At 44.7% G+C, this 114,443-nt stretch overlaps 7 protein-coding genes across 9 annotated transcripts in view; 4 read left to right on the forward strand and 3 right to left on the reverse strand.

Moving 5' to 3' along the window:
- Positions 1-12,517: 12,517 nt before the first annotated feature.
- On the reverse strand, positions 12,518-36,678 carry glcci1a (glucocorticoid induced 1a). 2 transcript variants are annotated; one of them, XM_083684894.1, is made up of 8 exons: positions 35,831-36,678; positions 25,573-25,730; positions 21,842-21,931; positions 16,561-16,689; positions 15,895-16,044; positions 15,384-15,594; positions 14,900-15,020; positions 12,518-14,740 (listed from the first exon to the last, which is right to left on the reverse strand). In XM_083684894.1, the coding sequence occupies exons 1-8, from the start codon at positions 36,213-36,215 to the stop codon at positions 14,416-14,418; spliced, it is 1,569 nt and encodes a 522-aa protein (XP_083541020.1). In that variant the 5' UTR covers positions 36,216-36,678; the 3' UTR covers positions 12,518-14,415. The 2 variants fall into 2 exon arrangements, with proteins under 2 accessions (XP_083541020.1, XP_083541019.1); XM_083684893.1 differs by having other exon boundaries at positions 16,561-16,692.
- Positions 36,679-38,736: 2,058 nt separating this feature from the next.
- On the reverse strand, positions 38,737-49,530 carry umad1 (UBAP1-MVB12-associated (UMA) domain containing 1). Its single transcript, XM_083684895.1, has 4 exons — positions 49,418-49,530; positions 49,026-49,120; positions 43,171-43,256; positions 38,737-39,453 (listed from the first exon to the last, which is right to left on the reverse strand). The coding sequence occupies exons 2-4, from the start codon at positions 49,102-49,104 to the stop codon at positions 39,178-39,180; spliced, it is 441 nt and encodes a 146-aa protein (XP_083541021.1). The 5' UTR covers positions 49,105-49,120; positions 49,418-49,530; the 3' UTR covers positions 38,737-39,177.
- A 509-nt stretch (positions 49,531-50,039) lies between these two features.
- rpa3 (replication protein A3) lies at positions 50,040-52,993 on the forward strand. Its single transcript, XM_083684896.1, has 4 exons — positions 50,040-50,211; positions 50,533-50,607; positions 50,993-51,104; positions 51,194-52,993. The coding sequence occupies exons 1-4, from the start codon at positions 50,113-50,115 to the stop codon at positions 51,274-51,276; spliced, it is 369 nt and encodes a 122-aa protein (XP_083541022.1). The 5' UTR covers positions 50,040-50,112; the 3' UTR covers positions 51,277-52,993.
- Positions 52,994-57,901: 4,908 nt separating this feature from the next.
- col28a1a (collagen, type XXVIII, alpha 1a) lies at positions 57,902-73,012 on the forward strand (the record flags this gene model as incomplete). The annotated part of the gene is made up of 34 exons (XM_083684889.1): positions 57,902-58,022; positions 58,355-58,920; positions 59,404-59,424; positions 59,522-59,581; positions 60,728-60,781; positions 60,886-60,930; positions 61,043-61,069; positions 61,440-61,484; positions 61,590-61,634; positions 62,985-63,038; positions 63,159-63,227; positions 63,377-63,445; positions 63,696-63,764; positions 64,301-64,369; positions 64,508-64,576; positions 64,870-64,938; positions 65,082-65,150; positions 65,487-65,558; positions 65,789-65,857; positions 66,537-66,608; positions 67,209-67,277; positions 67,543-67,611; positions 67,714-67,782; positions 67,999-68,067; positions 68,271-68,339; positions 68,591-68,659; positions 69,201-69,269; positions 69,596-69,676; positions 69,907-69,942; positions 70,051-70,087; positions 70,204-70,758; positions 70,991-71,151; positions 72,076-72,367; positions 72,840-73,012. The coding sequence occupies 34 exons, from the start codon at positions 57,902-57,904 to the stop codon at positions 73,010-73,012; spliced, it is 3,552 nt and encodes a 1,183-aa protein (XP_083541015.1).
- A 1,073-nt stretch (positions 73,013-74,085) lies between these two features.
- On the reverse strand, positions 74,086-76,057 carry c1galt1a (core 1 synthase, glycoprotein-N-acetylgalactosamine 3-beta-galactosyltransferase 1a; the record flags this gene model as incomplete). The annotated part of the gene is made up of 3 exons (XM_083685056.1): positions 75,924-76,057; positions 75,001-75,665; positions 74,086-74,250 (listed from the first exon to the last, which is right to left on the reverse strand). Exons 1-3 carry the CDS (start codon positions 76,015-76,017, stop codon positions 74,086-74,088), a joined length of 924 nt encoding a protein of 307 aa, XP_083541182.1. The 5' UTR covers positions 76,018-76,057.
- Positions 76,058-77,633: 1,576 nt separating this feature from the next.
- LOC310815195 (plakophilin-4-like) lies at positions 77,634-93,637 on the forward strand. 2 transcript variants are annotated; one of them, XM_083684886.1, is made up of 21 exons: positions 77,634-77,834; positions 78,378-78,547; positions 81,221-81,333; positions 81,849-81,883; positions 82,454-82,582; positions 82,814-83,587; positions 85,084-85,257; positions 85,934-86,111; positions 86,328-86,460; positions 86,996-87,209; positions 87,655-87,841; positions 88,970-89,087; positions 89,555-89,749; positions 90,265-90,438; positions 90,722-90,872; positions 91,162-91,354; positions 91,594-91,678; positions 91,961-92,078; positions 92,199-92,330; positions 92,584-92,657; positions 92,819-93,637. In XM_083684886.1, exons 2-21 carry the CDS (start codon positions 78,398-78,400, stop codon positions 93,071-93,073), a joined length of 3,582 nt encoding a protein of 1,193 aa, XP_083541012.1. In that variant the 5' UTR covers positions 77,634-77,834; positions 78,378-78,397; the 3' UTR covers positions 93,074-93,637. The 2 variants fall into 2 exon arrangements, with proteins under 2 accessions (XP_083541012.1, XP_083541013.1); XM_083684887.1 differs by having other exon boundaries at positions 82,466-82,582.
- A 5,014-nt stretch (positions 93,638-98,651) lies between these two features.
- Positions 98,652-114,443, forward strand: part of LOC310815323 (protein TANC1-like) — a gene marked incomplete at both ends in the record, with an annotated part of 40,195 nt that continues 24,403 nt past the window's right edge. The window contains 6 exons of the mRNA XM_083685057.1: positions 98,652-98,715; positions 101,743-101,949; positions 103,840-103,929; positions 110,611-110,741; positions 112,187-112,424; positions 113,579-113,854. Coding sequence (XP_083541183.1) covers positions 98,652-98,715; positions 101,743-101,949; positions 103,840-103,929; positions 110,611-110,741; positions 112,187-112,424; positions 113,579-113,854 — 1,006 coding nt within the window. The remainder of the gene's footprint in view (positions 98,716-101,742; positions 101,950-103,839; positions 103,930-110,610; positions 110,742-112,186; positions 112,425-113,578; positions 113,855-114,443) is intronic.

The following is a 114,443-nucleotide window of genomic DNA, read 5'->3' on the forward strand; positions in this document are numbered from 1 at the left end:
CCACCCCTCTCTCTCTCTCTCTGACTGGGAAAATGGCCCTCAGGCTCCTGATTGATAAATGTTAGGGTTAGATCAGAGGATGGTGTGATCAGTCATAGAGTGGGTGTCTGATATTGGCTCTGAGTCTGACTCTGTATCCCTCTCTCAGGAAACCCTATCTCGCAGCAGCCCATAAAACACCCACCTCAGGACAGGGAGGAGCACAGCACGCCACCAAACGCCATCTTTCTCACTCCACCAAGGACAGTCGCATCACTTATGTCCCCCAGTCTACCTCCTCTCCAGCCCCAATGTTTTACCTCTCCTTTCCCCAACTTGGTCTGCAACTCACGATGTTGGAGACAAACCCTTACGGTGACAAAGAACTGTACCTTCCCATACAACATTGTAGATTGATTAAACTTGCCTGTCTATCTAGTCCATTTATATATAACAACATCTTATCTTACATTATTCAATGCAACTTAAATTGGTATGCAATCTGCCGTGCTCTGCCAATTCTGATGTATAGAGAGATAGGCAATGATGGCAGGCTAATTTCTCTATTTACTCCAATAACATATAATCATGGTCTGTATTGAAAACCTATATTCAGAGCAACAGTGTTGAGTCCTAAGCCTGAGAGGCACTCAGTCTGTGGAGATTAGGTTATCATGCTGAACTCAAAATGAGTGCTAGATACCAGTCCTGCATTCTTAAGCCATGCAGCATACTGCAACACATTCTCTATCTACAGATTGATACTCCCCTCTCTCTATTCACTCTCTCTTTGTCTGTTATCATCATTTCTCTCTTTTTCTCCCTATCCATCTGTCTATCAGTCTATATATATATAAATTTCCATCACTACATATATATATATAGAGAGATAGATAGATAGATAGATAGATAGATAGATAGATAGATAGATAGATAGATAGATAGATAGATAGATATATTCAAAATATATATATATGTAGTGATGGAAATTTCTTGATTTATGTATGCCCTCAATAATAAGAGACAGATTTAAACACGTGGTATCTAAACTTTTCAGCGATTGTAAGTAGCCACTCTAATGAATATGCGAGACAGTGTGTGGTTACGACCCCCTACCCGTAGTCAGTGGAAGACAACGGTGAACAGCCACAGAGCTGCTCCGGCAGTGTTGACGTATCCAGAACAGCTCCAACAGCGTTAAGGTAGACCCGATTTAATAAACCTTCACCATTTCCCTCCTTTGTTATCCTCCCAGTTAGTTGTCTTTCTGATATTTTGTAACATTTTAGCATTGTTAGAATTTCTAAATTACAAATAGACAGCCAACGTACCGCCAAGTAACTAAACACGTTGTTGCCGAGAACCATTTCCCCCAAGCTCAAACCTGTCTCTCCTCACTGATAAATAATGTTATCGAAATATCACATCACAATCTTGAAGCCTAGTGGGAAGGTTTGTTTTATTCGATCCCTACCTACTACTACAAGCCTAGTATTTAGGAGGACATAGGGAGATAAGACTACCGATACCTTTCTCCCAACTTCGGCCTTGCCCCACACCAAAATTCTGTTTGTCATAAACATAGGCCTACTATTACACACGCACAATACTCAACCAAAAACAGACCCTACCTGCTTTTGAAAACAACATTACAGAGGATGCAGTGTGTTAACAAAAAAAGTAGAATACCTTAAACTTATTTAATGCTCTATGGCAAGCCCACATATTTCCATCCTTAACCCTTACATGCTGGTAACTCTTATTGAAACATTTGCAAATTAAACCATTGTCTGCTTTCAGTAGATATCCCAACTATCTATGTTCACTAGTTCACAAATGACCAGTTTGAGGGCCTATGCTGCCCTGCCGTAATGCAGATCCTTGCTTGCTTGTGTTTCAGAGTCACAGTGAGGTTACTCTGTCTCACTTATGTCTTTCCCTGCCAACGATTGCCTGAGCACTCTGTTATTCAATCGCCATAGCGTTCTAGCGCTCTCCATGACCTGCCAAGGATAAAGAATCTGTTTACTGTAAATTGCACCCCACTCCCTCCCAAATACCATCTGCCGCCCAAACAGCGCTGCGCTCACAACCTCTAAAAATAGACTCTCTGATTAGCTCCTGAAGAGATGGGGGTCCACATCGCCACGAAAAACCTCAACACTTGTACGTAATTCAATTGCTCCGGCTGTGGGTTATCAACGTTTTCACCTCCTCCACCCAAACACTCCAAGTCATTTCACTAATTTGGTGCACAACTAATGAAGCTGGAGTGTTTGTACATGTATTTGTGATGTGAGAGTGGGGGTAGGATGGAGTGTGAAGGAAACTGACAAAACTTTCTCATTCTAAATGGCCCCCATGTCAGACGCTCGGAGAGTATTCAGTGTAATTGGCTCCTGCCGGCTTGTTTTACAGCCCTGTCTTGATGCACTGTGATTTGTCAGTTGCTGATGTACTGTAGGGCCACAGAGGTGGGGCTTCTAGAATGTATGCGGTGTGTTCCTGTGCGGAGAGATACATAGCTGATCCCGAAGGTCCATGTTAACCAGTCTGGCCAGAGATAGAGGTCCAAACTAAGGGGTTGAATATCTTCAAGGAGGTTGGGACAGTCCTCAAAGTTCACAGAGAGGTCAAGTCCAACAGCTCTGTCTGTAGCTGTCTGTGGCTGAGTCTTATCCCTACTGTAAAGCAGGGACTAAACAAATTTCAATACCCCGTCTCACTACCAGTGTAACTAGGGCCATGAGTTTTTCCTGACCAGTGTAATAATATGCCACCATGTGGGACATTATGCAGTAGGCCAATTGAGAACATCTTGAGAGTTACCTCAACTACCCTTGAAACAGCCAAACAGTTTCAGAACCATACTTTTTTTTTGTATTATTTGATGAGCAAATAAAAATAATATCCAAATACTGCGTTTGTGTGGGTAGGGTCTCCTTTGAGGGCAATCTTTAAAAGGCAGATACGTCAATGTCCTCTAAACTGCAGAACTTCTCCACTAGTGCCGATAAAGCATCCCCTTTGAAAAAGCTGAGGAATCTATAATAATCTTCCTCAGTGCAGAGCCCATATCTCCAGCTCTGCACATATTTAAAGGTCATTGGTGGTTTTACAAGTGGAGGTAATGGCGTTGCTACATTTCCATGAATTGGCTGATCTGTCACTGAAGGCTTGTTTATGAGGCGTTTGTTCCCCCCTCCGCTCCTGCCGGAGCACAGAGCTCATTCCAATGGCCATAAAATACACAATTGCTCCGATTCATCACTGAATTAGTGGGACCGGGACAGCCCCTGCCAAGCTGCGGCGCGATCGCTGATCCAGGTACAGCCACAAACTATTATTATATTAACTGATTAGCAAAGACTGACATCCCTGGGTAGCCAACAACCGCTTGAGTTATGCCATGTGTTACCATATGTCGTAGACTGTACACGCTTCTGTGCTTTGCTGTACCAGGGAAAGGCTAACAAAAATGGTGGTCAAAGTGCTTATCAGTGTCCTGCCATAAGCATCGCTACAGTACAGTATGTATCTCAGTATGTATCTCTTTTTTTTCACAGTTTTTTCTTAATAATTTGTCTGTATATTGAGCAAAACTCATCTTTACAAGGGAATTCACAAAACACACACAACATCACAATACAATACACCACAATGCACTATACTAAAATACAATACATTACAATACACTACAATACAACATACTACAAAACAATACAATATAGTTACAGTACATGCCATCTTCCTTAAATAATGAAAAGAATGTGTCATAAAAATGAAGTCATTCTCAAGATGTAGTCAATTGTACAGCATGTCACAAATTACCACCTGGGACTGGAGTTTTTCCTTCCCAGAATAGGAGTGAGGCAGGGTATTAAAATGAATAAAAGACTGAACCAAAATCCCCAAAGCAATTGCCTGCTAACTCTATCATTTAGAGTCGTAGTTGTTAAATGTGATTCAGTGAGTCACACTGTATGGCCCAAGGTCTCTCTTTGACGTGTTCTCCAAGCACACTTCAAAGCAGGCGTTTTGTGATGCTGTATCCTTCAGGGCTGCTAAACTAAATTAAACGATATCCTCCTGATTGTGAAGTCATATTATCCGGGGTATCTCAATACCGCGCTGGTTGGTTTGTGTGTGTGTGGTCTCTTCACCTCGCCGCTCTACGGCCTGACATTGAGGGAAAACACCATTTAAGGTGAGCGTGGTGCTGCCGACAGATACGGATGCTTAGCCGGCCTGTGTATAATATTCTGAAAGGTCGTTCTTCTTTACCCGGCGTTTTTAGTACACTTCTATCTCTCACCCCCAGCTCTGCTGAGGGGTGATAGCGCCAAGGTGTGCTGTAATTTCCCTGCGTTTTCTCATCTTTATCTTCCTCTCTGGGTTTCTCTCTATGAGCAGGGCTTGTCCTACACACACCCAGCAGTGTAATCTCCCACTGTACCGCTTCATTTAAATGAGGCCATTTTCAGGGTCGTCACCCCTCTCTCTCTCTCTCTCTCTGTGTGTCTCTCTCTCTCTGTCTCTCTCTCTCTCTCTCTCTGTCTCTCTCACACTTTCTCTCTCACACTTTCTCAATCTCTCTCTCTCTCTATCTCTATCTCACTCTCTCTCTCTCGATCTATCTCTCTCTGACACACACACACAAACACACACACACACACACACTGCTAGGTTGGCTAATGCAGCAACTCAAACCCCAGGTTTTGACTCTGACTAGATATAGTCTGAGACATCAGAAAGCAGGACCAGGCAGCGTGTGTACAGCATACAGTGAGTATCATCATGTTGGCCCTGGTGGCCAAAGTGAGTAAAAGTCCCATTCACACCAAAGTGTGAACCTGGTAGGGAGGGCTCTGTGTGGGAGTGGCCAAGCTAAATGGGACAAGCTAAAACCCCACAAATGTCATTGTGACGTAATCTTGAGATCTCACACGTTGCTACTTATTCACTTAAGGCAAATCATTTATTTAAAAAACGGTTCCGCGCCAGGCCCTCACAAACTACTTTTGAATTTGACTACTAACTCATGTTGCCGCCATCCGTTCTCCTCCTACACCGAATTGCAAATATAGCGGCTATCTTTTCATCTATTACGGACTACGTCATTTCTTTTCACCGGCACGGTGGCGCTGCTATAAACATTGGAATGACATTGACGCATGTGTTGCGAAGAATGTAACATCAAACGTAAACATTTCATTTATATGTACATTTACATTTATGGCATTTAGCAGACGCCCTTATCCACTTACAGCAAATACATTTGTTTAAGTAAGTGAATCATCTATCCATCAGTCATCATAAGATAAGGTAATCAGTGCTCAGACCAGGGGCAGTTGGTAGTCACAATTATTATTTTTTTAACAGGAGGAAAACTTGTACAGGGGGGTAGTGGGGTGAAGAGGTCTCTAGGGTTAGGGTTAGGGTTAGTACAGGGGGGTAGTGGGGGTGAAGAGGTCTCTAGGGTTAGGGTTAGGGTTAGTACAGGGGGGTAGTGGGGGTGAAGAGGTCATTTGATCGTTGCTGCTATGCAAAGACCTAATTTAGATCTCCGGAGTGAATGATACCGACCCATTAAATTGCTGGGTAGAACTGTTGGTGTGATTGGGTACAAGGCAGAACTCCACTAATCTTGAACCCACACAATTCCGAGGTAAATTGGTTTATTTAATACAACTCATTTTATAAACTCCGTCCTCCGTTCCATCAATTGTGGATAAGGCATTTCCAGGATAACCTTTGTGCAGCAATAATGAACATGTGGATTAATATCCTCAACAAAACACTGTTTACAATGTGAAACCGGAACATTATTAACTGTTTTTCAAATTGAATATGCCTTCTTATGGCAGAAGAATGAATCATATCTTCCTGGGAAGACGTTATCTGTAATTGATTGAATTACAGACTTCAGCCTGAACATCATCCCTCCCCCTCAGTCATCATTCCATGACATCATTTGCATCCTATTCCCCTGCATTCAGGTAGCTTGGCATTCGCTTGATAAAGATGAAGGGAGGGTCAGAGAGAGGACTGGATACTCATCCATCATGTTGTTGACATCTGTCAGTTTATTATTATGGGGGAAAAGGGTGCCCTGTTGGCCGGTATGGCTGCCTCTCACAGCCACACAATAAGAGCCTCAGAGAATGAAATGAATGGCTTGGAACACAATAGCCTCTCCCAGCTGACTGACTCCATGTTCCCATGATGTCTCTGCAACGTTTGAGCAACACTATAGGATTCTCTCACAGCCTTAGGCAACGCTGTATGAAAAAAACAGACACTTGAGCATTAGAATGTGCTGGACCAGAGACAGCTGGCTCTAGCTCTCCCTCGGTTGCAGGAGAGAGGCTTGGTTCTGGAAGCCTCCGACAGACTGGCAGGCACACACCACATCACTCCCACCGTCTGAGCCCAATACGATAAGGCTTCATTACCATAAGTTTATTTCCTCCTATTGAAATGGCTGCTAAAACAAAGGGCAGTTGATTATTTTCCGTGATCAATGTAGCATTCAAGGCGCCTATTTGAAAGGGGGGAGAGAACAATGTGATCCCTCATAGGGGAAGGGAAGGCTGACATGCATACAAGGCAGGGAGGACTGAGAGACTCTGACATGGGATCAGCCTGTCCAGTCCCCACAATGAGCCCACAAGACAGAGACAGACACACAAAAGAGCTGAATCTGACAGTTCTGTCCATTCACTGCAATGGCTGCTGTCCCCTGAGAGGATGACGAGTTGACTTGTGAGTTTTCTTAAAAATCTTGTACGCTAATTTATATTTGATAGGCTAGATAGAATTGATTGAGTTAAAGGTGCAAAATGTAACATTCGAGCTTTCTAAACGGTTGGTTGTAATGATTATGTTCAATCGATAGCGATCAGGGAATCAGATCCCTCGAAATAAATATTTTGTTTACAAACGCAGTTTTGGTCCCGCGAAATCGCTTTCTGAAATGGAGTGTCCTACCCGACACTATGTTGTTATGGCCAGGGGTGTTCTAGGGGAGTAGACTCACCGATTTTCACCATTCTGTCTCTGGTGGTTGCCTCTTCGAATCGTGCAAGCATGCGGGACATACAACAGCTAATGTTCAACACGGCAGGTCCATTTCAGGGGGTTATTTTATTATTAGGAAGGATGCTGTGGTTTGTAACCTTCAGCTGAATTTCGCCAAGGTGACCAGGTGGCAGATTTCCAACAGACTCCTTTAAAGGCTTATATGGAACCTTGGGGTATCAGTGTGTTATCCTGTGCCAATGTCAACACACTGACTGATCTTTCAGCTTTTATTTAGTTACCCAAAAGAAAATATCATCCTTCTATATGCCTATGAACTTAAAGCATTTCTCCACATCATAAAAACACAGTTAGGTCAAGTCAGGTCGGGTGAACTTTATGATCCCAAGAGAGGGAACTTCCTTTGCCAAGCTTCATAATGTAAAAAACATATAGATGGTACATGGGTCTGAAATCACCTATAAATCATTGAACATATTTGAACATACAATATATTTAAATATAATACATATTTGAACATACAATATATTTAAATATAATACATATTTGAAGCGGAGCAGAACAGATGAGAATCAACAGTCAATAGGTAACGTTGTTATAGAGCAACAGATGACAGTAAATAAAAAAAGACAATAAACATACTAACAGCATACTAGAGAATAAGCAGGAGAACTTTGATTGCCATTGAGATATATCTGGCCCTGTGTGATGGGACCGTGAGGAAGTGTGTTTAACCTCTGAGTATGGCCTCTCTGTCCTATGGGCTGATTAGGTGGGTGAAAGGGCTCTGATTGGGGCCAGTACTCTCTAACTACTCAGTCATTGGAGGCTTGATTGCATGAATTAGAGTGAAGGGTAAACTAAACTGGCTGTCTGGCTGGCTGGCTGTCTGTCTGTCTGTCTGTTTCTATGTCTGTTTGTATGTCTGTTTGTTGGTATGTCTGTTTGTCTGTATGTCTGGCTGGCTGCCTGGCTGGCTGTTTGTATGTTTGTATGTCTGGCTGGCTGGCTGGCTGGCTGTCTGTTTGTCTGTATGTCTGGCTGTCTGGCTGTCTGCTCATCTCTGCCAGTGATGAGAGAAGTTGAGCCAATGTGAGAATGTTGGAAGTTTTAATCTCTCTGAATCTTTCAGACCATTTTCATACAATATTGCATACATCCATTGATGAACCATAACGCATTATGGCTTATTGGTTGGTATTAGTTGGTCATTGGTTTGATATCAATGCACTGTATGAACTGTGCTTTTCAATAGAAAGGGATTATTGTGCATGGAATTAGCTTTGAATAGGGAAATAGCAGCACTACTAAGAAGGACAAACAACAGAGGATTACAAGAGGCTTTTTGCTCCATAATGTGATTTTAAAAGAAAGAGTCTTACCTTGGTTGCATGTTGCCTGTAAGCATGGTGGGAGGTGGAGAGATTAGCGGTGAGAATAGAGTTTGTCACAAAGCCGATTAGTCTGGATTGAAACAGGGCCAAATTGTGTTACCTTTTTACAAAAAAGGCTGTGTGTTCAAAAGTTAAACAAGTTCTGTTGAGCAACAAACACTTTCAGAATGAAAACAATGTTTGTATGATGAGCTTATGCTAATGTTGATATATGACATTGTACATTAGTAGACTGCAGTGTTGTAATGACAATTGTATGCTGAAATGAACATGGTTCCTTGTACTATTCCATTATGTTAAGCATGATATTATTATTATTTTGTGTTGCCCATTTAGTTGATTAGCATATATTTTTCTTCAATATTTGCCCTCTAAATATGGTAACTCTGAACACTATTATTCAGGCCTTTCTTGGTCCTGTACTGCCACCTGTTGGATACAAATATTCTGAGTTTCTTTTTCCTTTTGTTGTATATTAATGGCAGTAATTGAGTTCCCTTCTCATCTGATTCCCAAAAATCCCCTTTTCATCATTTGGAAGACTAATGATTGCATTGAAGTTGAAGGAAATTATTAGATTCACATACAGTGTATTCCCCTGCAGTGCATAACTTTGATTGCATATGCAAAGCTATGTCTGAATGTGCTTTAATACTGTCATACATAAATGTTATGTATGACAAGGACAAGTCCTTGTGACAGAATATCATGGGAGCAGCAATATTCTGCTTGGCTTTTGATTGACATGTTTTGGATTTTCAGATTTTCAAATGTCTTTATACTGCATTAAACGTTTATGCTCCATAAGCTGTAATGTACACGGCCAGCTGGCAAAAGTATTCATATTTCATATGCAAAATAATGATAAAGTCTTTATTCCTGAGTTTCCTCATTTAAATCTCAGCAGCCTAGACTTCAGAGTTAATTGACAATCTGAAATTTTCAGGTAGTCTCTCTCTCTCTCTCTCTCTCTCTCTCTCTCTCTCTCTGTCTTCATCTTTATGTGTATTTTTAGCTGCTTGCCATAATTGCCACCAGTCGCAAATCCTCCAGCTTGCCTGACAGATCATTGACTTCTACATAGTCTTTATTGATGGTCCATGTTTCCCCCTGGGGGCATCAGCAGCATTGATGCCATGGATCGGGGATGAATCAAACCTGCATATAATTGACTGATCATGTCTCATGCATATACTGTATATAAAATTCGATAGGTTCATCATCTCTCTTCATTTTCATGGAGCTTGTGCTGAGCTTGCGATGCCTCTGAGAGTCAGTTGTAGTCCACTTGCCGTCCTCCATGTCTCAGCCTGCGGAGAGAGAAAGAGTGTTGGTTAGGGTTAGGTTTATTGACATGTAGTGGTGCTGTTCTGTGTCCTGTGCAGCACTGTGCTCCTTCCCTGTGTAAACTCCTAGCGACCAACGTTACCTCACTCCACCCATGGCCAGAGCTATGAAAAGCTGTTATTTATGCTCCTCAGAGTCAGAATCCACAGCAGGGGAGGTGGGGCGGGGGGGGGGGGGGGGGGGCGGCCTCCCAGGAGAGGTTGAAGGGTGGAATGGGTTGGGGGGGGGGGATGTGGTTGGGGTTGAAGTCACTATCCTTGTGATCCCAGGAAACGACAGTCAGTGATCCCTTCGTTGTGAGAGTTGAGCTAGGGTCACCCAGACACCCACGCTGGAGACAACCGAATAGCAAATGGAATGAATTGAGCCTGTCATTCATGCTCTGACCCCATGCATCATTGCCCAGGTCCAGTCAGTCATATCATTTACAGTATGACACTGCAGGTTAGTTCCTATACTCCTGTGCTCCTATCACTGCAAGTTCAGAATACCTATTTGATCACCTTTGACCCCAATGTCTCCAGGTCACCCTGCACAGGTTGCTATCTCTGACTCGTTATAAACCAATGAACCACTCATTTTAACACAGACAGCCCTCCACCAGTAACATTCTAGAACCCTATTGCCTCAATAAATTCTCACTTTCATGCCATCCGTTTGAATGGCACATCGATGGCCTCGGTGGATAGGTTGATGTGAAATATGTAGGTCCCTTGAGGCTGACAGGCAGTTTTATGCTTGTCTTGCTATATAAAAGCTTTAGAATAGGGAGACCATTCCATGGGTTCGTTGGGAATGCCAGGAGCGCATGTCATGTGTCATAGGTAGGGTTTGGGTTAGTAGGGTTAGGGTTGTTAGGGTTAGGGTTAGTAGGGTTAGGGTTAGGGTTAGTAGGGTTAGCTGTATTTCGTTTGCCTCATGGTTTGTGACAGCGTAATGTAGGCCTACGTGAAACAAAATCATCAAAGTCTTGTGCGTTGTTGGTGGGTCGTTCTCCTTGACAGGGTTCTCTCCTCGTTAAACCGTCATCGGGGGTAACGAAATAATCATTAGTCAATGTTTAGGAGTTGCACTGGGAGGGAAATCACATAACTGCTTTTTAAAGGTTTATTCATTCAGGAAATGAAACCCATGAGTGAGTCCTTTGATTCCCAGACCCTCAGTGACAGAATGGTATTTGTTAGAGAGCAGGTGTCAAGTAGGGTGTAGTCAGGGTTTAATTACTCTGTGGTGTTGTTGAGTCAAACGTCCTTGAGAGAATCTGCTCAGCAGTTCCTCCTTTCTATCACTAGAGGGCACCATACCCACACACAGCATTCTGATAGTGACTCATAGGTGGTAGGGGTCATCCAGGGAGGCTAGAAATCTGAGGATTTCTACTGGGGTCATCATACCATATATGTTCATATACAATCTGTATGAGAATTCACTATAAATACAAGTCTAAATTTAGCTGTGACTATTTACTAAAGCAGAAGAATACAGTATAACTGTAACTGTATATACCTGTATATCAGTTATCCTTGGTTGACATGGTCCTGAGAAAAAGAGTCCACAGTATCATATAAGTCTTGTTATGATTCACACATTTCAGAAGATGGCCCATTGGTTCTGCTAATAACTTTATTTAAATAAGACACAAGATCTCTATGTCGAAAAATACAAAATAATTAGCCACACACGGCCATCCGTTACAGAAAACAAAACAAAAACAAACTGTGGCATCTGGTACAGTCAGTCAGCTGAGCACAGTGACTGGACGTTAACAGTGGACCTGTACTGTACTGTACAAACAGTAAGCAAGCTCATCAGCTAACGCTTGCCAAAAACATGGGATTTGTGCACACACCAAGGGCATGGTGATTACAAAAGAGGGAAACCAAATGCTATAAGGGTTTGTTTTTTTAAGAATCATTTTTTTTTGTGTCTTGACATGACCTACAGTATAGGCTAACCTTGCAACAGTGCTGTCTACAAATACAGAGGTGAGAGAGGGTAGTAGTACTTTCAAAGCTTTGTGAGTGTGGTTGCTGTACACAGGGGGAAAAAAACGTAGCATTTTTGTTTGAGAGCTTTCTACCACAAGGGATAGTGAAATTTTTTCGGTGCTATTGTTGTTTTAAAAATGTATTTGTGACAGTCATTTTGTTTTGTTTCCCCTTCTATTGTCAAAACAGTTGTGGTCCTCACCCACTCGATCCCTTCGCGGTTCAACACAAACTCCAACGTTTTGAAAAAGTGGTCACGACAACCGATACCTTTTATTGCCATTGTGCATGAACGTTTGACACAGCAGGTTCAAAGAGGAGCATTGTGTTAGCTGATGAACACTCGGGACCCACTAGCAATGTGCTCTGGTCACATTCCAGTGCTGGTTTTTGTATCGATTAATGGCTTTATCAACAAGTGACGTGCTGATTTGGCTCCATACTCTAAAACCAAATGAAGAAGAAGAAGAAGTAGAAGAGGAAGAAGAAGAAGAAATGGGAGTGCCAAAAAACAACTAAAGTATCCAAAAGGACAACACCTTTATCTATTATTGCACACATCTAGTTAACCAATGCCACGTGTATGTTAGTCATTGGATAAGCTATATCTCTTGATAATAAGGTGCTGAACACAAAAAAGAAAACCAACAACATTGCATTGATCCTTTTTAAAGCCATATACTGTATATCTAACAAGTAGGATGAAAGGACTATGAATGCAGTAATTCCATGAGCACGCAAGATATCAAAATAAATAATGTTTTCTGATTTATGTTTTTTTTTTTTTTTTTTTTTTCTTTCGACTTGAATGTGTTGATAAAGGAAAACGTGTCAATCATTTACACTTGGACATGTTGCGTTCGATTGGAGAATGACGGTAGAGACGAATCGTCTGCCTGTAGAGGGAGTAGCCTACTTGGTACGGAATGAATATACGGGAAGCTTGGAGGAGAATTGCTTTCATTGAGAAAATGGTACCGACAACAATCACCCATGACACTATAACACCTTCAGTTTCAAACAAACACTGAAAAGGCCACACACCAGTTTTTACCCCTTTTCATTGAACCAAAATATGAAGCAGCTACCAATTCTACAGGCATAAACCTGCTCATAGCTAATCTTTACAATTCATCTCCACCCTAACTCACAGGCCAAGAGTCAAACGTATAACTTTTGATCCCTAACCTGCTAACATCTCATGGAATGTGTCATATAAATAGCAAAGCTCGTGAGCGTGGTGATCTACAATGTTTGAACAGTCTTAGATTGGGCATCACCTGAATATAACCAAATGTTCCTCCTTTACCGTTGTTCCTTTATATGACGGTGCGGCAGGCTAAGACATGCCCACCGTCACCCACATGACCACATTTGCTACTTGACCGTGACCACAGCCAAACGACCGTTAGGAGGGTCTGACCACACCTTACCATGAGGCATAGGCGACCACAGCCATTAACAGGCTTCTCTCAAGCATGTCTGGACTCATCTCAGTCAGGACTGAAGACGACACACAACCTGCAGACAGTCATCACCACCACAGCCCTCTCTCACAGTGTGCCTGGTCCGTTACTAACCACTCAGCAACCAAGACAACCAAGGGGGACAACTGACAACTCATAAAGACAACCCATGGGACGTGACAACACCACAGTGAACCTTTCACCTATGCCATCTGTGTCAGGCAAGCACAAGTCTAGACTTGGACAGCACCGGGTCCTCGAACAACATGGAATGTCTTGGGGAAAAACGGTGATAGTCTGGAATGAGAGAAAGCAAAGGAAATAGAGTGTGACCGACCGCGAATTATTGAACTTCTCTTCCGCTGCGACAAGCTGCAGATTTGAGTCAATCTGTGTATGGACATACATTCCAAATTACCTGAGTTTAGACTCCGAGTGATATACCTGAAGCAAGGCCATATACGGACGCTCTGCAACGGATTGTGGCCATTTTGTCTTGTTTGATGTCCATATCTTTTTTGTCTTTTTTGTCTTTTTTTTTTATCGCTTTTGCATTGCATGTTTCAAAGGAGGTTTAGAAACGCAACCTGGATAGTGTAAACATAATCCTGAAGAGTACAGCTGTTTTTTTCTTTTCTTGTACGTACATAACACAGCAATACACAGTTTCAATTTAAACAAGCGTTATTTTTGTTTTTTTCTTTTCAAAGTTAAGAGATATATATATATATATATATACATATATATAAATATATATATATATATATATATATATATATATGTATGTGTGTATACATGTATAGAGAGAGCTTATTCATACTGTGGATGTTGAAACAGAACACAACACATAATTTAATCTTAAACATACTACCAAAATGCATGCCCCCCCCATCCAAAAGTAGTTTTCCCTTCCAATGCCAGCATATCTACTTCTTCTCTTACATTTAAAAGACCTGCATGTCCATCGTTGCCAAGAACAGTGCTTTAAGAATACGCTAGGAACATTAAAGTGGCTAGTCTCTTTTGTTGTTGTCGTTGTTGTTGTTGTTGGAGACATTGTTGCTACGCCATGCAGAGAGTGGGGTTCAGCACAGACAGAGAGAGAGAGGGAGTGAGACGTGGGAGGGGTGGGGGGGGTGTGGGGGGTGCTAATGGTGGGGGGGAGGGTAATCCCGTAGCAGAGGCCAGCTCTGCTCACGTCTAGCTGATGGCCAGGCTGTCTGTCTGGGAGGCAGTCTCTGAGGGGGGCGCGGCAGGCTCCTCAGGGGTGGGGGCGTCGTCCGTGCTGGTGCTGGTGGAGACCTGAGTGGGCAGACCGCCGTACACCGCCATGGCCCCCGAAGGGGCGGAGCTCGGGCCTGCCTCGGCGTCCTCCCTGTCGGGTGTGGAGGCGGCGGCGGCGGCGGGGGTGAGGTGCAGGGCGCCGGGGAGTTTGACGGGGCAGAACGCCGAGCCGGTGGAGATGAAGTTGACCTTGTTTTTGTCAGGGCAGGAGAAGAGAGGGACGGACGCAGACTGCCTGGAGCTGGAACACCAAGAGGGGAAGATCAAAAATGTGAGCTCGTCTGAATATGAGCTCCCTGGAGTGACTACATGTCTATATGCTGCTTCGTTGGGCTTTGATGCCACGTGGTCATAAGGGGTAGGGACAGGGTACTACATAGGCAGGAGGGTTTGTACTCACCTCATCTCCTCAAACACTTTGATCTTCTCACAGCCCTCTGGGGGCTCACGCTTGAACATGTAGCTGTTGTTGGGTTTGGGGGAGGAGGCGAACTTGGGTAGGGGGGAGCTACTGCCACTGTCTGTGTACAGAGAGAGAGAGATGAGAGAGAGAGAGAGACAAAGGTCAGGAGACAACATCACATCAGGGATAGCACACATGGGCAGAGGCATCCACATCCGTAGAGAGTCTAGGGGAGTGGGGCAGACCGGCAGCCTAGTAGGCAGGCAGGTAGGTTGGTAGCATAGAAGGTAGATAGGCAGGTAGGTAGGTAGAAAGGTAGGTAGGTAAGTAGAAAGGTAAGCAGGTAGGTAGAAAGGTAGATAGGTAGGTAAGCAGGCAGGCAGGTAGGTAGAAGAGTAGATAGGTAGGCAGATAGGTAGGTGGTAGGTAGAACGGTAGGCAGCTAGGTAGGTAGAACGGTAGGTAGCTAGGTCGGTAGTACCTTTGTCTCGGTCGTAGAGCAGCTCATCGGTGGAGTAGGGGCTGCTGTCGTGGGAGCCTGGGGGGCAGGCGGGCGAGGGGCAGGGGGACAGGCTGGAGCAGCTGCTGGAGCGGCCGGGCACCGAGGGGGTCTGGGTGTCCACGCTCCGCGTGCTGCTGCTCCGCTGCTGGGGCTGGAAGGGGGCGCGCCGCCCGTCTGGGACCTCCAGGGCCTACGCAGAGGAGAGGAGGAGGGGACGGGGGAGGTCAGGGCTCAAAACATGAACGACTCAATGAATAGATGCGGATGAGAGGAGGAAAAAATAGAATGTGTGTGTGTGTGTGAGTAATAGGATTGACTGTGACACAGCAGGGGACTGAGTACATCTCCATAGCAGCAGGAAGTATACTCGGGTGAATCCACACTGCCCTGAGTGATTGCACGTACAGTATGTGTGTGTGCGCGCGTGCGTGCGTGTGTGTTTGTGTATGTGTGTGTGCGCCTGTGTGTGTCCATCAGTACATACACACACCTTGAGCTCGTCCTTCTCTCCGTTGTCCTTGATGAAGACCTTCTCCAGCTCGTGGTTGATGCCCTCCATGCTGCTGGGCACCCTGGAGATGGAGGCCTTTGGCACCGTGATGTTGGTCAGCGGCATCTGGGCCGACTTCGACATGGACGACTGGGAGGGGGGCGAGAGGAGAGGGGGGGAGAGGAGAGGAGAGGAGAGGAGAGGAGAGGAGAGGAGAGGGGGGGAGAGGAGAGGAGAGGAGAGGAGAGGAGAGGAGAGGAGAGGAGAGGAGACCACAGCGCATTGAAACAAGTTACGTCCATGTTACACTAAACCTTGCGCGACCACATTAATCACACCGTATGAGGTGAGCGGTTTGAGCACCTGTAAGCACACAATAGATACGTCTACTTGGATAGGGCTCTTGTGTCTTGTTGCCCTCATTAGCTTGTACCTGTGTGTAGCTGTCCTTTTTAGGCGATGAATTACAGTTCATCAAAGGTTTTTTTTAAGGTATACATTCTCAATGAGAGGAGTTGGCTTTAGAGCCTTCTGATATCAAGAGAAATCAGGTCATATCCTGTCAACAGAGAGCTCTGCAGTAGCACATATGCCCCAAAGGGGGGCGCTTGTGAGGACTGTATCACATATGCCCAGTGTAGTGGCCCACGCAGGGCAGTGCCCCACCTGAGTGTGGTTTGCCGTGGTGGAGGTGGTGGTGGTGGTGATGCACTGTAGGGGAGACAGACGGTCTTTGTCTTTACTGTGACGACCTCCCTGCTTACTGCGATGGAGCTGCTGCCGGAGCTTAGCAATCTGCTGGAGGGAAGAGGAGGAGGAGGAGGAAGAGGGAGGAAGAGAGAGAGAGAGAGAGAAGAAGAAGAAGACGACAGAAAATAGAAGAAGAATATTAAGTTTGACTTACAGTATTTCTGTCACATCAATCGTTTTTTTTTTCATCTCTTCACAACAAATTTGCTTGAAGTAACCCTTCAGAGCCACAAGGGGTCACTGTAATTCAGGGAAATACCCCTGGCAGAGACGATGACGCATCACATACACAGGACACTGTGCCTGTGCCTATGAAAGACAAAGCGAAAAACGACAGCGCCAGCAGGCTACAAAGTCATTGATCTGACGGGTAACGAGAGAATCTATAAAAACTAACGAGCACGCAGACAGTCAATTTGAGTATGCAAACGCAACTTAAAAGGCCATATAAGATACAGATAATTGACTTCATTTCCATACTATCTTATGAGGAATACCTTTCAAAGGCCCAAGGTGCTGAGCAGTGAATGTACCTAACAAATCAGATGACGATTGTGTGTATCAAAGCTATGCTTTCCTCATCCAGTTTGAACCACCGCCTTTTAAGATTAGCTTAATCATTTCTAAAAAACATGTATGGCTCTAGCTAGACTATATCTTTGCTTCAAATCATTTCCTTTCGCATCCATATTGCGCAGCGGGGGAAATACCAGCGGCCCTGTGACTCATTATCAAAGGGTGTGGAGACCACTCTGGCATACCGTAGATCAAGGGGAGGCTGGTGGAGGCAGACATCGGAGGACCGGCTCGTCTTAACGCATGGAACGAAACCAGGCATGGTTTCTCATTTCAGCCCATGCGTTACGATGGGCCTGTCCTCCAGTTTCGACCACCACAAGCCTCCACTGCGGTAGATAGATGTAAAAGTACAGTACAGTACAGTAAAGTGGGGCTTGCGTCGCTCACTCTCCTGGGGGGTGACTTCAACATCCACTCAAGACAGGTTTCACTCTTCTGGCTTTCTTTTACCTCCTCTCCTCCGAGTGATAAGGTAGGCAATCAGCTTGACCTTGTCTTAACCGGATCCTGCTCCACCTCTGACCTCATTTATCCTGTTAATCCTACAGCAAGCAGTCGTAGAACGGGGCTACAGTAGTAGAACAGGGCTATAGTAGTAGAACGGGGCTACAGTAGTAGAACGGGGCTACAGTAGTAGAACAGGGCTACAGTAGTAGAACGGGGCTACAGTAGTAGAACAGGGCTATAGTAGTAGAACGGGGCTATAGTAGTAGAACAGGACTATAGTAGTAGAACGGGGCTATAGTAGTAGAACAGGACTATAGTAGTAGAACAGGGCTACAGTAGTAGAACAGGGCTATAGTAGTAGAACAGGACTACAGTAGTAGAACAGGACTATAGTAGTAGAACGGGGCTATAGTAGTAGAACAGGACTATAGTAGTAGAACAGGGCTACAGTAGTAGAACAGGGCTATAGTAGTAGAACAGGACTACAGTAGTAGAACGGGACTACAGTAGTAGAACAGGACTACAGTAGTAGAACAGGGCTATAGTAGTAGAACAGGACTACAGTAGTAGAACAGGGCTACAGTAGTAGAACGGGGCTACAGTAGTAGAACAGGGCTACAGTAGTAGAACAGGACTACAGTAGTAGAACGGGGCTACAGTAGTAGAACAGGGCTACAGTAGTAGAACAGGACTACAGTAGTAGAACGGGGCTACAGTAGTAGAACAGGGCTACAGTAGTAGAACAGGACTACAGTAGTAGAACAGGACTACAGTAGTAGAACAGGGCTATAGTAGTAGAACAGGACTACAGTAGTAGAACAGGACTACAGTAGTAGAACAGGGCTCTCGGCAGCTGAGAGGAAACTGATCGTCCTGACCACGTACAGTAAGCCTGTATGGCTCTCTCTCCTCCTCAATGTCTCCTCCTCTCTGTGGCTGCTGTGAAGGCTTCTCCTCTACCATTCTTGGTCGCCTACTTTGTAAGGAAGTGGATAGATGACATTCGTAGCTCTGGTCACTCAATCTTTTGCAAACTCTACGACCACTTCTCCCAAAAACCACCACTGTGTTACTGTACTCTCTTGTCTCTGGTTGAACGTCTCTTTCCCCTCCTCTCTCCCCTGATGATGTCCTCAAACTTGTCACATCCAATCGGGCAAAGCCCTCTCATTCCCATCCCCTCAGCCCTCCTTCAATCCATCTCTAATGACCTCCTTCCTTTCCCTACCACCCTAATCAACTCCTAAAACCTAACCCTGGCCACTGACTCAGTCCCAGCTGCCTTTAAGACAGAGAGAGAGAGAGAGAGAGAGAGATTCAAACCTCTTGTCAAGAAGCCAACACTTGACCCATCTGTTGTCCATTACTACGGACCGGTATCCCTTCTTTCCTTCTTATCTAAAACCCTTCAACGTGTTTGTCTTTAACCAACTGCTCTTTCAACTACTACTAAAATGTAAAAATGTAAATGCTTAGGGTTGGGCAATATCCACATTTTCTTATTCACGATATTACTTTCGAAAATATCACGATGTCCGATAATATCGTTCTTCAATTAACAATATTATCGGACATTGTGATATTTTCGAAAGTAATATGGTGGAGACATGTAAGCAAGGGCAAAAATGACAGAACAGCAGAGCGTATGGCTGGTGTTAACAATGTAAACAGTCTGGTGAAACAAAGAGACATTGTTTTCACCGTTAGATGTGCTTTACTGTCAAAAAGCTGGACACTGCACTGTTCTCTTCAAGAGAACAATATCACGAAATGCTCTAAATATCACAACATGCTCCAAATATCACGATATTCTATCATATCTCATATCAGCCCCACCCTAGTACGGCTGCCGCACGGTACCATTCCTCTACTGCACGCAATGACCCAGGACAAGCCCAGGACAAGCCCAGAACAAGCCCAGAACAAGCCCGTAACAAGCCCAGAACAAGCCCAGAACAAGCCCTTACATGCTCCTTCACTGTTCATTAACACAAACCCTCCTTCAACCAGCCTCTCTTATCCCAAGTCATTTACTATAGCAACACAACAGAGAGTCCTAAACAAACAGTATAGTTAACGTGCTGCTGCTGCTGCTGCTGCTGCTGCTGCTGCACTCATCAAAGGAGCCTCTGTCTGCTCTGAAAGGACTGATATGTGATCCCCTTTCTCTAGCCATTGAACCTGTTGCACTCTGCAGCAAACCCGGGAGAGGAGCTTTCCTCTTCAGCCTCCCTTCCCCAGCCCCGTCCTGTCCAGTCACATTCTCCTCCCCTGTTTGCCTCAGGACCAGTTAGTGCACTCTGAGGGCCAGATTAGACTTAGTCGGTCCTCCCATTTCTACCTCCGCCAGCCTCCCCTGACTGTAGGGCACGGTAGGTAAGTGAGAACACGTAGCGCGGTACGGTGGTAGCTGTGCAGGCCATAGGGATGAATGTTCTCCTTGTACAGCAGTGGCCTGCGCCAGTCAATCCACATGCTCTAAATCCACTTAGCTGGGAGGTGTAAGGAGTTGTAAGCCAGTAAGGGGAAACAGTTTACATGTGATGGAGAAAAGAACTAGGAAAAAAACATAAGGAGGAGTTTAAGTGGAATTGTTTACTGTTTAGGGAATAACGCAGAGATTAGGTTTTAGGCCGACTGTACTAAGGAATGGATTATGCCTGTTTAGCAACATGGGATCTGAAGACCATGGAGAGAAGAAGCTTTGACGACGCAAAGCAGAATACTATGATATCTGCTGTTTGGTGCATCGACGTCGAGTCTTTTTACTTTAATAAACTAACAAAGTGAATAGTCAGCCATGTCACCATCACATGGAACACAGAGCAGAGGCCAGGGCAGAGGTGCGGTTGGGAAAGATCACCGCTCTCTTGCAAATGCTCTGTGAACCTGCACCTGCTCCGACATGCAAATGAGGGCGCGAGCCAATAAAAAAAACCCGGACAGACGCATCTCGTCAATCAGAGAGGTGGCCGGGTTCATGGTCCCTGTTATCTATTCTATGGTACCTATCAGCACACCCACAGGTCTACTGGTCTACCACCCTCTGATATCGATGGTGTGGTGTCCTGTCCTGTCCTGTCCTGTCCTGTCCTGTCCTCCTCCTCCCACTGACTCGCAGATACGTCCATTGACATCTATTTGGTCTATCTGTGTCAGATCTCCTCCACTGCAGCCTCCGGCCTGCTCCGAGGGAGTTTCTACTCACCACAGCTGCCTGCTTGCCTGTATTGCCCCCCCCCCCCCCCCCCCCCGCCCCCGCCCCCTTGCAGCAAGCAAAAGGGCGAGAGGAGAGGAGAGGAGAGGAGAGAAGCCAGGGCTTGGGACTGGGACTGGGACTGAGACTGGTCTGCTCATAAATTGCGGTGGCTTATGGCCGTTGCTGAGAGGGGAAGTGGGTAGTTACGAGGGAGATAGTGTTATCTGCCGTCTCCCTGCCGTCGCTGATTATGGGCCGGGTGGAGCTGAGAGGGGCCGATAAGGCGGCGTTCGCCGGACGCCGCGCTCCGTCGCCGACACCACCCAGCATTAGCGCCAGCCGCTCCGCCACGCCACGCCACGGCGAGCGGCCCCGCGGAAGCCCGAGGTCACAGTCGCAAACAGGAAGTTCTATGTAGGCTAGGCGGTGGTTTACTGTAGGCCTGTAGCCCGTCCTGGCAGACAGCCCACCCACAGCATCAACAAGAACATTCTAGTTGTCTCACTGTGCCACCGTCAAGTCATCTCATAATCTCATAATCTCGGCAGAATGTAGATTGAGGCTATCAAAGGATGGAACGGTACAGATTATCATGTCAGCTCTCTCTCTCTCTCTCTCTCTCACACGCACACTTTCTCTCTCTCTCTCTCTCTTTCTCTCTCTCTCTCTCCTCTCTGACAAAGATTTCACCACTTTTACAGTGAGGCATACAGTATGCTGTTATAACTGCTTTGAGGCCACCTGGGTCCAATGGTCATAAGGACACAGCTGCAAGCTTTGAATTCTTAAGAAGGGTAGGAAAGTGTCTTACTGTGTGTGTGTGTGTGTGTGCGTGTGTGTGCTCATGCATGCATCTTTTTGTGTGCGTGTCATTTTGCTTTACCGTCAACCCCAAATAAAGTATTCAAAACGTGTGAGTGTGTGCATGCGTGTGTGTGTGTGTGTGTGTGTGTGTGTGTGTGTGTCCTGTACCTCTTTGAGCTGGTCGGCGCTGCCCCAGGACGCCGAGCGCTGGTGTGTGCTCCTCTTCTCTCCTGCCTCTTCACTCCAACATCCAGGAGTCTGGGAACAGCAAGGTCACAAGCTAACTCATCATCCTCATCCTCATTCTCATCCTCACGGTCGCCGCGAAACCAATCATTCTCACAATGACAGGAAATCGGATAACTTCAAGGATAACTTACAGGAAACAACATAAGAGCAACGCACGCACGCACGTACACACACACACAGACACGCACATTAGTAAATGCACACTCACGCACACACACATCAGTAAATGCGCACAAGAGTGAAAGCTGAGCTGAGCTGGACTACGCGACGCAGAGGAGAGAGAGACTACTGTTCCTCTACAACGACTCTCCCAGTCTCCCACTCTCTCTCTCTCTCTCTCGCTCTCACACACACACACACACTCACTCACACACACGCTCTCTCTCTCTCCTCTCTGACACCCAGAGGAAATTGAATTGCTGCCTTACTCATCTTAATGGGCCCGGCTCAAAGGGCCATTTGTTTATTTTCAGCACCAAGTCAATTACAAGAGAGCTCTCTCTCTCTCTCTCTCTCTCTCTCTCTCTCTCTCTCGCCTTCACCCACCGCCTCGCTTTCTCTCAGACCAGCTCCACTTCCCCAGGAGAGATGATGAAACGACCTGGGTCCAGCGGGAGCACGGTAGCCCTCCTCCAGACTCCTCTCTAAATAGCTGAAAAGCCTCAGGCATTTACTGTATGCGAACTTGGTAGCGGTGCTGTAGGCTGCGGTGGAAGTACTTCTGCTGCCACGAGGTGCTTTGACACTGATACTGTGCTGTGTCTGACACTGAGGCTCTCAAATAGCCGGGAGGGCTCTCTCTCTCGCTCTCTGCCTCTCTCTCTCTCTGTCTCTCTCTGTCTGTATCTCTCTCTCTGTCTGTCTGTCTCTCTCTGTCTGTCTCTCTCTCTCTCTCTCTGCCTCTCTCTCTTTATATCTGTATCTCTCTCTGTCTCTCTCTCTCTGTCTCTGTCTGTATCTCTCTCTCTGTCTGTCTCTCTCTCTGACTCTCTCTCTCTCTCTGCCTCTCTCTCTCTATATCTGTATCTCTCTCTGTCTGTCTGTCTCTCTCTCTCTCTGTCTCTCTCCTCACAAACAGAATGGGGCGAGGTCTCCAAATGCCAGGCCGATTAATAAGTTATTATGTAAACCAGCGAGATATCAAAAGCAGCCGTCCTCCTCTGGTAGTAAACCCTGGTAACCCCTGGGTTGCTACAGGGGAAAAGAGGGAAAAGAGGGAAGAGAAGGGCTTTCCTCTCCAGACACATGGTAGGAATCAGACACGCAGGACCTCTGGCAGCAGAGCAGTTGTACTGGTACTGTAGGAGACTGGTTTAACACAGGGATGACATGAATGTCTGTAGTCTGATCAGGACTAACTCCGTGTCTCTGCCTACTGGAGGTGGGGGGGGCGGAGGGAGGGAGGGAAGTAGAGAGAGAGAGGGGGGGGGGGGCGAGTGAGAGGGAGAAGGAGAGGGGGAGGGGGAGAGAGGAGAGACAGAGTGCGTAAGAGAGAGAGGAGTGAAAGAGAGAATCTTCTGTAGGGATCTTTGGGGAAGTGCTAGGCCATTGCTGTTGCCAGAGGCAGTGGTCGGCTGAATGGTGCGTTCCACCATTCATCTGGCCAGACGTCACATTTCAAAGGTTGTACTTTTGTAAACAGGTCAACGCCATGCCAGGAAACGGGGAGACTACCACTTTGAAGTCAGCCTTTTCATCTCCTCTTTATAGAGAGGGGGGGGAGAACACACACACACATACATACACACGCACACACACACACACACGTACACGCACACACACACACATCGCCTCTCCTCACCTGCCCTGCATGTGTTCTGTCAATGAACAAACAGAGGGGAAACTCCAGGTTTTCAGTTGGTGAGAGTTTGGCATTATGGTGTGAGAAAAGATAAACCTCAGGGCCGTTACAGATCCTTACAGATTTTTGGTTTTTTTTCCTTGTGTATGACCAACGGACAAAGAACCAAGGGAAGTTGATTCATACCGAGAACTGTTAACGCTGTCACATTGATTGCGGGAATATGGGTCTTTGAGCCGATTTGGCAATATGGTTGCTATGCTGAACTTAATGGGCCTCGGTTGCCGAGCAGCGAAGTAAAAACAGGATGTATGAGGTCATTATGGGATGTCATCGGTGAGTGACACTGCCTCGAGTATCATAACCCTGCTCTATGAGAGACATACTACTGAATAAAACCCACGGGGCGGGGGGGGGGGGGGTGGGGGGGTGACACAGAAAACAAGCACCAAAAGAACCAGTCCTATTCTCCCTTTGCAGTCAACATCTGATACAATCTTACTCTGCATCAACCTAATCTATGTGCTTGGGCCTGTCACAACCTAGCAATCCAGTGTCTGTGTTGCAGGTCACAAACCAGACCAGAATAGGGAGAGGAAGAGGAGGAGGAGGAGGAGGAGGAGGAGTAAGAGAACATTCCGGCATCCGTGTGACTCTATACAAACAGTTGACTTCATCTGACAAGCGGGAGCAGCATGTCAAACAGGAACGGTGAAGCACCGCAAGCCCAAACAATCAGGCCTTTGTGTGACGCCAACAGGGCCTGGTTAATATAGTGTATAGTAACGCAGGGCCAGAGAGGTTGTCTGCCTTTTTGAAGGCCCACGGAAGCGGAGGTGGTAAATGTCACAGCGGCTGGCAGGATCAGCCAGGGTGTGTACAGAGACGTGTGTGCGAGGGGAACGGTGGCTAACCGTGGCTAACAGTATTAACCACAACGGCTGAGCACAAACCCCAACCTCCATGTATGCATTAGATAGGTTTATAAATGACTACAGTCTGTTATGCTGCACATCATATAGAGATCCTTGATCCCAGTGTACATAAGTCTCACAGCTTGTAAGCCCTGGTACATTAGAATATAATATATACGTATTTTTTTGTTGGGAAAGATACATGTGCAAACAGATAAAGCCACGGTGGACAGAAGTTACGCTGCCTGTCTTCCAGCTAATCAAGGAGACATTGGAGGGGGGAAGGGGGAGGGGGGAGAGAGGGGGGGGGTGTAGAGAGAGGAGTCAAGGAGATGAGAATGTAGACGAGGAGAGGAGAGGAGTGTCGTCTCCTACTGGAGCCTACAGGGATGTTCCAGCGGTCCCAGCGGTCCCTGTGACCATTTCTCTTTTAACAGCTTTCAGCAAGTGTTTCATTGCAGAAGATTTTCACCACCGGAGACTCAATTGCTGACATTATTGCTTTTTTTGTTTGTTGATGCAACAGGGATTTCCAGTTCCACTCCTGAGCAATTGAAACTAATAATGCAAACTCTGATGGTGCGATTGTGTAGTCAACAACCCACTTCCCCATTGACAGTGCAGCTTGGCCACTTCCATAGCAACCAATAGCTGGAGAGAGCAGCGCGGACCACGTCGCCTACTCTACCTACCCAGCATGCTTTGCTGCAGATCAATCTCTGCAGATCAGCAAATTCGGTATCGATAAACCTGGTCTGTTCCAGCTGAAATATTGGCAAGTGTTTTTCTTTGCCGAAATGACACATGCATTCATCTCTGTAGGGAGGGGGTGGAGGGGGTGGGGGGACAGATAAAACGTGACAAATGGGCGGTGGAGGGGGGGGGGGGGGTTAGGGGAGGTGGGGTAAGGGGGGCAGGATGTGAGCTGAGCCTACCTGCGTGGATTTATCTTTCATGCAAGAGGGGTAGTGCACGTGCACGTGGGGGTCGCGGGGCCACTGCCCGGTGAGGTAGGGGCCTGTGATGGTGCCCAGAGAGGATGTCCGCCGGATGGCCCCCGAGTTACGCACCTGCTGCGACTTGGACCTGTCGACTAGAGACAGAGAGAGAGAGAGAGAGAGAGAGAGAGGGGAAACACAGAGGGAGAGAGGTCAATGAAAAGCAACGCGTCACCACACTGATCGATGCGCGTATCGCGGTTCTTACGACATGATTCCTATCGACTGTCAAAAATGTATATGTCTGTAAAGAGTATTCGCACTTCTTTGAATGGCGATGCAATACTTTTTCAATTGTTCTCCGTTTACAATAGAACTATCCGTCCGGAATCAAAGAGGATGCTGTTTGCTGTTGAGTCACTTGGAACCGATTCATGAAGACGAGCCCCGCCCTCTCTCTTTTGCTGGAGCCAATGGAGGGAGGCTGCAGACTGAGACGGTGGTGTTAAGGTTTGTTGTCTCAGTCTGGAGGTCGACTTGGTTACCTTTGGAGGAGACCGTCCACCCTGCCCTCACGGCGAGGCAACCCTACACCTGGTAAAAATACCTCACAAACACCCCAGGCTCTTGAGGAACTGGGTCAAGGACTCCTGTTTGTTCTGACAACGCTTGCTGCTCTGTGTGTGTGTGTGTGTGTGTACACACGTACAGGCGGCCTTGTACAGGCGGAGGTCCTTTTTTATGAGCTTGCCCAGTCAGTTCCATATCTGTCAACACTGTGGAGGGTGTAAAGAGTCAACTTCAACCTGTTTTTTTTTGTTTGTTCAATGAAAAGCAAAGACAGGACAGGTTTCTAAGAGCAACATTCCAGTATCACCACATGAGTTAAAACACACACACACATACAGTACAGTCCCTGTTGTGTGAATGGCTCAGCCACAGCAACGTGTTTCATCTGTGAAGTGTTTAGTGAACGTTGAATAAATGGGTCCTAAATATGTTTGCAATCTGCTATTGCGGGTCTAAACAGTTGACATGTTTTCACACAGAAGCAATGTCCTGTTCTATACATGCTTCGTCCTCATCTGAACATGGACTTCCAGTCGGTCCCGCTGACTATGACCTGCCATGCCCTGTGGTCCTTGATGGATGGGTCAGAGGGCTGGGTCACCTGCTGCTAATCCGCAGGATTACAGGTGTACTCGTGTTTTAGGGAACTCATCTAGACTTGGCTGTGATCTTACAAAACAAGGTCAACAGGCTACAGTGTATCGGCGGGGGAAGACCACTGAGCAGGAAGAAAGAAAGAAAGAAAGAAAGAAAGAAAGAAAGAGAGAAAGAAAAAAAACGAAAGAAAAACCTGAGCTCTTCTTGCAAGACTTGCTTTTGTCGGTTAAAACCCCTAAGTCAGCATGTCTAGCCAGCACAGGGAGCCCATGAGGGGTCTAGACCAGGCCGCAACAACACTCCTACCACAGATTAGTCACCAAATGAATCTCCAAAGTTAAGGTCTTCATTTGATTTATGGTCTACTCCCAATTATGTTCCGTTCAACGTTTCCACTAAAGAATATGGTAGAGCCATATCAAAACATTGGAATCATTTGAAATATGACATACAAGTGAGGGATTGTGAAGATGACAGTGCAGTGGACTACGCTTTGGCTCCATATTCGGGCTGAGGCCAGATCCCTGCAGTCTTTTTCAGACTAAACATAACATTTCTGGGAAGTTTTACGATTGTCAGATTTCAATGTAAGGATTACATACTGTCGCTTCAACATCAATACGATTCCTAAAGCAATTGGTCTTGAGGCCACACCGTACACTAAGCTGGCCTGTGTGCCTGTGTAGTACCTCTGTAATCATCGGACAACCCTGTTAAATATTAACACAGGTTAGAGATTTGTTTTGGGGAATTTTGATTAATTGATGTTGGCCATAGTCCATTCATCGATTGGACTATGGCAAAAATCCTATTTTAAAAATCGATTTTGGATGTTCATTAAATGAAAGCATCATTTCTACCCTCAAACAAACAAAATGATATAACGTACCATACAAAAACGATCCCACTGAGATCATGGTAGTACGTGAATGTGAACCCTATAAGAACCATTCAGGTAACATAAGACACCACAACAGATAAGACATACTGTTGCATGAGCGACGAGGCCTGGGTTTGGCTTGCTGTGCTTCCAGTACTGTCGGCCCTTCTTCCACCAACCCTGTAGCCTTGGGGCTGTGCCTGAGCTGGTGAGTGGTTAGTCAGTGACACGTAGGGGATTATTGCTCATGAGGCAAGGTGGAACCGGTCTGAGCTCCAAACAGGCCAAATGTTCCACCAAGCAGGCAGGCAGGCAGGCAGGCTTCTCCTGTACCAAGGTCCACAGTGTTTGGTGTCAGTGCCCTGGCACGGGGCTTTTCCTCCCTGTTTTTTTTATGGTTTCCTTTCCTGAGAGCAGATGGAAAGAGAGGTGCAGGGCTATGCCAGCAGCTCTCACAGAAGAAATGCCACCAACAGACACCGTCCCAGTGGGGCTCTGTGAGTGGGACAGACCCACATTAGGCCCACAAAAGGAGAAGAGTTTTTATTATACTGTACTGCAGAAATACTAGGGACTGTTTGTAATGGGTGTGGGAGAGAGCATGAGTTTGCATGTAGGCCAGGCCTACCTAATGCCCAGGCATTTGGTTGAGTATCTACTCAATGACTAACACCTTTCAACCAACCTAAAGGATTTGTGTATTTTATAATTTGTTTGTTTGACATTTGTTCAAATATAGAGAGAGAAGGGTAAGAAGGTGTGTTAATGTGTGCATGGGCTAGGAATTACATTTACATTTACGGCATTTAGCAGACGCCTTTATCCAAAGTGACTTACAATAAATACATTTGTCTAAGTAAGTGACTCATCTATCCATCAGTCATCATAAGAAAAAACAATCTATGCTAGGACCAGGGGCCGTTGGCAGTCACAATGCTAGAACAATGCTTTAATTGTATTTATTTACAGGAGAAAAACTTGCACAGGGGAGTAGTGGGAATGAAGAGGGACAGTTAAGATATAGCCTGAAGAGATGGGTCTTCAATCTACGGCAGAAGATAGGTAGTGACTCTGCAGTCGTGACAGCAGTGGGAAGCTTGTTCCACCAGCGGGGCGCCGGGACAGTGAACAGCCGTGACCGAGTAGCGCGGCTGGAAATGTCACACATCCAGTTATTGTCTAAAACAGTCCCTTGTATTTCCTTGTAGTTGTCAATGTCCTACGGGTAAGAGGACAACTATCATTTCTGCTTTGTATTCCATGTCATTCAACAGTGTGTGACTCATATAGTCAAGTTATTATACTTTGTAGTGGCTTGACGAGAAGCTGGCTGGCTCAATACCTACAATTAGAGACATGTTAAACCAAACTGCTGAACTGCAAAAAACCACAGAACACCTGTGCTTTTCATGGTATCCTCCAAAAAAAGGGTTGAACTACTGTAACAGCATATTCTCACAAGGAAATAAAAACTAGCTGTAAGCATGGATATATGCAAATGTGAACTTTCCCCCTATTTCACCAGCCTTGATAGTATTACACACACTGTCACGCAAAGGCTACAAAACCATCTGCACCAGTCAGATAACAAAGCCTAAACATTCAAGATGAGCTCTGCAGGGGGCTTATCAGAAAAGCATCCATCCAACGGTCATGTTTCAGTCGAAGCGGAGGGACAAAGGAAAGAGACCAACCTCAAGTTCATTTTAAAAACAAAATAGTGTTACTGTCTGTGTTCTGTGTTCCACACAAAGTACAGGAAGACACAAAAGCACCAGTAGCAAGCTCTTAGCCAGGACTACGGTATGCTTTCTCTTCAAGCCATTACATTGCATTCGAGCAGCACATTTGCACAATGCAACCTTCAATTACAAGGTGAATGTTAACTGCAGAACAATGGTGACATATCGTCCAGAAACTTCACAAATATGCACCCTAGATTTCAGTGATACATGTTAACCACCAGGAAAACACAAATAAAAGAATGGTGTTGAGTGACACAGAGACTCTGTATGTTTGAGGAAAATGCCTGAGGGAGCAGCCTCTGTATGTGATACAGATATATACAACTACGTGACGACAACAACTCAGATATGCTACATCTCCATTACTCTGTCCTTAAAGTGAAAAAAAAGAAAGAAAGAAAGATAGGATACAGTTTGAGTCCCCTAAAATACTTAGGTGCATTGTCTATTCTGGTAACGGTCTGTTTGGAGTCTACGTCTGTACTGCTAACTGAAGCGGAACTGAATTAGCCTACTGCTATGGCAACAGAGCACACGGATCACAAACTCCCTGACTGAGCATCGGAGGAACATCATCAAGACATCTGGAAGAGTTCAAGAAGCAAATCAATGAAAGCTAAAAGGAAAGTTACAGCACTACCACATCCACCACAAACAATAGGCAAGTTTCACATTATGGCCGACCCACAAGCAACATTTAGGCTAGAGTATTATAGCATTATAATACCTAATTAACCACTTCATTCTGTCTTCTTACAACAGTGCCTACACTATAACCCTACAGTGTAACCCAAGGTCTAAACAGCCTAGGTTAATTACTTCAATGAGAAGTACTGAAAAAAACCTTTAACGTGTATCGTCAAACTAAATGATACAACCGTTAGATCCGGCATCTCTGATTGGTTAAAAGGTGCATCCAGCCGTGCTCATAGAAAGATATATGGCAAAACGTCTTCACTGTTCTATTTGAATGATCACTACGAATAATATGACCAGAAGAATTTCTCCCTCCCTTCCCAGGAAAATTATCTCACAAAATGCACTTCACATCCCTGAAAAAAATAAAGCTAGGCTGATTTCACTTTGCTTGACCGTGACTCACCATGATTCGTGATTTGTGAACTGCACCAGCCCAGCGAACCCATTTGATGGTAACAATGTTCCCAAATGCTGCGAGTCGCGAGTGCATCTGTGATTCTCTTGTCACACTGAACTGCAATCAAGTGGCAGCAGTCACATCTGGTGAAGCTCTATTGCCAGCAGGATACATCCTTGTACCCCAGTGCAAGTGTACAGTATGCCGGCATTAGTGACACATGATTACATTTCATTGTGATCTGAACTGAAGACGATGATTAGTTGGTTACTTAAATCAGGTTTAGTCGTGACTAGGACTAAAGCAGCCCTAAAGGACCAGAGTTGGCCTACAGAGTTCTACACACATTTTGCTTATGATGTGTTCATAATCCTGCTTTATCATGTGAACTATCGTGACTGGAGGCTAAGTTGCTCTGGATAGGAGTCAGTTAAATGACTAAAATGAAAATGTTACTTCCTGCCATATGCTGTCTGTTAAAAAAAAAAAAAAAAAAGTGCAGACACTGACAGCGACAAAACTGGCAAAACTGTCATCACATCATAAAAAAAGACAAAAACAACACTTTCCAGTTTTGGAATTAAGCCCTATGCATATGCTTTCCGGTGATTTTTAATGACTTCGACCGACCAAAAATAGACATGGAAGGATTACATTGAAATAACATTGGGTCTGGTCCCAGATACAAGCCTCTAGTCTAGATGTTCTCCTTGACGCTATGCTATGTTCACTTATTTGACAGTGGTGACTGAAAAGAATGCAAACATTCAAAGCGATAGTGAGGCCGAGGCTACCGTACAATGTTGACGACAATTTCACTCTCCCTGAACACTGCCACAGAAAGGCTGCTGAGAGGTTCACCCAGGTGTTGGAGTGGCTGAATCGACAGCCTGTTCTGTCTCCAATACCGCCAGCCGTTCATACAAAATTAATGATTTATGTAAAGGCAACTGTGGCTTGTTCCTGGCACCTGAGTTATCCTGATTAAAGCAACATTGAATGGAACCACTCTGGAGATTTTCAAGACAGGGTGTACAGTACAGGGCGGGGCAATAAAAAAGAGGGACAGGGACAGGAGGCATTTTCAATCATTTTGACGTGTTAATCTGTCATAATCCTTCTGTCACCCCAAGAGTGGGTGTGATATTACAGTTCAGCCCAGGGTCACTCATTTACAAACCATTGAGCTAGACTAGCAGGCAAACCAGATCCTACACATGACACTCATATCTGTATAGCCACAGAGCTGCACTTCAAAACAACATCCAAACTCGCTACTGCACCCTAAACTAGGCCGTCACTGTGATAAGCACATAGCAGCCACTGTATCCCCAGCCTTCAAACCTGCAAACCTGCACACCTACATAGAGACACAGCTCTACACATTGCAACGATAGCGTCACACTCATTTATATTCTTGGCAAATATATGATAGGCATATTTTTGGATGCTTGACACTTAACAATAAGGATACTTCTCTACACATAATGCCTTGTGTTTCTTATGAGGATAAACTAGCCTTATGGCTGAGGGGTCACGCCCCCTCTTTCCCTCTTACAATGAGGATACTGTCATTTCACCGGGAGGTGAGTTGTTGTTGTTGCTGTTGTTGAGTTGTGGTTTATTTCATGCCTAGCCTTTTACAGGAAGCTCCTTTTGTTTTATGGATTTATGAGTCTGTGGTGCACTGGCTAATTAACTGATGCACACCACTCCCTTTCATCAAAGTTTACAGCCCTCTCTCTTTGAATGTATACCTGGTGAGTTGACAAGAAGGCCCTCGTAGTTAATGACTGTGTGTCAAAATGAAAGTAATGATAGATATGCACGTCAGCATACTCGCTGGTTTCTTCACCATGAAATATTCTTGAAGAAAAGAAGGAGGAGACTTCTAGAAAGTCGGCTTTATTTCCCCTTTCCTGACCACCTGAAGATGAAAGGACACGGTTTAACTTTCAACATTAAAGCTGTTCATGCCAGAGTAATGTATTTTAAATCACTCCCAGCCTTCAGATCTCAGCCTGCTTTACAAGCAATACTAAATAAATAAAAAAAAAAACTAAATAATAAAGAGCTGTAACCAAACAACTGAATTTTGCTGCTTTACCACTCTCGTCCCACGAATCCTCTCTTTAACAACGGGATATTGATTCTGTGATACATGCATATAAGCCTAGATTCAAAACACAACGTGAAAATGCAACATTTCCCATCTTTCTATCAACTGATTACCAGAACAAGAACCTAACAGGTGAATTGCTAACAAACAAGCAGACTTGCCGATTAGCTGAGTGGTCACACCTGGTTAGTTAATCCAGGGAGGAAGGAGATCGCGGGGAGAACAACGGGTGACGACCATCAGCTGCATCCGGAATTTAATTCAATTGCAACCAAAAAGCCGCACAAATTTTGTTGGGGGCAACGACTAGTCTGCTAGATATTCCAGTGTAAATTTGATTTCATAGCAGACGGTGGAAAAAGTTGTGTCTGAGGCTCTCTATCCCCGCCCACCTGACACATGATATAGTATAGGCTATTGCCCTGCAAAGCCATAAATGAGGACAATTCACTGCAATGAAGTAGGCCAAAGTTAAGGCTGATGGAGAAAGGCACGGAAATATTGTTTTGATTTTCAATGACAGAAAATAAAGATGGAAAATGTAAATCATTATCCTAATTGTCTCGAATTGTAATTTGTATTCAAATAAATAGTCGTGAAGATGGACAGGAATTTCTCCAACGATGATGAAAGGCACTTTAGTGTGGTTGAAAAGCAGGTTTAAGTTGAGGCCTGTCCGAGCGTCCTCTGGAGGGGGCATGTCGCTTGCAAAGGTTTGGGAGCAACTGGATTATCTAATAAAATGAGCCCCAGATGTGTACTAATTAATAAGCTCTAGTCGCAGGGGGAATCTTGGTTGTTTCTGAATTAACAAGAGACTAGTTTATGGTCATCCCTTTCTGCATTTTGGTTGCAATTACTGTAAACTAAACTAAAAATCTACTAGGTCATTGATTAAGGAGGAAGTTGCAAGGAGGTGGATTAAGGCTAACTGTGGGTTACCACAAACAAAAAACACCCTCCCATGTTAACATCACTGTTGCAAGGACGGTTATTTCTGCTCCATGCATCTCTCTGTGCATGCTCCACAGAGCTGAAATGTCAACTTAAAACAGATGGTTATAAAAAGTGTTTTTTGCCTATATCGTCATTGAAGGTGTTAAAAGGGCCTTTTGAGTCATGAATGAGAACCTTGCGGGATTGGCTCTCCTGGGGTGCACCCGCCTGGTCTCAGGCATGATGTCATCCCTCAGAATCTTGAAAAGTAATGTGATGGAATGTCACCTTGGCCTGCCTCATTGTCCCAGGAAGGCTTTCAGCATCAACCAACCAAGTGTGACTCCTGAGTCCTGACAGGCTTGTTGCCACCAATTTAACAAACAAACAACACTTGTGTGCATGTGGATATGACACAACTCACAGGGGGCCTGTGCCACTACACCAATTCCAACCGGAAAATAATAATAAAAAGCAACATACCAACACAGAGGGTATCAAAACTATCTCATTCCCTGTTTCCATTCCATGTTCCTTTAGCTGTTATCCCTGGTCGAGAGACAATATGCTAAATCTAGTCTGATTTTCAAGAAGATGTGTCCACTTCCACATATGAAAAGGTATAATTTGGGGATGCTCTTTGGTGTGTGCCGCAATGCGGCATGGGACGCGCCCCCATTGGGGTACCCAGACCAAAAATAATCGGAAATCCTGTGGTCACTCCATGTCCAGCAGTCCGATGAAGTCACCAAATCGCTTCCATCAGCTCTGGCCAAGCATTGTGGGAGGTCACAGCTCTCAGGGGGGGTCAGGAGGAATGTGGTGCACCCTCATGAATGTCCACCTACCAAAATCTGACGGGGGAATCTGAACACTTACAGGGGTGTCCATTTTGAAAGAGAGAGCACAGTGGTGGGGGCCATTACAGCCGAGTGAGAAGCAGAAGCCAATTTTTGACAACATAAACGCCTTAACACTAATGAGCATTCATGGCATATGCTAACAATGTAATAACAATGTATTAATGAATAACTACAAAAAGAACAGATTGCTGTAGCTTTTGGGATACTGCCCTTCGATGCTAATGCTGCCTACTCCCGCTGACAAAGTTCTGCTCACATACAGAACAGGAGAAAAGGGGAACCTTTTACTGCCAAAAAGGTTATGTCAGACATATCAAGCAGCACCAAAGAAGTATTTCACTTGACCCAAGGCCATGTACCTAAAAGACCTCCCTCTTGTAACAGATGACATGGGGCCAGACAGGATTGTTTGTCACTCGTTCAATGGGCTGTCCTGAACACTGCAGGTCCTATGGCCAGACAGACTGGACATATATACATGTTTTAATTCTGTGGGCCTCGGTAGCTAAATGAATTGGAATGGTATGCCTGCATTCTACAGAATCCTTGAAATTACCCCCTAAAAGTGCTGGAAATAGCCCTCCTGGGGATATTTTCCTGTGAATTATGAATTGACTTAGCCTACCTGTCAAAGAGAGCAAATAAAGCAGCCCTGCAATTTGTCAAATCACAAATCAGCTGTTCAAACCCCCTATTTGGAAGGAGCAACACACATTTCCAATAGAATTCTCGTGTTTACGTCTCCTGCGCACCGTCTAGGCCCCACTGTTGCCATACGCGCGCGACCTTCCAGTTATAGCGACGTAATTATTTCCATTTCCCAGCCGGTAAACAAGCGTGAATAAAAAAATAAATAAATGAGCTTGCCTTGCAAAAGCCATATGCTGCTTGAGATGTGACATGCAAATATGGCTTTTCATATGTTTGAACATTGTACAATGTCCTTTAGATTCCGATTCGTGTGCGACAATAAATTTAACCCGACAAACACATAGTGGCGTTTATCTGCCTGGCGCGCGCTAGCCTAAAGGTAACTGCATCATCACCACCACAGCCGGGCCACACACAAATCCCAAATAATAATAACATCATTTAAGCATATACATGGCTTCAGGGTATTAGAATCGCATAATTGGAAGGCATCCCATCGATGCTAATCATTAATGATAATCTGAAAACATTTGGATGTCAAGGTCCATAATCATTCATACGACATACGCAATAAATACAGCTGTTTCATGGTTAAAGTCACAATCAATTACAGCCATGTCAGGATCTGTTTAAATGCGTTAATAATATGGCAATAATGTTGCCTGAAATCATATTAGTGATGCTGAGGCGTCTTGAGCAGACCCTCCAGTGACCCAATTAGCTAGCAACAAGCTAGGCGATGGATCATGGATGCAAGAAAAATGATGGAGATACACAGATGATTCGAGGCTACTGCACCTTTGAAAACAGGAGAGTTCGGACACCGCTCAGGTGAGCTCTTGGTGTCGGGCGGCGAACGTCTCTGCCTTGCGACCAGTTTGCCCTCCGAGCCGTTTCCACCTGGGTTCGCAAGCTGCAGCTGCGTAGGGCTGGCCGGACTGGAGCCGCGGGACGTCGTCAGTCCTGCGTTGCTCCCAACTGAGAAGGAGGAGGAAGAGCGGGTTGGGCTGTGCTGATTTCCGCGCAAGAGCTGGTACGGCACCGTGGCACGAATAGGCTGCAACCGGATCGTGGTGCTGTTGTTGCTGTTGCTGCAAGATGAAGAGAGGATGGGGGAGCCGTCGCTGCTGCGTTTGACTCGCTGTTGCTGTTGTTGGGTTGAGTTTGTTGCTGATGCTGACATGATTGCCACTTCACTGTGCAACTCTTCCAAGTTGAAAGACTTGGCAGAAATAAGTTATTTCAAAAAGAAATACGAATCCAGGGCTTGCTACTTTTCACTGTAAATACTGTTCTTTGGCTTGCAAAATGTATTTTGAGTTGACAAAGTAAACTATTCTTCAACAAAGGCAGCTCGTTTTTTTTTTACAAGTCCAATTTAGATCATTAGCTGGCTAGCTGTCTTATCTTATTGACCAAGCTTTACTGGCTACATTTTGGCTACTCAGGCTAAGTGTCTATTTCAAAAGTCTCCAAACACGTCTGCATTGACGTAAACGTGGGAAAAACTACTACTTACATATCTCAAAGTCGATCTAAAACTATTCTTTTAACTATGAAGTTGAACACAATATGTTGTCATAACATGCTGTTTGTCCCTCTGTCGTCTGTCTCGCAACCCCTGCCTCCCCAAGTGCGATACTCCTCGCTGCATCGGCGCAACGACTGGCTGACAGATAGGGGCGGAAGAAAAATCACTTACTGTAAACCTCGGATTGGTTAATGCGGCACACATCCATTGGCCACACTGTAAGCATTCACCAATAGATTAATTGAGGTTTGTTGCAGATTGAGTGTATGCTGCTTTCGTGCCGCCTATTGGTTGAGGTGTTAAATTAAAGGGAAATGGGCGGTGCATGAGGGGTTCCGGACACTCTCCCCATTATATTGGTACAATGTCCTCTGTGATTCTATAAAAAGCAGTAAATAAACATTCCTTGCTAACGCATATCATATTCTAGATTCGCCTTGTTAATTAAAAAAAAATTGCAATAAACATAATGTGCAATTAATTGTCTTTATTTCATTTTTTTGGTAATATATATTCTGCTTTTATACAAATTTGAATAAGTTGTTTAACAACACAACTATTAAAATGTTACACAACTGTTAAAACTGTTCAAATGCACAACTGAGAAAGAAAGAGGGTACAAAGCCAGCAGAAGTCTAAAGTTGTTGGACAGAAAGGGGTGGAAGGGTGTTCACAATTAGGGTGTGTAAACTTGGCAGATACAGCATGTACTAGCTTAGAAAATGCTTGCTTTTAAAGTGTCATTCAAAGTTCTTCATGAGTGCATATTCAAAGGCACAACAGCATGTTCTGAGGTTTACCGGATGCAGTGTTGCAACATCCTCCCGACACTTGAAGGATCTGCACATTAATTTGCAAATACAGTACTTGGTACATGATATGATAAAATGTGCAAATCGTTGGCAGGCTCTCGGATACAAGCATTCTGAAAACAGAGGCAGATAAGCAGGGTAGATCCAACAACAAATGTCCTCAATCCTCAATGAAATAACAACACATGTTCCAACAGTACGTCTACCACGTAATAAATACACACACAGCAGCACGCACTACTCATGCTCTCAAAAGTCAGAAACACCTCATTACCTATAAATAGTCATATGCACAACCACATATAGTAAAAACACACCAGAAACCCAAAAAAGAGACATCCGTGTAAAGTTGTAAAACAAAGCAAACTTACTGAAAGTTAAATCCACAAAATAAACCAAAAGAGTGTGTCCAGGTCAAACAAAACAACAACATGCAAAGTCTTGTTGATTGAATAAATAACAAGAGGAAGAGGGTTGGTGGGGAAATCCACAGGATTGGTTGACAACGACGGAAACACATTTGCTTAGCCAGCTCAGCTGCTGAAGATTGTACAGTGGGTCAATCCCAAACGTTTCATGATGCAATTTGTATACAGTAGGTGATTTCACATTATGTAAAGTACCACAATACACTGACAGTTCCCATGCAAACCTAAGCCATCTTTCCAGATTCTTGAGTTATTGTCTCATCACAATCACAAACATCAACAACTCACAATAATTAGTTCACTTCAAATAATTGTCCAGAACTGTTGAAAATGTAGAATTGTTTTGGAATTTGGCTTCTTATGCCTAAACGACTAAACTGATGTACACATTCTTCACAAATGTACAATACTTGACAATAGTATCAGGATAACTGACAAACAACATCATCCTGGCAACATTATCAAATCTCAAACCGTCCTATGAAGATGAGGAAAACTAAGAAAAAAGGGAAAGAAATAACAATAAATACTATATTTGGGGCTAGTTACAGCAAAAGATGATGCATAACAATATGTAGACGATTCGGTCAGAATTTTGATCTTATGATAAATGTAGATGAGGGGGTACATTTTAAATATTTAAATAATCATTGATAAGACGTACTGGTAGTACATCAGAAAAAATGCTTAGGCTAAACCCAATGTATTTATTTGATTTTTAATGTGTTGGTAAAGAATTGTTAACAGGATGGCCAGGGTGGAAAAGGTAACCAGATAAAGAAGATAAATAATAAAACTCTAAACTGATTTTGAAATCAGTCCCGCTCTGTGCTCAAAAGTGCAAACCCAAAGGTCAATCAACGACTCCTAAACTAGGAGGAAGCAACGATACGACTAGATTCTATAGACCCAGACTTGATTCTGTTCTTCATAAAAAACCTCTGCTAAGTTAACGCATGCTAAACATCTGACATGAAATCAGCACTCTTTGACACAAACAGTGGACAAGTTCTTACAGCGCTGTCCCGATGCTACTTTGCCATATGCATTAGCAAGCGCTTAAACTTCCTGAACTATTCATAGTCCGCCTCCGCCATCTTAATGAGGGTACTCCACGGACCTACAGTAAAGTGTGACTGTGTATCACTGCCGGGTGTGTTGTTGACGTCCACCTGACCGGCACATGGTTTCTAGGCGGATCATAACCAGGTTTATCATTAACTACAGTCGTTATTTCTCAGAGCCCAATGGAACTGAGCGGTATTGAGTGACAACCGCAACAGCACAAGATGGGATTGATAGGGCTTGGTGTTGACAGGCTGCTAGTGAGGGGCTGCAGTGCTACTGGGCCGACGGGCAGGACGGGACAGGAGGCTACAGGTCACACAGCACAGAGTTCTCCAGGGTGAAGTCGTAGTTGAAGTTGGCCAGGTTGTCGTTGATGTCCCTGGACAGGATCAGGTCAGGGAGGAGGGAGAACCCTGCTTGTACCGCCAGGACATGGGGAGCCAGGGTGAAGGGGACGTCCCCGAGGAGCTCCGGGAGAGCAGGCTCCGCAGCCACAGGCCCTGGTGAAGGCATCATGGCAGGGGGAGCTGGGGAGGGCTGGAACCCCTCCGAAGGTCGGTCCGGGGCCACCAAGGAGGATGACTGGGGAAAAGGGAGAGAGACAGTGAATTTCCTGTTTCACCATGTGCACTGTTTAAAAGCAGGGTCTTTTTTTTCCCAGCAAGCCGATTCAGAGCTTTCATCTCCAGCCAATGCATGACCACCCCCTTTCCCCTCGTCATTGTTATGGTCTGATTCGCTATACCAGGTCACACAACAAAGCGCACCAAGCATGAGATCGGATAGGCCAGGCCCATCATTTGGTCCCCACCTAAAGGCCAGAGTCATTCATGACATTTAGTATCAAATGTTTTTTCCATATTGGCCTCTTGATCTCATTCATGAGCAGAGTTCTGTGTACAGTACAGCTTCGAGGCCTCAGAGACTGTAATCAAATCGCTGGCCAGGGCTTGTGCTGTTGATCACGGTAGATACGGACTTGTTTACTGTCTTTCTGATGTAACATTTAATAAAGGCAGCTGATCCACAGAGAGGGGGAGTTGTGGGTGTGTGTGTGTGTGTGCGTACGTGCGTGCGTGAGTGTGGGTGGGTGGGGGGGGGGGGTAGATCGCAGCTAAAACACTTAATATAGAAAAGGCCACCACTCGCACAGTTGCTTTTATTTCTGCTTTATTAGCACCAATTATAAATACTACGCAGAAATAATAGCATGATCGTGAGTGCTGGCCGACGCCTTGTTTAGTTTGTGTGTGTGTGTCGTGTCATGACGGGGCTACGGCAACCGAAGAACGTCTTCTACATTTGGGAATAACAGTCGAGCAACGGCAGGCTTTGTGTCGACTTGCAGCTGAAACACAACCATGGTTGAACCACACGGTTTCACACGGTGTCATGGCGCAGATGAGACGAGGCTTCAGTGCACAAGCTGCCGCAGGCTCAGCTCTGCAACATCCGAAGGAAGGAAGTCACAAGGGTGCTGTCTCTGACTGTAACATTAGCAGCTGAACACGCACACGTACCGCTAAACACAACCAGGCAGCACTCAGCAACAGGCAGATGTGCTGGGTGAAGGAAAGTTCACTCTTAAATAATCACATTTCTTGAATGATTAAGCTTTGACTTTGGTCCATACACCAAGATACTTTTAGTTATTTGATAAACATTTTTTTTTTTTAAAAAGGCGAACTGTCCCTTTAAGGCCACATATGACTATGGTATGGTCGTTTGTGCAGTACGAGACAGACTATAATACTGTGATGTCACTGGTTCAGGTAAAAAATAGAATGGTTCACTTGCACAATGGATGTTTGTGAAAATGATGTTTTTCTGTACTGTATGTGGGTCTTGGATGCTACAGATCTCACCAAACAATAGAATACTATCTTCCCGGTTTAAGTTGCTATTCCTTCTTTTACATATCACAATGTGTGTCCTTACTCCATACCCTAGACAATGCAAATAACTCAACGGTATTCCCAATTAAACATGTGATGTTCTTTTATCCATCATAGGCCTACTATGTTTACTCTACAATTTTTCCAGCCAATGTGATTCGGTGTAAACATAAGCTCCATGCAGAGTGACAAATTGGAGACTTTGCCGTGGTTTGGCATGTAATTAAGGTCGACTGTGAGCCTAAATGTAGAGAAGATGTTGTTTCAGGAAATGGCCATTCCTCTGCAATTAAGAGGCGGAGCATTCCGATGGGATTCAACCACAGAGAGAGATCCTCAAATGACTACGATGCCTGTATCATCATATCTAGTCCTGACACACACACACACACACACACACACAAACACACAAACACACACACACACACACACACACACACACACACACACACACACACACACACACACTGTAGCACACACACTGTATCATCATATCTAGTCCTGACATACACACACACACTGTATCATCATATCTAGTCCTGACATACACACACACACACTGTATCATCATATCTAGTCCTGACACACACACACACACACTGTATCATCATATCTAGTCCTGACACACACACACACACACACACTGTATCATCATATCTAGTCCTGACATACACACACACACACTGTATCATCATATCTAGTCCTGACATACACACACACACACACACACTGTATCATCATATCTAGTCCTGACATACACACACACACACACACACTGTATCATCATATCTAGTCCTGACACACACACACACACACACACACACACACACACACACACTGTCTCATCATATCTAGTCCTGACACACACACACACACTGTCTCATCATATCTAGTCCTGACATACACACACACACACACACACACACTGTATCATCATATCTAGTCCTGACATACACACACACACACACTGTATCATCATATCTAGTCCTGACACACACACACACACACACACACTGTATCATCATATCTAGTCCTGACATACACACACACACACACACACACACTGTATCATCATATCTAGTCCTGACACACACACACACACACACACACTGTATCATCATATCTAGTCCTCTAAGAGTAAAGGCTATAGTAGAATAACTCTTGCATAAATAAATTGTGTTATAAAACGGGTTCGGAGAAATATGTGATCAGATTAGCTAAAACTGTGTTCCAAGCCATGTATTAATCTCTGACAGTCACACAAGCTGGGCGGTTAAGGGTTCACAATCCCATAGCTTTTCAAAACCCAAAAAACATGCCACCTGCGTTCTCGTGCACTGGATATCCGCTGTTACTGCACACCCCGTCATGCATCAACGCTTACTTATTACCCAGGTAATAACAACAACTTCTTGCTTTTATAGATGACCAATGTTTAACCAACTGACCGATTTAAACACCCGCACGTGCAATTCAGAATTCTAAGTCAATGCTCCCTACTTCCATGTGCCTGTGTTCCATGTAACTGTAGTGACCTGGTAAAGCTTAACTACCGTAGTTCGTCGGCCCTGCCATGTGAAATGGCTCCCGTCTAGATGTTATGTTGCCTTCTAGGCCGACAGCCGCTCAATTTGCATAAACCAACATAAGGCTCAGTGTGTGGAGCAGCAGGTGCAGGGTCTATATGGTGGGATACGGTCGGTCGTCACAGCATTTCCTGTTGCACTGTTTCAACAACATGTGAGGGCTCTGCAGGGCACACGGTGCAGCTCGCTAACTGTGCACCAAGCCACAGTGCCATGTCAACATACGGAGCTCGTGCTCAAACACACACACACAGACACGCACGCACGCCCGCCCGCCCGCCCGCTCGCACGCGTCATTTTACACATTGTCCGTGATTAAACCCAACTAATGAACACAGACGGCCCTCTATCAAGGCCCTCTGTAATCCGTATTAAATAGAAAAACGACTAGGAAACACAATAGCGCTTTTCTAAGGCACCATATGGTCCAGGCCCAGTGATGCAGGCGGCGTGGCGAATGGCAGTGGCATGTGTTGTCCCGCGGGCACCGGGCCCCGGCACCCGGCACCTGTCAACAGCACAGCAGTACAGAGCGTAGGCCTGTCCAGGACGGGCCAGGAGCGCTGAAAGAAGCGTCAGTCCTCCCCCGGGCGTCAGAGCCGCTAAGCTCCGAACAGTTGTGTTTCCTAGAACTGTCTACACCGCATACTCCGTGCCGTATGGAAAAGGCCGTGCTGTGTGTGAGTTACGACCCCATGCGCTTTCTGGGAACCGGACGGTTCGATCTTTGTTCTTGTTCATTTCAGATCGGTTTACATATCGCTGTCGTTCCGCGGTTCCGTCCGCTCTGTCGCCCCCGCCGGTCGTGAAATAATCACCTTTGATGGGAGCACAATGACGTTGGTCGACGGTTGGCCGACGTTCGTGGGTTGGACTTTCTGCCTTTGTTCGTCCGCAGTTTCTCCTGGAGAGACAACAAGACACTTGGTTAAAGATGCTGTCATCATGCATCACTCAGATTTCCCTCTCGAACACATGTGCATGCAGACTTGTGGCTTAAATGTTGTTCTCTCTCTGTCCCCTCTGCCCCTTCACCAACAAAAGATTTAAGACTAATTGTTTGGGGGTTTTTTCCCTCCTCACGACAAACCAGGTCAATTGGGTGGATTATCTGTGCTTAACAAGTGGTTTCTGATCACATTAATGGATTAGTAAAGCATTAAGCCTCTTGGGACATAGTAACACACTTTGTGGAGCAGTAAAGCATGCCTTGGGCTCACTCTCAGCCCTTGTGCATGTCCCCGTTCCTCTTGCGTCATGTAATTTGAGGGGACAACCAGGCTTACTAATTGTATTGTCCAGATCTTTAAGAATCTTGAGATTAAGTCCTACGAATGATGTCGTAGGCTAATAATCAAGGAGAGAGATGCAGTTTAGCTAACGTAGTAGCTATGCGTACAGGAAATACCTACTGCGTAGTTACTACTGTACATTTCTCTTTCTCTCACACACTCACACACTCTCACACACACACACACACACACACACACACACACACACACACATACATACAGTGTGAGAGAAAAATGCTTTTCTGCTCTGAGGCCTACGCAGCAGCTCTCTTCCCTCCCTCCCTCCCTCCCTCCCTCCCCTCTACTCCCTGGCTGAACTCACTTTTCAGTATGGAGTCATTCTCACTGATCTCACTGGCTGGACTGCCTTTGATGTGAACTCAATGCGTCTCCACAGACGACCCTCCATAGGGGGGGATTGAGCTCCACGAAGAGTGAACTAAGGCACTAAGGCACCCTGGGAAAAAGGAAGGTTCGCCTACTCCGCACAGGATCACTATCTGATCTATGAGCTCAACTCTGGTGCAAATAAATACTGTCTATGTATGTACGTCAGCTGCAGAAGAAGAGTCACCTCCTACTCACAGACGTCCCTTCTCAGGCTCTGGTGTTCATGACATGAATCCATTATTGTGTATTCACAGATTTCCATGTTTCAATAACAGTGTTGGTTTTTTTTTCCATTGCAACACATACAAAAGGTGCGTTCACACAGTGCCTTGAACACACAGCTCAGATTTTCGGGCCAAAAATAGAACTTCCCATAATTTCCTGACGAGATTTAGGCCTACATTTGGATCTGCATCCGCGAGTGAATTCTTGGCACGGCGGCCGTAGCTCGTCATAAACGAGAGCGCATATTCCACGGCGAGCCCCGTGCACGTTTCCCCGTGCACGTTTCCCCACGACAACAGCAGATCTCTGCAGCACAAATAAATAATGCAATGTAAAGTAAGCCTATTCTCTCTCCCTGCTTTACATGCTGTCAGCGTATTCTGCGTGGCCTTGTCTTTGAGCTCGGTAAGGGCCATCCATTCTATCGCTATTGTTTATCCTTCCCGTTTATCCTTCCCGTTCACTAAATCCTTCAGGAACAACCTGGCACGGAAACATAAGCATGACCTATGCTTCAGGGTGTTAGGGGACAGGCCATTAATGCTCCGTAAGTTGACTAATATTAAAGTATAGTCACTTATAGTAAGCCTAATACTTCACAAAGGCTACATATTTTCACATCGACCCTGCAAACGACTTCCTCTTTGGTCGGGTTGGATAACTGCCAATGGAAACTGGCAAACTTCTCTTTTTTTTTTTTTTTTTTCTACTATAACAGACTATAACTGTTTTTTTCCAAACAGAGTCGGGTCAGGAGAGTGTTCCTGACGAGGTTCTGGCTTGGATCATGTGCTGATCCACTTCACACAACCAAGGAGGAAGGAGAAGAAGTAAGATAGCCTCGTCTCCTGGAGGACTCTTGTACCCTGCGCAAGGCTGCCCTGTGAACCTTGTCAATGACATCAGGTTAAGTCACGTTTCGTGCTTGAGTGTCAGTATCTGGCAGACAGGCTACTACTACTACTACTAAACCTCAGCAGGATAGTATAGGATAAAATAGGCAACAGCACTAATGCCTTGTAATGCTTGACACAGTGTGAGCCTTTGGATTGCTTTTCTGTGGGGGGGTGGTTCAAGTGAGAAGCATTCTGCCTGACACCAAGATATTTATGCAACATAGAAGTCATTAGTCATGATCCTCTGGGACTTATGCAGGGAGACAGTTGCATGCAACACTCCCACCACCCAGACTAGAACCTTCTTAACCATGTACAGCAGTAGTCCTAGGGTCTATCCACATATAGGAGGCATAGTTGAAGTGTGGTCAAAATAATGGTAAAGAGCTAGAGCTGTGCAAACACTGCAATCGTGGCAAACTTGCAGGCACCTGCACAATGGTTTCACAAGTCAAAGCAGCAGATGAGGACAAAGGTCCAAATGAACATGCGTAGGTGTGTACAGCACAGTACTGAAGTCATTGAATCCATGCAAGTAAGGGAGGCTCCGTGGCACTGGAGAGAGACTGGAGCAAGCGTAGCCGTCCGAAAAACAAGCAAGGCCATTGTCTGACAGCTAGAGTTAAGGGCCTGTGAGAGCCATGAACTCCCAGAAGAGCCACAGCTGCTCATGACTTCAGCAGGCAGGCCCAGTCCTCGAGAGCATCAGCTGCAGATACAGTACAGAGCCCCAAATCCTGCCTTTGAGGGACTCAAGAAGGCTCTCATTTTTGTCTGACTCGCATTGGACCATCACAGAGATAACTCTGAGGTTTAATCCCTTCTTAACTGATTTTATCTGACCGCATGGAGGAGGGGAAAAAAAAAAGACTTGCAGAAACATGACTAGGCCTCTACAAGCAGATGTTCCAAATGAAGCCTTAAACAGGAGGTTCATGTGATGCGTAGCCTACAGACAAGAGCGAGTCAAAAGAGAGAGACTTTACTGTAATAACTAATAAGCTTAGCCTTGGCGAAACTCCAGCAAAACAACTTCTGCATAATAAGCTTACAGTAGACTCTCCCTGACCCCCTGACAAATGTGATCCACTCCTCCATCTAGTGTCAGAAGTACACTCGGCAGATTGTTTTTCTCCGGGGCTTCTCTCCTCTCCCCTGGAGGATTTCTCTCTGCCTGGATGACCAAATGTGGATGGAGGGAGGCGAGGAGGGCCATGGAGGGGCTGGCTGCCAGCCTCCCTACCCTGCTGGGATTTTCCGCTGGCGGGCTCCCACAGCCCCAGCCCCAGCCCCAGCCCCAGCCCTAGCCCGACTCTCTTTCACTCTGGCCCTACTCTCAGGAGGGTGCTGGGGCGGTGGAGGGGCCATCCCACCTGCCAAACGGACCTGGGCCCACAGCTCAGCTTTGTAAGCACATCTGCTCCATTTGGTTGGAAGCCACTGGTAGCAGGAATGTGTGTTAGATGGAATGGAAAGAGGCAAGACGTGGATGAGTGAATGGCAGATTTTGGGAAACCCTTTTGGCATGTGTGTGCAATTCCATTTGAACACCAGTCCATCGTGGAAACACTTTTAAATTCAGACGTCTGCATTGTAAACGATTAATTTCAATAAATGTTATTCCAAAGCATATTTCCAAACTAGGCCTTATTGGACTGGACTTGAAATAGAACTGACCCCAACAATGGCTGAAGCATAGAGATGGATTCAGCCCTCAGTAACCACCTCAACATCTACTACAGTATGACATGACTGTAAAACTAATCATTCTGGGTTTTGTTTTGTTTTGGGGGGTTTTTTTTGGGGGGGGGGGTGGCTCGTCATTCTTCTGTTTTTGGGGGCGACTCTGGTTCCCAACAGCCATCTGAGGCCTTCCCCCAGCATGGTGTCGATGGGTTCTTTGATCAGAAAAAGGTGATTAAACCGAGCGCAGTGGGTTTGCGTCAAACGTCTGTAAGCTCAGTCAGCCTCCTTGATCTGGGAGAAAAATGCTGGCTCTGTGACTTGGCTCACATGTGCCAAGAGAAACACACAACCCCTGACCATCTGTGTCTGCTCCACCAGGAGCACTCCCAGTTAAAGCCACAGGATAAAAAGCTAATTATACTGCACTTTACTGGGAGAGGAAGGGGGTGAATTCCCAACCTACAATAACATTTTCATTATTTGAGTTTCGACCTTTCAGGGATTCCAGCAGACGAGGTCGTCTTGGACTTTGAAAATAGGCAGGATTTACTGAGGGTTTTCACTTAGAGCATCTACCGTACGTAGCAATAAATAGAGCCCTTGGTCATCAAATAGTTTGGAGCGCATAAAAAAGTATTATATTTATTATAATGTAGTAGCCTGTATATGTAAACGTGAAGCTAGTCATGCCCATGGTCACATGCAATCAAGGTTGGAACTTTGGTTCTGTCACAACAGTTTTATTGTGTAATACCTTACTTCCATTTCCATTTCTAACCCGTTGTCAAAGAAGTGTGCCAGGCAATAATAGGTATTTTACTAGTGCAACATTTGAAATCTGACAAAACATTTCAAAGAACTTCAAAACAGTTTGAAGCTTTTCATTGTTAACTTAGTGTAACAGTGTAGAGGTTAAGGATGTCATCTTGGTGGTAACAAATGGGAAATAGAAACTTTCACATTTCTTCCAGCCTATTAAACAAATGTGTATATTGACTTGAAGCACTTAGCTCTGGCCATGAACACAGCATGTGCAACTCTATCCACAGCATAATCCCCACAACATTATTCTCTGTGATATCACCAGGTAATCAAGAAGACCTAGGAGCCATAGTTAGACATGGTTGTATTTATATCATGCAATTTAGTTAGGCTGTATTTTTTAGGCTGAAGTTTAATTGTATATTTTATATAATACAATATATTATATAGAAAGCATCTCACTGCACAGAGTAGACTGTGTGATAATTAAGAATGTAGGCTTTACTCTCTGTGGCTCAGTTGGTAGAGCATGGCACTAACAATGCTTAAGTTGGAGGTTCGATTCCAGCTGGGACCATATATACTGATAAATGTATGCACTCACTGCAATGTAAGTCACTTTGGATAAAAGCGTCAGCTAAATGGCAGATATTATTATGTATATTATATTAAGAACGTAGGAACAACGACCACAGGAGAATTGTGGGAAACTTGCCTTTCAGCCTCAGCAAGCAATCATATGCATATCAACAGGACAGGACAGAGCAAAATACAGGAGATCAACATATCCTAGGACATAGACAACACTCATAAATCTCACAAGTACAGTGTTCCTTATTGTTCTCCCAAATTATCAACAAGTGTTCAACTCATATTCACAAGTACGTGCTTGTGTTGGAGGCTTCCATACTTTGGCTGGCAAGCCAGTGACATTACAAAACAAAAAGGTAATCATTTTAAAAGTAGGTCGATCAAAATGATCAATACACCTTGATTAACAAAATTCAAGATTGTATATTGCTTGGGGCTGGTCCTACCCTGCCTTCGGTCCTGCCTCCCTTTTTCGTCCCTCACAAAACTCTCATACATGCACAGTATCTCCCCTGAATAGTATATTTACAAAGGGAGGTGGGAAGTTAATATTACACTAACAGGGATCAAGGCAGCCCCATATCTGTCCATAGATGGGCGCTATGGCGTCAACGTACCATTAAATATATAATATCAACGACACAGCATAAGCAACGGTTGAGTTGTGGTACATCTGGGGTCAAAGAAACAGATGTGCAAATGTGGAGGTTCCCAACGTGAGCCAAATAGAGAGCAGCTCTCGGATTACTTTGTTTTCGTGCAATATCAAACTTGACAACTATGAAGTCAGCAGCAGAGGTGAACAATTATGCATTATGCGATGCGTCTCACCTATAATCACGAATCCATCCGTTTCCCTCTCTGATGTTGACTTTTTGGAGTCTTTACGAAGTCCGAGAAAACTCAACATATTGATTCCTTAATTACTGTGTGCAACAGGTGAGAAAAACAAAATGTTAGTCAAAGTTAATGCACATTTGACATTTCTGAAATATATTAGATTCGGGCGATATATATTTCGACTAGCTACTGTTGACTTGATTTGTAACCTCACACATAACCTGTTATGACCAAAACAAAGTGCACTGTGAAGACATTACAACACTTCAAAAGTGATGCTGATAGAAAACGTGTCACGTTGACTTTCCTCGACAGTTGTCACGTTGTTGAATAAGCTAGTTTCTGAAGCTGAACAAACTCAAACATGTTAGTCTTTCTCTTACCAGGGTTTAGTTTTCTTAGAAAGTTGATTAAAGTAACATAAAATGTTGATTATTTCGATTTTATGTATATACTTCACACTTATCATGAAGGTAGGCCTGTGTGTTGTTTTTGTTATGACAGTTCCTGAAATTTCTGACGTAACCACTCATTAAATATTCCGTGTGGAAACACTTGCGGGTCTCATCGGTTCTGCTGCTAGCATATCGATTGACGCGTTGCTCCTACCTCTCCGATTTAATGGTACTCTACTCTGCTATTCCCATTTCCCAGTATAGACTACTTACATGACATGAGTGGCTCATGAGACAAACCTTGACTTCAATTGTTATTATGCGGTTCCAGATCTAGATTCTCACATTAGTGAGCATGTCCTGCGGTTGCAAAGAAAGGTTATACAGACGGCCTAGTGCATTTAATTCAATCTATGTTTGTATTTTAATATATGAGGAGAGTATTTATTGTATTTTTGGATTCGATTCATTTAAATGTTTAATTCAACATCAATAGTAATTCAAGCCTCTACCAACGAGATGCTTCTGTGGAACTATGTTAACCATGAACTTGTATCACGGGGGGACAACGTTGGAAAAGAGCACACAGCGGATATCCTCCTAAGAAATATTTCGCGCGCGTTCTCGCATTGCTTGTCAGTGGTCAAACAATCGTCCAGGCTGTCAATAGTAACATCTTCGAAATGTCAGGCATTTACGAAACACCGAAAACCAGAATTAATACCTCTATGCTGTCCCAGTACATAAGCCGAGCGGTTTGTTTCGTTGGACGTGTTGACAAGGTAAATCCTTTGAACTGCGTTGAAATGTTCATGCATTGGCCTCACTGTCTGTCTCTTGTCTTGATAGAATGGGTTGTCGAAAAGCGATGCTCCGTAGTTCTATATAACCTTTATGAAAGCCCGTAGTCTGTGTTGAGGCTGCATAACTTTGAGCTACTTGACAATTCTTTGTAAGACTAGTTTATTCTGTGGATTGATTAAAGTTGACTTGCTCAAAGCATTACAACATGCTGCTGATCACATGAATTTATGTATTCAATCTATGAAATGTCCCCCTCTGTCCTCTAATTGTTTATGCATTGTTGTATTCTGTCCGTAAAGGTCTATCCATCAGGGAAGACGTTCACTCTCTCGGACGGAGAGGGGAAGTCCGCATCATTCGAACTCAATGATCCCGTGAGTACAATCAAAGGGGATGCATATCTCAAATCCTATGGATCTCTTTGGTACAGTCAGTGGGGTACAATATCTTGCACAGTTTTGATGACGTCCAGTTAAGTAACCGAGCATCACTTTAATGAGGGGGAAGGTTGTGCTTGGCAAGAGACCGGCACCCTGAAATACACCACCATGTAGAAAAACGAATTAAACATCTCTTCTGGTGTTTTGACTTCATTTAAACTTTCCGCAAGAAAGAACAACAAACAAGCCTGACCTGGCATCACTGGCTGGAGGAGAGCGCTCCACTGAGTGACATTGTATTCAGGGTTCAATTAAAGCTCGGCCCATTAGTGCACTTGGCAATAGTCATAGAACGTGTTGTCTTTTGTCTCTTTTCCAGCTGGAGGAGGAACTGAGCGGGATTGTGGAGGTCATCGGCATGGTGTCCAACAAAGGTGCAGTGATGGTCACTGCATACACCCTGCTCAGAGAGGACAAAGGGATTGCCTTCGGTAGGCGCACACTAAATTGTAGTGACTCTGAATTCCAAATCAAGTAAGGCTGTATTGGATATTGGTAAGATGTTCTTATTTCCTTACAGATCTCGAGCTGTACAACGAAGCCCTGAAAGTCATCCACGACTTCCCACAGCATTATCCTTTTGAGGTTGCCACGAGTGGATGAGCGCTTTGGAGTTCCACCTTTTTTCACTCCTTGCTAAAGATCACTGTAATCTTCTATCTTAATTGTTTTGTTGTAAAAATAGATTTGTACAAAGTTTCCTCTATCCATGTTTTTGAGAATAAAAAAGAGCCTATGTAACTGCCTGTTCAGTCAGTGTACCAACATTCATCATAATGTTTGATTTTAAACCTGAGTAGTGTTTCAAAATGAACGGTGGCAGGGGTTACAGAGCAGAGATGACGTCTAGACCAGAGCCCTTGAGAACCATATCCAGACCAAGACTCAACCATTCAAGATCCAGCCTACAGACCAACAGTAGACAGTATAGACCAAGATCAAGACTCCATCTCTGGCACAGGGGATCAGTATTTTAGATAACTGTTTAACTCGTTGTCCTCTTCACACAACTTAGGTACATTTTCGAGAAATAAATACCGGTAAGCGTTTGGGTACATACAGTGCAAACACAATTGTGTTGTAGCGCCCTCTGTTGTTACAAAGTGGTCAATACAAGAAAAAATCTGTCAGGAATTGGGATGAGGACCTTATCTGGTCTGTCCCTGTGAGTTATGGAAAGAGGACAGGAAAGGGGTGTTTCTTATTTTGACATCCTCTAAAAGGTGCTGCATGCAAAGCCATGATTGCTCATGGGTCTGGGAGCTGTGGGGTTGCTGCTTAGCTAGCTGAGTTGTCCAATATGTATAAAGTCCATTTCAAGTATGTTATTTAAAAGCTCGGCCATGTTGTCTTATAACATGATTGAAGGGATGACATCAAAGTTTGTTTAAAGACCTCTAAAATGATTTAATGTTGAGATTAATCCATCTCCTTCACCATCTGTTGCATTGATCCAACAGGATGTCCAAATCTCAAATGAGAGATTGAACACCATCTAATTTGTGAACTGTAATAATCTCCACATGGGGAAAGGCAGTGAGGAGGGGGAGTTGCTAACGGCAACCGTATGCAGCTCTTAAGAAAATGTTGAATGGGTTATAATAACTGTTCATAACTGATTCAAACACAGCTTTCAATTATAGTTAACTGTCATGAATTATACTTCAAAAATAATATAAATTGAAGTGTGGAATTAAGTGTGAGGTGGTACCAATATACTATATCTTGTTCCCAGATTTTCTGCATTAGGATTTAACTGTCATCACAATTTTCTTCTCAAGAGAGATCTTCATACAGTAAATGCAGGTTTTCATATGTTTCTGTAATAAGGTTGGAAGGAGAATATTAAAATTCATCCATCACCCTTTGGCAAACCACCTGGTAAGAGTTTTCATGGAAAGAATTTGATTAGGCAGTTTCATTTCTCATTGCATCCAACTATTTCTAAATGAAGGCAAAAATGATACAAAAAGAAAACATTACTGTAAAAATAGCTTCATGGCAAATTGATTTCTGTGTTGTATGTCATCATTATGCAAGAACTGTAAACTATTGGTGGCGGTGGTTATGTACAATGTGCTTTATATAAGCTGCCTCTTGATGGGTGGGAGAGGTTCCAGCCTGGGGCAGAGCAGCTGCCATATTGTGGCAAGTTCAGACAGTGATTGTTACGGCATTTGCTACCTCTGGAAAGCTGCAACTGTGCAAGAGAGGTAAAACTGTCACAGTAACCTCTCCTAATCACAGACAAGTTGTCAAAGAAGAAGATAGAAATAATTGTATTGTAATAGATGGACAAATAAAGTTATACAGTATATTGGTGTGGTGTGATGTGATGTCATGGGCAGTATTTCTGCTACATGTTTTTGAATGTATTTAAATTACTTTCAAGTATTTTGTCATTTGTATTTGACTGGCCTGAACAGATATATTTTGTAACAAGATACTTTAGAGAAATTACCAAAAAAAATAAACTCTTTAACAGGGATCTAAGTTTGCCTTTTGGTGTGATAATGTCGCAATTCATCTTAAATTTGTTTTTAAATGTAAGGTAGTGATTTGGAATCAAGCTCTGATTATAAGATAGCCCTGACTGACTTCTAAGCCCAGATGTAACCCTTCTATTATGAGAACATCCTCTTGGCATAGCGGTTTATGTCTGTTACAATTGAGTCTATAGCTCAACAAAATGTGGAAAAAGTGAAGGGGTCTGAATACTTTCCGAAGGCACTGTATATTCTACATACCAAGACAGGCATTAGTATTGATGTTGCAGTTTCCTATGAATACAACAGCTCTCAATAAGACAAGCTGATTTGAACTGACATGTCTTAAACAACCTCCACATATAATAACATGCCTATCAGGGCCCCATAGAGGAGGACTGATTCAGCCGTATGAAGCTGTCAGGCCCATCAAAGTTTAAAGTGCTGCAGGGAGATTTCTCCATGTCACACCTTTGACATGTTTTACAAATGATCCAAGCATGGCAGGTTCAGGAAAACTACATACCTGCAGGCCATGCACGGAAACACCCAAGGGCGTGAAGCTGTCTCTCAACTGGATGCTGCTGCAGATATATATAGCTCTTTGAAGTCACATTTCACTCTTTTTTATTACACTGAACACCCAGAGTTCAGGTCGACCAGCCTTAGTTTTACAGTTTGTTTAAGCTCAAGCCCCAGGCCCTGGTGCTTGTACACACGCTCGAAGGCAAATGCTGGAATAAAAAACTAAAAACAGGTCACACCATAGCCTCACTGCTTAACATCACCCTCAAAATGACAGAAGATCTCTTTAGAGTGTACCTAGTGCAATACCACGGATGCCAACATGATCCACTCCTGGTTGGCAGTCGAGACTTGAAACTTTGTTATGATAACATTTAGAAAGTTGGGTAACACTTCAGTATCGGGAGCACTTATTAGGCACTCCTTTGTAGCTGATAATAAGTGTTTAATAAGCAGCTAATTGGACATGTATTAGGTGTTTGTTCAGTGTTTTATTATTCTTATGTTATTGGTCATGTAGTGGATGGCCAGTTAGATGTGATTTCAGCAACCCTCCAATCACCGGCTCACATCCGGGGATTGAACCAGCAACCTTGTGGTTACTGGCTAGCCTCTCTAACGTCAAGGCCAACCCCAATAACATTGTTGTGTGTGTGTGTGTGTGTGTGTGTGTGTGTGTGTGTGTGTGTGTGTGTGTGTGTGTGTGTGTGTGTGTGTGTGTGTGTGTGTGTGTGTGTGTGTGTGTGTGTGTGTGTGTGTGTGTGTGTGTGTGTGTGTGTGGGTGGGTGTGGGTGTGGGTGTGTGGGTGTGTGGGTGTTGGTGTCTTCAGGGGCTGGGTAGAAAGCAAACACGTATAAGATACAAATTATTGCCTAATATGTCAAATAAAGTATTACCGAAAGTTTCACACAGGGCAGGATATAAGGATTATATCCATCCTATAGTACATAGTTCTCTCTGAAATGCCCCGAACATTGCATCCTATTGAACAAACCCCATCTGTGGTCAGACCCCAGCTCTGTGCTGTGGCCTCCTGCCACTGAGCTTCTAAAGAGACAACGACCGATGTTGGATCCCCCTTGCGTGCCACCGTCCTAATGCAGCATTCATCACGTACTGTAGCGGAGCTGCTTCCGCGGGCTTGTTTGTCTTTCTTTATCTCGGTCGCATGCTATTGCTGCAACCAGTGAGCTGTGGCAGGAAGCTCCCTCCGATCTCCCAGACCAGGCTGGCATGGCTGCTGCCGCCGCCCGTCTCTGTTGTCTTAACACAGCTCTGTCTGCAGACAACCAGCCTCTCATAGAGTGCCAGAGCAAGGCTCTAACAACAAGCACTCCCAACGCAGCCACGGAGGGTTCCAGGGACATTTAAAAAAAATATATATACACGTTTAGGGTGTTTTTGCAGAAATGTTCTGTGTTTAACATCTGCGTACTGTATTGTACTTAGCATCTGTTAGCGTCAGTTAGTGCCGTTGAAGCCCAAGTTGCATGAATCATGTCACTTGCTTTATATCACTGGCACCCTCCAGCTAAGGGAAATTTATCACTGATTACTCAGAATGACATTTTAAGTACTGTAAAAGTCAAATATATTATGAATGCAACACCTGTGTTGCTTTGTCAAAATATGGAGGTAATTTGGGTAATTTGATCTTTTTAAACAGTTCATATGGTCGTTTTTAATGTGTTTCACACCAAGTGATGTAATTTGACTCTGGTATCCTGTATGCACTGATTTAGTTTAGTATTGTTTAACCCACAAGCAACAGTATCTGTGTTATAGTGTTAGGAAACATACTTTGTTTCAATATCTATATTCCCTATGGCTCATTGCACCAAAGTTGAGTACTTCCCTGATGATGATTGTTAACCTATCCTGCAGGAGCAATCCCTCTTTTCAGTCACTTTGGATTTACCTTAGGACAGGAAAGGGGTGTTTCTTGTTTTGACATCCTCCAAAAGATGCTGCATGCAAAAGCCATGCTTGCTCATGGGTCTGGGAGCTGGGAGGATTCTGCTTAGCTTAGCTGAGTTGTCCAACCTCACATGTACAGTATCTCACATGTATTTCAATGGTCATTTGTCAATGACGTTCTCTAAGCATCCTAACTCTTCATCTCCTCTCCTCGGCAGATTCTTTACCCCATCCCCAGCAGCCTGGAGACCCGCTTGTACTCATGTTCTGATCCTGTCTGACGCTTTTAAGTAAGTCTAGTTTTAGTACTAAACCATAGTACCGTAGTATCAACTTGATCACATTCACATTTTTGTAAACCTGGCCAGATGATTGCTCATGTTGAAGTCTTGCAAGATTCAAAAAGTAATAAAAAAGTACGAGACCACCGAAGCAGTCACGAATGCAAGCAAATTATGCATTATTCTCACAAAGGTTAGAGACAGTAGGTCTATAATATCAGAAGTTGTGCAACAATTAAATAGAGACCAATTGTTGATATTACACTATAGAGACTTTTTTTTATATATATATATAGCTTTGCAGTTCTGTCTTAATTAAATTCAATTAAGACCATTCCATCGCACTGAATATTCCATAATTATATTCATAATTTATTAGCAATTTTGCCTCCAAATAGTTTTCTTATTGTAGCCTTACAATAAAGAGTGATTATAAATTCCACTTCAGCATCTTATCAATATGCTAACTCATATACTAGGGTTCCAGGCCAGCCTATTCATCAGTGTATGTCCCAACCTGATCAAATCTGACTTGTAATAAAACATTTGTGATTGGTCATATCCCCATGCCTTTTGACAACTTTGTGCTGTGTGATTGTCTGCCTCATAAATATTCAGTGTTCCGAGTGCAGCCCCCCTGGTGCATGTTTGAATTGAGCGGGTTTGATCACCGCACCTCTCTCGTGCAGTACTATAACGGGGATAAGAAGCTCGCCTACTGGATTATGTAACTCAACCCTAACAATCGGACTGTTACAGTGACTGATTGTATTTAAATGAGAATAGAGGTAAGGTAACTGATTTGAAATTACCTCCTGTTAACACCTTAGTGTCAAGTGGAGTTTATCAAATAGCCTATGGCACACGCGCATGATGTCGTTTCACCCCATGTCAGAAATGTGTTGAATGCAAGTACCAAATATAAGGGTTTGATGCTTTTCTTATATTTAAATACCTTAAATGTTTACTTCAATGAATTGAGTCTTGAGCCTTTTTCCTTTAATGGTAAATGAGTGAAAGGTCAGGTAGTTTTGCTGAAGCGTTTATATTGGGTCAATCGATTTTATTGATGAATGAGTTTTCTGTAAAAAGATTGTCTGTGCATACACCGATCATTTGAGCAAATATATGTGCTGCCAAATTTAAACTCAATGTCAATCCCATTTATTTTCCAATCAATTATAATTAATGAATTTAATTCAAAATTCATTAAGTTAAAAACGAATCATTAATTCAACAGTAGACAGTCAACCGTAGCCTAGGGATATACTGACTTAAACCCAATCCTGCCAAATAATTTTGGGGCAATTCATAATTCACTCCACTTAGTGAATAGGTCTGTTCATCACAGGTCAGCAATGATGTTTACTTTTGTGAGAAAGTGAATGTTTGCTCAATAATTTTATTCAATAGCCAAGGATTATAGTGTCACAAATCAATACAAAAGTGTTAGTAATCCCTATTTATTCCAAAATACCTGATATTGGTTTTAATCCACAAAAACAATGTCCGATGTCAACAGATTTGCAGCCAACATTGCTTACAGAGAGCAGAGGTTTGTTACAGCAAGGTATTGCACCTGCTATGCCCTCCCACTGTACAGTACATGTGTTTTTTGATATGTTCCCCTTGTAAACAAATTCTGATACCACAGTGGCCCATTTCTATTATAGATGTTCATCATGGTGTGGACGCCCTCTAGTGTGTGTAGGAGTCATAGCAGTCTGTTGTGACCTGGTTAGAATGTGAGGTTGCGTGTGACCCAACAGGTGCGGATGCCGCATTACTTTTGATCGATACATCTCCTGAAGTGGTTATGAATTAAGGAGGAGAATTCATTTCGTCCAACAGAAAATTCCCTTCCAACGTGTCTCTTCTATTCTACTCTACTCTACTCTACTCTACTCTACTCTACTCTACGCCACTCTACTTTTTTAAATCTACTCTGCTCTCCTCTATTCTGCTCTGCTTTTTCTACTCTACTCTACTCTAGGCTGAGCAGCTGGACAAGAGGACACAATGTTGAAAGTTGTGGAGCTGTTCCTTTTCATGTCGGCACTGGCACACAATGCCCAAGGCCAGGCCAGAAGAAGGAAGGGTCAGAGAGACGATAGCCAGATCGTTCTAAATGAAGGGAAATGTAAGAGGTTTTCCGAAGGAATCATTTCACTGACTTCATTCACCTCTGTGCTGTATATTAGACCCATGATTCTTAAGGCATCAGGCTAAGTAATGCATCATTCACCACTATTCCAGTTGCTTGAAATCAAACATGATTTTTCGCCCATCCACTTAAGTTCTAGCCCATGAATACAGTCCATCTCTAAGATGAAGCCTACTCCTAGACTAGATATCATCTTCAATAGAAAATCTCCATTGGAGATGGATTTCATTCTAGGATTAGGCTCAATCTGTGTCCAGGAAACCGGCCCTAAGTGTTTAACATTGATTGTTTTCTCGTTTGTCGACCAGTTCTGATCTGCCCTGTGGAGATCATGTTCATCGTGGACAGCTCAGAGAAGGCCAAGGCGCTGCTGTTTGAGAAGCAGAAGGACTTTGTCCTGCGTTTCAGCACGCATCTCATGAATCTCCAGGCGGTCGGCTGGCGCCTCCGGGTCCGCCTGGCCGCCCTGCAGTACAGCAGCTCCGTCTCCCTGGAGCACAACTTCCGCGACTGGCAGGACGTGGACGTGTTCCAGAGCCGCGTGGCCTCCATGGCCTACATCGGCCACGGCACCTACTCGGCCTACGCCATCACCAACGCCACCCAGGTGTTCAGCCGCGAGACGGCCGCCAGCAGCCAACGGGTGGTGCTGCTGATGACCGATGGGGCGGACCATCCCCGGAGCCCCAGCGCCGTGACCGCGGTGGCCGAGGCCAAGAAACACAACATCAAGGTGTTTGCTATCGGGCTGTCGGGCCTTCCCAGGGACGGGCCCACCCTTGTCAGGCTGCGCTCCATCGCCAGCTCCCCGGCACAGCAGTATGTGTTCAGCCTCGCTGACAGCCAGCTTGAAGACAAGCTATTCAGGGAAGTGGTGAGTGTGTGTGTGTGTGTGTGTGTGTGTGTGTGTGCGTGTGTGTGTGTGTGTGTGCTTTGTTCTGGGGAGAAGGAGAATGTGTGTTTCTGGCACAGGTTGATGAGAGTGTGCTTTTTGGATGGTGTTGGTGAGTATGTGTGTTGGCGTGTGAATTCATGCTGTGGGCTGGGTTTTTGTTGACAGATGAGTGTATTTGTAGGGATCTAAATTGTGGGCTGTGGATTATCAGGTGATTCTGTCAAGATGTGAATGACTTGGTTGCAGTGATCTGTCCATAGGGACACCAATATCTCTCCACATTGCCTCCTGAGTCTTAAATCAGACAGTAGAGATTGTTCTTTTGTTCCTGATGTCCATGATCACATACCAGTCGATAAATCCTAAATGTACCTTCAGTAGGACATGTATTTAGTGTATTCCCAAGTGTACTCTCAAAATGGAAAGCACTGATTTTGTTTGTTATCATTTCTTCTCTTATAGAGCACGATTGTCAACACAGGGGTAAGTACCTTCCATTGAAGATGGGTTAGGGTTAGGAGGGGGGGGGGGCATTGCCATTGATTGACATTGCTGTGTGTTCTGCATCTCTTTGTTTCAGTGCCCAGAGCCCAAGTCGTGCCTGTGTGACCGCGGGGAGAGAGGCCCAGCAGGAAGCCCAGTGAGTGCTCTCACCTATCTCATCCAGGCTGTTTGATACCATTCCTCATTCCATTCCATTCCTGACAATGAGCCCGTCCCTCCGATTTCAACCCCCACCAGCCTCCACTGGTCTCACCGTCTAACCTAATCTAATCTAGCTTCAGCTTAGCAGCAGCAGCAGCAGCAACATCCTCTAACAATCGATGAACATATTTTAGAAGAACTTTTCCATTTGTGAACATTTCGAAAGAGCAACCTCTTTCAGAGCGATTTTCATTCTCTTTTCCCCTTTGTGTTACACCACATACATGTTACAGACACATAGTACACAATAGCTGCACTCCATTTTAACCTACAATGTTGCCTCCACATCACTAGTACCCCCACTGTGTTTCCCAGTGTCTGCTCCCCAGTAGGCAGTACCTCCCATCGAGGTAGAACACTTGTTAGTGCCCCCACTCTGTTTCCCAGTGTGATGTGTGTGATGACTCCACATTGACAGTGGTTTATTCTGCTCTGCCACTACAAAGGGACAGTAATCCTCAGACAGGGGGTGTGTTATTCCTGGCACTGATGCAGCAGGATAACCAGACTTCTCTCTCAGGCCTACTGTAGCTGTAGTGCCCTGCTCCTCTCAAAGAGTCCCCACCCCCCCCCCCTCCCACCACCACCACCCACCTCCCTACCCTCCCAACCCTGAATACAGCAGGTGCCTGTGGCCTCTGTCCACTCAGGAGGGTCCAGACCAGGGCACCACATCAAAGAGTAGGAAGTGTTTCCCACACTGCAAGTGTAGCAGGCCGCAACGGGGGCACGGCACGGCCAACGCGGCGGCCGTGTTTTCACTAGCAGCGCTTTTGAAGAGAGGCTCTCTGCTGGAAGCATAGGTCAAGGATGGGAGATTAGGTAAAGGCAAACACACGGGGCTGGATCAGGGAGTACAAAGCTAACCGTGCAGGGGGGTTCAGGTTTATATTGTAATACACAGAGGTTATAAAGGCGTCACACACACACACACACACACACACACACACACACCGAATGACCACGCTCACCTAGGCCATAACACGCGATGGGAAAGGGACGAAATAGGGGGCCCAAAAAAATCACATTCTGATTTGTCCCTTTAATCTCCCCTCTTTCTCTCCCTTCCCCTTTAATCTAGGGGAAAACAGGCGAACCAGGATCTGACGGGGCTCCCGGTCCGAAAGGATCTCGTGTAAGTTCTCATTTGTCCGATGATAATCCACCGTTTGTATTGAATGGGACAATGGAATGTTGTTTTTTTGACGGTAATGTATTTTCTGGTCTCTGTCAATGTAGGGGGAAGCTGGTATCAATGGCCGTTCAGGGATGGAGGGTCTGGAGGTACTGTGGCACGCATTTTCTAACAGGACTGTATCACCAATCAGTGCTGTGTTATTGTAGGTTGTGGAAGTGGTATGGAGCAACTTTAATGTGTGTTCTCCTCCTTCTACAGGGTCGCCATGGGACTAGAGGGGAAAAGGTGAGATATTTCATATCGTTGCCTGTATGACTCTCATTCATACCTCAGCGATAATGAAAGAGTACAATCACATTACAGTATGTTGAAGGGACTCATGTTCAGACGGTCCGATGAAAAGTGGAAGTCCCTGATACACAGTGGAACACAGTGAAACCATCCTGGAACACAGTGAAAACGCGGTGAAAACAGTGAAAACACAGTGAAACTCAGTTTCACACCACAGAGTCGCGGTCTCTGTCCCGCCGTGACACGAGGCAAAGGTGCCAATGCTGTTAGACATGGCAGGCAGATAACATCAGTTGAATGAGTGCCTATCGTCCACTTGCACGCTATGGGTTTAGTTCTCACTTTCACTACTCGTGTTTTCCAGGGGGAGCGAGGAGAATGTGGCGCCCCCGGGATGAAGGGAGATCAAGTAGGTTTTATGAATGGTTGTCCCCCGTGCTGGTTCCATTCTGATGGGTGGCTGTGGTCCGTGTGGATTAATCGCATTGTGATCTGTTCTCTTGTCTTCCCACAGGGTCCGGACGGACCTCCTGGCCCGCGGGGACCCAGAGGAGAGCAGGTGACTCACTGTGCTGCTGGCATGGGCATTTTTTGGGACATACACTTAATTAGTTTTTTCCCTGAATACATTAGATTGCGCCAGATCTGTTTACGTGTTCATTTTATGAGGCGGTGATGAGGGAATGGTCAGTGTCTGTGAAGGGATACGGTACATTGTAGAGTAACTGGCTGCTGTAGACACAAACTTAGAACTCTATTTGATGAAAAACAGGTAACCAAATTCTTGAGATTAGTCAAAATCATAATTTCTCTTGGGCTACAAGAGTCAACCTTTCTATAAACTCTCACAAGGTGTCTTCAACAAAACCATATGACTTTTGCAGTGAATTGAAAATAAATAATATTGATTCTCCCATACCTTCTCCCTGAGCTAGAGAAAAGTTAATTCTTCTACCTTTTTTTTTACCCAGTCACCAATTTAGATTGTGGAGCCCAAATAGACTTTGAATGCGGTACATCAAAAATGTAAACTTTTTGAAAATTAGAAAAATTGAGGCTAAATCAAATGCCCATACAGTCCTCATTCATACCTGTGAATGAGTGAGTGGTCAAATTGAACGATTCCTGTGCGCCCCGCATCCACGCTGAAACAATCAGGGCAACATGGAGATGCACACCGAGTATGGCCACTTCTCCTGCTCTGCACTTATGGAATGTGAAGTCCTGGATTAGATGTTATCCCCCTCCCAATGTAGCGTATCTAAAGCAGTGAATCCAAGCTTGCCCTGTATTGTTCTGATCTTTGAGCAGACTTTGTTCCATAGGATTAGTGTTTCGGCACATTTTATCCATTCCCAGTCCTCTCCTTAAATGCTTGCCCCCTCCAGCGTTGGCATGACGACAGCAGCCAACGTCTGAGTGCGATGGAGTTGTCAGACAGCCCTGCCCTGACCCAGGTTCCCATGAGGGCCACCTATGCGGATAATCTGACAACTATGGACGATAGTGGAGATGTCACTTAATCCCCCTCCCCCCGTCCCCCGCCCCCACCCCCGTCCCCCGTCCCCACTCCCCGTCCCCCGCCCCCACCCCCTCCCTAAAAACACAAGACAAGTTTCCCATTCCATAACTTGGATTTGAACTTTTAAACCGGAGCGTGGTGGGTAGGAGCTTTTGAATACATTACATGAGTCACATAAATGAGTAAATAAATCAACAATAAATGTTATGTACTTATAGTTGATTTATTGATTGATTTACTTGTTTGTGATGCCATATGGTTGCATGTCATTTGAATTCAGCCACTGACCACATACATGGTGTGTGTGTGTGTGTATGTGTGTGTGTGTGTGTGTGTGTGTGTGTGTGTGTGTGTGTGTGTGTGTGTGTGTGTGTGTCTCTATGGCAGGGTCCTAGTGGAGGCCCTGGGGAACAGGGCTCAGAGGGGCCGACAGGTCCTAAAGTAAGGCTGTTGTTCTGCACACACAATCCTTTCCCTCCAGACATTTTAGAATAATAGAAAACACAGCAAAAATGTATTCGTCCAGTTGGTAAAAAATAAATCATACCCGCTCCTTCCCAGGGTGATCGTGGACCCAGCGGAATCACTGGACCTCCGGGGGATACTGGGATTGGATTTCCTGGTGCAAAGGTGAATTTGGGTTCACTTGATCTATCCTAAATGCAATGCAATGGTGCTGGTGGTGGTGATGTTGATTCTTGAGACCGGACTAGCCGGCATGAACTTTCTGTTGATCTCCTAGGCTTCTAACCCCTTCTCCTGTATGTAACACATTCTAGGGGAATAAGGGAAACCAAGGAAGACCAGGACCCACTGGTGCGATGGGGATGGGTGAACCAGGACTACCGGTGAGTTCCCTGTCTGACTGCTGTTCTGCAGCCATTCATAAGGCTCCATCTTGCCCTCTTGTAGAATGACTCACGCATGTGTGCCAGCCAGGCACAGATATCCTACTGAATTGCTCGTACGTGTTCTTTGGTACCAGAGTTTCCACTAGGTGGAGCCAGATCTCACATAAAGACGATACTACTGCAAAGCTAACATTGACCTTTGTCTCAGACCGGTATCCTTTTGTCATATACATGTGTTGTCTACCAGGGTCCTCCTGGTCCAGGAGGGGTGCAGGGGTCACAGGGCTTCCCAGGAGAGGGCCTCCCCGGGCAGAAGGTGAGTGACACCATCACTCGCTTCTCAATGGTCCCATGAACCTGCTGTTGAACTCACTCATAGTACGCCTCAAGAGCCTTGACACTCGCTTTATATGTGATGATGTAAGACTATGGCTGTAGGTGTGAGATAAGGACACATAGGATTGGTGTTTAAAACATTTATGATGCTGACTTCAACGGCCTTGTGGTTAGGCGTGCCTCTCCGCTTGGCACTCAGGATGATGGATTGGGGGTAAGGCTCTATGTGTACATTAAGCTTCCTCACCCTATAGAAACAGGATATATAGGCCCCTGCGCTATACGCTGTTCTAGCTTGTATGTTCACGGCACCAAAGATGAATAACTTTCTTTATGATAGCTCTGTGTTTTAAGAGAAGATAGGACTTTAATCTCCACAGGGGGAAATTTGATTGCACCAGCCCAATACAAACATAAAAAAACATAAAGAATATCAACGCAACAAATACAAGATGACAGCAATAGATAGACAATCAAAAGTGAATTCCTGCTGATGTCTCTGTGTCTTTGTTTCAGGGTGATAGGGGTTACGAGGGCCCTAAAGGGATCCGCGGGCCCCAGGGATCGGGGTTCAAAGGAGACAAGGTATGATTCCTCCTCCTTAAAATAGCAGTTATTATAAGTGAGGCCGCTAAATGCTAAGTCTCCTGTTTGATGATCATCATGAAAACCTGCTGTGCAGTCAACATATGACCTATGACCCCTTTCACCTCTGACCTCCAGGGAAATGCAGGAGCCCCAGGGTTGGCAGGAATAATGGGATTTCCAGGAGCAGGCATCCAAGGAGAAAAGGCAAGGCCAATCAAAAACCTATTCGTCCTCTTTTATTGTGCCTCAAATAGTCACTATGAATTGAGTCTACATATATATTCATCTTATAAAGGCATTGTCTAAACACATTGATTTGTGTCTCTCAGTGATGTCATTCATTTGTTACTCATCCTTCTCTCTCTAACTCTCTCTCTCTCTCTCTCTCTCTCTCTGTCTGTCTCTCTCTCTCTCTCTCTCCCTCTTTCTCTCCCCCCCCCCCTTCCTCTCTCTCTCTCTCTCTCTCTCTCTCTCTCTCTCTCTCTCTCTCTGTGCAGGGGGACCAAGGGCCAGGGGGGCCGTCTGGTCCTAGAGGTCCTCCAGGCCTGGGTATAGTGGGCGCAAAGGTAGGTGGAACAACAACATGTGATGGTGGATGACACGATGTAGTGGGATAAATCGATGGATATCTATATCTAGAATCTAGAAGAAAGGTCCAGATGTGTCTTATTTCATGTCATGTTGGAGCTGTGTTGATTTCTCTCCACAGGGTGACCAGGGCTTTCCAGGGGAGCACGGACCACGGGGGAAGAGAGGGGTTGGGGAGCCAGGGCCGAAGGTAAGATGAGAGACCTTACCAGGCATACAGGATGGGCTCAAAGGGTCCTGAACTAGGACAGTTCTTATGAGTCATCAGTCTTATGAATGAGCTTCTGAATATCTGCACACATCTACAATAAGGTCTCTCAAATCAGTGATCGACTACACATATTCTAGATTGAATTTGTCAGAGTAGTAGAGAGAGTAGATTCATTGAACAACCAATGAATACATGAATTAAAGATAAGCAGGTGTTGAGCATATACATATCAGATCGTTGTGTTTCTTTGGTGTTGAATGTGGATGCCCATGTGTGATGTGTGATGTGTGATCTGTGATCTGTGGTCTCCTCCAGGGTGAGCCCGGACCAGGTGGATCAGCTGGTATCCCTGGTATCCCTGGGGAAGATGGAGGTGTTGGACCTAAGGTAAACAAGCCGCTAGGCCCTAGGTCAAAGTTCAACTGGGCGTTCCATGTTATTGGAATATGGTGTTCCATGTTATTACACAATGTGAAAACGAAACGTTGAATGACTTGTCCCATAACGCACCCTTAAATACTAAGATCTCTGACATGAGAAATGGTGATTGTGTACTGTAAGTTGTTGATTTGCCTATGTTTTTGTTGTTGTTGTTGTTGTTTTGTGGATTCAATTAGGGTGAAATGGGATTAGCTGGACTCCGAGGTGCCGAGGGTGCGCCGGGCAAAGGAATTCCTGGAGAAAAGGTGGGAGGGTCACCTACGGTCTCGGTGTCATAAAGCGTAATACACCCAACCTTTAGGCATATTGGAGAGGACATCCTGAATTGTCAACACTCATTTAACCTTGAGCAAATATTGCAACGCTTTGATAGGCTTTTGTGCAAATGGTATGAATGGTTTAAGGCTACCGTCAATGGGTGTGATGGCGAGAAAACGCCGTGGACCGGTCACGCAAGTTGACTCAGTCAACAGAGTCAATATCCTTGAGAAGGTTTCACCTTTGATATACAGTTCAGCAATACAATGCGTCAAAAACAACATGGTAGTCTTAGTCTCTTTATGTTTGCTGAGTGTAAATCCACACGTACATGCTGTTTGTTTAATGTTTCGCATTTTCCTTCTGGAGTTTTCACCACATATTTTTTTATTCATTCTTTTCTCTCATGTTTGTTTAAACCTTATTTTCTTTGATCTTTACATGTTATCTTCATTCATCTTTCAAAACAGACTTTAAAACATTTAAAACACACATAGCAAAAGATAAATGTATACATAAAAGAACTGAGGATGACACAAGAAAATATTTATAAGTATTTACAGTAAAGATTTGTACAGTACATCGGTTTTGTGACTGATTTCTCCTGTGTGTGTGTGTGTGTGTGTGTGTGTGTGTGTGTGTGTGTGTGTGTGTGTGTGTGTGTAGGGTGACAGAGGTGACCGAGGGCTCAGAGGGCTGTCTGGGTCTACAGGGCCAGTCGGACCAGCGGGAGCCAAGGTATGTTCAATATGGGAGTATATGACTACCCGAACAGGTAAACCACTAGCTGTTAGTCATGGGAATGTAAGGGTTAACGGCAGGGTCACATTTCTGGTGTGGGAATGCTGTGCTGTGATCGGTGTTCCGTCCTTTATGGTATGTGTGACGATTTTTGGGAGTGTTAGGATTTATGATAATAAACCAAATGCTTTGCTGTTCCCACAATTACTGATAAGAATCGACACTTACCACCAATAACCTGCGTCACAGTTTTCTGTATCACCACAGTACAATGCAGCTGTTTCATTTCTTAAGTCATTACTTGCATGGCCACAATAGATCCCCAGATGTCTATGCAGTACTGCTTATCTCCCCATTTATTTGCTAATCTAGTATGGGATGTGTACTGAAAGGCAGCTGATGGATAATAATAAAATAATAAAAAAAAAAAAAAAAAAATGTGCCTGTTGGATAATACCTGTGCACTCCCTTCCCATGACACTCTCTCAGTTCATAGTTGTGAGTTAGACTGCAATACTGTTGAGATAATACTCAGGAATCTACTTGTACTCAGTGTTTAATGTATTGTTCACAAGGTGACATCTTTCTTGTGTTTAGGGAGAGCCTGGCAGTTTAGGAATGATGGGCTTACCTGGGCCTCCTGGGCGCAGCTTACCTGGATCAAAGGTAGGTGACGCACACGCACACACACACACACACACACACACACACACACACACACACACAGAGGTGTGTATCCATTCCATGCAATACAATGAGCCCGTCCTCTGATTTCTCCCTCCACTGATGCACACACACACACACACACTGACACAAGACAGTGCGTCAGTCCAGCGTGTCTCCAAAAACATCAGCTCCCGCCACAAACCCTTCCATTTCTGAGTGAAATGAATAAAGTGATATCAAAGTGTCCATATGTCCATGTCGACAGGGTGACCCTGGGCTGGTGGGGCATGCTGGCCCTGTAGGGGAGCCTGGCGTTGGGATCACTGGGCCTAAGGTAACCTGAACACACAGTGTTCATCATGTTTTCAATACTGAAAAGCACTGCACTGAGCACTATGGAGAATGAGTGCTGCGTATGTGTTTGCCTCTCCATCAGGGTGACAGGGGGAACCCCGGACCTGTAGGGTCATCTGGGTTGAAGGGAGACGGCTACCCAGGACCTCAGGTGAGAGGGCCTGGGAGAGGGCGGCAGAGGGATTCATTAATTGATCCAGATATAATGATGATGACGATATAATGATGTTTATATATATAATGATGTTATGCTGATGTTGTCTGCTAGAGGCACATTTCAAGACTAATGGCTTGAAGAACATACTGAACATTGCATTGTGAACCACCATTGCAAATGTGTTCCTCTTTAAAAAAAAAAAAAAAACAGGGTCTCCCAGGGTTACCAGGGCAATCAGGAGAGATTGGTCCTGAGGGGATAGGATTACCTGGTCCTAAGGTTAGAACTTTACCCCATGAATCAGCATTAAATACACACCATCTCTCTCTCTCTCTCTCTCTCTCTCTCTCTCTGTCTCATGCATGCATGCACACACACACACACACACACACACACACACACACACACACACACACACACACACACACACACACACACACACACACGTCACTTGAATTGAGACAGTTCAACATGTATTTCAGGGTGACAGAGGATCATCAGGTGTACCAGGACCCTCTGGACCACCTGGGATCGGCCTGCTGGGACTGAAGGTCAGTGCTGAACACAAAGAATAGAAACCTGTTGCCTACAGTACTTCTACCTGTAGAGACAATCCAGTTGTCTTTTTTACATGCTGGTATATAACCTAATAGCAATGTCATTACATGGTAGAAACGTCATAGAAACATTCTGGTTATACATAATAGCAACATTAGTCATATATCGTATATTAAGTTGTAACATAGCAGTTCTCCATATGACCTGATGTTGACCCAGCCTGACAGATATATGTGGATTGCAGGGTTCTGTCGGCCAGCCAGGGGCATCTGGTCTGCCAGGCCTCCCAGGAGAGGGCATACAGGGGCCCAAGGTAGGGCCACCTTGCTGGGCTGCCATGGCTGCTGCTCATGTAGACATAATGATTTGATATACAGTAACATTGATGGGAGTAATGAATAAGTGATTTATGGCCTCAGAAATCTGAGAAAGAATTTGAAAGAAATCGGTCCAGCAATTTTTGCTGTGCTGGCATATAGTATGTATGCATAATGCAGATGTGCTCCTTTTATGTTTGCTACTGTTTTGTCATTTTGTGAGCATAACAATATTTTATTATGCTCACAAAATGTCTTATATTTATTTTATTCAACCCTTTTGACTGGGAACATATTCTCAGAACATATTTGCATATTCTGAGAACATATTTGTATATTCGGAGAACATGTTTATATATTCTGAGTACATATTTGCAGCGACGACGCAGGGAAGTGTTGCAGGGGAGAGGGGAGGGGATGAATGAATACATATTTGCTGACAGTGTCTTATGGACACCATGGAATCTGTAAGACTCCTTGATAAGCTACTTGTGGTTAATCTGTTTTCTGTGTGCCTTGTCTTCTCGTGCCCTGAAGGGAGAGCCTGGGTTTCAGGGGCCAATGGGCCCTCGGGGACCCGCAGGAGACGGTCTAGCAGGAGAAAAGGTACAAAAACACAGACATCACTGTGTCAGAGACAAGAGACACAACCATTTACACGCCTGGCACCCTTGTAGTAATTTTGCCAGCAAACTAGCAATGACTACAGTCTGGGGAAGATCTTATGAAGCACAAATACGTTTATAATGAAGCGGTTTGACGTCAATTGGATCATTTTTTCATTTCCTTTTAATGCGAAGCCTCCGCCATCATACTTTTTTAATGCAAATGTACCACGTTGTCTGGCATCCAGGTTAACCTTTCTCTGTTTACTATAAATGTTCTTGTCGATGTGATAAACGATTTGAGGTGATGTGTTGTCATATTTGCAGGGAGACAGGGGCATTGGCGGTGACCGCGGGAGGAAAGGTGACAAGGGGGTATTTGGAGAGACAGGATCAACTGGACCAATGGTATGAGAGCCTCTGCCTATCATTATACACACATCGTGGTTTCATGGTATGCTAATTGCTAACCTGCACTCACATTTCCTATGTGGAAACGTGTTAGTTCTGTGCATTGACTCATAGAGGCACTGTTTAACACTATAATGAATTAGCCAATAATGTTATTTTTGCATATACTGTCTGCAATGCAACAATAAGTGCCTAACCACAGACATAAACTGTGTTATAATTTACAGGGGAAATCTGGAGAGAAGGGGGGTGCTGGATTGACAGTGAGTAGAACACTAGAACAGATATGGTTCACTGTAAACCTGTACTAAGTCAGTTTGAATATCTCAACAATTCAAGATACATACATGCATCTATTGTTCTGCCTACAGAGAGAAGAAGTCATCAGAATAATCAAGGAAATCTGTGGTAAGTCATACTGTACATTGTATCTTATACACCAGGACATTCATCACTATTGATTTCATGTATTCAATTTGTGTGGGTTTGAAATAACCTTGTCTCTCGATGTTTATTTTTGGAAGGCTGTGGTCTCAAATGTCGAGAGAGCCCTCTGGAGCTAGTATTTGTGATCGACAGCTCAGAGAGCGTGGGGCCGGACAACTTTGAGGTGGTGAAGGACTTTGTGAATGCCCTGATCGACCGCCTGACGGTGAGCCGAGAGGCCACGCGCATCGGCGTGGTCCTGTACAGCCACGTGGACGTGGTCGTGGTCAGCCTGAAGCAGCAGTCCAGCCAAGACGACATCAAGGCCGCCGTCAGGAAGATGGCCTACCTGGGCGAGGGCACCTTCACGGGCAGCGCCATCCAGCGCGCCAGCCAGCTGTTCCAGGCGTCGCGGCCCGGGGTGAGGAAGGTGGCGGTGGTGCTCACAGACGGGCAGGCGGACCGCCGGGACGACGTGCAACCCGAGGACGTGGCCCGAGAGGCCCACGAAGAGGGCATAGAGATCTTTGTCATCGGGGTGGTGAATAAGAGCGACCCTTTCTACACTGAGTTCCAGGCCGAGATGAACGCCATCGCCTCAGATTCTGATGAGGAGCATGTGTACCTGATCGATGACTTCATGACTCTCAGTAGTACGTGTTCTGACTTGAAAGGAGTTTTGTGATTGGTTGATTACTGTTCAATTTGAAATATGATAAATGCCTACCTGGGTTTTTATTATGAATAGATTGTTATTATTATTATTAGTAGTAGTAGTAATAATAATAATAATAATGCTAATAATAATAACAATAATAATAATCTATTCATAGATTATGATGAAAGAGTTTGAGACTGATTCTCTATGCCAACCTGTATGTACAGCCCTGGAGAGCAAGCTGTTGAGCCGGATTTGTGAGCACGATGATGGGACACTCTTCATTCCCAGCTCCTTCCTGCCACCTGCCCCCGTGCCCACCTCAGTAACCTACAGGGAGTCTCCAGACAGGGCCATCGTGCCTGACTTCGATGAGGATTATAGAAGAGTAAGCAAAGACACTTGGATGAACAAACAAATCCACATGAGATAAACTAGGGTGACCCTTTATTTTACGGCCTTGTAAATCTATTTCGATTTTATTTGATTGTCCTCAAATATTTACCCAGTAATTAACTATTTGGAAACGACTGTATGTGGTAACAAGGGTATGTGATAAGAACAATACCAATGTTCATAACCACTTTTACCACCAAATGATGAAAAACACAAACTGCTTAAATTTTCACGTTTATTTAGTTTTAAAGTGCATTTTCACCAAGGTCTCAACGCACTACACATCATATAAAAGCCATACACATTAACAAAACACAAAACCTAAACATAAGCATATGGGTAGGCTACACAATAATCTCAACATGGGGAATGGGGAAAGGCAGTGAAGAGGGGGAATTGCTAAGGGCAACTGTATGCAGCTCTAAAAAGGTGGGTCTTGAGGTTAGTCTTAAAAGCGGTCCTTGTCCCTGACCCCCTAACAAGGGCAGGCAGGCTATTCCACAGAAGTTGGTCTCTAGCCCTGCCTCCGGTTGTTTTCTTTTTGATGCGGGGGACGACAAGCAATCCAGCTTCTTTCGATCTGAGGTTATGAGTGGGTTGGTAGGACTTGATCAGATCTGCTAAATACTCAGATGCGAGACTGTTAAGGGCTTTATATGTTAAAAGCAATACCTTGAAGTCTGTACGCTGTTTTACTGCTAATCCAATGATGACACAATTATACACAACTAGTGTATCAAGCTGGACTCTTAACAAACCAGAAAATACTCCAACAAACTAGATACGATTCTAACCTTTTATATACATATTTTGGATTTATATACATAACATATTGAACATGCCACTTGTCACATCCACAAATAGCTGTCATGCATTAATTACTCTATAACCCCCACCCCCCCTCCCATCTTTTTAGCCTGTTCTACCAGTGGATACTGAGACTCCCCGTCCCCCTCGAGTCCCAGAGTTGGGGGGCTTCGATGAGAACTCCATTGACACGAGTAAGATAGCATCGTTCTTCGAGGATCCCCTGAATGAGCTCCCAGACTTAATGCCACCGTCCTCCGGGGGGAGGGTGAAGCAACGCCCCCGTGTCATCTCTGTGATGGGCCCCCAGACCCCCACCAACTGGCTGTACATCCCCGAGACTACACAGCCCCCCCTCACACAGCCACCTCCTCCCCAACTGCCCGACGTCTTTGTACCAGGTGAGCCCTACGTCACGATTCACATTTGTTAAGGTTTATTGCTTTATTGGTCTTTCAGCATTATTATAGGTTCTTAAAAACGTTTTACTTTTAATAACTTTGCTTTTACAATACAAACCATCAATGTGGAATAAATACGACAATTTCAAAATGCTATAAATGTCTTTGCTAAAATTTCAAAAGGTTCATACAGTGTACATCTTACATAACACCAGGAAACAATGGAAATACCTATGTATCTCTTACACCACCTGCACCTGACAGGCCTTTTCTTTACAGAGTGTTGTGTATCTTTGATTGGCGTGGTCTGTAATTATATACTATACTGCGTTGACATTTTTCTTTGCTTTTGCATCATCAACCTACTGGAAAAATCTTGCGGCCGTTGGTTTCCTTGATTGTGCAATGCCTTTTCTAAACGGTTATTACAGCTTCAACAAACCAGAATGAGAGATTAATTTGTCTTTTACAGTCGATGGATGTAGGCAAACCTTGGACCCAGGGCCTTGCCGGCAGTACGTGGTGAAGTGGTACTACGACCCAGAGGCTAACTCCTGTGCCCAGTTCTGGTACGGAGGTTGCCAGGGCAATGGGAACCGATTTGACACGGATGCCGGTTGCAGGAATGCCTGCGCCCACACGTAACAGACACTGTACTACGACAAGGGCCGTGTGCAAAGCCTGCACGTTCCCCTATGACATCACAACTGACCCAATGCACTGAGGACATGGGCCTACATCACTACCAGTTTGACCACAGCTCAGGTCAATGACAGCACTGCTAGACTGACACTCCATTTGATCGCAAAGGAGACAAAGTGACCTGTGCTCTTAACTACTCTATTATCATCTTCATGTAGTCTGTGGACCCCCCATACCCCATCCCCCCCCCCCCCACCCCCCCTTGTACAAAATGTTCAATCTGTTTATATTTTTTACAGTGTTCTATTTTGCCTTTGGATATACAATGCTAAAAAGTTACTGTTCTGAAAAATGTCCACTCTTGTTTTCATCTGTCATACTGTCATATTCTGTTGCCCATGTTGTCCATTTTGCCATGGTGTCTTAAGGGACACATTCATTTCTTTCCACAAATCACAAATTGACTCCAATTAGAGTTCACTGGTCACTGATCTATCTACATGTGTGTTCTTAACCTTTTATCTTCTTTGACGACTTTAATCAATGCCTTAGTTGGCTTTACTTTAGCAAACTGAATGTAACCGAGGATATATTGCTCTAGACCGCCAGAACTCCATAGGAGACATAGCTACTTCTACTGTGTGTAGAGGTTGATGTTAACACAAATATATTAACCTTTGCTACATACTGTATGTTGTAAAGAAACTGAACACTTGACTGTAAATATATTGTTTATTGTTTAACATTGTACAACACAATAAAGAAGGAAATGTCAAACTCAGAGACGTTGTATTTCACACAACAGAATAAACTTGTTTCAATAAATAAGAACATGTCTTACAAAAATAAATCGTCGACACCTTTCAAGAAAAATATTGGTATGTACAGAAAGGTTACATACTGTAAACAGAGGGACATTAGTGGTCGGTGATGCAGTACACACCTACAGCCACTGAATTCATAGTGATTATAGCATACTGTATGGAATGACTAGTGAATGTACAGGTATTAAGTGCTTTCTCTTGTGCAGCGAATGACTGTTCTGTGATACCTGCCTAACAGGTACAAGACAGATATTACCTTTGAAATGTATTGTTATCACTGATAGCCACCATATCAGGATTGTACCTGTACTGGTACCCATAGGGCCGCAGATGGTAGGTTAAGTACTCCAACGTGTACATTTCCACAGAGTGAATGTAGTGAAATGATACTGCGAAATCTGAACAGCAGTCTGGGCCCTGGGGAAAGAAGAAAAGCCAGGATTAATTATACGGATCATTTAAAATGTATAGACATAAATGTGACTCCACGTTATCAATCAATGGCTGATAGCACACCATAGAATGAAGCAGATTGGTGATGCATTCTAAGTGGTATGGCAGTGTAGATTAAAATAATAATAATAATTAATTAAAAAAGCCAAACAGGCCTACCTAACCACTACAAACACCATCCTCTTACACTTTATTAAATGAATCTCATCCACATAGTTCAGAACTAAATGAGTAAAATATTAAAACGGTGAAAACAATGGAAAGCAACGTGTACTACTTCACATAAGTTCAAATTTGTTCAGAATTCAAACCCATCTTCCCAAATTAAATGTTTACTTTACTTATGAGATTACATTATGTATCTTATCACAATAGAGTCAATGAAGATAAAATAAGATAAGTGTGTTATCTTATTTTATCTTCATTGACTCTATTGTGATAAGATACATAATGTAATCTCATATGTGAAGTAGTACACGTTGCTTTCCATTGTTTTCACCGTTAATTTTCATAATTACATAATTTTCATGTCAGGCAAACTGGGTATGGGCTTCTATAGGGGTTAACAACATTACGCCGTTTTAATCAGACGTCATCACACTTTCATGGTGTCAAAGTCTGCAGCAATTGGTCCAATACAGTTATGAGCTTCCAGAATACAGCAATATAAATGGACTCCCTGTAAGTTACAGTAAATAGGGGGGAGGTGCTTACTTCTCTTGGGGTATAGTGCTCGTATTGCAGGTACCAGGGCCGTGGTCTGGGTGATCTTTTAATGAGATAATAGTGTGGTGGGAAGGGGTGAAACGTTTGCCGTCCTTTCACATCCCTGGAGTCGCCCGTCTCCACTTTCATGGTCTCCATACACGTCCCCAAAGCCATATCCTCAATGTCCGAATTGTGGGTACATTTCCCTGAGTCAAACCCCCCTATAAATCTTCTAAGAGCCTCCTTGCTGAGTACGTAGCCCGCACCCCCGCTCATGTACCCTTGCCGGATGAAAGGGGCAAACCTTCGCCCCAAGTACACAGGCTTCTCTGTGTCGTATTTAGACAAGGTGTGGCGTAGGTTGTCAACGACGACAAACGTGTCGTCATCAGCTTTCAGAAACCAGTCTGCGTCATTGAGGTGGTTCTTATAGATGTACTGGAATGCCCTAATGGTTTTCCAATAGAGCTGGTCCCTTCCCTCCGTCACATTTAGTCCCACTGTAGGGAAATCAGTTTCCACTGAGCTCATGTACAGGACCTTGTTGCAGCGCTTGGCCCATGTGGCCTGAATGTGTTTGGTTCTGGACTCCAGGTTATTGGGCCCTGTCATGACCCAGCACAACAGTCGGGTCGTCTGAGAAAGATTTGCAGCAACACTTCTGTCCTCAACTGGAATGAATAGTTCAGTGTTTAAAGATTGCCACACACACACAGACACAGACACACACACACACACACACACACACACACACACACACACACACACACAGACACACACGCATCGCCAGGATAACAAGCAAGCCTAATTTGGATTTTTATCGCACTATTGCGAGAGGAAGAAGCTTTTGTAACTTTGTTGTACTTGTTGATGATTGGTTCTGATATGACACTGTGATTCATGAAGCGAAAATTATCCAGAAATCATACCTGAGTGAATGTGAATGTTTCGTTTGCTGATTTCAACATGACTGGTGTCATCCACTAAGAACCATGTTGGTGCTGTGTAAACAAAGATTCGCATGGAGAGGAATCCTACACAAAGTCCAGACACAAAGAATATGTGCGAGCCTGTATACATCGTTTACTCCTTTCACACCTAAACCTATAAATGACATAAAAAGCAGGAATGTTCAGTTGCAGCAGGTGGACAATCAAAATGTGTAAGTAAATTGTCAAAATCCATGATTGTCACGATCAGTTTACTAGTGAAATTGTTCATGTAAAAAACAAGTAATTACACACAATTGCTTTAAGAATATGATGTAACATTATATTATAGTCTGTTGATATTCTCATGATATAGCATCTTATCTTACAGTGTCAAAAAAGTCTATAATAATATTATTTTATATATAAAAATGATCTTACCTGTCCACGCAGAAGTGCTTTGGAGGACAACCAACTAAGAGAACGCTGCTACAGGTGGGTTTTAAAGGCAGGTGCAACATACCTCCTATTTACGGGATTTTTTTTCCCCCTAAGCCACCACCCCCTCTCATCGGTGATTCAGTACTTTGTTTGTTTTATTTATTTAAACAGTTATTACATATACATTTTATCTATAAAAAACATTTTATCTATATAACATATCTACATTTTATCTATATAAAATGTACAGTATATATACAGAGAGAGATTTTTTACATCGTAATTTACGTCCATTATGGTATATTTGGTATTATTAAATAATGTTCTTTTTAATTTGGACCATATAGATTAACAAGACAAATCTGTTTATCGTCCAACAGCGTCTTCAAGAGGATCCACCTACTTGGTGGATTTAGCAGATTTAGCTAGCTATACTTATTTCACCAATTACCATAATAATACACAGGTTTCTATTATAATTACCATTAATCCTGCATGTCTACCAGAAGGTACCATGATAATCATACTGCTACACATAAGTGTCCCTGAGATGTACCAAGCTAAAAAACTTTGCCCAATCCCGAAACATGCCCTAAAACCTCCCATCCTTACTTTCCAACTGCTTAGTGCGTAACACTCCAACTGTCCATGTTTGCACCCCCAATGCATCCAGTCCAAACCTAAATGCCTGAGGCTGGGTTATGGGAGGTACATATTCTCTATGGTGATGTTATGCCACGTTATGAGATTATTTCACTCGTCAATAACATAAAAACAATAGAAAAGGGCAACAAACAGAAAATAAAAGAAACAAAGAGCTGACCATTTTTTTTAAAATTATTTTTTACAAATAATAGCCAACAAGAAAAAATAAATAAATAAGAAAACAAAGAGAAAAACAATATCAACAAGCAAATGAATGTTGAGCAGCAGGATATACTGGACGGTTAGGATGGCTGGATGGACACGGTAAATTGTTCAGTGATGCATCAGAGAATATTCTATGATCCCGTAAGATGGGTATGTTTACCTACAGCTAGTGTGTTAATGGCCAGTGATGAGTTTCCATTCAGAATTATATGTTTCTCATTGAAGCTCATGATTTATATGGGACTCTCTGTTAACCATGTAATCTCTATGATGGTGCTTTTAATTTGATGTAAATCATTTTCACCTCATCATGAATAGATCTTACAGTCCACCAAGGGAAGTTTGCGTCGCTAGAGGGCAGTAAGAAATCATCAGCATCTTGAGGGTTTTCCGTCAAGGGTAGACGTCAAGTGGGTAGCTTCATTATTTTTGGAGGATACGGTGATTGAAAATGATCTGACATTTTATCAATGTCATTATTAACAGAGGACTATGTCGTCAAAACGATTCAGTTTGTAAAATGTAGCTATCTCGTATGGAAAATGGATTCCCAACCGACCTATAGGATATACCCCTGATTAATACAGCAACATCTGGCTGGTAAGATATTGCAGCTCGTGTAATATAAGCAACTATTGCATGTATTAAATCCATTTCTTCATATCTACGTTCGTCTTGTTCACCTATGCACAGTGCAATTCGTAATGTTAATAATGTACGCGTGTTATAACGGTGAGTAAATGTGGTGTCGTCGGTTTTGCCCTCTGTATCGTACATCTGTCCGTCAATTTTTATTGAACGAACTAGCTGAACCAATGCTGACCTAATGCTATCCATTATCTGACATTTTAAGAGACATGGTTTCTGGTTATGACAAGTAAAATCTACATCTAAAAATGTAAGATGGATCATTCAGACATCAGTGAAATGTATCTGAAGGCTGTCTATCGCAGTTCCCATTAACAGCCTATAATATGCAGTGTCTGGCTCTCTCTCAGTCTGTCACATCACGTTGGCGGTGTATCTGTATGGACTTGACATGAATAACAGTAGGTGGCTAGAATAGCTTCTCCCATGCGCCTGCAATGCGTGACTGCTGTGGGTAGTGTGACCATGCAGCCTCTGTGTGCATAACTCCTGCAGGGGATACAGGACTCAGCATCATGCCAGCCCCGGAGCAGCGGGGAGAGATGGAGGAAGGGGATGGGGAAGCTGGGCCGTTGCCACCCAGAGAGGGACCCAGCGGACACAGTTTAGAGCCTGACACCACCACCACCAACACCACCAACCTCTTAGCCTCCGTCAAAGAGCAGGTACAGCATCTACCTGCTCCTTTTCTCTCGCCCTTTCCCTGTTCTCTTTAGGGTGTCATTCTCTCCCATCTAAACTCTGATGTTGCAGTGTCAGCAAATGTATCATGTCAAGAATAATATCAGATGTTACATTATTAGCCTTTGAAATGGCTAACCCTAACCCTAAATCTCTGACCATACATCCTTGTATGAGTAGGCCTATCATGCCATGTAGCAATCTTATGGAGCAGGGTTGGATTTTTGTTGGGACGAGTTCACATGGGACCATGAAGTCCTCTCAGCTTGCGACTCCTAAAGCCAACAGTTAAACTTTTGTCTTGTGAAACCAACAGCAGAGGTGACATTTACAGAACTAGCTGAAACCTGATGCAAAAGCACCAGATATTCTAGTTCTGTAGGCTACATTCTATTAGAGTGGAATGTTTGGTTCCAACATGGATGATACCTCTGCTGTTGTGACTGTCCAACTGGTTTTCCTGGAATGGTCTATCTCTAGCCTAATCTGGAGGAGTTAAACCGCAGGGCCTGCTGATGTCAGAGTGGCAAGGCTGGCTCAATCCAGTTACAACACTCTGTGAGGCTTCATCCGCGTATTTGAGGTCCCTAATGCGCTGTTTAACAGCTGTCAGTGTTTGTGCTCATATTTATTTTGTTGTTTGGCCGTATGGTGTGTGTGTGTGTGTGTGAGTGTGTGTGTGTGTGTGTGTGTGTGTGTGTGTGTGTGTGTGTGTGTGCGTGCGTGCGTGCGTGCGTGCGTGCGTGTGTGTGTGTGTGTGTGATGTGGTGGAACACACTAATTCTGTGGGTTGTAGGCCTACTACTGTATGTTTTGTGTTGGACTGTTGTTGTGGCCTATATTCTACCTGAAGTCAATGTGTCATCTTTGGGATGTGCCTCTTTCACTCGACATACAAGAGAGGCTTTGTGACCCCAGACAATGAGCAGACAGTGGCCCCTTCCACAATAGTGTACAGCTGGTACAAGACGTAGGCTGGCACTGCTTGGCATTGGACTGGCAGGGCCTCATACAGAGAGGCACTGCAGTAATGCTGGTGACTGCCACTTGTGATGTCTCAACATGGCTAAGACTACGTGGCCCTATACCAGTTTCATTCATTGATCTCAATATGTCTATGGTTGCGTATATACACTCACTGAACACTTTATTAGGAACACCTTCTCTGATGGAGGTGGTGGAATGGTGTGGGGAATGTTTTCTTGGCACACTTTGGGCCCGTTAATACCAATCAATCATCACTTGAATGCCACAGCCTATTTGAGTATTGTTGCTGACCATGTGCATCCCTTCATGGCCACAATTTACCCATCTTCGAATGGCTACTTCCAGCATGATAATGCACCATGTCACAAAGCAAAAGTAGTCACAAATGAGTTTCATGAACATAAATGAGTTCAGTGTTCTTCAGTGACCTTCCCAGTCACCGGATCTGAATCCAATAGAACACCTTTGGGATGTGGTAGAACGGGAGATTCACAGCTTGAAAGTGCACCTGAAAAATCTGCAGGAATTGCGTGATGCAATCATGTCATCATGGACCAGAATCTCAAAGGAATGTTTCCTACCCAGTATTAGTATAGTGTTCCTAATAAAGTGTTCAGTGAGTGTATATGCTATCTACCGTACTGTATGACTATCTGGTTTCTCTAGATGGTTTCACCCCATGTACACTCTCAATGTCCCCTCACTTTACTTCAGTTTACATAATAGGCCTACTGTATATTCACTTTAATATATGGTACACATGACCCTGTTGCGATGAAATGCCAAAATCTTTAGATGCACTTATCGTGACATGGGTAGTGCTGACCCAAATACCACAAAGCCTCTTTTGTTAGAGTCATATTTGGATCATGTCTTTATCATTTAGTGAGAAAGCTGGCCTCACTTTGAAGACACAGAGATGGACTTGGAAGAATAAATAGCTTTGGGCACCTTCCAGGCTGACTACACTGCAGTCACTTGCCAAATCTCAAAACGCCTGGTGTTGGTGTTAAGATCAGCCAAAACCATTGGTTGATGCGTGCAATGCAACTGCATTGTAGATGATCTCAAACACATCCACTCATTCCACATTCAAACAGTCAGGTTAGGTTGAACAGGCTGAAATACCAGATCTGAGGAGCAGTAATGCATGGAATGGAAAGAGAAATGATATCAAACACCTCATTCCGTTCCATGCATTACAATGAGTCCGTCCTCCGATTTCCCCGTGGTGAGGATTCTCTCATAATCAATTCTCTCATCAATCATTGAAATACAAAAAAGTGAAGGCTTGATAGTCATTTCTTTGCTGTCTTTCTGTGGTCAAAATCTAGTAATTGTTGCTTGTAGACACATTTGGAGTCCCTCACATGTCTTGGAATTGTGAATGTGATGCACATGAATATACCCAAGCCTGTGTACCTCGAGTCTGTCATTGACAAATCTGCAGGGCTGTAAAATGATCAAGTGTTTAACGGCTTGATGGAAAACTCGATTCAAATGGATGCATCTTGTTTGGTGGTGCATACAGTTAGCCTAACAAGCAAATGCCTTGATCGCCTAGTTTCTCTGGAAAAGAAAATCTAGTCTCTCTCCTTTACTCAAATTGGTGCGTGTACAACAGAACACAGTAGTTAGCGTACCTTGTTGTCTCTTCCCTGTTGCCATAGGAGCTCCAGTTCGAGCGTCTGACCAGGGAACTGGAGGAGGAGAGGCAGATTGTGGCCAGTCAGCTGGAGAGGTGCATGTTGGGAGCTGAGTCGCCGGGAGGTGACAGTAGCAGGTACACACACACACACACACACACACACACACACACACAGCGACTGAGAACACATCCCCTGTTGCTGTGATGAGCATGCCTCCTGCACTGGAGCTCGAGTAATGCCTTTATCTAGGCTCACCAATCACTCACATCCACTCACAAACTGCATATAGCTGTTCATCGGTGCATGGCACAGAGCGCATCTGAATAGATGGCCTGGCTTCTCTTGAGGAATAAAGAAAAAGGCTTGTCGCCTGAATGAGGAATTTCAAGATACAAAATACAAGATAAAGAGGGACATGTTATCAGAAGAATGCAGAATGTGTCGAATACTTACTGTCAGCAATGTTTGAATGCAGTCAAGGCTGTTTTTCCGTATACTTTTTATTCATATGAAACACATTTTTCCATGGTTATATCAATGATGCTTCCGTGTGTTTTTATGTCAGTCTCCTGTTCACAATGCTATGTGTGGGCTGCATTTGGAAACCAACGATCTACCTTTCTCTCTCTCTTCTCCTCCTCTCTTTTAGCTCGTCAGAGAAGTCCTTCGCCTGGATAACAGCAGGTACAGTGTCTTCCATATTGAAATCCTAATGTAAAAACATCCACAGGAGTAGTCCAAGGTAGCACAAGTCTTTCAGTTCTCAAGGATACAGTATCAACTGCTGAACCAACGGGTTTGACCATAAGGCGTAACACTGTATGGACCGCAATGGTCATTCATGCTTTGACAATGATGTTAACATACCAAATATGAGATGCTTGGGGAAATGAAAGAATTGGTGGTTGATTTTCAGAGATGATCAGGGGACCTTCAACCAGTGATAAATGGCCAAACAGTGGAAAGAGTATGCCAAATTGGAGTACAGCATAGTGAAGTGGCTTTTCAAAAAAAGATAATGATGCTGACTACACAGTATCTGAGGTAGCAAAACATGCAATTAAAACTCCCAGGGCTAATTAACTACAGCCAAGAGCCAAACCAGGAAGCATTTTTTCAAAAGTGGAACAGAAATGTCTGTAATGTACATGAAGCCATTTTCTTTTTTCTATTTTCTGTGTGTGTGTGTGTGTGTGTGTGTGTGTGTGTGTGTGTGTGTGTGTGTGTGTGTGTGTGTGTGTGTGTTTGTGTTAGATGCATCTGCAGCAGGAGAACTCCAGCCTGGTGGAATGGGGAGGTCTCAGTCCCCCTCTCGCCTTTTCAGACGTGGACAGGGTCTCTACCCCCCTGAGCCAGAGAGAGCGTCCCTGCATGACAGTGAGGGTACGTCTATTTCCTTATATGTTCAATCACTGTACAGTGCTGAAGCCCTACAGATCCAGACGTCATTCAAACATGAGCAGGACATTGAGCCAAATTATGAAAAACATCCTTTTTTTCTGTCCTCTGCCTCCCGCAACTCACCTGAATACCCTTGACCTCCCTCTCCCCTCCCCCCTCCTCACCTCCCTCTCTCCTCCCCCCTTCCCTGTCTCCTCCCCTTCGCCCTCACAGGGTCTGGGGGTCATTCGCTCCATATGACCTCATACTCGGACAGTGGCTACCAAGACAGTAGCGTTGGCTACTACAGCAGTCAGAACGTGGTGCGCTCGGAGCCGCGGCCTCAGGTCTCCAGCCCGGGGCCCAGGGCCGGCGCCAGCCCCGGCCTCACCAGGAGCCCCAGGGCAGAGGGCCAGGCTTCGGCATCAGGCCGGGTGATGAGGAGGATAGGCTCCATACCCTCCCGGAGCCAGTCTCCCGCGGCGTGCGCGGCAATGGTGGGCCCCGTGTCCCCCTCCCGCGTCTCCCTGCGCACCTCCCAGGGCGGCAGCGCCTACGGCTCGCCCATCCTCTCCGAGCCCCGCCCCCTGGCTAGCATATTCCCCGGGACCAGCATGCCCCCCTCTTCCTCCTCCTCCTCCCCCCCGCCGCCCCCCGCCACCGCCTCCTCCCAGTCCCGTGCCAGCTCGCCCTTCTCCCCCACCCAGAGGAACGGCTCCCCCTCCAACGGCCTCCGCAGCAGCCCCCGCCTGGGCAGCGCCTCCCACGCCACCTCGCCTCCGTGCCAGGCGGTGGGCAGTGGCGGCGTCTCGGGGCGCCTGGGGTCCTCTCTGTCTCTGGTGGAAGGGAGGGGGTTGTCCACGTCGCCCCTGCGCTCCTGTATGGTCGCTGTGCCCCAGCAGCACTACGGCTCCACGCTGCCACGCCAGACACAGCCACTCCCGTACGGCCACGAGCCCTACGGCCTCTACGAGAGGACCGCCCTGCCTCGCCCGGACAGCCTCACAGGTCAGGGTCTGTCAAACACACACACACACAAACACACTCACACACACACACACACACACACACACACACACACACACACTCCTTACGAAATGTGTTCCCTGAATTTCAGATTTTCACTAAATATATTACTGAAAGAGTACTGGAGAGTATCGCAATGCATCACCATATGTGTTGTATCACAATGTATCGCATCGTGACCCATGTATCATGATACGTATCGTACCGTGAGGTCTTTGCCAATACCCAGCCCTACTTGTTATGTTTCCCTCCAAATGTCTGTGTTGTCAATAGACTTTTTCTTGCGATTCTAAAGCTCAGAATAGTTGTTGTTTGTTGTTTGGTTACTGACAGGTTGTTATTCCATTTACCTGCACAGCTCTTTTTTTCGTTTTTAGATCACAAAGACATTTCACAGCACTCTAAAACTCTGTCTGACAGACAAACAGGAGAAAATGGGGTTGCTTTCTCCTCTCCCTGTTTGTTCCCTGCAGCAGAGACGCTCACAAATAGACAAGAAATAGACAAGAAATAGACAAGAAATAGACAAGAAATAGACAGCCTTTTTAGATCAATTACACACATTACACATTTCACAAAGCTCAATGCAAAGCCATGATACAGATCATCAACGTTGTCTGATAAGGATCCGGCCGGGTTGGAAGTGGTTCTTTGCCACTACAAAGAATTTCTTCTTCTGATTTCTTTGCATTGAGTTTACTAATAACATTGTTATTCAAAAAAGGCTGCCTTCTATTGTTTTTTCACAAAGTTGTGTATTTTATTGTAAATTCCTTGGGTCAATGTGTCTCGCATCACAATAAGCAACCACAGGCATGAGTCTATACCGAGCACAACGCAACATACAACGCAACATACAACACAACATACAACACAACATACAACACAAGATACAACACAACATACAACACAAGATACAACACAAGATACAACACAACATACAACACAACATACAACACAACATACAACACAAGATACAACACGTTGCATACATTTCCAGTCAGAGGGACATGCGTCATATTGCAGACAGAGGCTCTTTGAGCATAATGAATGTGCTAAGTCTTTTTGTGTTTACCCCGAGGGGATGCGGCTATGTTGTAATGGTCCGTTGCTTTTTTGATTATATTTTGATTTGTATCGTCCTATACTAAATACAAGATCCTCAGTATTGCTGATATGATATTGCTGTGACATAGATGTGTTGGTCCTTCCTGCATCGAAGCACTTAGCCTGTCCTAGTGACCCAGATAGCCTTGTTGTATAAGCCACTCATTCATAATACGCCTCTACTGTATTGGTATTGTTGGTATGTATGGGATGTTATAAGACATTGCCTATCTTTCCTATTCATTTGGGATTGAGGCATAGTGCCGCTGGCCATTTAAGATGGGGGTTTTTTAGTCTAGGAGGAGGTTTAATCCACTGGGAGTGGGAGAATGTACAGAATGTCAACAACCCAACTGTGTGTGCCCACCCAGGTCTGCACAGCTCCTACGCCAGCCACCACAGCCAGCTGGACCAGGAGTTGAGGGCAGCCATGTCGCCCGAGTGTCACATCACGCCCGTCTACGACGACAGAGCCTTCCACAGCCCCCTGTACCACAGCCCCACCCACGGCGGCTCACAGAGCGTCATCTACAGGGCAGCCACAGGTACTGCGCTTGAGGCCAGCTGGTACAAACAACAACCCCTAGGCCATAGTCGTTACTGGAGTGTTAGTGAAGAAATTATCATCTCTTTGTCTTTGTCTACCATTTTTTTCTGACCGAGTACTCAGTTTGGGTACTTTCCGATACCGAGTACCAATACGAGTACTTTTGGAAAGGACTTCTGGCCAAGAAACCAATCAAATTAACAGGGGCTGGACAAACAGAACATTCACAACAAGGATGTCTTCTACTACAGTTACACAAATATAGATCAATATTTTGTATTCAATAAACACTCTCTAAATGTATTTTATCACCTCTTGCTAGCAAGCTACTCTGTTACTAGCATAGTAATGCTTAGGAATGTGCTCATGTGAGCATAATCGCTAGTCGTTGCTAGCTATCTTGCCAGATAAAAACACTTAGTGACAAGAGTCATGTTTTTTTGTAAGCTACTGCTTTCAGGTAAATCAGTGCGCCTCGCTCTGCAAAAGTGTGTTTTAGTATCGGTTTGGGGTATCTGGGCATTGCTAAGATACCCGATTGCTCGATACCAGTATCTTGGTATTCCCTGATTCCCTACTTTATCTCTCTCCTCCTGTTTTTGGCATTCTCCATTTCCCAGACTCCCTGTGTGTGTCGTCCTGAGGAAGGTATTATTTATTTATTTTACCACCAGGTGTGGGGAACCTTCAAAGGACCACAAGCCATTGCAGCACCCTGGCGTACCAAAGAAGCAGCTATGGGCTAAACTCCACAGGCTTGTACGTGGACCCCTACAGGGTCTCCCAGCAGGGGCCCACTGAGCTATCCTACACCAGATCCCCCTCCATCGACAGCATGCACAAGGACCCCAGGTACACACACACACAGACACACACACACACACACACACACACACACACACACACACACACACACACACACACACACACACACACACACACTAATTGGCTGCGCTGCACAGAGAGTTCAAGCTGCAGCAGGAATAGTTGTATCTCTTTTCCTTTCAACTATGTCTCCCTCCTCCTCTCCTCTCCTCTCTCTCTCTCTCTCTCTCCCTCCTTCTCCAGGGAGTTTGCGTGGCGTGACCCGGAGCTTCAGGAGGTGATCCACATGCTGCAGCATCACTTCCCCTCGGTGCAAGCCAATGCCGCCGCCTACCTCCAGCACCTGTGTTATGGAGACAACATTGTCAAAGTGGAGGTAATGTCTACCTGGTCGCTCCCCACCTCCCCACCTCCACACCTCCCCACCTCCACACCTCCCTAAGCAACACACAGCTACTGTATGCCCCTGAACCCCTGAAAGGAAAGGATTTGAAAACACTAATACCAGTGAAAAGGATTCAAAACAAGAACGTGTTCAACAACGTGGAAACCTACAGGTTTTTCACTTGTGAGGTGAAGCTAGCGGCATAAGCAGATGATGTCATCATGGTATTGGGGAGAAAACCAACGTCAGGAGTTAGCTGGGACCTACCAGTGGGTCATGACCCACCATTTGGCAAACCATGGGGCTTTACACCAGATGGCTGACCTAAACCATACTGTGCCACCTCCAATATTTCACATTGTTCTTTCCGGCTGGTGAATGCGTAACTAGGCCAGCATGGTACAACTCAGCTCAGCTCTGCTCAGCTTGGCTCTGTCGTGTCAATGAAGTGAATAAAAACGCCAAGCTGGTTGTGGTCAACATCAGGTGGATGTGACCCTGTGTCCCTCCCCCCCTCCCCTTGCAGGTGTGTCACCTGGGAGGCATCCAGCATCTGGTGGACCTGCTGGACCACAAGGCTGTGGAGGTGCAGAGGTGTGCCTGCGGAGCTCTCAGGAACCTGGTCTACGGGAAGGCCACCGATGACAACAAGGTGGCCCTGAGGAACTCAGGGGGTGTCCCCGCTCTGCTCCGGCTGCTGAGGAAGACCACTGACAACGAAGTCAGGGAGCTGGTCACTGGTGTGTGTCTCTGGCGTCTGTTTGTGTCTCTGGTGTCAGTTGGCTGGCTGGCTGGCTGGCTGGCTGGCTGGCTGGCTGGCCGGCTGGCTGGCTGGCAGCCTTTGTATGTCCTGCCTGTCCCTGTCTTACTTTCGACCTGCTTGTCACTCTTCCTGGATACTTTCTTTGTCTGCCTCTCTTAACATCTGTGTGTTCTCTCTACCTCTCTCAGTATGTCTGTTCTCTGCCTCATTTAACATCTGTCTGTTCCCTCTACCTCTCTAAAGGTCTGTCTGTTCTCTCTACCTCCCTCCGTATATGTCTGTCCTCTCTGCCTCATTTAACAAGTCTGTTTGACTTACATTTCTAATATCTTCTGCGTAGCCAAGACAGGGGTCATAGGATAGGCTAACAGCAGCTCTACAAGTCGTTTGTCTTCTGCTCCGTCCGTGCCTGTGTCCGTTAGGCGTGCTGTGGAACCTGTCCTCCTGCGACGCGGTCAAGATGACCATCATCAGGGACGCTCTGACCACCCTGACCAACACGGTGGTCATCCCCCACTCGGGCTGGAGCAGCGGCAGCCCCTACCGCGAGGAGCTCAAGCTCAAGTTCCACTCGTCCCTCCTCCTGCGTAACACCACCGGCTGTCTGAGGTGAGGACTCCGTGTAGGACCGAACCTTGTCCTCTCGGATTTCAATGTCGTTGTGTCACGCCACAGGTGTCACCGTTCTGACGCTTCGCCTGAACTACCACCTGTCTTATAAATCGTGGAACGATTCTTGATATTATTATTATTTTTTTTAAAGAATTTCCCCATTTGTGGAGATATCGTGCCATCATATCAGTCAATCGATATGATGGCACGATAGCCTATTGCTTTCCATCAGTGTGGACAGAGTTGTCTCTCGTAAGACAATGAGTCGTAATCTGTCGCAAAAACAATACTCAGATCTAGGATCATGACTCTAGCATGCTGTGATTCTCTCCTCCTCACCTCACCACTGACAGCTGATGTGTGGTGAGCTTTCTGGTGCATAATGGATGCTGCGGCATCTCCCGGGTGGGTGCTACTGTACAATACACATGGTAGTGATGAGGTGAGATCCCCCCCCCAGACAACGTGAGCTCTTTGGGTATCTATAAATGCAATCGATTGGTACTATTGTTTTATTATCAACATACTCAGACCTAATCCTGACCAGTTCATTCATTTATGGTTAAACTCACCAAACTGACCCTGGATCAACATTTAGGGGTATTTAACTGGATAAAGAGCACATTTGTATTGACGTCAGGGAAATGTACAGTCGTTTGTCTGCTCTCTTGAATGACCGGTGGTCTCTATTGGAGGAGCAGTTTCTGTACTGTATCCAGGCAGTACAGTTCAGGTGTTTTTAGAGCCACCCTGTGGATGAAGTTATGCAAGACAGCCTAATGTGGCCTGAGGCAAAGTAGATTTGAAATTCTAACAAAGGCTTCTCAGCTTTGCTACACTTTCATTTTCGTTGGGATGTTGTTTGTGTGTGTGTGTGTGTGTGTGTGTGTGTGTGTGTATGTGTGTGTGTGTGTGTGTGTGTGTGTGTGTATGTGCCCACATGCTTTTTATGTAGGGTGGCGTCTGGGTGTGTGTACCTGGTCGTGTGTGTGTGTGTGTGTGTGTGTGTGTGTGTGTGTGTGTGTGTGCGTCCATGCGTGTGTGCGTGTGTACGTGTGTGCGTTTGGCTGTGTGTGTATTGCATTGTGTATTATTGTTGATCTGTGGACTCTGTGGACTGTACAGGAACCTGAGTTCGGCAGGAGAAGAGGCCAGGAGCCAGCTCCGCTGTTGTGAGGGTCTGGTGGACTCTCTGCTCCATGTCATCAAAGCCTGTGTCAGCACCTCCGACTTCGACAGTAAGGTGGGTCCTACAGTACCCCCCCCCCCTCAGAGCAGGTCTTATGATGGATTGGCTAGGTGGGTAGGCTACACGGCGACTGTCCACCGTGCGCTCAAAATGCAATTAAATGGAAGTTGAAAAATGGTTTCACAGACAACACTACTTTTCAAACTAGAGCATGAGGTCATTTTGATATATGGGTGAGCTTTTCTCTTTCTAAGCTGGTATGGTTTTCTCTCTCGGTGTGTGAGCTTATGCTTTAGTGTGTGTGTGTGTGTGTGTGTGTGTGTGTGTGTGTGTGTGGTGTGTGTGTGTGTGTGTGTGTGTGTGCGTGTGCGTGTGTGCGTGTGTGTGCGCGCACGCCTGCCTTTGTGTGTGTATTGTGTGTGCGTGCGTGCATATTGTGTGTGTGTGTGTGTGTGTGTGTGTGTGTGTGTGTGTGTGTGTGTGTGTGTGTGTGTGTGTGTGTTGAAATGATTCCACCCCAGATTGTGGAGAACTGTGTGTGCACGCTGAGGAATCTCTCCTATCGTCTGGAGATCGAGCTGCCCTCCTCTCGCCTGCTGGGGGGGCCCCAGGAGGTGGACTCCCTGCTGGGCTACGGCTCTCCCAGTAAGGACTACGACTACCTCTGCTGGGGCAAGAAGAGGAAGAAGAAGAAGAGGCCGTGGCTGGATGACAAGGTAGGAGGAGCACAGCCTCATCCCCAGAACGGTAGAGGAGCCAGCTAAGGATCGTCTTTGTTTTAAAGGTGCAATCTGTAACCCTCCTACCAGTATACACACACACAGACACACGCATGTGCGCACATGCACACGCACGCACACGTGCACACACACACATACACACACACACACGCTCACACGCACACACTCACACACAGACACACACACACACACGCTCACACACACACACACAGTCACACACACACATACTCACGCACACACGCACTCACACACACACATACTCACGCACACACGCAGACACACACACACACACACACACACACACATTTTCACACTGTAGAAAAGCAAAATAACCAAATTGCGCCATCCAACTCGTAAATCTGCGCCCACAGACTTAGGAAGAACTGGATTGAACTGAATTGGATCATTTCATTTGAACCGACTTCTCTCCCCTCGCTCCTCCTCACTCACGCGGGTGTGCGTCTGTGCGTCTGTGCGTTGTGTGTTGGCAGTGGGATGGAGTGGGGCCTATCCCAGGCTTCTCCAAGTCTCAGGGGGGGGCAGAGATGCTGTGGCACCCTGCCGTGGTGAAGCCCTACCTGAGCCTGCTGGCTGAGAGCTCTAACCCTGCCACCCTGGAGGGGTCGGCCGGCTCCCTGCAGAACCTCTCCGCCGGCAACCTGAAGGTGGGTCTGTAGCACCGCGAGGAGGAGGGCAACTGGGGCTACTTACCCAATGACGTTCGTGAGATTAGCGTTGTTGACGATGTCTCCCCCATCAACGGTTCTCATATTCCTCCTCTTCAGCCGTTTGGTGTTACTATCAATCTAGAATGAGTCACTTTGTAGCGTATTTCTTCCCCTTTTTGAATCTCACCGGTTCTTTCTCCTTATGTGTGTGTGTGTGTGTGTATGTACCTATGTATGTACTCATGTGTGTGTATATGCGTGTTCATGTTCTTGTGGCCAGTTTGCGTCCTACATCCGTGCAGCGGTGCGTAAGGAGAAGGGGCTGCCCATCCTGGTGGAGCTCCTACGGATGGACAACGACCGGGTGGTCTGCTCTGTGGCCACCGCTCTAAGGAACATGGCTCTGGACAGCAGGAACAAGGAGCTTATAGGTCAGACAGACAGACAGACAGACAGACAGACAGACGCTGTCACTCACTCATATCGGTCGGGGTGCTGTTTTCTCCACCCGTGCCGCCACCAGCACCTTAGGCATTGACCGATACAAATTGTGTGTTTTGGATGATATTTTTTTGTGTTTTTTTGTGTTTGTGTGTTTTTATCTGCTGAGCACATGCGTACTCGCGCACACACACACACACACACACACACACACACACACACACACACACACACACACACACACACACAGTCACCAAGTGCCTCCTTGTGCCCACACAGGGAAGTATGCCATGAGGGACCTGGTGAACCGCCTCCCGGGGGGCAGCCCCTCCCTGCTGTCAGACGAGACAGTGGCGTCTGTGTGCTGCACGCTGCATGAGGTCACCAGCAGGAACATGGAGAACGCCAAGGCCCTGGCAGATACAGGCGGCATCGAGAAGCTGGTCGACATCAGCAAGGGCAGAGGAAAGGGGTACCGTATGCCTTATGAATTGCAACGTAACATGATATGACCCCGTTATAACGATACAACTTTGCAATAACGAATTCTGAATTCTATCATAATAACTAAATAATATGATCACATTTCGTTACAGTGATCTTATTATTTCGATGTATTTGCAGCAATGCGCCGCAGTAGGATAGTTTGCAATATAAACAAAGAGCATACCGTACCGTTTCAGATAAGTGTGTCTCTGCTGCTTGTCTCAGGTATTCTATGAAGGTGGTGAAGGCTGCAGCTCAGGTACTGAACACACTGTGGCAGTACAGGGACCTGCGCACCCTCTACAAACAGGTGAGCACTCCCTCCACAGCCCATTACCCACAGTCCAGTGTGTCTACTCTGTATGCTAACTTGACATGTTAGCTTTTGCTAATGTCATTGAGATGTGTTGATGGTGAGGCTAATGCAAAACAGATGACAGATTCTTTAATCCAATGTGACAATACATCTCCAGAAAGTAATGTCTTCTACAGTTGCTTACAATATCGATATGTAAACGATCCGGTATACAGTTACTTTACTTGTTGGTCCGGGTATGAGGGCGTTTTCGTAGCCTGTGCTCCTATTTCATAGGACGGATGGAACCACGTCCATTTCATCACCCCTGTGTCCACACTGGAGCGGGACAGGTACAGGTCTCAACCAACCCTGCCTACCAGCACCTTACAGATGTCCCCCGTCATCCAATCAGGTGAGCTCACTCAACCAGCATGAGGAAAAAAACTCCCTGGTGCACCACCGCCCGATAGAATAGTTTTTTTCACCACAATGCAGTTCTGTATTATCATATTAACGTTACGTTTTTTTTTAGGTGGCAGTGCAACTTCCTCGCCAGCAATGTTGGGGATAAGAAGACACAGCTCCAATTACCAGAGGGCGCAATCGTCTATGCAACTGGATACATATTACGGAGACAACAGTTTACATAAACAACAATATACAGGTAAATCACACCGCTGTGCCTCCCACAGGTCTTTTCATCAACAGACCAACAGTACATTTGAGATTTGAAATTGAGAACATCTTGGATTCAGAGATAACTTCCATGTTTTTTGGATATTGTTTGAAACTTTTTGGTTGTACAAACTGAGGACACCGGTCCTGTAGAGTACTGTACAGTACATGACTTTGGTTCATTGTGCATACTGCGTGTGTGTATTTATGTTCACAAGAAGTTGTGTTTTTTTTCGTTCTAGGGTCAGAAAAACAAACACCATATTTTATCGGGTCCTATTCCTCCCCATCAAGAGAGGACTTCAGAAGATCCCAGGTAAGACTAGAAAAACATAGTCCCTAATGATTTTAATTTGTTTAAACCCCTAATTTAAATTAATTGTTTTGGTCCCCACTCATATATAGTACAGGCCTTTTTGTGTCCTTTTTGTGTTGTAGTTGTCTGTGTTTGTCTCATAAGACTTCTTTTCTGACCAGCACACGGAGCTGTTCTATGACGAGCCAGATAGGAAGACTTACAACACCTACGGAATGTACCTATCATCGCCACAGGGTTATGGGGAGGAGGAGCCTTACCAGGACGAGTCTGTCCACTCAACCTCCACAGAGAGATATGCCACCCAATCTCACAGACTCAAATCCACCACTAATTATGTGGACTTCTACTCCACCACGCGAAGGCCTTCCCAGCGGGCCAACCAGTACACCGGCTCTCCTGACTCCTGGGTGTAGACATGTTACTCAACAAACCATCCATTTATATGCGAACATTTGTGTTTGTGTGTATGTGTGTGTGTGTGTGTGTGTGTGTGCGTGTGTGTGTGTGTGTGTGTGTCTGTGTCTGTGTTCATGTATGCATGCGTGCTTGTGTGTGTGTGTGTGTGTGTGTGTGTGTGTGTGTGTGTGTGTGTGTGTGTGTGTGTGTGTGTGTGTGTGTGTGGTGTGCGTGCGTGCGTTTGTGCGTACGTGTGTTTGTGAGTGCGTGCGTTTGTGAGTGCGTGCATGTTCAATTATTCAGAATGGAGTGAGAAACCTAGTTGTTTTCTGGAGTGCTTAACAATGTCAGCCAAAGTATTTCTCAGCTGTAAGAAGCTGTATGTGGTGGCTTTATGATGAGGTGGGTCAAATAGGAGGTAAACATCCAATCAAATGGAGATTTGTAAAATGAGGAAAGGTTATGCATTAAGGGAATTAATTGTTCTGGATGTTAGCCAAAAATATATCATGAAGTCATATCCGTGAAATGTCTAATAGTATTTGTACAGATGAATAAAAGTATTACACTGTCTTGTTACATTGCTGTTTTCAACGTGTAGACTGTGTATGCTACAGTATGTTGGGGCGGTTTCCTGGAAACAGATTAAGTCTAGTCTTGGACTAAATCACACTTTCAATGGAAAATATCCATTGAGGATGCTTTGTAGTTCAGGATTAGGCTCAATCGGTGTCCGGGAAACCAGCCCATAGTGTCTAGTACATTTTCTATGGTTTATTTATGAATTTTTTATTGTGAATTCTGACCCAAATGCCCTGTTGTCTGTACTGTCCAACACTAGTTATCATATGGACCATGTCACAGATGGAAATGTATAAAGATTAAAGAACTTATCATAACATCAAAAAAGCATCTTTGCGTGGTAAACCTAGTTGAATGATCTTTGGAATGGCAAGTGCTTGGGATTTTTTCAACTGGACATCTGGTTGGTACTTTTTAAGGTCTAGTTATACAATGAGGTCTTGGTTAACCGATTTATGTTATGACACGTTATGACATGTCCGATGCGTATAAAAAATCTCTGAGGCAAGTACAATTAGTTATCCTTTAGATTTATTGTTTAATGGCAAACTCCATCTGTGGTGCATACAATATGGGGCTTCACTAGGTTGCTACTTTGCAGACCACTACAGGGTCAAGTGAAGGTCATTATTAATACGCAGGTTGCCTAATGAAACGTGTATTACTACTCAGGTTGCCTAATGACTTCCATGTACTACTACGCCGGAACTATAATGCATCACATCACACCCATCTCTGTTATTATCAATCAGGCTTTCTGAAGAGACACACATTATTAATTATCCTAATTATCCAGGTCCTGCTTGAAAAATTGATTTTATCTCAACGAGACTAACCTGGTTAAAATCGTCCACGCTTGCAGAAACACAACAGTTAATGTCCAACACTGCAAGGTTTATATTATTATTAGGGAGCATGTTGTTGTTTGGAAATTCAAATTGAATTTCGCCACGGTGGCCAGAGGTGGCATATGACACTCCTGGTGTTGCTCATGTAATCACAAATGTGTGAACCCTGTCATCTACATGATCCATAATCGTTAAGTGAAGCGTGCACTGTTCCATCTAAACCAGAGGAGGTCAGAAGTAGGAGTGTGTCCAGGGCAGGAGACGGGGCTGGTGATGCAGCTTCTGGGACAAGGACAACCACTGCAGGATGGGAACAGGAGAGAGCATGAGAAAATAAGTCGATCATATATCAAAATGTTGTAATCCCAAAATTACCTATATTTTTTTAAATCACCTCTAATACATAGTGAATCATGTTAAAGATTTCGTCTTTATTTCAGTTTTTTCCTGGTGGCAGTCCTGTCTGTAGTCATTGGCAACTGGTTCTAAACAATGTAAGTGTATGGATTGGCAGGCTGTACATGGAGATATTGGTGGTCATTTGGCATGACAATTATGGGTATATGTATTATGGGTATGTCAATGACCAAGCAAGGGACTGTGGTGGGGAATTTTGAGATTACGTTTCTGTTTAGACTTGTTTAACCATCATGTGTGATCATTCTGTGTGAAGTGTTATATTACATGAGTGTATGACTGATCGTATCACTGAATCATTTCTAGCCTTATGAATATGTAGATGTTCTATTGATGAATCTCTAAGCTTGTCGGCTGATGTTCAGGGCCAGACTGTCCGCTGGCACCGCAGGGTCTGACTAAGTGAAGTGTTATGTAAACGGTCTCCCTGTTGTATCTGTACGTTCTTTTCTAATGTGGTAATAGCAATTGATGTTCGGAGTGCAAGCTGTGACCTTCCTATTCAAGGTTTGACAATCACTCTGCTGGAGATTGTTCCCTTGTTGCAACATGTTCATGTTTTCGGTGGCATGGTGTTTGGTACAGTTCAGTACCGTGGGTAGTGCCTTTCTGAGCTCTCAAATGATTCTGGCTCTCATAGCTGTGGAACGCTACGTGTTCATTTGCCACAGCATCTGCTTACCTGAGCATTGTGACTGTGACGGCTGTGCAGCTTGGCTTGGGGCTACTGTGGTCACTGAGCAGCTCAATTGGTATTTTGGGGTATGTCCTGCTCCACCTGGGAAATGGTGCATTTAACAGAGCCACCGCAGGGCAGCTCTGTGAACCTGTAATGACTGTAGACCAAAGCAGAGGACTGAATCGCACGATTCAGGACAAAAGCTTAATCCAAAAGAATAATCCTTTAATTCCAGAAAATGGGTTGGGTACACAGGTAGACAATTCGTAGAGAGGCAGATATCCAAAAAGGGGTAGGAAAGGCAGGGTATGGTACAGAGGTAGTCAGACAAACAGAAGGTGGATAATCCAACAGGGAGAAGGCAAAAAGGTGAAGGCAAAAAACACTCAAAGATCAAAAACCTTGAAAGCTTGACACTAGGGAAATTGCTGGGATGTATTGACACGGAGGCAGAATAAACAAACTACCAATGAGACAGGGGAAACACACAGACTGAATACACAAGGAATGATTATGAGGAACAGGTGAATCCAATCAGGGCAGGGTACACAATCACACAGACTGGAAACACACAAGGGCAGGTGGTGAAGTGTCTGGAACAAGAGTTAAGGTGAGAGACACAAAAATAAACAGGGAACAAAAATGGAAAAACATGAAACAAAGACAAATACGAACAACAACGAACAAAACGAGACTTAACAGAACCAGGCATTGTGATGGGATCTATGATCTTCACTCCTGTAGAAGAGATGCTGATCCATGTCCCCGGTAATATCACCATATCTCTCTCTTTCATCACGATGTGCTTCTGTTATGGATGCAGGTACAAGGAGGCACGCATGGCAGCAGTGGCCCTCCAACTAAATAATCGCCACGATTGTCACACTGTAGCCCTCTTCCATGGCCTGTTTTCGCTGCAACTGGTGCCAATTGTCTTCACTGTAACATCGGTGCTGTTACAAGAGCAAACCATGTCCTTTCATTTGTCTCTGCAAGGGAGGGTCAGACATATCACACTCCTGGTGTTATTTTACCACAACGTGTGAACCCTGTCGTCTACATGATCCATAATCATTAAGTGAAGCGTGCACTGTTCCATCTAAACCAGAGGAGGTCAGAAGTAGGAGTGTGTCCAGGGCAGGAGACGGGGTTGGAGATGCAGCTTCTGGGCCGAGGGCAACCACTGCAGGATGGGAACAGGAGAGAGCAATCAGGTTCCCTCGTGTGCGTGTCTGTCACTAACAAGGATCTGAGAGAGGTGGTAGGTAGTCAGAGTCAGAGAGCAAACTAAAAATGGCATATACAGTATTATTACATGTGTGAATGTTCCTGTGAGTGTGCTATGGTCCACATTGGTTTGAGAGTGGCGTGTGAGTTTGTGAGTCAATTCAAGAACTAGATTTTTCTATTTTTCTTCTTGTGAGGAGTGATAAACAAGTGTTAGTGCTAATCCACCCCACCTGTCGCCATTATGGCGCAAAGAAAAGAATAACAGACTAACAAACACATATAGACTACAACAAAACAGTAGACTACAATTATTTTAGCCATAAATCATAATGATATTGAGCTATTTATTTATATTAAAACATGTACATTCTATTTGTAATTCGTCTGCAAATATGGTCACTACAGTATATGCTGCTTTTTTATCTCTAATCTTTTCAATTGTCTTTCTTATCAATTATGCCTATTACAAAACACTCTAGATGTACTGCAATTTGTCTGTCTTCATGAGTTTAAACCATAGACATACATAATTGGTTTAAACCAGACTGTCATTACCACCCTAACAATGATAAATGTTATGAGAATGAGAATGTGTTTTATTCTATTCTTTTAAAAGAGAATGATGTGCAGTTGAATTCCTTTTCATTTTCGAATTGATTACACCTACAATAGGCCACACACTTAGCATTTAAATATGCTTTTTGGCTCTGTCCTGTTTTTGACATGTTTCTGTGTGAGACTGAATTCATCTTGAAGTGATTTATTGATCTATCAATCAGTGGTAGGAGAGTAGTGAATGTTTCTTCATAAACATGTTTGAGATATGTGAGAGGTTATGTTTCTTTGTCTGTGTGCTATTAAAGATGAATTACTCGAATAAAATGAATTCAAGCAACAGCTTGTGCAGACGCTTGGTTAGGTTAGTGTAGTGTGGAAGGTTGTGTGCGTGGTCGGATGGTTTTATGATGAAATGGTTGGGAACACTCTGCCCTACATTATCAAACAGACAGCCAGAGAGGCACGGCGCACGGCGCACGAGTGTCTGGCACCACGAACTTCCAAAGGGACATTTGACTAAATTTGGTGTTTAGCCTTACTACTAATCGTATGGTTTGATTATACAGGTGTGACTGTGAGAACAGGTTTTAATCCATAGCCAAACGACTGTCGATTATTTCTCGAGTTTCTTTGAGAAAGATATTTCGGTTGTAGGTTCCACTCTTACGAAGAGTCGAAGTCTGAGTCGACGACGCACGATGTCAAGATCAGGTTCGCGCCACGAACTTTCCAAGAACTGGATAGAGCTTTGAATATGTCGCTGACGGACGAGACATGGTGAGGTATTCTATTTCTTTCCTTTATTTATTATTATTATTATTTTTTATTTCTTGTGTCTTTTCCCAATCTCGTATTGCTACAACGTCAACGTTAAAGTAATGTGAGATTATGTATTGTTGAACCTCAGCGTTAAAGTAAATACAAAATAGCCTAAGCTACACATCATGTTGACACATTTGTAATTACACTGCCAAATGCAATGTATGATATGTGCTTTGCATGGGCAGTGTAATTACAAATGTTTAATTACAAATGTTTAATTATATGTATGATATGTGCTTTATAATTGAACCTGCAAAATCAGTGCAGTCGGCCTATTGCCTATTTAGACTGGTATTATTGGAAGATACACCGCCTGCCATGCTGAAGCCTGGGATTTGTACTGTTCAGATCCTTTCTTTGGTGGGTAATTTTGAATGCTACGCCTCAGTGAGAATAATAGGTTTTATTGAATTAATTTCTTCAGAACCTGGAAGCCAGAGAATCGCTGAAAGGATTGCCATGTTCAAAGCAGTATTTGGGAAGAATAGAGAAGGAGGAGGGAAGAGGAGCAAGAGGGACTCAGGTAAGAAAGAAAAAACACAAACAAACTTGGAATAAAAAGACAGTAAACAACACTGCAACAGCATAATAACATGGAAATAACCTGGAGAGAAACTCAATGCTCTTACACAATTGATGCACAATAATAGGATGATCTGTTGTTCTGTGGTGTTGACACTGCGACACACACCCATAAGTTTTCTTGTAGATGTCTGATATGAAGACATAAAATGTCCAACAGTATCAATGGTTATCAATGGATTTGAACAGTCTCTCTGAAGTCACAGACAAAGAGAAACGGATCTTGAACATTTGTAGTTTGTAGAACTTGCCCTAATTGAATATTAGCTGCTCCGAATTTTCATTTCCTTGGTGATTTAAGTTGAACCATTTCAATTAGCCTATTTTTGTAAGTGAATGTCTGTCCCAGTCCAGTTAAGCTCACTCAGTCATAAAGTGTGTCAAGAGAAGTTTGAGTGGTTTAAAACAAACATCCTGACCCACAAAAAAGGATTTTAAAATTCTTCAAACCTTATCGGTGTTGCAGAGGAGGATACCGTTTTATCATACTATGTCTGTATTGGCATGATGTTCATTGTTGTTATTATTTCTTTAACCCATTAAACAGGCTCATGCTTGGCCCTGCAACTGTTTGCTTCCATTGCAGGGCTGCAACTCTCGGCATCTAGAGCGCTATAGTTCGGATATACTTATACTAGGTTCAGGCGGGAAAGCAAAGCTAATCGAATCGCAGGATCTGTATGTATCTCATAAACTGACTGTTCACCAGCAGATGAGCCTCGGAGAAATTAGAACACACTGTGGAAATGTGGATAAAGAGTGAACATATTGCGCATGAAATATTTAATGCACCACACCATATTGGCAAGGGTGGAAGGCAAGAAGTGTGTCAGACTCACTGAGTTTCAGCGATAGTATCAAGATGTTGATTTCAGTCCATTTTGCACGAGGTGAAAGGATAGCATCGCTAACAGACTCCTCTCTCACCCAGCATCAGAGTATGATGATGATGGCCACGAGTACTGTGGTAGTCATATGCATGTGACTACTGTACATGCATGAGGCTAACTCCTGGATACAGCGTGTGGGTGAAAAAGGCCTATTATTCATTGTACGATAAGCAGCATATGTTTCCCATAGGGCTAGCTGTGTGAATGAATGTGGCCTGGAGGCAAACAAAGGAAGATCATGGAAAGTTTGCATCATAATGCCAAGTATCATAATTCCTTTAACATCCCTCTAGGAAACCCCTTACGGCCACAGCAACCCCTCTCCCTGCTCATCAGATCACTTATTCAACTCTTTCTCAACTTTCTCAGTTTCCCTCTTCATCCTCTCCCTCTCTCTGCTTTTTGTAGCTTGGACATTTGGAACTTCATCTTGTTTTCCACAGGAAAGAGGTCACTATTACTGTACACTGTACACTTGTAACAGGATAGTACCAATGGTGGGATACATTGAAAAGGACCTCTTCAATGAGATTTTCTTTAGCTTTAATACGCTACTCAAACCCTCTTGATGATATGTCGTCAGGCAGTACTGGCATCAAGTGTGCATCACTGGCACCCAGTGCACATCACTGAAGCCCTCTATGCTGCTGCAATTATATTTAGCACAGCGAGAAGGCAGAAGTGGAACACCCTTGCCCACAAAGTGGTGGGTTACTAGTGGGTGGGCCTGGCTTCAAAGAGACGAAACTCACGGTTTTTCAAGATCAAGATGTTAATGCATGATGAGATGATCATTTAGACTATTTATTTATTAGTTTTTATGTTTGTTTTTTTTGTTTTTTTTAAATAATTTTATATTTTAAAGATGATTAAGATGATTTAGACTGCTAGGCCTGGGAATCTGTTACACACGCCTTGCAGAAGCACACTTACTGATTTCTCCAAAACATGTATTTGACCTATATAAGCCTTGTTAACTAGGTGTGCAATTAATACATGTGCAAGTCATTTCTTACATGCTTTTTGCTTACATGCTTATTTTTTTAATGTTATTTTTGGAGTGGGGCAGTCCCACTCTTAGATTCTTTTAATTTTTATTGGAGAGACAGGAAAGTAAGGAGGAGAGGGTATGTCAGCAAGACATAGGCTAGATTCGAACCCAAGTCGACATGGGCATATGTATGCACTGTAGGCCATGGTGCTAGACCACTACCACCCCAGGCCACTGAAGCAAACATTTTTACCCAACATTAGTCATTATTACGTTTTTTAGCTGATATATGACATCCTGGTACTTCACAATGTTATTGCACAACGGTTCAATCAGAAAATGGCCATTTAGGTCAAAGTATGTTTATTTTGGGTGAAACATTCTATTTTCTTAGCTCCTCCTAAAATGACTTCCCATTTGCCATGACGTATGACATTTCATACAGCTGGTGTGGCATGGCTAGCCTGTGTGTAAAGTGAGCACTAAGAGTCAAATATAACCCTCCGAACCCCCTTCATCTGCTTTTTTGCGACTGAGTTAAACAACCTTTCAACAGGTTTTTATTGAGAATCGCTCCTAGCCATATCTGACATTACTTTCTCAAGTACCTCTGTGAATGACTAATGTCATCACTCGTTGCATCTGTTCTTTGAGTATGTTTTTCAAGAAAAGCCAGGAAGCAAAACTGGCCGGCGTGGGCCTTTTAAACAATCTGTAGTGCAATTGTTTGTTATTTAATTTTTTTTTAAATCCAGCATTACAAATAAAAACAAACCAAATAAATAAAAAAATATAATTGAAATGGAATATTGATTTGTAGGATTTGTTTGAACTGAATGACGTATCCAGAGAAACCGAGGCATCATGAAAGTCGACTGAAGTCTACCATCATCAACAGGGTTGAATCTTTAACAGTGTGGTGTCCTTTATGTCACAACATCCTCTCCTTCTGAAAAATAGCCTTACTAAATATTACTTTTTTTCTCCAGACTGCATGAAATGATTAATGGCTTATTCTCTCTCTCCTTCTTTCTCTTCCCTCTCTTCCCACTTCCTTTCTCTCTCCTTCTCCCTGTTTTCTCCCTAGTGGGTAGTGACTTCTACACCCACAGTACCCAGCGAAGGGGCCCTGGTGGACGGGGCTCGTATCTCCAGGAGCCTGCCAGGGCCCATGCCCGCACCCCAGGGGGCTTTCTGAGACTGGCCAAGGGGGTGTCTATGTCCCTGCCCTCCTCACCGCTGCTCCCTCGCCAATCCTTCATGGTGCCCTCACACACCTTCATCAAGTCCCCAGGTAACAGCCAACCCATGCCATCCAACCTGCTGAAAAGACCCAGATACCTCCAAGCCTACTTATGCACTAACGAGTATTCTCTGTGGATACTCCCCCATTAAACACATGAGTTTAATGGGGGGAGTAGGTTCAGGGGTAGGCTTTATCTGGGTCTGTGCATCTGCCCGAGTGCAAATTAAGCCTGTGCCAGATATGCTACACCATGGGATGCATGCAGTCTCAGCTGATATGGGGTTCTGATGTTTTTTCACTGCTGAAACAGGGCACTATTTTGGGGATGTGTTCATATTCGCCTACACACACCAAGTAGCTTACTGTGGTGAAAAGGAGGGTCTATGTGGGGCTTTCCTCATAGACACTCTTAAGTTTGTTGCATCAAATCACAAATGTGAGGGGCTGTTTGTGGAGATTGGGCTATGGTTGCTATGGATATTGTTGTTTTTCCAGGGTGTGTTTATTGTCTGTGCAGTACATATTCATTGATTGATTAAGGCTTATTCATGGTGTTGATTAATTAAGGCTTGATTAAGGCTTATTCATGGAGGCTTATTCAGTGTTTTATTTCCCCAGGGGGATTCAGGGGGATGCTGAAATGTCACATTAACATGTTGTCAATGTTATGTCAATAGAACAACGTTCAGTAGCTGCAGGTTGGGAATGCTCAGAGCGAACAGGCTCTTTCATCACTCACAACGCTTTTGAACCTTTTGAAATGATCATGATTACTCAATGGCAGGGCTATAATAATACATGGGTTTATCCTGGTCTGCTTCTTGTTAGTTAAGGTTCAGGTAGTTCATCTTAAAGGCATAGTTCACCTATATAAAAAAATCACATTATTTGATTCCTTACCAAAAAAAGGGACTATGGACAAGGACATACTTCAATCCACACTTTGGTTCTGTTTCTGGGCACTGTAACTAACAGCTAATTGTTAGCATTTTTATTTTTAATTTTGACCAAAACCCAATGCAAGTCAATGGACTCTAAATTACCATGTTTGAAATGTCATGCTCAAATCATCTCAGAGTCATTTAAATCAAGTAATTAAGTATTTTCAGAGAATTTGAGATGACAGATATTTTTTTTTGGGGGGGTGACATTTCCAACATGCTAATTCAGGATCCATTGACTTCCATTGGATTTTGCAAGTTTGTCCCTGTCCATAGATTCATTTCAGGTTAATGAACCAAATATGTGATTTTGTAATTTGGGTGAACTATTCCTTATGTCCTGGATGGAGGGAGTTGGAAATTGGCAGTCAAGTTATGACATACAACTAACACATCATTGCGGTTCTTTGCAATTCTTGAAAAAACACTAGGTGGCAGTGTGTGTCAAGCTGGCGCTTGGAGCTCAGTAGCGAGGCTATTTTCCTCAACATGAGATCAAGAAATGAACTTATTTCTTCTGTGACCAGGTTAATATGAAATAGATTAGTATTTTCTATCCACAGTTTTTTATAATGTTTGGGATTTTTTCAGTTCACCTCTCAAAAATGGTTAATTACTTTATGAATGGGAAATTGAAATGATTTTTAGACAGAAGAAAATGCACACCCATGCACACCCTCCCCCCCCCCCCCCCCCCCCCCCCACACACACACACAGAGGCACACTCATTTGCAAATAGAGCTGCTTTCAGCACAGGGAATAATTTACTGGACTGCATATACTGTATGTGAGCTCAAACTCGTGGGAGAACATTCAAATTCCCCACCGCAAATCCCATCTGGAAAAGCTTAATATCTCTCTCTCTTTCTCTCTCTCTCTCTTTCTCTCTCTCTCTCTCTCTCTCTTTCTCTCTCTCGCTGTCTCTCTCTCCTGCGTTCTCCTCCCTGTCTCATTTATTCCATCCTCTCTCTCTTTCCCTCTGTTGCTCTGACTGAAGGTCTGATCAGGAAGCTGGAATATGTGGAGAGCCCTTCTTTTCCCGGAGAAGCCATCATCTTCGCTCTGAACGACAAGGCTTCCCAGAGAGGTGAGTGTGCGTGTGTGTGGGGTGTCCTTGCAGGGAGTGAATGAGGAGAGAAGAGAGGGTGGAGAAGGATGGATGGTGTAGAGAGGGAGAAGGAAGGGAAGGAAGAGGAGGGGAGCGATAGACAGAACAGATGAAGAGTACAGTGCCTTCAGAAAGTATTCAGACCCCTTCACTTTTTCCACATTTTGTTGTGTTATAGACTCAATTCAAAATGGATTAAATTAAAATAATTTGCCATCAATCCACACACAATACCCCAGAATGACAAAGTGAAAACACGTTTTTAGAAATGTCAGTAAATTTATTCAAATTGAAATACAGAAATACCTCATGTACATAAATATTCAGACCTTTTGCTATGACACTCTTAAAATTAGCTAAAATGCAAAAATGTCATCAACAAATCACTCAATAAGTTGAACTGAGTCCATCTTAATGCAAGGATAATAGTTCATGTCATATTTGATATTAATATAATTGTTTTTATAGGGTCTCCTGATTTGCATAGGAATCAATTATACACTGTGTGGATCAGGTTGTCATTACAAATTGAGCAAATGGAGAGGAACAAAACTGTTCAGGAATGCAACCCTGAGACCTGGGGAGACTTACAAAAATCTACAAAGTTGAATGGTGGAGAGGAAAAATCACAGTTCATGCAACAACATCATCTCAATCACTCTACAAAATTGGTGTATAACCAAGTGGCCAAAAATAATCCCTTAATGGAAAATAATCTATCTCATATCCATGATTGTGTTTGCAACATTCAAGTGATACAGCAAAGAAAGTGGCTGGAAATGTGTTTATTTGGTTTTACTACAAAGCATTAAGTTTGGTGTAAATCCAGCACATGCAATGCAGTTTCCGCACCATCTGTTGTGTGAAGAATAGTGGTAGCTGCATCAAGTTATGGGTATGTTTGTCACTGGCAGGGACTGGGGAGTTTGTCAGGATCAGGAGAAAATTATGAAATTTGCTGAGTTGGTAGTGACATCCTAATCTACACAGTGTGTAGTTGATTCCTATGCAAATCAGAGACCCTATAAAAACAACGATATTAATTCCAAAATTACATGAACTATTATCCTTGTATTAAGATGGACTCTATTCAACTTATTGAGTGATTTGTTGATGTATTTTTTATTTATTATATTTACTGAAATTTCAAAAAACGTGTTTTCGCTTTGTCATTCTGAGGTATTGCATGTGGATTGATGGCAAATTCTTTAAATTTAATCCATTTTAAATTGAGTCTATAACACAACAAAATGTGGAAAAAGTGATAGGGTCTGAATACTTTCCAAAGGCACTGTAACTCCTCTATGATGTTGTAACGACCCTGGGTAAGGCCTGTTAGCAGCAACGCCAAGGGAGCTAACTCTCTTGGTGTTGTAGCTAGCACGGCCGGTTTGGAAGCGGAAGGTTGTGAGTTCGATACCCGTTTAGGGCAAGCTGCTCTACCCCAGAAATGGGATGGTGCCTGTGAGGCCATCGGAGAGGCGTGTCCACGTGAGGGATTCGGTATAGTGAAGCACGTGAGGGACTCGGTATAGTGAAGCTCTCCCAACAGAGGGGATGTGGTAACGACCCTGGGTAAGGCCCGTCAGCAGCTCTGCCAAGGGAGATAACTCTCTTGGTGTTTGGCCGGTTTGTAAGCGGAATATTGTGGGTTCGATACCCGCTTAGGGCAAGCTGCTCTACCCCTCCGTTCTCTACAATATTAAAAACAACAGATTGTCCCTTTTAAGTTCCTACTTATTTGTCCTCTACCATCATCTTTTCCAAGCAGTGTGTTTGCACATCCCACTTGTGTTTTAAAGTTGAGTGTGGTCTTGGTGTCTCGTGAGTGTGAGTGTGAGTGTGTGTGATGCTGGGTCTGTCAGGGTAAGTGCCATCCATCCCTGCCCAGCTGTTTATGTCGAGCGGCTGAAGGGCTACCCTGAGGCGACGCAGTCTGTCTCTAGCATCTTGCCCTTGTGTTGCCAAGCGCCTCTCTCCGCCTCTCGTATCCAACGGCAACGGCATAGTGGTTTTTACTGTTGCAATACATGAATCTCCAGTGTTTCCCTGTATTATTCCTCAGGCTGGCTCCTCAGAACTGTATCCAGGGCAACCAAAACTAAACACATTATTTTACCAATTGGACATATTGACATGGGACATTTAAATTGGAGTTTGAATTGCACTGCACTGAGTTTACTGCAATTATCTAAAGAACACCTATTATGAGTTGACTGTGCAGTAGATCTCATAATACTCAAGTGCCTTTACTGAATAGTACTGAGGGGGACTCTTCAATGCAGCCCTGCCAACGTGGGAGCAGATGGATTTGCAGTGAGAGGTGGAGAGAGATTCATTGGCAGCTTGATGTGATCATGTAGCATGCAGCTAATGAGCTTCATAGTTAGGTGATGTGGTTACTGACTAATGAGAATGGGCTGTGGCAATTTCACGGTGTGAGGTCGGAGTTGTGTGTTTTGTGTGTTTTGTGCGCTTGTGCGTGTGTGTGTGTGTGTGTGTGTGTGTGTGGGGGGGGGGGGGGGGGGCGCATGTGTGCATGCGTGGTGTTTTATTGCTTCTTTTTCTTTTTTACCTCTGCAGCTCAGATCCCATTTAAGAATATATCGCTAAAATAAATCGCTAAATGCTCTGACCACCGTCTGATTTTGCTGTACAGTGACAACCTGCGAACCAATCAGAGCCATCCAATAGAGGGGAGATAATAATTAGGAGATAATAATGAGGGGATAATAAGGGAGCTTTTTCTTCACTCTCTCTCCAGTACGAGTGGAAACAATTCCATTCCTTTCAAGCGGATTTGCATGCATTTACATTGATTGGCATTTGTATCCTGACCATTAAAATTGGTCTGCAAACCAAGGTTTGCTTACTGATTTCTTAATCGTTGTGATGAAGATAGCTTTTACATTCACAGTCAGAGAGGGTTTGAACCCAGTCACTTGAATGTATCGCCTCAGGAACAGGCAGCGGTGACATGGGACATTGTTGTTGTGGGGGGTTATGCCTTCCAGGGTCAGATCTCACTCACGTTTACATAAAACTTCACACCCCTACTCCAGACCTGGATCAAACAGGCCTAGGTCTAAAACTATTTCAGGTGTGCTTGATCTGGCTTGAGGTTGGCACTTTTGGGACTATTCCAATGGTTCCATTGTATTGGAGTGCAGCTCACATGTTTGACGTGACATGACGTATAATATTGGACCTAGGCGTGCCTCACTCTCCCCTCTTGATGTCGTTTCATTAGAACAGTGGTTCATTGATGTCTTAGGAGCTGTTGTTGTTGCTGTTGTCTCATCATGGGATGGGAGTCTGTTTATTTGCTTTGGGACTGGCGTACCGCAGTTTCTCTAGGCCCCCCTGCAAGGTGGAAATTCGGGCCCCTCCCTTCAAAATTGTCATAAAATCGAATGCATCAGTCAGTCAAATCACAAAGTAAGTATCATTTGAAAGTTTAGTCCCAGCTAAAAACTGTATAGCTATAGATAGTACACTGCACAATGAAACAATCTCTAGTAAGCTAGTCTTTTGAGGGTGGATTGTATTATTTGGCATTAATAGACTGGTTTAACACACCACACTAAACTTTCTGTCCAAGCTGGGAGAGAGGGCAAACCACAAGGATGGCTCATTGTGCAAGCCTAGGTATACAGGACAGTGGTATATTCTAAAATTAGCCATCGGTTGCTGATTAGTAGGCACGCTGTTGCTTCGGAAAATTGGCGATGCGGACTCATTATAGAATCTGCAAAGTCTGAATTTCTGTCTTGACTTGTCTGAATGAACAAGTGAATAAGCCTACATCACTGCAGTCTAAATAGCAGCATTGCGACACTATGTATTAGCTCCATGAAACATAAACATATGTTATGCTAAAGATGAGAAAATGACCAATAAACATTTCTCTATTAAAGCATCCAAGCCCTAATTTAAGCACCACAGAATCTGATAGCTTATCGATAGGCAGCCGCATAGGCCTCAAATTAAATCCTAAAAAGCCTATCCCTACTTGACAGACTGGTCTCCTGATGTAGTCCTCCTGTATTGCTGCTTGCCTATAGGCCTACTAGTAGCCTATGCATTGTGTCGCCTTGGTCTCCTGATCTTGTTACCTGCCTATACTAGTAGTCCATGCATTGCGTCGCTTTGCAATTCTCTGTGCAAATGTTTTAACCACAGCCTGTAAGCTACAGGTTGCAGGCCTGACTGTTTTCCATTCCGAGTAGCGGATGGCATGGGAAGGAATATGATGCTCTCCTACTATAACCTAATCCTGACTCCTGTCTTGATGAAATGTCCTCACTTTATTCTGAAGTGCATCGTGCGTTGTTATAGTATGTCTTGTGTGCCATTCATTCATCTCAATTCTCCACTATTTCGCCTCCCCGCCTGTCTGTCCCGTGGAGCTATGAAAAATGGCTAATTTGACAGATGGGCGCTAACATTTGAATGTTGTCATCACGTGTCTTACAGGCTATTTGTGTTAAACGTATGAATTAAACTGTTGGCACACAATCTGCACGTGTAACAAGGAGGGGAGCATAGGTGTGAGATGACAGGAGGCAGACAGGTCCCCAGAGTCCCCCTTGCGGGGGCTGGAGGGGCGTGTGGTACTCCAATGTTCAGGGGTGCAGTGAGAGCCTGTCAGATGCTGAAGGTTTGTGAGCAGCATGGTAGTTACAGTATGGGTGCTGCTGTCAGAAACATAACCCCTACTGTGCTGCCTTCCCTGGTTCTTGTCAGGGGCAGGAGTGATGCAGGGATAGAACACATTGTTAAACTCTGGTCTGTCGCTCACAGCCCTTGTTAAGTATTTTGTTGGACTATTAGAATGACAGATTTATTCTCCTGAGCACAACCTTTCTGTAGACTGTCCCTGATCCTGATATGCCCCCCCCCCTCCCCCCTGCCTCTCTCTCTCCCCTCCCCCCCCCTCTCTCTCCCTCCCTCTCTAGCAGTGCATCTCAAGCTGTCTGTGACTGTTTAATACATCAATGTGTGTGTGTTTTTTTTTTTGTCTTTGCAAATTACATGCTGTCTGTATTTTCACTCCCATGTATTTTGCCTGATGAGTGAGTGCACTATCCAGTAAGCTTGGAATGTGTGTTGAATGTTAAGTGACTGTTAAAACCTCCTGGTGGTTGGGATTCAGATAAGTTGATGCAGATATGATGCAAGATTGGCAAATAACAAATAGATTCTAAGGGGTAGGTCTTTTATCAAGCATGCCAAGATCCAATACACCAATTGGGCGTATCAAAATGCGAAAACCAATCAAAGGTGACCACCATTTTCCACTGGACACAAAGACCCATTCCTTGGCTCGTAGTCTGGTCCCAGATCTTGGCATGACAACGATGGTCAGAGAGATTGGCTACTGTTGAAACAGCTCAGCGAGCTCCAACAGTCCGTTGTGAATTTAAAGTAAAATAAATAATTAAAATACAAATTGACCAACTGTTGTATTCATATTGCAGTGCTGTATTTGCCATTAATGCTTTTAAATGCAGACATTTCCACATCTGTTATTTCTCCATTTGCTTTCCTCGTTGAATGAATTGAAATAAACCTTGAACAGACAGGTATAATTTGAACATCTTTTATGCAAAAAACAAAAAACAAATCACCTGAAGTGTGTTAACATTTGGTTATGAACCTTGCAGTGATGTCCAAGCCACATCGTTATTTTCATTGAACTTTTTTGATTACGTTACGTATGTGATGGGCTTCTTCTGGTTTACTTACTGTACATTGCATCACTTCCATGGAGAGAGTAAATTGCTTGTGGAGGCTTGAAAGATCAATGGTGAGGGGTGAAAGCGTTTGAGGAGGAGAGAGAGAGAGAGAGAGAGAGGGGGGAGAAGTGTGGAGAGAGGGAGAGACACCTAGTATGTGGAGAGACCTAGGGGAGATGGAGAGATGGGTTGAAAGGGTAATGATTAATGAGCTACATCTACCCCCCCCTTACTCTCTCACTCTTCCCATAGTAATCCTTTTCCCTATACAACATTTGAAACTCCTATTTTTCACCTCATTTCCATACGGTATGGAGATGAGCTATAAATGTGCTCATATAATGCCGTTTCCTTAGAAACGGTATGGTGGTGTAGCGATCCCGAGGTGAGAGGTCACGGCAGCAGGAACCTTCTCAGTGAGGTGTGTGCACCATATTTCTCATCTCAGACAATCTGGCCGGTAGCAGCAGCCAAGGCGGCGTACCGGCGCGTCAACCCTCTGCTGGCGGGCCGACGCTGGGCTCATTGAGATTCACCCCCCGTAATGCTGAGCGGGCACGCACACTCACACACACACACACACACACACACACCCCTAAACACACAGAAACACACGCAAACACACACAGAAACACACACACACACACCTATATACACACACACACACACACACACACACACAGACAGCTGTTTCCGACACACAGCCAGGGACTGAAAAGCCAGTGCCTGTGCATGCGTAACGAGGCCAGCCAGGGCTGTGCTGACCTGTGGGCACATACATTACCCTCAGTCCACACAGCTGGGTGGGAGGAGGGCTGGGCTGAACTGGGCTGGGCTGAGCTGAGCTGGGCAGGGCTACAGCACACGGTGGTCTCGTTTTTATCACTCACAGCAATTCTCCTCGTCCGTCTGTGTTTTCCAGAGCTGCACACGGAGCTCCAGCCAGGCTCCTCCCTCTCCACCCAGGAACTGATGACCAGGCTGGGCTTCTTACTGGGAGAAGGGACCCCCGCCTCAGCCAGCTCCCCCATGGAGGACAGGAGGGAGAAAAAGGTACGCCAGTGTCGTTGTCCCCCCCCCCCCCCCCCCCCACCCAGGCTGCCTGCCTGTCTCACTGTGTACGGCTGGGATCAACAAGGTAGAGAGGAAAGGATGTAGGGAGAAGAGTAGTTTCGGAAATGTGGAGAGGATGCTCAGTTCTTGCTCTTTTTTTTCCAAATTGGATGTGAAAGTATTGTTTTGTAATGATGCAGATGGGAGAAGAATACAGGAGTTTTTGTATGCTTTCTCTGAATCGATTTCAAGCTTTTGTTTGGTACCATGACTAGAAGTGAGATGATTTTTGAGAGGCTTGAGGGGCTTTGTTTGTTGAGAAGATGCTATTTTAGAAACTTCCTTACAGACTCTGAATAGAACAGAATATACCCATTCAGAGTAGTTGTGTGCAGGTTGTGTGACTGGCAGCACTGTGTGAAAATAGTATTTAGTTTTCTATCAAATACTTTAGGTGCACTTGGTTCAGCTTGCCAGACAAGCTGGATGGGCAGGGTTTGCACTTTAAGGACTGTTCCATTGTTTCCATTGCCCCGGGCTTATTGAAAGAAGAATAAACTATTTAGATCCAGCAGGTATCGTAGCTGGGTAGCCAAGCTCCTGAAGAAAAGCAGATGATGATGCAGATGATGATGATGATGATGTTTTTTTATGGAACAAAGAGTACACCTGGTAAATAATCTGATAAACTAAAATGGATGCCAATAGATATGTTGTTTTTGATCTCGATGCAGCGGCTCTCACTGTTCTAGCTATATGTGTCTATGCATCCTTTCAGCCCATGTGAGCATTGGCCCACTTTCTTAACCTCTTTCCTCCACCTGAGCTCCAGATTCAGCCAGTTTTAGTCCGAGGGAAAACGTGGGTTATGAGCAATGTGGGTTGTCCTGGCGAAGATAAATGAGGGGCTAGGTGAGGCAGGAATTTAGCGCAGAGCTGAATCGCCTGATCGCCCCTCTTAATCGAACGGAAACGTAACGAAAGGCAGGAACGCCGCACGGCTAATGAGGAGACGAGGCATTGTGCCGTGCCCAGGAGAAGCAGGAGTTGGGGAAGCGGAGGAGAATGATGTTGAAGAATGATTTGGGGGTTAAGGGTGTTGCTTGAGGGGTGAGGGGCGGGGGAGATGTTATTGATTTATCCATCTGACACACGCGCGAGCCTGAACGCAGGCCGCACCCACCCCACACACACACACACACACACACACACACACACACACACACACACACACTTTTTCTCTTGACCTATATACATATAGCATGGCAACCAGTGTGCGTACAGCTGAAGAGGAAGGGCTGACAGGGGCTTTGCCTCTGATGATACACGTCCAGAGACAGAGGAGTTTTATTTACAGCTCTCTCTCTTTCTCTCTCTCTCTCTCTCTCCCACTGCCTCCCGCTCTGTCTCCCACCTTCTCTCTCTCTCTCTCTCTGTGCGTTCAGTGTGTTGCGTCTACTCAGGCTGTGAGCCCCAGCTCCACGTTGACTTGCAGCACGACATCCCCCTGCTCCGACAGCCCCTGTTCCACCCTGAGCAACAGTGTCGGGGGCGGGCTGGGGAGTGAGGGGCTGCTCCCCTGTCGCTCCAGCCCAAGCGGGACCCTCCTCAGCCCCAGCCCCTGCCCCAGCCCCTGCCGAAGCCCCAGCTCCACACTGGAGAGCAAGGACAGTGGCATCATAGGTGAGTGGCCTGAACACAACATACATGGTATAGGGCTTTGAAAAAAAGCGAATAAGGCAGTGAAGGTAGCCTCACTCTGATGTACACTGTTAAGTTTACAATGCCCTCTAGCTCATCCTGCGGTCTTGAATAACCCCGATAGACTGTATCTCATTACTGGCATGTCTCAACTGACCGAGCCTGTGATTACTCTACGACACTGGAGAGAGAGAAGACTAGCCTCTGTAGAGGAGATACTTCAGCACATACAGATCTGGGACCCTGCTTGAGAAAGACAGGGAGGTGGTAGCAGTTTCCTCTTTCTGTTTGGGAATAACTTCTGAGATTTCTTTTGGAATTATATATACTGTATACACCCCTGTGGACACATACAGTGCATATTGCACCTATACATCAGGAGAGATAGAGATGTATTCCGTAGGTGCAGTATATACTCACAATTTACAGTTTCCGGTTTTTGGTTTTGTTGGAAGTCTTTCTTTTAGCTTGTGCCACTTACAGCTTCAGCTCCCTCCTGACAAAACTAGGACATTGCCGTCTTTGTTTCATATGGGTCTGGTCGGCTTAAAATAGGACACGTTTTTCACTCTCCCTAAATAGAGCTTGTATTTATAGGTAAATACAGAAGGGCAAAGGCTGTGTAATGCAACTGTTTGTTCGAGAGGTTTTTTTCAATGCGTGGCTGATGAACTAGATCTCCACTCATCCATGGTAGCTGTCACTCCACCGTTGATGTGATAGAACGGGCTCTGCCTGGTTTACTCTTCAGACACACTACACCATCGAGGCCTCATACATTTCACTGAAACGTTTGTACTCCTCTTTGCGATTCTACCTCAGGACACAATGTAAAAACGTACAATTGCTTTGAGATTCTTCAGTGTCTGGTAGAATGTGGTGTGTACAGTATGTATACAGTATGTATTTACAGTGTGTATTTGACTCAGGTCCCAAAAAATAAAATAAAAAGCGTAACCCCCCCCCCCAAAAAAAACAAACTGAAATGTTATCATTGAGGGAACACTTTTTTTTTCTTTTTTTCTCCTGTATCCAGTATTTGTATCTAGTGTCTCACAGATCAATAGTGCATAGATACGTCGTTTGATTTCATCATTTGAGCAGCTAACCTCTGTCCACCTCCCTCTTTGACCCAGCGCCCGTCACCAGCTCCTCAGAGAACGAGGATCGAAGCGGCTCCAGCGTGGACCTCAGTAAAGATGGCAGCCGGCGGGGCTCTGGGCGCAACGGGCGGCCTGGCGACGACTTCCCTCCTGGGCTGCCCAAAGACGACCCCTCAGCGCCCAAAGAGTCAACGCTCAGGACTGACATCACAGACACCAGGACGCCGCCCCCTGCCAACAGGCCCCTCCCCCAGCTCCATGCACAGAACACATCCTCCCTGGTGATGCCCCGCCCCAACTCTGTGGCAGGTGAGTGCCCTCCCACTTCTCCTTGTCCAGTCCTGGCAGGGTAATGATTATGATGACCAATGCTGTCTGGGGCAGGGGAATGGTTCTGATGCCAATGCTGGCTGGGGCAGATATCTAGAATCAAGCATTTCCTATGGACTCCATCTTGATTTGATTGTGGAAACTATCTACCATTTGAGACGTGCATTTGAAGTTGTACTGACCATGTTGTTGGTTTGATGTGGGATGTGGAACAGCAGGCCTATCTGGTTGCTGTCTAGTGTCTAGATTAGATGAGGATGGATATTGTGCATCTAGCTGCACCCTGGGGGATGGAAAAGACACTGAAAGCTACCAGTTACAGTATCCTGGGTTGAAGTTGCCACAGCTCACCTGTTTTTCTCCCTCAGTGCTCGCAAGAACAAAGGCCCCATTTTCTTCCCTCAGATGTCACTCCATTTAGAGAGAGACAAAGCAGCCTCCCAAGGGAGTGTCTCCACTCTAACGCCTGACAGAATGTACCGCTGTGGGGCGGCTGCTGCTTTCATCAAGTTCGTCCAGCTAAAAATAGGTTTAGCTAGAGAAATAGTTACTGTTTGAGCAGAGAGCC

The sequence above is a fragment of the Argentina silus genome (genome assembly GCF_951799395.1).
Source record: "Argentina silus genome assembly, chromosome: 14".
NCBI lineage: Eukaryota > Metazoa > Chordata > Actinopteri > Argentiniformes > Argentinidae > Argentina > Argentina silus.

Coding starts and splice junctions, on each gene's coding strand:
- rpa3 (XM_083684896.1), top strand. CDS start 50,113: ATGTCAGGCATTTACGAAACACCGAAAACCAGAATTAATACCTCTATG. Junction 50,212..50,532: donor TCGTTGGACGTGTTGACAAG/GTAAATCCTTTG, acceptor CTGTCCGTAAAG/GTCTATCCATCAGGGAAGAC. Junction 50,608..50,992: donor CATTCGAACTCAATGATCCC/GTGAGTACAATC, acceptor TCTCTTTTCCAG/CTGGAGGAGGAACTGAGCGG.
- LOC310815195 (XM_083684886.1), top strand. CDS start 78,398: ATGCCAGCCCCGGAGCAGCGGGGAGAGATGGAGGAAGGGGATGGGGAA. Junction 91,679..91,960: donor TGCGCACCCTCTACAAACAG/GTGAGCACTCCC, acceptor CCTATTTCATAG/GACGGATGGAACCACGTCCA. Junction 92,331..92,583: donor ACATAAACAACAATATACAG/GTAAATCACACC, acceptor TTTTCGTTCTAG/GGTCAGAAAAACAAACACCA.
- umad1 (XM_083684895.1), bottom strand. CDS start 49,104: ATGTTGAGTTTTCTCGGACTTCGTAAAGACTCCAAAAAGTCAACATCA. Junction 43,257..49,025: donor GGATGGATTCGTGATTATAG/GTGAGACGCATC, acceptor TTGTCTCTCCAG/GAGAAACTGCGGACGAACAA. Junction 39,454..43,170: donor TCATTGTGCTCCCATCAAAG/GTGATTATTTCA, acceptor CCTTTTCCCCAG/TCATCCTCCTTGGTGGCCCC.
- glcci1a (XM_083684893.1), bottom strand. CDS start 36,215: ATGTCAGCATCAGCAACAAACTCAACCCAACAACAGCAACAGCGAGTC. Junction 16,693..21,841: donor GCGCCGACCAGCTCAAAGAG/GTACAGGACACA, acceptor TCTTCCCTCCAG/CAGATTGCTAAGCTCCGGCA. Junction 15,595..15,894: donor GAGAGAAGGACGAGCTCAAG/GTGTGTGTATGT, acceptor TCCTCTGCGTAG/GCCCTGGAGGTCCCAGACGG.